The 144179-nt window shown below is 44.4% G+C and overlaps 1 protein-coding gene and 2 long non-coding RNA genes across 6 annotated transcripts in view; 2 read left to right on the forward strand and 1 right to left on the reverse strand.

Annotated features, from left to right (window-relative positions):
* Nucleotides 1-10681: 10681 nt before the first annotated feature.
* On the forward strand, nucleotides 10682-11853 carry LOC138414565 (uncharacterized). The gene is made up of 2 exons (XR_011246890.1): nucleotides 10682-10760; nucleotides 11665-11853. It is a non-coding gene; the product is annotated as an uncharacterized lncRNA (long non-coding RNA).
* An 18196-nt stretch (nucleotides 11854-30049) lies between these two features.
* On the reverse strand, nucleotides 30050-98709 carry KCNJ16 (potassium inwardly rectifying channel subfamily J member 16). 4 transcript variants are annotated; one of them, XM_069542230.1, is made up of 3 exons: nucleotides 95190-96766; nucleotides 33670-33819; nucleotides 30050-32888 (listed from the first exon to the last, which is right to left on the reverse strand). In XM_069542230.1, the coding sequence occupies exon 3, from the start codon at nucleotides 32787-32789 to the stop codon at nucleotides 31527-31529; it is 1263 nt and encodes a 420-aa protein (XP_069398331.1). In that variant the 5' UTR covers nucleotides 32790-32888; nucleotides 33670-33819; nucleotides 95190-96766; the 3' UTR covers nucleotides 30050-31526. The 4 variants fall into 4 exon arrangements, with proteins under 4 accessions (XP_069398331.1, XP_069398332.1, XP_069398333.1 ...); XM_069542231.1 differs by lacking the exon at nucleotides 95190-96766 and adding an exon at nucleotides 38672-38799; XM_069542232.1 differs by lacking the exons at nucleotides 33670-33819; nucleotides 95190-96766 and adding an exon at nucleotides 98578-98709.
* A 40517-nt stretch (nucleotides 98710-139226) lies between these two features.
* Nucleotides 139227-144179, forward strand: part of LOC138414566 (uncharacterized) — an 11944-nt gene continuing 6991 nt past the window's right edge. Inside the window, exons 1-3 of the long non-coding RNA XR_011246891.1 lie at nucleotides 139227-139419; nucleotides 140369-141055; nucleotides 143418-143532. This is a non-coding gene — a long non-coding RNA (uncharacterized lncRNA). The remainder of the gene's footprint in view (nucleotides 139420-140368; nucleotides 141056-143417; nucleotides 143533-144179) is intronic.

Here is a 144179-nt window from a genome sequence, read left to right on the forward strand (position 1 = left end):
GTGTGTGTGTGTGTGTGTGTGTGTGTGTGTGTGTGTGTGTGTGTGTGGTGAATGATTATTTCCGCAAGCGATCAAATGTGTCCTCCGCGTAGTTTAAACCTCTCCAAGGCCTCCTAGAGACGCCAAACTACTTGCACCCGCTAGCTCGCCTTTCTGGGCGGTCCCGCCGGGGTGGCTGTGCGCGAGCGCGAGAATGAAAGCGACCCGGGAACCCGGCTTCGCGCCGGGACCCTCCTCCGAGCCTCCTTCGCGCGCTCGGCCCCTAGGAGGTGCTGGTGAAGTGCGCTTGGGCTCCGCGGGTCCCTCTGAATCCTGCCTCAGCCAGCGCGCCGCTCTTCCTCCTCTTCCTAAGACACTGACATTAACAGGGCCTGGAAGAGGCTGTGCAGGCGCTGACTGACAGCCGAGCGCCTGGCTGTTTCATTCCGCTTGTGGCGACGGTACAGTGGTTCGAGCCCCGCTACCCACGGTCTTGCCTTTTAAAGCCCTCTCCGTGGGAATCACGGTTCACACCATGGAGGTCTCCTTTAACCTGTGCGAAGCCAAGTGCTATTTATAGGCCGTTTGGATTACCTGTGCCAGAGGGGTGGATGTATAGGAAGCCAGGCTGTAGCCTAAAGCTGAAAGAGCCTGGAGACAGACAATAAGTCTGCATGACCAGTGGACAAAGGATGCGGTGCGGCTCAGTGCGCTGCAATGAGCTGCCTCTCAGACGGGCTTCCTCGTGGATTTCTTAACTGGACTGGAGAGGTCCGATGAATCCTTCAAAGCATATTAAACCCAAATGGAAAGAGGAAATTCATCGTTTATAGATGCCTTCTGTTATTGTCATTCAATCTATGCATCTGTAGATGGCTGAGGATTTTCCAAACCACAAAAATCCAACACTCTTATTTCTAGGTAATGAGCTCTTTTTGAAAACCAGTCACCCAGAAAGGGATACCATTTCTCTGAAATTACGACTGAAATTTATTTTAATATGCTACTCTAAGTAAACTGAATACACCACAGGTCAGGATGGTTTCATATGATAGGAAAAATCTTTTTTTTTTATTAAAATGAATGCAAAGTTATCAGATGATGGTTGTTTGTACAAATTTACTGATGAGAAATAAATTGCAAATAAATACGTGTATCCTAGTCCTTCTTATCTACCTCACTTTCACCTCCCATGGAATGATATGCATCAAGGCTTATTTATTGAAGCCAAAAATTAGAGAAAGGTTGACTGTTTTAACAAGAAGCTTCCCAATCTGAATAGACTGCTTCCCTTAATTATTTAGGTAAATAAGGAAACATGAAGAATTAAATTTTGTTTATAACTGAAACTTTATAAATGCAGGAGAGCATTGATTAACTCTATTGCTTCATCTTATAAGAAAAATATAAATGTGCATTTTCATGAATGAGACCTTTCACTATGTCCCTATTAGGAAAATTCTAGTGTTCCAAACCATTCAGTGCTTGCATAAATGTACTTTTTTGGAGCAAGTATGTGATATAGATTTCCCTGAGAGTGTATCTTTTTGGCTAAATCAGTCCTTATTTAGCAAAAAATAAAAATAAAAATCTCCAATGCAGGTGGACACCAGTGCAGTTGGGAGTTGGGATCCATCTGTGGATTAAATTTTTCCAAGGAAGTGACAATTATGTCCTTACTGATTCCCTCCACAGTAACCACCTATAATATTAGAGCCAAATATTAGTCACAGTCTCGATCTGCAGTCAGACTATGAATGGTTGTGTGACGCAGAAAGACATTGTTCTGCCAGGAACACAAATCTTTCTTTTGTGCTCAAGTAAAGACCACCAGCAATTAGTTTTACTTTTCAAGGGTCCGTTAACCATCACTGCATTCCATTTTATAATGATAAGAGAAGAGCAGCTCCTGTTATTTGCATCTTCCTGGTAGCAAGAATCACTCATTAGTCTTTGCAGTAATAATTAATAATCATAATAAATGGATAAGTGTGTGTGTGTGTGTGTGTGTGTGTGTGTGTGTGCGCGCGCTCTGTCACTCAGTCATGTCTGATCCCTTGCAACCCCGTGGCCTGTAGCCCCCCAGGCTCCTCTGTCCATGGGATTCTCCAGGCAAGAATACTAGAGTAGGTTGCCATTTCCTCCTCCAGGGGATTGTCCCCACCCAGGGATCGAACCAGCGTCTCTTGCATCACCTGCATTGGCAGGGGAATTCTTTACCACTATGTCATATTGACTGGAAATATAGACAGGCTGGGTATGCAATCTGCTGCTACGAGAACAAGTCATCTGCTAGGGTATTTTAAGACACTGAATGTAATCTTACCTGGGGGGAAATTGCTTAGGCAGTTTCACTTACCATGTTGGTAACACTTCATCTTCATAATAAGATCTATAAAGGTACTTGTTGAGTAGCTACTTTGTACTTCAGCCATGTGCTCAGTGACGTGGGAAACAGAAGAGCTCTGGAACAGGAACAGTTTCCCCCCTTCAAGGATCCACGATTTCTAAGCAGACAATGCGTACGAGGAATGACTCAATGGCACGATAAGGCAGCCGGTGATTAAGTGCTAAAACGGGTTGGTGAGGAAAGAAGCATCAGGAGGGCTTCTGAGGAGTGGAATGAAATGGACGGGAACGTGTGGGGAAGTCTTTAGAATGGAAGACTTCACACGCTTGGCATAACACTCGCCCAGTTGTGTCAAGGATGGTGAGAGCACACTAGGAGACGGGGTTGCCCCTCACTTGGATTGCATCCTAAATGCCCATTATGCGCTCAGCTCTGTCTGTATATGTGTAATTGTGTGTATAAATTATAAGCTGCCTCTAAGAATGGCATGTCCTTCCTGCATGCTGCTGCCTGCATAACTTCCTCTAAAGCACTGGGATTTAGTTCACGAGCCTTATTTGTCATTTGTCATCCCTGTAACACATAGTGATGTTGCCTTAGTTATCTGGCAGCCTGGGATTGCAACATATTACAGAATGGCTTTTCTAAATAATTGAAGTTTGTTTGATTGGGAATGATTTTTCCCTTATCGTATGCATCCTCAAACGTTTAACTGGTGGCCCCTGTAGCATTCTGTGTATATTTCCAGTATCGTATATTCTGTTCCTCTCAGGCTATTACAGATCTATTTTCCCCTGTATCTGTTTCCACCTACCAACCAGGACTGTTTTGAAGTCCACAGCCAATTTTTTATCTTTATATCCTTCTTGCCTTGCACATGGCTGAGCAAATAAATCAGGCTCAACAAATGTCAGCTGAATGATGAAAAGAATGAAAGTAACAATATTTCTGAGCATAAGATGACTTTTGAATAATGACTCAGTAATGATTCATTATAATAAACACAAGTCATTTCATTTTTACCTGCAATAGAGAGCCCATCAAAATACAAAAAGAACAGTGTCTTCTACATTAAATGACCCCAGACTGAGCTTTATTTAAGCTGTTCTGCTTGTTTTTCCTTCTTCTCCATCAGTGAGCCTTCACTTCTCATTTTTGCTTCTGCCAATGTGCTTGGAGTTTACTAGGCTGTCACCGTGTTCTGTCTAATCTGTTGATTCTAATATGCACTAGGCTGAGAAATTATGTAACCAAGGGTGTTTAAAAATATATGCAAAGTAAAAGTAAATATGATTTAAAGGGCTTAAAGTGGATGTATATTTTTGAAATAGTATGAGCGTATGCTAAATTTGGAGTTACCTTGTTTTGGTTGGTTTCCTTTTTGGATAAAAAAGCTTCGGGATATGGATTCATGGCATCTATTTTAGCTTCTCAGAGCACTTAAATGCTTCAGACCTTGTATTTTCTGTGTTATGAATAGTTGAGAAAGAACTCTTGAAAAACAAGATTACCTGTCTGCCTGGAACTATGCATATGTTTATATGTTTCTGTACAAGAAAATCATACGCTCATTTATTGAGAACTCATTTGCATGCTCACTTTGTCCACTTACAGGATCTTTGTTTTTCATCAAATATGTTAAAACCAACAACAATAAGTGGGATGGTTCTTTAAGAAGCTCACACTTCCAGAGCTGCTGAGTGGTTACTTAGTAAATTTTCTGTCAGGCTCTGGAAGCCTTTATTTATCTCACGTGGGTGAGACAATTACACTCTGAAATTACAATATGCATCTGAGGGCCAGACCTCACCATTGTGGTGGCTCTTAACACAATGATTGCGATGATCATTTTGTGTGTGTGTGTGATCTGTGGCATGTTAGCTCTCTTAGAGATGAAAAGCCTGCAGCTCTGGTGCATTCTCTTATGGATGGTGGTGGCTTCAGCAGGTAGCCATGCCATAAGATGCATGCAACTTGGCTTTTTCCAGAACTAACAACAAAACCAACAATTTCAGACAATCAAAGCTTGTCACTATTGTAGACATTTAAGGAATGTGCCACACGCTACAAAGAAACTGCAAAACATATTTTGTGTAATGTAAACAATCAGTCATCTCCAACTCTTTGCAACCCCATGGACTATACAGTCCATGGAACTCTCCAGGCCAGAATACTGGGGTGGGTAGCCTTTCCCTTCTCCAGGGGATCTTCCCAACCCAGGGATCAAACCCAGGTCTCCCACATTGCAGGTGGATTCTTTACCAGCTGAGCCACAAGGGAAGCCCAATGTCAACAATACTTTAATGATATTTTTGAAAGAAAGGCGCATACATACCTGAATATCGAGGTTTGGGGTTATGGGTTTTAGCAGCTTATGTGTGTGGGGTTTTAAGTGTAATGTGTATTTAGGTGTTTTTGTTTTAATTATCAGAGTAATATACGCCCATTGCGAGAAAGGTACAATATAAGCATTACAAATACAGAAGAATGTAGGGACATAAAATAAGTCCACATTCCCATCATTATAAATGCTTTGGTTATTTCTTACACTTTGTCTTATAGTTCTTTTTCTAATTTTTTATCTTTATTTTTTCATAATTTTAAATCAATTGTGCCATACTTTTTGAAAAATGAGTACCATACTTTTTATATGTAAGCATTTGTCATACACCAGAGCTTCCCAGGTAGCACAGTGGTAAAGAATCCATCTGCCAGGGCAAGAGGTGCAGAAGACACGGGTTCGGTCCCTGAGTTGGGAAGATCCCCTGGGGAAGGAAATGGCAGCCCACTCCAGTATTCTTTCCTGAAGAATCGCATGGACAGAGAGAGGAGCCTGGCGGTCTATAATTCAGAGTTGCAAAGAGTCAGATACAACCAAGAGTTGTATCTGACTTGTCATACAATCAAAAACCATTCGAGAGAATATATTTTAATGTTTGCATATATTTTATTTCCATAGTGTGTCTGAACCATACTTTGATGAATCACCTACTCTGATACTTCTATATTCATTTTTGTTTTATGCTCACAAGGATGCATTAACTGTCTTTGTAGACTAACGTTTATCTTCATTTCTTGCTGTTTTCTTAGAATATGTGTCCAAATGTAGAGTTACTTAAAGTTTATGACCTTTTACAACTCTTCTTTTAAAATTGCAATTATTTCAGATCAAATTCCATTGCATTGAATTTCAAGGATATTCTAAGTTATGACCTTGACAATGGTGCTAGCATTGCACACTGGGGAGAGGTTTCAGGCTTTCGGTCAGCCTGATACGATCTGCAACGCTGATCTAGTTAGCTGTGAGTGACTGTTAGAGGGATTAGAAATAATATACATGAAACGCCTGACCTTTGGCAATCACTTAGATCGTGGTAGTTTAGACTGCCACTGCTGCTACAAGATGGGAAAGTAACTTGGTTTGAGGAATAAGAGATTTAAAAGAGATATCCGGGAAGCCCCCCTTTTCGTAAGAAGCCTTTAAATGACATAGTAGTCAATGGCAGAGCCTGATTATGCGCTACAGCCCTGAAAAGGTAAGTGTCTGACGCACTCGGGAGAATGTTACAGCTATATCTGGAAAGAGAAACTGACATTCAATGAGTGAGTAGCGTGAATTTTTCCAGTTGGTGGCCAGCATTTGTAGAAATTCGTGGAATAAAGGGATAGGAGAATTGAACATGAAGTCTGAGCCAGATTTTAGACCCTTAAGGCAAGCAGGGCGAGTGGACTCTGCATTCTGCACACAGATGAGGGAGGGGAAAGATAAGAGGCGTGAGCAGGCCTGGGGGAGCCGTCATCGGCCATTTCTTCCTCCGCTGCTTATGGCTACAGTCCTACCACGGGCTCTTCTGTTCGTTTTTTTTTTTAATATGATTTACCAAGTTCCAATTTTAATTCATTAAAAACAGAGGTATAGAAATCCCATTTCAAGAGAGCTCGTTGTGTGAGTGGAACCTGCCAGGATGGCTTCTGACCTGCTGATTTCAAATCCAGGACCTCCTCCTCCACTTTCTGCAGAATATAACTTTTTATAGCATCTCTCCTCAGAAAAATTGAGAGATCCTAGAATAGGACCTGTATTTTTCACAGGCACTTACTAATTCCCTCCAAATTTCTACCCTGACTGTAGTATATAAAGTTTGGCCTTTTTATCCTTATACAGAACCTAATTCCAAATGTTTGGCCCACTTTTCCTGCTGTGGGAGGATTTTTATTTTTCCATTTTAAAAATAAATTTGATCAGTGTCTGAGGATTCAATTCAATCCTTCTTCATTGACCAGTTTCTGTACTGAAGGCCTACGACCTCAGATGATATTTGGCTCCAGGCTTTTGATAAAGTTTTGTTTTAGCAGCCACAGCCCCTGTATATCAGTTGCAAATAAATAAAGTGTGTATCACAACTATGCAAAAATAAAATGCTTGTATCCTACTATTACCAATAACATGAATGCCAAATGGTAAGAGAAAAGTAACATTAATAGCATTATATGATTACAGAAAAAATTATATTATTATTATATTATAGTATATGATTAAAGAAAATCCAAGTTATGGCATTACTCGTTGGATAGGTGTTTGCTTAGATGTTTTAATGTACTAATTAGGACAAAATCTAGATATTGCTTCTCCTGCATGTGAATTTTCAAATATTAAAGAAATTCAGATGAATTATCACTGTGAACAAGCATTTTAGAAAACAGCTTCTATGGTTAGCAGAAGGCCTCTGAATTTACAACAGGCTTACATCCAGTCACATCAGTTTCAGCTTCTGATCTTCTTTTCAGCAAAGAAGATCTCATTTCAAAACTTGTACTTATACCCAAATCTATTCTTTTACAGGGCTTGCATAACTGAGTCACCACGTTTCAGCCAGGCAGGAACTTGTCAGTTATACATTATAAATAAAGTTCTTTTGTAACCTGATTGTCATTTCCCTGCATGAAAACTGAAATATGTGAGAACATATTTCAGGTACACTCACAGTGTACCTGTTAAGTCAACTTGGGGGAAAAAAAATCAGTTAGGAGATCTAGCTGTCCTGTTTACTGAGATGAACCCTCTCATCTGTGCTAACACATGCAGTCATGCTTCTGAAAGGAAAATCCTTGAAACACAATAATATATTTCCCACATGGAGGAAAGGGCAAACCCCAGTGAAACTGCTCTTAATGTCTATTATTTTACAGAAAAATGCAGCGCCTCCTCAGTGCAGAATTAGGTAAAGGAAGGAATATACTTAAAAAATGAATTGGCAGAAAGCAAAATCAGAGTATCTATAAAACACAGACGCTTGCACTCACACGTACACACACAGGGTTGCATCTGTTGGCCGAATGATGACACAGCCAAGAAACCCCTTAGAGGTTGGAGACAGCTCAATTTTGACTGGTAGTTGCTTGATTCTGACAGAAGAGCTGTAGTCAGCATTGAGGCTCTGCTTCTCAGAGACTTGCTGTCATGATTCTCGTTTCACGGTGTTCAGAGTTCAGTTACATTTTCCAGTTTGCAATTTTAAGGAAGCATCTACTCACCATTGCACCCATATTTCTTAGGCATTAAAATATGAAAACTTCAAAGCAGAAAGTAGCAACTCTCTCAGTATTTTCCAGCAGTGATCTATGCAGCTCTGAGGATAACCAGCTTCAGTATTTCCATAGGACACTAGCGGAGTATACATGTCTTGAGCAGTTTTCTGAGAGGAGAAGACAATCATGAAAAGGCCATTTGCATTTTCTTGCAGAAGTGATCTGAACATTTGCCGGGTCAAAGCATCATTTAGCACAAAAGGCTTAGTCAGCAATGCCATGTCCTCAGTTTCAAGATCCGAGCAATATAATTGAAATTTATGCAAGCCTCTTTAATCCTGGGCTCGGAATGAATCAGTGCTCTTCCCTAAGTGAATTAAGCACAGAAATTAGTTTACCCCTTTCTATGGTCTATCTTCTTTCCTCCTGCATTGCTTGTCTTGGTTCACTTTCCTTTTCTCGATGGTCTGTGCCTTATTTCAAATCCTACCAAAAAAGGGAGCTGGGAGGCAGGGACCCAAACATAGTCAGTAATCAAGGCACAGCGCTCAGCATTGTCTGCCTGTCCTAACGAAGTACTTGGTTCATCTCTGCAGTTCCAGCTCCACCGGCCGCCTCACAGAGCATAATCTACAAGGTAACGTGCTGCGAAAGCACCAACATGCTCGAGCACCTAAAACGTCAACCATCTTCTGCAGGTGAGACAGTCCAGTCCACACACACACACACAAAATCATTTCTGAAATTATTCCTCCATTAGGGAAAGCCTTCTCTGTGAGTGGACTTGCAGGCCATGACGTCAAACCACAAACAGAAAGAAAAGACAAGAAAATAAGAAAGAACCCTAGGCCCTGATGGACGCTCTGTCCTTTCTCGGATCTCCTGAGCCCGCTTCCCCTTCTCCATCTGGAGCTATCTGACCTGCAGCCCGTTTGAAGCCACATAAGTACTGGAGGTCTCTCTGACCCAAGAATTCACCCCTAATTCCTCTGAAGACCCTCTAAGACCAAGAAAAAAATTTTCTCACAGGCTTGATTTTGAGAGAGACTCTGAGTTAAGTGAATGGCATAATTTCCTTTCTGTGCAAATACCAAGGTATTTATTACTCTTACGTAATTTCCAGGGAGTCAGTTACATGATCTGACTTCTATTCTGTTGGACAACGGAGGGATCTTACAGTCAACCAGTCACCCTGGGTGAGAACATACCCAAGGACTGATCTGTGACTGCTAAGAAGCCTAACAATTCCTGGAAGGAAAAGGGTTAAGTGCCAGTAAAAACAGCATAAATTTACACATGACCTCCTGTGATTACACTTTTATTCTCTTCCTTGCAAGGAACAACAATGGCAACTCTCATAACTAAAGCTTCTGGTCGAAAAACCTTCTCCCTAGAGAACCTGTTGGCACCTTCTGGTTAGAAAGGATCTCTAGACAGAGAGATGTACCTGCTGGTGAGTTTTCTTTCTGAAGCATCTAAAAGTTTCACTGTATCATGGGAAAATCGTCTCTACTATTGGGCTGTAGGGAGCAGCCTTCCGTGATTGGTTTGTGATGGTTTGATTCTGCCTGAAAGTACTAGAAAAATAACTGCTTTGTCCCAAACTTAACTTGCTAGGCAAGAAGATGGTTTGAATAGCCAGGGAACTTGGCTTCAGAAAGAATTATGGGCAGATGAAAGTCTTAGCAGTGACTTGAAATAAAAAAAAAACTACTTCTGATAATATCACTTTTCATCAATCACACTCTGCCCTCTTTCTACAAAATATAAGAAGAGGATTTTCTAACAAAGGGAAAGTATTTTGGGAAAAATTTGTTGTTTTTCGTCTCTAAGTGTGTTTGACTCTTTGCAACACCATACACTGTAGCCGGGCAGGCTCCTCTGTCCATGAGATTTCCCAGGCCAGAATACTGGAGTGGGTTGTCATTTCCTTCTCCAGGGGATCTTCCCGACCAGGGATCCAACTCACGTCTCGTGCATTGGCAGGTGGGTTCCTCACCACTGTGTCGCCAGGGAAGCGTCTGGGGAGAAGAGGATGCTGTGTTTATTTCCTTTATAGATGAGAGCAAATGCTTCAAAGAGCGCAAAGTGTGGCAGGTGCCTACCCGTCCCCTGCCCCAGCCCTGCAGTGGGGGCTTCCTTAGGTGAGCGAGCGTACTGTTGCACACCGAGCTTTCAGTGAGGGATCTACGGGAACCAGTAGAAAGTGGGCAGGGCTGGGGGGTCAGCCTCTCCCGCTCTCAGCTCAGGTCTCATAACTGGTTCCCCGCCTCTTTTCCTTTCTTCTCTTCTCTTTCTCCTCCAGGAATTTTCCATCAGCTGGAGAGCAAGGACACCTGTCGTCACGCTGATGGGTGAAGCCCCACTCCTGCTCTTGGCTGTGGCTGCATCTGGGGGCCTGTGTTCATGCAGCAAGAGCTGGAGAGCTACCCTGACAGGGCCGCCCTCTCCTCCTCCCCGCCTCCCTCCTTCCCTGCAGTCTGCACACCGACTCCTCCAGGAAAATCTCCACGGTGTTTCCTGGCTCATCTGAGATATGCAGAGATTGCAAAGAGCTACTCTTGGGAACTTTTGAATATAATTGATTCAAGAGAATTCAGTCTTAGAAGTTCTCCATGAATTGAATTAAGATGGGAAAAAGTAGCAACCCAGGAGAACATACACAGAGATAACATCACTGGAAGGTTTCTCTTTAAAAACCAATTCTTCTGACAACAACAGCCAAGTCAACAGACTCCCCCGGGGCCAGAGGCAAAGAGGTCAGGACCACGTGAGCGTGGTCCTTGTGGTCAGATGCTCGGGATGGAGACAGAGCCCAGAGGGTGGGCACCACTGATGCCCCAGCCGTGGGCGCTGCAGGAAGAGTCCTAGGGTTCCCGAGAGTCACAGGCCCACTGTCCAGGTGACTGCTCTTCTGCTTTCTGTGACAAGAGTCTTAAAGAAACAGGAGTCTGTTTCATAAATGATGGAGCTCCATAAATACAGTGCTGTGTGGAAAAAAAAAAACACAATTCTTCCAAAATTCTTTTATGGAGGGACTTCCCTGGCGCCAGACAAGGCCAACCCTGAAATGAGTTTTCTCCCAAGCATATCCTCCTTCTTTTGTTCATGAGAAACAATATAAGTTTGAACATTTTTCATGGGAAATTATCTGCAGCAAGAAAATGACCCAGAGCAGCGATTCACACTTGTTACGAGAATACCCTTATATTAGAAGACCTGTAGGAAATAACGCTATTCTCTGAAACCTGGGTCTGTCTAATATTTTAAATCAAGAGGCTCATCCTTTCCGTGGTCATAGAACAGGGATCTGCAAACCAGAGCCCGCAGACCAGATGTGGCTCGTGGTCTATGCAGCCTGTGAGCTTAGAGTATTTTCATGCCCTTAAATAGTAGGGGGAAAAGACGAGTTTGTGGTGCTTGATGTGCGTGTGTGCTGGGCCCTTGTTGCTGCACACAGGCTTTCTCTAGGTGCAGCGAGCAGGGGGCTACCAGTCACAGCAGCACGCAGATTCCTCTTTGGCCGCAGAGCGCAGGTTCTAGGCTGGGGGGCTCCAGGGCACAGGCCCAGTGGTTGCGGCACACGGGCTTTAATTGCTGAGTCAGTTACCTAGACCTTCCCGGGCCAGGGATTGACCCCGTGTCCCCTGCATTGGCAGGCAGATTCCCATCCACTGTACCACTTGGGAAGTCTGACCCTTGCATATTTCATAAAATTCCAATTTCTGGGTTTATAACGTTGTGTGGAAACAGAGCCATGCCTGCTTGCTTACGTAATGTCTCTGATTGTTTCTGCTGTAACACAGAGTTGAGTGGATGAGACAGAGATCATATGTGGCCCACAAAGCCGAAACTGCTCACTATTAGGCCCTTGAGTGGGAAAAGTCTGCTGACCACTGGCCCGGGCTAAGACCATGCTGAGTTGGAAAGACAGGTATGCTATTCCCACCCCTCTGATTCTAGGCTGAATAAATGTAACTGGAGGGTTTGTTTGACCGTTGAGGCCTTCTTGTTAAAGTGAAGATGAAATATTTGTAGATTTATTTTCGGATTAACTATCTAACGCTGGTGACATATGTTTTCAACCATCACATTTTTCTGTTCAAACTAATTATCATTGATATATCTTGATCAAATTAACTTACATATTACAATTAAGTGGCTTCCAAGTGGATTTGTAAAATAGAATTAAAGTTAATATCAAGCCTTAAAAGCAATGACTGTCAAAACTGATTCCACAGAGGGGCTTCCCTGGCAGGGCAGTGGTTAAGACTTCAAGACCTGTCAGTGCAGCAGGCGAGGGTTCTGTCCCTGGTCTGGAAGCTAAGATCCCACATGGTTATGGCCAAGAAAACCACAGACAAACCATAAAGCACGAACTGTAGGGTAAGAAATCCAGTAATGACTGTTAAAAAAAAAAAAAAAGGTCCACATTATTAAAAAAAAAACAGAATTTTTTAAAAAACAAAATTGATTCCACAGAGATTGAATACGTTTTGACCTATTTTTCAACATTGCTAATTTTCTTGATTTTTGCAAATCTGTAGCTAGACTTTTACTTTTACTTTGTGCTGTTCTATGAAGCAGTTTTTGCAAGGGGGACTGGTTTCACGAAAGACGTTTTTTTTCAAGGATGGGGGGTGGGCAGGGGTGCAGGATGGTTTCTGGATGGTTCATTTATTGTGCACGTGATTTCTGATCTAATGCCACTCTGGTCTCACAGGTGGTACCAGTCCGTGGCCTGGAGGTTGGGGACCCCTGCTATAAAGGGGTCTGGGAGTCTGTGAAACCACCAGGTAATTATTTACCTTTGGGTTGCTTCAATCCAACCAATTTTTAATTCGACCTCATTAGCGATCATTAAATGTTGCAATTAACAGTGTGTAGTGATTGAAAAACATCCAAAACTACAAATAATTGAATAAATTGGATTGTTTTGCAAATTCTGGTACATTTCCTCTAGGAACTGAAGTGCAAAGTCACCTAAAAACTTATTCCTCCTCAATATTTCTAGGAATTACTTGAGGTTTGGTCTCTTCTCCCTGAGTCCACTGAATGTGCCTACAAGTCTAATTTAACCTGTTGGGTAAGAGTTAAATTTCCTTTAATATCAAAAGCTCAATATTGAAGACATAAGGGTTTTTGGACTTCTGCTCATTTCAATGTTTTCTTTAAGAGGAAGAGAAACTGCTGCCCATTTCATCATGAATCCCCTACCCCTGTTCTTTCATTTTTTTGTTTCATTATTGACAACATGAAATGCTAAACCCATAGGCAGACCCTGTAAATCAGATCCTAACATGTGAAAATCTTCCTGAAAATACTGATTTCCAGTGAGCTTGTTTCTGATAGGCAGACAATATATTTTTTATAACACAATTACATAGTAGGATTAATGGCTATACTTCCATATCGAACAATTTGCTGTTCAGATTGTGTGGTATAGATGGGTAGATTTTTAATAACTGCTGCTAGGAGTCAATTGCAGAGAAACATAACAGAGGGGAAAAAATCAAAGAGGAAGATGATGAGATTTTAAATGTAATAAATGGCTGCATGTCATGAGGAAATCTAGGAAGAAAATCCATCAAATATTGAAATAAAGGCAACTCATTCCATCCTAATGAAATTTTGAGTTCCAGAATCTACTCTAATGAAATGAAAATGATAATATGAATTACCTTAATACAGGATTCCCCCCGAATCCATTACATTTAACATCAAAATATTTTACTTGAAAGAGGTATCTGAGTGATCATTGGGGTTAAATATTCATTCAAAATTTCATGGCAAATTAATTCTCTTTTTAACCCTGAAGAAGGAGTTGAGCAAAGTTCTGTCTAGAGTTATTTTTCTATGATCTCTTTGGTCAAACTAAAATGGCATAAATTGTACTTTATTGGATCTCTTACCAATTTGATCTACCAGAAATAAAATTGTTATAGTCAGTTTTTAAAATGCCTGCATGGATTTAAGTCCCCCGGAAGTCATATCCTTTAAATGGTTATAATAAAAATATGAGTCATTACCTTAGTTCTCCGTGAACTGGGTAGTCTCAGTTCTGAGAGTCAATATGGCTTAACTATACTATTTCTTCTCTTTGTTTTTGCCGTTACTTTAAGCTGATGATCTCTGAAGGTTGATCTAGAGGTGTTACTATAATTAATATTCTTATCATAGTTTTCAGTATAGAAAATACTAACTTAGGGATACTACTTTCTTTCTTAATTTTGCACACGAGTTTACAAACACTGATCTTGTGTCTCTTCAACACAATGGTCTTACAGGAATATGGATTTCCTCCATACGCACTCTTAAAAAGACTAAGTAGTCTGGCAACCATCATTGCAAGTAATCAGAGCACAAAAAGGATGTTTTTGAGAGTGTTTCCTTTGTAAACAAGCACACCAGCAAATTTTTGGAAAACTTTGTTGTCTGTAGAGTGTGATAAAGAACAAAAATCAATGATTTATTTTAGTGTCCCAGTAAATGGCAATTTGTGTGTGTGTGTATACCCAGAGGCTCAGTTGCATGTGACTTGGTGACCCCGTGGACTGTAGCCCGGCAGGCTCCTCTGTCCATGAGATTCTCCAGGCAAGAATACTGGAGTGGGCTGCCATTTCCTCCTCCAGGGGATCTTCCTGACCCAGGGATTGACCCATGTCTCCTGTGTCTCCTGCACTGGCAGGCGGATTCTTTACCAATAGGGCACCTGAGAAGGCCCTTTACTGTAAGCTAAAGCTAAACATGTCCCTCATTCAAACATCACAAGTAAATTTACAATAACCACGAAATATACATTAAAATAGAATTTCATTAAGATAACACATTGTGCATGCCCCAGGAATCAATACGGTCACCTATACACTGATATACACTCAAGCATGGCTTTACAACTGTCTCATTTATTCTCAGAAAAGCCTATTATCAGACCTGACTCCATCACTCTCTCCTTAGAACACTTTCAATGAACTTATTTAGCTTTTATGTTCTAATAAATGGGTTGCAAATAGCCCCATTCGATTTTAACATTTGACTGTGTGCTCTATAAGGGGAAATTTTAAAAGTGTGAAAAATAAACTTAGAAGTCGCATTTTTTAAAAAAACAAAAACTTTGTTTTAAAAGGATATTCCTACTGTAGAGCACAGGGGGCTCTGCTCAGTGTCATGTGGCAGCCTGGATGGAGGGGGGTTCAGGGCAGGAAGTATGTGTGTGTGCGGCTAACTGCCTTGGTTGGCCACATGAAGCTATCACAGCGTTGTTAATCGGCTATATTCCAATACAAAGTAAAACGTTTAGTTTAAAAAATTAGGGCTTCCCTGGTGGTTGAGACGGTAAAGAATCCACGTGCAGTGCAGGAGACCTGGGTTTGATCCCTGCATCAGGAAGAACCCCTGGAAAAGGCATGGCGACCCGCTTCAGTATTGTTGCCTGGAGAATCCCATGGACAGGGGAGCCTGGTGGACTACATCCATGGGGTCTTGAAGAGTTGGACATGACTAAGCGACTGATGTGTGCACACACACACACACACACACACACAAGAGAGAAGAAAGAAACAAAAGGATATCAAAGAATATATCCCAAATGAAGGCAGCAACAAAGCTATGATGATTTCTCCCTGCCCCTCCCCCCAAAAACTGGCTATGGAAAGGAAGGTGGGTGGATGGGAAGGAAGCCTATAGCAGCCACAGGACTTCACAGGCGGTGCTAGAGGTAAAGAATCTGCCTCTCAATGAGACACAAGAAACGTGGGTTCGATCTCTGGGAGGGGAAAATCCCCTGGAGGAGGGAAAGACAACCCACTGCAGTGTTCTGGCCTGGGAAATCCCATGGACAGGTGGGTGTGGTCAGATGTTCTTCTTGAGCCAAAATGGTGATCTAGCGCTAATTTCTAAATGCTGGAGTCCATGTGTCAATAGCTGATCAGCTCCGTTTTCTCTGTTATTGAATCATGTAAGTGTATATGCGCGTGGCCAGTCACTCAGATGTGTCCAACTCTCTGCTATGCCATGGACTATAGCCCACTAGGCGCCTCTGTCCATGGGCTTCTCCAGGCAAAGATATTGGAGTGGGCTGCCATTTCCTTCTCCACCGAATCTTCCTGACCCAGGGATCAAACTCTCATCTCTTGCATCTCCTGCAACGGCAGGCACACTCTTTACCACTCTCATGCACCCCTCCAAAAAGAAAGCACATGAATTTGGAAAGCTGGACTTTTATATGGATAAATTCTTAGGAACTCAGCTTGATGATAAATGTTCTAGATGAAGAAATATACAATCAGACTGGCTGGTGTTACTCTGAATATATGATCACTAACCTTAGAAGAACTGTACAAAAAAGATCTTCATGACCCAGATAATCACAATGGTGTGATCACTCATCTAGAGCCAGACATCCTGGAATGTGAAGTCAAGTGGGCCTTAGGAAGCATCCCTATGAACAAAGCTAGTGGAGGTGATGGAATTCCAGTGGAGCTGTTTCAAATCCTGAAAGATGATGCTGTGAAAGTGCTGCACTCAACATGACAGCAAATTTGGAAAACTCAGCAGTGGCCACAGGACTGGAAAAGGTCAGTTTTCATTCTAATCCCAAAGAAAGGCAATGTCAAAGAATGCTCAAACTACCGCACAATTGCACTCATCTCACACGCTAGTAAAGTAATGCTCAAAATTCTCCAAGCCAGGCTTCAGCGGTACGTGAACTGTGAACTTCCAGATATTCAAGCTGGTTTTAGAAAGGGCAGAGGAACCAAAGATCAAATTGCCAACATCCACTGGATCATGGGAAAAGGAAGAGATTTCCAGAAAAACATCTATTTCTGCTTTATTGACTATATCAAAGCTTTTGACTGTGTGGATCACAATAAACTGTGGAACATTCTGAAAGAGATGGGAATACCAGACCACCTGACCAGCCTCTTGAGAAACCTATATGCAGGTCAGGAAGCAATAGTTAGAACTGGACATGGAACAACAGACTGGTTCCAAATAGGAAAAGGAGGACATCAAGGTTGTATATTGTCACCCTGCTTATTTAACTTATATGGAGAGTACATCATGAGAAACACTGGGCTGGAAGAAGCACAAGCTGGAATCAAGATTGGCAGGAGAAATATCAATGAAAACAGATATGCAGATGACACCAGCCTTATGGCAGAAAGTGAAGAGGAACTAAAAAGCCTCTTGATGAGAGTGAAAGAGGAGAGTGAAAAAGTTGGCTTAAAGCTCAACATTCAGAAATCGAAGATAATGGCATCCGGTCCCATCACTTCAAGGGAATAAACAGGGAAACAGTGGAAACAGTGTCAGACTTTATTTTGGGGGGCTCCAAAATCACTGCAGATGGTGATTGCAGCCATGAAATTAAAAGACGCTTACTCCTTGGAAGGAAAGTTATGACCAACCTAGACAGCATATTGAAAAGCAGAGATATTACTTTGCCAACAAAGGTCCGTCTAGTCAAGGCTATGGTTTTTCCTGTGGTCATGTATGGATGTGAGAGTTGGACTGTGAAGAAGGCTGAGCACCAAAGAATTGATGCATTTGAACTGTGGTGTTGGAGAAGACTCTTGAGAGTCCCATGGACTGCAAGGAGATCCAACCAGTCCATTCTAAAGGAGATCAGTCTTGGGTGTTCTTTGGAAGGACTGATGCTGAGGCTGAAGCTCCAGTACTTTGGCCACCTCACGTGAAGAGTTGACTCATTGGAAAAGATTCTGGTGCTGGGAGGAATTGAGGGCAGGAGGAGAAGGGGACAATAGAGGATGAGATGGCTGGATGGCATCACCGACTCAATGGATTTGAGTTTGAGTGAACTCTGGGAGTTGGTGATGGACAGGGAGGCCTGGCGTGCTGCGATTCATGGGGTCACAAAGAGTCGGACACGACTGAGCGACTGAACTGAACTGAACTGAACCTTAGAAGGGACTTTGGGGCCACTCTCAATCCTATTCTATTTTCCTAGTCCATTCACACCGGTGGTGTATGAGATGAGGATTTTCTCAATTCAGCTAGTTCAGTTGTGCAGTCCTGTCTGACTCTTTACCACCCCATTGACTGCCATAAAACAGGCTTCCCTGTCCATCACCAGCTCCCGGAGTTTATTCAAACTCAGGCCCATTGAGTCAGTGATGCCATCCAACCATCTCATCCTCTGTTGTCCCCTTCTCCTCCTGCCCTCAATCTTTCCCAGCACCAGGGTTTTTTCAAAAGAGTCAGCTCTTCGCATCAGGTGGCCAGAGTATTGATTTTTGATCTCCACTCAAATCTCTAATAACTTTCCCTTTCATCTGATCTTCTGGCTTGCCATCACCCTGGAAAATAAAGGGAAACAGAGAAGAGGATGTCTTTGCCATCAGCCGCTCCCTCTGGCCGAGCATGAAGCCCGCCCCGCCCCTGGACCTGGATTCGTGGCCTCCCAGCCTGTGCCTCTGGTTCCCGAGCCGCCCGCCCTCCACCTGTAGTCTAGCTGCCACTCCCTTCCCATCTAGTCAAGGACTCCAATTCTTTAATTATCTCCTCTCTCTCCTACATCATCTGTTTTTTCCTCTCTACAAGATCCTTCCCATCTGCTCGTAAACATGCTCAACGACCTCCCGCAAACAAAAGGAAGAAAGACACAGCGGAAAGCTTGCCTTGACCCTGCCTTTCCCTCCAGCATTGACTCTCCCCCTGACCTTCTCCCCTTTCCATCAAGATTTTTCCAGTGCGGTCCTTCATCTCTCACCCCTTGTTCTCTGCTGAACCTCCTCGAGTCAGGTGTTGACTCCAGGCAGGTGCTCAAGTCCGGGGGCGACTCTGTCCTCTCACCCCTGGGGTCTAAGCCGCATCCACAGCCAGCCTCTTATCGCTTCCTTTTCTCTGCTTGGCTCTTCAGTCACCACTCTTCTCCGTCTTTTCTGAGACCTCTTGGACGGCTCTTTCTCATGCCCCTTGAATGGGTGTCCGCTGTGTCTCTGGCTCCCAATATTTCAGCGTCCCTGGCTCTGGGACCCTGTTCCCCACCCTCTATCCAGCCTTTGGGAGAGCTCTTGCAAGCCTGAACCTCTCCCTACAGATCCACGCAGAGGCATCTGGGTGTATGCCCTCAGCTCTGACCTTCTCCCCCAACTCCAGACTCATGGATACACAACCTCCTACCGACTGTTCCCCCCTGAGAATCAGAGAGCTATCTGGAACGCAAAACTGAGCTCTTCATTCTTGCTGCTACCCCCAGGTTCTCAACCTTGTTTCTGCTCTAGCGTTTTTGCACTGGTTTGGAATTCTATTTCCCCAGGGATCCACTGGGATTGTTTTCTCTATTCTAGGCTTCTGAGAAAACATTGCTTCAACTGAGATGCCTTCCCCAATGGCCCTACCTAAAATGACATCCCCCAGTCTTTGCAGGAATACACACCTTTATTTTTTTGCATGGCCCTTAACTATGCCTGACCTTAAATTGTTTCTTTATTTCCTGTTTCTCCCACTAGGTAGTTCTTCCAAAAGAGCAAGATTATTTTTCTGGTTAGTTGCCTTCACAGTGTCTGTGAATGACCAGACACAAGATAAACACTCAATGTGGGAAGCCATGAATTAATGACTTTCAGAAAAATCAGGTACTGTGACTGAAAACTCTTATCTCACTGGCTGCAATAATTCTAGACCTGGAAAGTAGACAGATAGGTAGACGGATCGATCACTAGACAGAACTGATAGATGGATGGACAGATAGCTACGTGGATGATTGATTGATGATAGAGAGAGAGAGATGGGACAGAGAGATGGATGGATAGACAGTTTTAAACTTCTATGAGGTGCATCTGTAATTCGTGGTGTCTTTACACTCCTGAATGAGGCAGCATTGCAGTGTCTTTCAATGGCAGCGATTTGAATACGGAGAAGAGATGCCTCATTCAGAGTATGAGCATAGAGGCGCCTCCAAGGTCCGACCAGCGTCCCTGTGTGCTACTGTCTGAGTGCCTTTGCATGGAACCCACCACTTAGTTGTCCCTACACCTGGACGAGGCGAGAACTCTCATGGCCCTTCCACAGATAAAGAAACTGTGTCTGAGCCTGAGCACCGTCTGCCTTTGTGCCTGCTGTTTCCACACCCACAGGGGCAGCCCGTCCTCAGGGTACGCGAGGGGACGTGGGGTCCACGGAGGTGGAGGGCGGCCCGTGCTCTGCTCTGTGATGTGAGGAGCTTGAGCGTCGGTCGGTTTTGGCAGCCGGGGGGTCCTGGGAGCAGGTCCCCTGGGAGGCTGAGGGGTGGCTGAAGTTGGCCAGCGGGCGCCCTGCTAGTGACCCAGCGAGCCGGGCTTCGATGCCAGACCCGCCCCCCTTCTAGGTCTCAGGTATGTGAATTAGAGAGTGAGACAAGAGATGCCCAGGAAGGCCGGGAGGAGAGACCCAGACGACGAGAGATGGAGACAGAGAAGTTCACAGACGCGGGGAGGAGGAGGCGGGCCGAGGGAGGGATGGAGGGGCTGGGAGCCCTCGCGAGCAGGGCGGCGCGCCTGCTCCACTCCGTTCCGCATCTGCGGATGCTCTGAGAGTCCGCTCCGCTCTCTCACTCTCCACACACACGCTGTTTACGGTGAGAGGATGGCTGGAGCTCCACTTTGTTCTGCTCCCTTCGTCCCTGATAAAACACTACATGCTTAAAGCAAGCGCTAACAACGAGGAACCGTGGCCAGTCCACACCCGAACTGAGGACAAGATGCATCGCTTAGTCGCTGTGTGAGAAGGCAGTAACTATTTCTCACATCCGGATGCGGCCTCACATGGAATTCAGAAAACGGAAAAATCCTTTAAATCAATATCACAACTTTTTGAAATGCATAAAAAGTTGAGATGAGATATCTATTTACACAGCAAATCTCTGATTATATATATATATATATATATATATGTATGTATGTATAAAAGCAAATCTGTACTCATGTTACTAAAACCAAGTTTCTTAAAAACGTTTCCAGGTATACTAATACAGTATTGGTCATTGATCCCTAAATGGCTGGCTACTGTCTCATGCTATAAATAGAGTGCTAAATTATTTGTTAGATTCTCCATGGAGATGACCCAGACTTCCAGGTCTGTATTCGTAAATTGAGAATGACATCTAAATGAACCCTGATTTCATCTAGTTTGTAAAATCCATGCCTAGATAGCAGAGGGAAAACCTGGCCCGGGGAACTCATCCTTAGACCACTGTTAAATTTGTTCCTTTTACGCCTGTGCGATGCTTGACTTGAGCGATGCCCATGAGATTTTGTTTCTAGGCTTCACTGGCAACGTGCTTCCCAAGCTACGCTTCCAAATGTCATCCCTTAGCCGTGGGGGGAAATAAACGCGCAACGGATTTACTTCACGGGAAAAAGCATGGGTCCTCTTGTCACCACAAGGTGGCGCAGTGGGGACCAAAAACCCTCAGCCTCCTGGTAGAGCGGCAATTACTGGAGGCTGTGACATAATTGCTATTATTAACGCCGCAGTTATCATTATCATTACTATGTGCCTCAAGACCAACACATGGCCCTAGCCTCTGGTGAAACGAGAAGGAGCTTTTGTTTCTGTTTTTAACCTTCTTCCCTCTGCCTGCCACAATCGGATATTTTGCTTTCTTCCAATCCCCAACCCTAGGAGTCCCCAGTTTGCACAAGTAGGTATGCAGACCCTTTGTTGACTGAGACAGCTGGGTTTCCCTGGCAGCTCAGCGGTAAAGACTCCGCCTGCCAATTCAGGGGACCCGGATTCGGTCCCTGATTTGGGAAGATCGTAGATGCCACGGAGCAACCAAGCTTGCGCGCCGTAAGTACTGAGCCTGTGCTCTTGAGGCCGGGAGCCAAACTACTGAGCCCACGTGCCATAAGTACTGAAGCCTGAGAGCCCCAGAGCCCGTGCTCTGCAACAAGAGGGGCCACCGCAGCGAGAAGCCCACCACCACAACTAGAGAGGAGCCCCCTCTCATCACAGCTAGAGGAAAGCCCGTGGAGCAACTAAGACCCAGCACGGCCAAAAATAAACAAATAAATAAAATTTAAAACAAAGAAGAAGTAACTTTAAAAAAAAACAAAGCCTGGCAGCCTGGATAGTAGCAAGTTACATTTCTGGAGACGGATAAACCATGCCTTATGCTGTTTGATGAATCTAATGCAGCTCTCAAGGGTTTAGTCTTTCATGCCTACTCTGATGTTTATTTATAATGTAAGAATGAAAAAGCCATTTTGGAAACTTTGGTTTACAGTTGGGGTCCAGATTTGCTCTTCATAAACTGCTATCTCTCTGGGTTCCACGCCAGATGGAATGCTGGAAAGAAACTCCAAAACACTGCAATGTGCTGTCCGTTGATTTTATAATTGGAACTGAGATTAGACCATCTCTCCTCAGAGCTCAGGGACCAGAAGACGACTGGGGTCTGGGAATCTAGGCGGGGCAATCATAGGCAGCTATGTACTCATTGGGAGCATATTGAAAAAAGCAGCCACTTTTTCCCACATGGAAATGAAACTCAGGCTATCCAGGTGCAGTTGCCCAAGTCATTCACTGCACAAGTCACCGGTCTGCAGATGCGCCTCTGAATAATAACACAAAGGGCCGACAGCATCCTTGGGGAACGTTGCCCCCAGCTTCCATCAATCAAGCATTTAGCATCTCAAAACTTAGTAGCATATTTGATGCCCTTTGTCAGTTATAAATTCAGGCTGCCCTCATCAGAATCACAGTGCTCTATTTTAGTGACTACGTTTTTTATGCCACTACTCACTTCCGGCCTTTGTAATTGCAAAAGCAATATTTCATTTTTTTATGAATTCAGATGTGTCATTTTAAATGCCTGAACTTTTGCCATTTCAAGTAAGTCCAGTTTTAAAAAGTACAGTAATGTGAGATCCGCAAACTAAGTTCAACAGATATTACTATTGCTAACGAGTTATTGATTATCATGAAGAATATTCAATTACATCATAGTTAGCTAGTCATTAAGGAAAGATTTGAAAAGAAGCAGAAAATAACATGAATGAGGAATTTTTCTCAATTTTTAAACTGAGATAGTTCAGCAATTATAAAATAGAAATAATTGTAGTCAAATACACACATCAATGAAAAAAGCATAAAAACCCCCAAGAAACAAACAAACAAAAAATCAAGGGTAAAAGTAGAGTGAGGGGACAATCATCATGTCTTGTGGCTTCAAAGAATGATGAAAAAATATAAAGCAAACTTCAAACGAGAAATGTCTGGAAACAGTGAACCAGGGAGGTTGAGTAATCTCCCTAAATTGCACAGCTTTGTTAGTGGCAGTGATGGGACTAAAACCAATTACTGTGGGGAGCTGGAAGAGAACACATTCAGAAAGTTGACCTCAGCCATCAACCTACACGTCACAATGAAAGCATGAATATTTAGGGAAAAAATTATTTTGTGATCCTTACTAAAACAGTATAATCTCACAGCCAACAATGCTTTCACTTTCAAGTGCCTTTGAAACATGCTCCTGTGAGGGAGGTATGTGGAGAAAAACAGAATATCCGTTGACCGAGCAACTCCTATAAGCCACAGAGTTGTGTGCATGTGTGTGTCTTTGAACACACATGCACACACACACACACACACATGTGAAGAGGTTATCAGGGTATGTGTGTGTGAGGATCCTGATAAATTGTTCACAGCTACCCCACAAGGTCAGTAGCATCATATCTATTTATACTCACGGAGAAAGGGAGGCTCAGCGACAAAGAGGGAGTTACCCAAGTTCACAGAGGCGGCACGGGGTACACCTGGACTCTGAGCCCACGTCCATCTGATTGAAAGTCCATGATCCCCCACACAGGCTGTCACAGCTTAGAGAAGAACACCTGCCTGGCCCCTCAAGTGTGGTTGCCAGTCCCCTGGGGGCTCTGCACATTCCCGGCGCCCACCAGCCCATCACAGACCAAGTTTCTCCAAGTTCAATTCACGGAGGCTTATCTGGGTTATAATAGTTCACTTTCAGACCTGGGGGCTTCCCTGGTGGCTCAGATGGTGAAGCATCAGCCTACAATGCAGGAGACCCAGGTTGGATCCCTGGGTCGGGAAGATCCCCTGGAGGAGGAATGGCAACCCACTCCAGTCTTCTTGCCTGGAGAACCCCACGGATACAGGAACCTGGTGGGCTATAGTGCATGGGGTCACAAAGAGTTGGACGTGACTTACAACAACATCAACATTTAACAGAGATAGCAAAAGGATTGCTTCTCCGGTTGAATGATTACAGAAGGAAATGTCTCAGCCTCCAGCAGCATCAGGACCAACCATCGCCTCTGAGGATTGTGGAGGGCACTGGTCCTCGGTATTTGCGGGTTTTTTTCGGCTGTGCTTCCATGGTTTCATCTCTATAAGAGAACTTGACTTTTCCTCCTACGTAAGATGGATACTGACTCGATAAGCTGAGGTCCCTCTAGTATTTTAGAAGCCCTTGAGTCTGGAATCGGCAGTGGCTGGCAGAGGCTCCCCTCTTGCCTTAGCCCTGCCCCGTGGCCAGCCTGCCTTCCCAGGCAAGCTGGTATCAGATGCAATCAACGGGCAGCACAGTGCGCAGTGAATAACTGATCTCCAACATGTGCTTCTAATTCAAATAAAGAGCCTTGAACCACAGTGTGCAGCACACGTGACTCAAGTATTTTACGTGGAAATTGGAAGCTTTCTGATCAGTCTCTGTAAAGACGTTTTTGCAGGGTCTGAACCTCTGGGGACTGTTTCTGTTTCAAGTTCAAGTTACTTAGCTCGTGATTAAGAAGCTTTTATAGGCCCCAGCGGTAAATGAGAGAACAGAGGAAAAAGCATTCTTTGGCTGCGTAATTTAGCAAGACTTAATCTATCTGTTTGGGTTTTCATCCACCGGGCTTGCTGAAAACTTTAAATGATTAACCTGTCTCTCTGTGGCCGGCAAACTCTCCAGAGCTTCCATCAAGAGCTTGACAGCAGAGATCACCCAGCTCGGGTTACCTTAATTATTGAGAAGCCTCTCAATCTCAGTCCAGCGGCTTTTTCTTGGGATAACAGACAGACTCTAGATCCACTGTTCTTTTACTTTGCAGTATTTAGCAAATGAAGTGGATCAGTGAGACCAAACAGCAAGCGTTTATTTAACTTTAAATGTTCCCTGGTAGGTGCTCAGCAACTCAGAGTCTATTGAAACTTTGAAATATTCAGCCATGTTGACTTAAGTCTCCCGACTTGGCACAAAAGATCCCAGACCGCAAGCCTGGATATCCCCGGAGGAAAGGAACCGGGGCGACCTGATGGAGCAAGACGTTGTTTGCCCCCAGCCAGATCTCATGACCCAACCACACCGCCCTCAGAGGACTGCATGAAGTTGCTTTAGTAAACTAATAGCCGTGAAAAAGGAGCCTGCGAATTCTCTCCGACATGGGGTTTCTCTTACTGCAGAAAAGCTCCCGAAGCGATGCAGGGATGCAGGCAAACGATGGTGTCCGAGCTGCAGGAAGATGTCGTCTCTTTGGGAGAGCGTCCCTGGAGGCCGCCGGGCTTGCACTCTGCCCACACTTGGATCTGAACTGCGTCCCAGTTACTAACTTTTATTTTTAAAGCTCTGCCCTCCCCGGAGGCCTTCACAGAGAATTTGCCAAGCGCCTCCCTGCAGCCTCGGCTGTCGGGCTGTGTGATTCCTCCCTGCCTTCTGTGTGTAGGACCCAAGGGTTTGCATCCCGTTCCCTTAAAAGTGAAAGTAAAAGGACAGAAAGAGGTTGGTCACAGCCAGTGTAGGATTGGGGCAGGGTTTTGTGATTTAGCCGGCTTCCCTGGTGGCTCAGATGGTAAAGAATCTGCCTGCAATGCAAGACATCTGGGTTCAATCCCTGGGTCGGGAAGATCCCCTGGAAGAGGAAATGGCAACCCACTCCAGTATTTTTGCCTGGAGAATCCCACGGACAGAGGAGCCTGGCAGGCTACAGTCCATGGGGTTGTAAAGAGTCGGACAGGACTGAACAGCTAATACCGTGTGATTTAGAGTGCCCCAGGTGTAGAGGTGGGGATTCCAAAAGTCCACAGGTGAAGCTTCCTTTTAAAAAAGTTCTGGGGACTCCTGGGCATACATCCAGAGAAAAACATGATCCAAAAAGGTACACATACCCCAGTGTTCAATGCAGCGCTGTACAACACGGAAGAAACCTAAATATCCATTGACAGACGAATGGATAAATAAGACGTCGTACAGACAATCGCTCAGCCACTGGAAAGAATGAAATAATGCCATTTTCAGCAACATGGATGGACCTAGAGATCATCCTACTGCGTGAAGTCAGATGGAGAAGAAGTGTCATCTGACACCCCTTATGTGCAGAATCTAGAAATGATACAAATGAGCTGACTTAGAAAACAGGAGCAGACTCGGAGACTTAGAGAAGGAGCTTATGGTTGCTGGGGATAAAGGATAGTTAGGGAGTTTGGGATGGACATGGACACGCTGCTCTGTTTAAAATGCAGAACCAACAGGGACCAGCTGTCCAGCACAGGGAACTCTGCTCAGTGTTATGTGGCAGCCTGGATGGGAGGGGAGCTTGGGGGAGAAGGGCTATACGTGTATGCATGGCTGAGTCCCTTCACTGTCCACCTGAAACTATCGCTATTGTTAATTGGCTATGCCCTAATCAAAATTAAAAGTTTAAAACAAACAAAAAAAAGCCCAGGTGTTTATATACATGTCTTGCAGAACATTTGAAACAGAAGAATCAGTGCTTATAATAGATGGAACTAGTAGAATATTTTAAACTGAACAGAATGAGTGCCTGATCATTTAAATAAGAGTGGTCCAGAGAATCCGCTTGACACATATCCTGGCCAACTCTGAAGAAACGAAATAAAATATTTAAAACCAGGGTCTGGGTTTCTTGGTATATATACTTAGAGTTCATGTAGATGAATTTATGCAGTCTGACCTTGCCAGGAGCTCTTTTTTAAATTAAATTTGTATTGGTGTACCATTGCTTTACAAAGCCGTGTTAGTTTCTACTGCACAGCAAAATGAATCAACTATACCCATATCTACACACACACATATGTCTATATCCATATATCCCGTCCCTTTTGGACCGCTTTCCTGTTCGGGTCACTGCAGAGCAGTAAGGGGAGCTTCCTACGCTATACAGAGGTTCTCGTTCGTTTTTGCCGAGGATTCTTAAACACGGCCTTGGGGGAGTTTTGCTTTTCTGCCCAAGCTGCACAGCACTTGCCAGCCTGGGTCTCCATAGATTTCAACAGCCCTAGTGAGGGCCCCATTCAAACGCAGAACCTAATCTGCAGGAGGGGCAGAAGGGGAGGAAGGGCAGCCCACCAGAGCCAGGCTCACTCTCCCATCGAGGTCACTTAGTCCTCGGTGTCTCCGGGGCATCCCAGGCCCAGAACAATCCTTCTGTATTTGTTTAACAATCATAGTGGCGTTTCCTCAACCCTTCCAGAAAATCTGTGGTTTCCACAAAGACCCACTCCATCAAAGGTCATCTCCAAGTTCAAGTTGGATGTAACTTGTACATCCGATTTATTTTTCCTTCCGAGCCTTTGCTTCCTGGAGAATTCCCTCTCATGTGAGTTGCTCAGTCATGTCCAACTCTTTGCGACCCCATAAACTGTAACCCGCCAGGCTCCTGTGTCTATGGAATGCTCCAGGCAAGAACACTAGAGTCGGTTGCCATTTCCTTCTCCGGGACATCTTCCTGACCTGGGATGGAACCCAGGTATCCTGCATTGCAGGCAGACTCTTCACCATCTGCGTCACCAGGGAAGCCCGTCCCTCTAGATCTGTGGCTTACTCTGAGTTGCATAGTCATTCAGTCACTCAGCTGTACCCGACTTTTTGTGACCCCATGGACTGCAGCACACCAGGCTTCCCTATCCTTCACTATCTCCCGGAGCTTGCTCAAACTCATGTCCATCAGGTCAGTGATGCCATCTAACCATCTCATCCTCTGTCGCCCCCTCCTCCTCCTGCCTCCAATCTTTCCCAGCACTAGGGTCTTTTCGAATGAGTTGACTCTTTAAATCAGGTGACCAAAGTGTTGGAGCTTCAGCTTCAGCGTCTGTCTTTCCAGCGAATATTAAAGGTTGATTTCCTTTAAAATTACTCTCAGAAATTGCATTTATTGTCATCTCTACACAAGTCCGGAGGTGTGCTATCTAGGCTCACACACTTTCCTACTTGGCCAGTTTCCCTTGTAAGGAATATCCCTGATCCTCATGCTCAGGAGACGGCTACAGGAGCGCCAGCTACCACGACTGAGGTCCGGGTGAGGAGGATGAATGCACGAGGGAGACAGGGCACTTGACAGCTAAGACAGACACAGGCAAAAAGCTATCTGTGTTTTTTTTAAGATTTTCTTTTGATGTGGACCATTTTTAAGTTTTTAGTGAATTTGTGACAATAGTGCATCTTTTTTAAGTTTATTTATTTCTTTTTTTGGCCTTGACTCTCCCTGACCAGGGATTGAACCTGCAGAACCCTGTGCTGGAAGGCAAAGTCCTGACCACTGGATGGCCAGGGAAGTCCCAGTGAGCTTTCTCAAAGGTCACAATCAGAGAGTCCTGCTGACCTCTCAGGAACCAGAACTACGTCACAGAAGCACGCCCTCCATCCCACCCTCGACTGCAAGAGAGACTGGGAAACGCAGTTGGAATTTTGTTTTAACCTAGGCACTTGGTTATCCCAGTTAGGAATTTGTCAGTCAAGAAGTAGTCAAGAATGAGATATTTGATGATGTAGAAATTGAAAATACCCACGCCACTGTTTTTGTGTGGGGATTAAGCGCATCTGCAGAAAGCACCTAGTCGGCGGTACAGGAAAGAGCTTTTCTTTCTCTCCTCCTGTGTTCCCTCCTCCCAGGCTGAGATGCATACGACAGCAGAGCCTTGATGCCACGATCTATTTTCTGTCTAATTAGGTCTACTGAATAATGTCATTTTTTTTAGGGGAAGAGGCATGCCAGAAAAAAGAAAATTCTCATCATTGACAGAGTGTTTCAAACTAGAAATGCTATTTTGAAGACTGATTTCTTTCATGCTTACAGGAGCACTTAACCATTCATTTGAATAGAGCTGTTCTGCAAGCTGTTAGAAACCCATAAAAATGGTTTCTAATTCTGCACACATCCTAATTCGAAGGAACAGGAATCTCATGTTTGGTGCCTTGTCCCAGTGCTGACCACATCCACAGAGTTCCCACCAGCCTAGGCACACACTTTTTACACAATTTTAAGATCTTTATCATAAAGTAACTTATTGGGGCTTTATGATAAAGATCGTAAACTTTAAGATCTTTATGATAAAGTAACTCATTCGGGCTACAGGAGAAGGCAATGGCAACCCACTCTAGTACTCTTGCCTGGAAAATCCCATGGACGGAGGAGCCAGGTAGGCTGCAGTCCACGGGGTAGCACAGAGTCAGACATGACTGAAGCGACTTAGCAGCAGTAGCAGCAACTCATTGGGGCATTAAAGTGTGTTATCAATCTAAACAGAAAATGAGAGATATGTATTACACAGGATGCTGGTCATATTAATACATCTAATCTGGGTAAGAGGATTTGCTGGACAGAATGTATTTATTGGACATCCATGCAAAATCAGGACAGGCAGCATCCGGAAAGTAAAGTGAACGGAACTAGCCTGGTGTGAAGCAAGCTATAAAGGGGGAGAGGGGCAAGTCTGCTCATTGTTTTGGAGGTGGTTTTCTACTTGGTAGATGGCAGTACTCTAATTTGGCTGAGTAATTGCCACTCTGAAATCCAACTCGATAGGGCATGTGCAATTTAAAAAATGGATTTTGCATTTCTGAAGCAAGATGAGAAAAATAAATTGCATGATTTTGCTCTCTGACATCAAGCTCCAGGACAATTTTGCAACCTGTGACCTTCAGAGAGCTTTTATCCATACAACAGCAGGAATAAAAGATTTGCATGCATGCATTTATAAAATGACTTTATTGCTCATAGGCAAAAGAAAGAAGGAGGAAAAGGAGAGAAGGAAGGGAGGGAGGAAAAGAAAACAAAAGAAAAATAGCTTATGTACCCATATATTTTACTTCCATTGGTAATCTGGTACTCTGATTCAGTAAAATTTACTTATGTGCTTTAATTTAAAGAGAGGGGGGAGTTTTCCAGAAAAAAGCAAAAACTATGTGTATACATATTTATATTTATATAAAATAAACAAAAAGAGAACTGTGGCATATATTTAATGTCAGCTTAGCAACAATGGAAAAAAATCACACAGATAATTCTGAAGGTAGCTGATAATTCTTCAGTTGATAAAGCTTAGAGTGACTCTTCATTCCTAGGTGATCAGGTTTGTGTTTAAAGTAATCATGATCAACATCTCTTAACATGGAAATAGAGTGTACACATTTATCTCCTGCCCTACAATTTAAGCAATTCCGAAGCACTTAGCTGATCTGCTTCAAAATGTGCATTCAAAATTAAGGTGATTCACCTTAATTATATTTCACAAAATCCTTCATTTAAATGACGGTTCCAAGTTCCAAGGAGGGTCTCTTAAAATCCAGAGTTTAAGTTGTTTCTGCTTTCTAAAGTGACCGAGATAGAAAATACACATAATTGCTCGTAGGCAAAAATAAAGACTTATCTCCTCACAGTCTCTCCACCTCCTAACGCCCCACCCAACTGCCCAAAAAATAGACATAAAAAAGGCCCTATCCCATGTGTAACCAGAGCTCCAGTCTTTCAAGACATGCTTTCTCTCGGAGAGTCTGAGACTGTTTATGGCTCTCCAACGCTTCACCCCACCTCTGCGCTCCCAGTCTGTCCTCCTGTCCTCAGAGAAGGTGGGTGCAGGTGGGTGGAAGAAGCCCCCTCGTCACCGACCTGACAAGACTCGTGGTTGCCTTACTTCTGCTGTTCCACATAGAGCCACTCCTTAGAGTCAATCACCCAGGGCGTTTGCGAGAGAAATCTCTCTCTGAAAAGTAATGCCAACGTTTCTTCTGCCTTACGGATGAGATAAATAGTAACTGCTAGCCCTCTTTGATCATTCCCTGGCAAGTGGCACATAGGCCCGTCAGAATTTGGTGATAGGTTACTTCTTATAGACACATTCTCTGCCAGCTGATACCAAGACCCTGGGAGGGGTAAACACGATGACTCAAACGGGTCGGGTGAGTTCACAGTGAAACAGCTCAACGCCACAAGTTTCTGAAGGCTCTCCTTGCACATCTTGATTATAAGACATAAGGTTTTTATAGGCAGCTCATTACACTATCAATTTGGATATGTTTAACATTTTATGGTCCGTGCTATTTTCCTTTCTACTCTCTATTATTATTTGTCCTTGTAGCCTATCTTTGTTCCTTATTACTGAAATAGTATACTTCCAACTGATAATACAAGTGTATGGAATAATTAAAAGAGATGAAATTTAAATTAATCAATTAGGCTTCTTGGTAGCCTCCCTAAATACAATAGTTGCTAGCCAAAAAAAAAAAATTAAACAATTGTATATAATGTAATGTTTAGATATCTTTTATCAAGCTTAACCTGCTCTATTCATCTTTCATCACCATCAAAGATAGGTGTCACATTCTTCAAAAGCTCTGTTTATATATAACTACTTGCCTTACGGTGATTGGCTAGAGAGAAAGAAACGCTGGGTGGTAGGTAGCCGTCACAGTTAAGATTCAGGACTACATTTGGGATTCCACGGAAATCCTATTTAAAGTCAGCAGGGCCTTCTGGTACGGGGCTTCCTTACATTCCTCGGGGGCAGAGGGGGTGGTCTCCTCTGGGTTTTCCGAGCTGCTGACAATGGCCACGGCGCTGAACGACCTTCTTCTGACCTTGGCGTCGGGCGGGGCAGATGCTCGCACGGGCGGGGCCTTCTCCACGCCGTGGAGCTGCTGGTCTTTCCAGTCGAGCTGCTTGGCGCTGCAGAAGGGGGCGTAGACCTCCGCGCTGCCCTCGAACTGCAGGCAGTTCACTTTGTAGTACTTCCGCTTCACTTCCAGGACGTCGTGAAACCTGTGGCCCCAGAGGATTTCCCGGGGGACGTACGAGCTCCGGGACTGGTGGGACGTCCCGGTGGAGTCCCCGGTGTAGATGAACGTCACCAGGATCTCAAAGTTGTCCCTGGCCACGGCCTTCCGGTCGAGCGCGTAGAGGGGGCTGTCGCGGTCGATCTCGTGCACGACGGTCACGGGGGTGACGAGGATGATCTGGTCGTTGAGCAGCCGCAGGTCCTTGAAGAGCATGGTCACGCGCCCCTCGCCGTCCTCCGCGTAGCGCAGCAGCTGCGCGCGGACCGTGCCCTCCACCACGTGGTTGGGGCGGAAGTCCCCGATGCGCCACGTGAGGCAGAGCCTGCCGTCGCGCATGCCCACCAGCGCGAAGGAGCTGAACCGGATGGTCTGCGCCCGCTTCCGGGCCGTGGCCATCTTGGCCAGGGCCGCGCCGATGATGAAGGTGTTGATGACGCAGCTCAGGACGGACTGCAGGATGACCGCGAGCACGGCCAGCGGGCACTCCTCGGTGACGCAGCGGTAGCCGTAGCCGATGGTGGTCTGGGTCTCCAGGGAGAAGAGGAACGCCGCGGTGAAGGAGCGGACGTTGTCCACGCAGGGCGCGGCGTCCGGGCCGCCGTCCTGCAGGTCGCCGTGCTGGAAGGCTATGAGCCAGAAGACCAGGCCGAAGGTCAGCCAGGAGAGGACGTAGGACAGCGAGAAGATCACGAACATGTGGCGCCACTTGGTGTCCACGAGCGTGGTGAAGATGTCCGCCACGTAGCTGCCCCACTCCCCGGAAATGTGCCTGAAGTACACGTTGCAGCTGCCGTCCTTGTGCAGCAGGCGCCTCCTCGCTCCGCGCTTCTCGGCCAGAAGGTGCTCCGGGGCGTACCCCGGGCCCCTGGGGTCCACGCTGACGATGGGGTAGCTGCTGCCGTAGTAGCTCATGCTCTCCAGTGCCCTTGGGGGTGTATCCGGGCGACCGCTGGGGAAGCAAGGGTCCTAGGAGCGCGGCTATTTGCGAGCTTGGGTTTTTTCACTTCAAATCTGAAAAACAGAAAATTCCACACGCTTCTTTAGCTTTCAATTTCCGTCTTTAGAGCAATTGGCCCAATTCGAAGCAATTTGATGCCGTCTGAAACAGCTCAGACTTCATCTGAACGGCAGAGACATTAAGTATCGATCACTCATTTCAGTTTAGAATCCAGCTCCGTCATTACAGGACCAAAATATGCAATTAGAGAAAATAACATTTTTATACATGCATAAGGCTTCAGCAAACACTGTGATTATCCCAAACGAGGCCTCACGGCCTCTGCTGACCCAACGTTAAAAAAAGAAGAAAAAAATTTGTCTTCATTTTGTAGACGCTTCTGGCCGGAGGACATTTAGAAAGCAAACAATCTGTAATGTAAAAAGGCAGAATAGAATTCAGGTATTTGTCCAGCCATCTTAGAGGCTTTCTGTTTAAGTCAGATGGTTTTCCTTAGAAAAAGGAGGCAATTAAGAGTTTCTATGTTCCAAAGGTTGGTGAGCAGGGAGGAGTTGGGAGACTGGGGTTGACGCATATAGGCAATTGCTATGGTGTATAAAATATTATAAAATAGATAACTGATGATCACATTGTATAGCACAGGGAACTCTGCCCAATGCACTGTAGTGACCTGAGGGGGAAGGCAGCCAGAAGGGAGAGGATATGTGTACACCTGTGACTGATTCCTTCTGCTGGACAGTAGAATCTAACACAGCAATGTGAAGCAACTGTGCTCCAGTAAAAAGTAACTTAAGAAAAGAGGGGTTTCTATGCTACTGTTACAACGTAACTTACATACAGCTTGTCTCATAGAGGGTCCCTTGCCTTCTGCGTATGCAGCCTCCTCTCTCTTCCACGGAGGTATTTCTTCCTTGTGTGCTTCCCAGGACAGAACAGAACTGACAAGGATGCTATTTCAGACTCAACTCCTTTACCCTAGCTCCTCTAGTTTTGAGAGGAGAAAAAAAAAAATCTTTCTTAACCCTGGAGAAGTTAAAACCACTCCCAGGTAAGCTTTCAATAAAGTATAAAATTGCTCCTGCCTTTGTTTCAAAACATCCATCCTTTTTTTTTTTTTTTCCTTCTACTGTCTTTCTTTCCTTTTTTCCTCTGACACTGGAAGCTCTTCTCTTTCTGAATAGAAGCCGAAGATTTGCCAAGGCCGCTCCTCTTGCTTCCCTCTTAAAGGGAGCGTGCCGTGGTTGGGCCCTCTCCCCCGGCTCTTCACCGTGTTCCTAAGGTTTTCACACCCCTGCCTGAGCAAAGGCGTTTTCCTCCCTCCAAATTCATTCGGTCTTTAAAAGATCAAGTTATATTGATACATACAGTTATTATTGCTTTCAGCATCTTCAATATAGGTCAACGGCTTTCCAGCTCAAGTCTGAAAGTAAGTTTGGATAATTCAATATTGAATGGTCTTTAGTTATTTCTCTGCCAAAAACGCCAAGTCCCTGGGGCCCAGGGCTAATGTTCAGGAGTTTCTAGAACCTGTTTTCCACATCATCTACCTGTGCCAGGTAAGGGAGAGTGGAGGAAGGGGGAGACGTTGCACTAGAGGATCCTGTTGCTGGACTGCATAAAAAATTTCACAGGAATAAATACTATTCTAGACATTGAGACACCTCCACCTGGAAACCAACCAAAGAGATTAATCACCAAGTATTTATCCACTATGGAAGGGAGGAACGAGTTAATCCACCCCCCCCCCCTCCCAAGTCAACAGGCATCATTTTTCTTCTCCAGGGACCAGGCCCACTTTACAATAAGCACTTTGTCTGGTGGCCCATTGTGAGGATGGACACTCTGTCTACAGCCAAAATGTCCTGGGAGGCATGTCCAAGTTCTCCCCGTCCATCCGTCTGCTTCTGGCCGCTTGATCCATCAGCCTTCAGATCTGCCTTGACTAGTCACGTGTCTTTGGTCAGCTCTTCAACTGCATTTTGGGGAGACAGCCACATACTTTCAGGATATGGCCCATGGCTGAGCAAACACATCCTGAAATGTTGAAGGTAAGATACCCCATGCCTTGTGACAACCTAGAGGGTGAGCTGGGGCTGGAGGTGGGAGGGGAGTTCCGGAAGGAGAGTCATGTGTGTACCTACGGCCAATTCATGCTGAGATACGGCTGAAACCAACACAATATTGCAAAGCAGTTATCCTCCAATTAAAAATACATTTAAATTAAAAATATATATATATTTCCACAAAGGTTGCCCACAGGATACGGGGTTCTGTGTAGATTTGTCTGATGTGCCTCGCATGGACATCTTACAAACAGGAAGCTATTCGAGGTTGCCAGTTCCTACTCCCTCCTCTGATCCTTGGAGCCGTGAGAATGCGACAGTCTCATCAGAGGCCCGCAGGACTGCAGATGAAGAAGCCAGTTCAGAGACAGGGCTCTTCTCTTCATCCATGCTCCCTTCTAACCCAGTTCCTTCCAGGGAGCTGCACCCATCGTGGGAGTCGTAAATTGAGAGCCGCTGTGAGACACTCTGCTCTTTCCTGCTGCCAGAGGGAGAGAGTTTTTCCTTTGAAATGGCATTTACTTGGCATCGCTCGGAGTTTCAGTAGTGCCAACAACTGTTATAAACAAGCCCTTTTTAAAAATACCTTCCACAGTATGCTAATTGGTGAATGAAGTTTCAATTAATACAAGCTACAAGTGAGCAAATGTGAATCTGTGGAAAAATTATTTCTGCATAATGTAACAATGTCAGGGATACAAGTTAACAGCTGTGAGAATTCTGTTCCCGAAACCATCAGGTCTTCTACTGTGGTTTATTATCCTGATCATTCATTTCAACTTATCCAGAGAAAAGCGTTCAGATTCTGCTTAAATGTGTACAGTTTATTCATCTATCCTTCAATTTTCCCACCATGTAAATGACACATTTCCTAAAAGGAAATTTCTTCTAAGCTAAATGTTAGATCGTAGCCAAACTGATGTATTTAGTGTTTACCATTTTTCAGCCTGCACCATGTGCTAAGATGTTTACAAAGGCCCTGTTGTCCAAATGGCTAGAAACAACGTAGGTGTTTTTTATTTTTAGTCTCTTGTTTCGTATGTTGTGTTAACTTGAGCACTTTTCTAATAGTTTATGGATAAAGAACAGAGGATAAGGTTTGCTGATTGACTGAACATTTCGATAGTTAACATTTGTTTTCCTCAGAATTAAAACTGGGCTTTAAAATGACCAGAATGCTTTCAAAATCATCTTGTCACCATCAATTCCATCGTGAAAAATTATTTTCAGGGCTTCCCAGGTGTGCTAGTGGTAAAGGGTCCACCTGCCAATGCAGGAGACACAAGAGACTCGGGTTCGATCCCTGGGTCGGGAAAGTACCGTGGAGGAGGAAATGGCAGCCCACTCCAGTATTCTTGCCTGGAAAACCCCCTGAACAGAGAAGCCTGGGGGACCACAACCTATGGGGTCGCAATAAGTTGGACACAACTGAGCAACAAACCACTGAAGACAGCAAGCTATCTGCAGTGCTCCTGCCTGTATTTTCTTTTTGCATGCTTTATTCCTTGGTCTCCTAAAACTAACGGTGGCCATTTCATTGACTGCAAAACTCCTTTTTAAAAAAAAATAAAAATGGAAATTTGATCACTGAAATTACAAAATGGTGGGCTATAAAGCTCAAAAACAAATGCTAGATCTAAGGTCCCCGTATCTACACCAGTTTCAAACTACCTTGCCTGGCGATTAATGAGAGAGATAGGAAAGGCTCTTCAATGTTACATGGACTTTATCCTGACATGGAGTTCTTTTATAGATGTGGCTTGAGTAGGAGGCAACACACAGTGAGGAGGGTGGATCTCCCTGAAAACAGCATCCAAGTTCATAGCAATTTACAAAGAAACTTAGGAGGGAACTGCTGACACATAGGTGAGAGAAAAAAAGTTAGAAGGGTGAGGAGATCCAACCCTGATAACGACTTTTCTCCAACCTTGCTCACTGTGGTAAGTCAAGACATTAAAGTTCCTTGATCTGCTCTGACTAGTGACATCTGCTGTCAGGCCCCAGGTTTTTCAGATCTTGGTGTGAATTCAGGGAGAAACCTTTACCAATAAAGTGCATGGGCTACAGAAGTTGGCACAGTGGTAAAGAATCCACCTTCCAAGGCACAGGAGACGGGGCTTCCATCCCTGGGTCGAGAAGATCCCCTGGAGGAGGAAATGGCGACCCACTCCAGGACTCTTGCCTGGGACATCCTATGGAGAGAGGAGCCTGGCAGGCTACAGTTCGTGGGGTCACAAAGAGTCGGACTCGACTGAGCTTCGGAGCATGCACATAGAAATGACAGGGAATATTTTCAGCAAAACGAAGGAGCAGCCTGCGTATCTGTCCCCTATTCTCAATGCACAGAAGCGCGTCAGTCAGGCTCACCAGTTTTGAAGCAGTTCTGCCATTTTGCTATATACTCTCAAACTCAGTCGTTTACCAGGCAGAATGCTCTGTAAATAGTTCTTCAGGCCTAAGCTTCTCAATAGCACATTGAGTGTATAACACAGTGGCTTAGACTTTACAATCCTCGGTCACTTTTGTAATAAAATTTGATCCAGTCACTAGCATCTACTTAATATAAATATATGAATAGCAACAGTAATCATATCCGTATAATTGTAGAGGCAGAACCAATAAAAGTCTAAAATATCTTCGATAAAATTCACTTGTTCACATCTGTGGCCTTTGAGAGGAGCAAGCACTTTCCTTCCCACATAAGTGACTTTCATGAAGTTGTCCAGAGTCAAGTTACTTTCCTGGCAGAATTATTAGATGGGGTGAATTTTAGTGGAGACGTGAGAGTTGACAGGGTAGAGATTAGAAAGGGTGGCCTGGATTCTCCATGAAGGTCATGGTCTTTGAGGATCTGCTCGTGGGAGTCGGGGGTGGGGGGGTTGGGGAGGGGAGAGGGAGTTCAGGAGAGGTGTGATCCAGGGGCACGTAGGTGGGCTCTGGTTGGTGAAGAGGCAAGAAAGAAAGATGTTAATGAGTTAGGAGAGAACCCAAGAAGCTATTTTGCACAAAATCTATCCCACAACTTCTTGTCTTGGAATTAAGCCTGAGCCTGACCTTGCCTGGAATCATCAATAAGACACTCAGATGCTCTTAGGAGGGCCTGACACTCAGTCACTGAATGTCTGCTTCACCCACTGCCTGCAAGATGCTGCTCCTCCTCCTCCACGTACCCCCTGTCTGCCTGATTTCAGTGTCTCCCTTGTTGACAAACCCACACCATTTCATGGTTCCTTCTCAGCTGCTCTCTCACCCCCCAGAGTAGCCGTGGCTACATATCGAGCTTCCATTCCGCCTCTGTTCCCTCTCCTCTCCTCCCCCTACCCCCCAACCCCGGTCCAGCTTCTCAATAACCATGGATTTTACCTCTTCCCAGATGGAATTTACAGCTTCTCTTTCTGAATCAATTTACAAAGTTTTATGCTGAATAGAGGTGGTTTCATACTCAGCATCTCCTTAAGTTCACTGATAACATACATGTTAAATATATATATTAAATATATAAATACATATATTATAACATATGTTATAATAGGTTATCAGCAAACTTAAGGAGAAGCTGAGAAGGGAGATGCTGGGTACATGCAAAATCCAATCCTGATGATATCGCTATTAGCTTTATCTGGAGATCCTTTTTTTCAGCTCACTTTTCCTTTGGGCTTCCCTCATGGCTCAGACGGTAGAGAATCTGCCCGCAATGCAGGAGACTTGGGGTCCATCCCTGAGTTGGAAAGATCCCCGGAGGAGGAAATGGCAACCCACTCCAGTATTCTTGCCTGGAGAATCCCATGGACAGAGGAGCCTGGCGGGCTGCGGTCCACGGGGTCGCAAAGACACGACTGAGCAAGTAAACAACAGCAAGGCAGACGACGCATGGCCCCCAAGAGACGGATGTCGTCACTGCTTCCTACCGCCAAGCCACCTGGGCCATATTTCTCTTTTCTTCCGCCACTTCCCCAAAACCCTAGGGGCCGAGTCATTTCCTTTCATCTTTCACAACTATTCAGTTCAGTTCAGTTACTCAGTCATGTCTGACTTGTTGTGACCCCATGAACTGTAGCCTGCCAGTTTCCTCTGTCCATCACCAACTCCCAGAGCTTGCTCAAACGCATGCCCATTGAGTCAGTGATGCCATCCAACCATCTCATCCTCTCTTGTCCGCTTCTCCTCCTGCCCTCAGTCTTTCCCAGCATCAGGGTCTTTTCAAATGAGTCAGCTCTTCACATCAGATGGCCAAAGCATTGGAGTTTCAGCTTCAGCATCACTCCTTCCAGTGAACACCCAGGACTGATCTCCTTTAGGATGGACTGGCTGGATCTCCTTGCAGTCCAAGGGACTCTCAAGCACCTTCTCCAATACCACCATTCAGAAGCATCGGTTCACAACTATTCAGTTCAGTTCGGTTCAGTCGCTCAGTCGTGTCCAACTCTTTGCGACCCCATGAGTCACAGCACGCCAGGCCTCCCTGTCCATCACCATCTCCCGGAGTTCACTCAGACTCACGTCCATCGAGTCAGTGATGCCATCCAGCCATCTCATCCTCGGTTGTCCCCTTCTCCTCCTGCCCCCAATCTCTCCCAGCATCAGAGTCTTTTCCAATGAGTCAACTCTTCGCATGAGGTATCCAAAGTACTGGAGCTTCAGCTTTAGCATCATTCCTTCCAAAGAAATCCCAGGGCTGATCTCCTTCAGAATGGACTGGTTGGATCTCCTTGCAGTCCAAGGGACCTTCAAGAGTCTTCTCCAACACCACAGTTCAAATGCATCAATTCTTCAGCACTCAGCCTTCTTCACAGTCCAACTCTCACAGCCATACATGACCACAGGAAAAACCATAGCCTTGACTAGGCGGACCTTAGTCAGCAAAGTAATGTCTCTGCTTTTGAATATACTATCTAGGTTGGTCATAACTTTTCTTCCAAGGAGTAAGCGTCTTTTAATTTCATGGCTGCAGTCAGCATCTGCAGTGATTTTGGAGCCCAAAAAAATAAAGTCTGACACTGTTTCCACTGTTTCCCCATCTATTTCCCATGAAGTGATGGGACCAGATGCCATGATCTTCATTTTCTGATTGTTGAGCTTTAAGCCAACTTTTTCACTCTCCTCTTTCACTTTCATCAACTATTTCATCAAATATTTCACAACTATTACCAAATAGAAAATCCCCTAGACCTTGTTCTCAACACACACACACACACACACAGACACACACACACACACACACACACACACACACACACCCCTATGTACATGGTACATATACTTCCAGCTCTGTTTAAGAATTTTATTGCTATTTACTCTGAGGAACCAAACTAAAGGAAACAAGACTGACAAGCTCACCAATGTTAACAAGTTAATTCTCAAACAGCTTATCATGCTGTCTTCTGTTTTAAATGCTATGTACCTGCATTGCTGAGCCATCTCTGAAGGTATTTATTGTTCTTGTCTTGAAAATAAACCTGTCATCCCATCTTGGTTGGGTGTCAGCCCTTGTTGCTTAGAGTTTACCTTGAGTTGGACCCAGATTCTCATGGATGTCATGAGATCTTAATGTCTCTTTGAGAGACCGCGGTTCAATTTCCCCTTGTTGTATAAGGAAAGCCCTTCCCCAGTGGTCTCTAAAACTCTCCAGTGGAAAATTTCATTTTTTTGAATTACTTTTTTAAAAAAAATTGAACTTCTGCTGTGTGCTTGACCTACCCACCTTCAAGAATGAGGGAGCCACCTTTGTGGTGCTTCCCAGGTGGCACACTCTGTACGACTGTACAGAGCCTGCCGTGCAAGAGACAGAAGGGACTGGGGTTCAATCGCTGGGTCGGGAAGATCCCTTGGAGGAGGGCATGGCAACCCACTCCACTCCATAGTTATGTTCTTGCCTGGAGAATCCCATGGACAGAAGAACCTGGTGGGCTACAGTTCACAGGGTCACAAAGAGACACACGTGACTGAAGCAACTTAGCATGTATGCATGCACCCACCTTTGCATTTGCGAGTTGGGCACTGATAAATAATAAAAGGAGACGATCACGGAAAGTGTGGAGTAAATACCACAGAGAAAGCAAGATGAGTGAGGGATCTGGAGAGTGGCTGGAGCCCCAGGGGCAGCGCTGTTTCCCAAGGGGAGCAGAGCAGGTTGGGCCCAGGAGCTGGCACTGGGGCTGAGAGACCCTCAGTCCTCCTGGCTCCTGCCGTGGGTGACGATGCTCTCAGCACAGGCCCCTTGCCCTCTTTTGTCTGTTTGCATCATTCTCCTTATTAAGGCTCTCACTATTGCTATCTGGAAGCTGGCTGCAGTGTCCTTTGTTCTTGGATGGTTTTAAGACCTGGTTCTCACAAGAAACTACCACCACAGGAACTCATGTGTGTTTTTTGTTGCTGAATTCAAACTTTCCTGATTAGGTAAGAACCTGGGTTTACCTGGTTTCCACGATGGCCTTCATCTCTTGTCACTTTCATCCAGCGTGATTATCCTGAAATGTAAACAACCCTTCTCCTGTTACGATGGGGTATGGTCCAAGCTCCACAATACAGTCCTCCAGCAGTGAAGTTAGAGGGCGGAAATATGGAGATCAAAAAAAAAAAAATGTCTGGCACTAAAAAGTGTTTACTAGAACTTGTTAAAAAGATGACTGAAGGGTTAGAAATGTGGTTCTCCACACAAATGCATGCTATTATATTTTTATTTCAGAGATAAAATATAGGGGTTTCCCAGGTGGTGCAGTGGTAAAAAAATCCACCTACTAATGCAGGACATGCAGGAGATGTGAGTTCAACCCCTGGGTTGGGAAGATCTCCTGGAGAAGGAAATGGCAGCCCACTCCAGTATTTGTGCCTGGAGAATCCCATGGACAGAGGAGCCTGGTAGGCTACAGTTCATGGGATGGCAAAAGAGTCAGACATGACTTAACAAATAAACCACAGCATACACACACACACACACACACGCACACACACACACACGCACACACACACGCACACACACACGCATGTGCATGAGTGTGCTCAGTCGCTTCTGCTGCTGCTGCTGCTAAGTCGCGTCAGTTGTATCCAACTCTGTGCGACCTCATAGACGGCAGCCCACCCGGCTCCTCCATCCTGGGGATTCTCCAGGCAAGAACACTGAAATGGGTTGCCATGTCCTTCTCCAGTGCATGAAAGTGAAGACTGAAAGTGAAGTCACTCAGTCGTGTCCAACTCTTAGTAACCCCATGGACTACAGCCTACCCGGCTCCTCCACCCATGGGACTTTCAGGCAAGAGTACTGGAGTGGGTCACCATTGCCCTCTCTGCTCAGTGGCTTCAGTTGTGCCCAACTCTTTAGGACCCGTGGACTATAGGCCACCAGACTCCTCTGTGCATGGGCTTCTACAGGCAAGAACACTGGAGTGGGTTGCCATGCCCTCCTGCAGGGGATCTTCCTGATGCAGGGATGGAACTCCTGTCTCCTGCATCTCCTGCATTGGCAGGCAGATTCTTTACTACTAGCACCACCTGGAAAGCCCATATATATGTGTGTGTGTGTATATATATATATAATTTGAACTGTTTCTGGAAGTGAGTTGGCTACGTGTGACAGCAGAGTGTGAATCTGGCAGTTTCAGATCTAGCAATTTCACCTGTAACAGTTTATCCTGAAGAAACCATCATGAATGAACAGAGAGACACAGCTAATTTGTAGGGCTCTTTGTAGTAGCAGATTTTGGATATGGCTTACTATCTAATAAATGTGGGCTTGTTTCATAGGTAATGCTACAATTGTATCATGACTCATTACTTTTAATGTAGCCATTAAATGTGATAGAATAGAAGCATGACAGAAAAAAATAGAAAACATATTGTTTGGTGGAAAAAAATGAAAGAGAACTATAAAACATCTTGTACAATATAATTTTTTTAAGTTTAAATACATTTAAACATGGAGAAAAGACAAAATGATATAAATAAAATATGGGTTGTGACCCTCTCTGGTATGATATACTTTTTCTCCCTTTTTTTCTTCTAATTTGTCTAGCTACACTTTCTAAAATTTTACAATGAACATGCATTCCTTCTGAAGAAAAAAATAGGTATTTCAGCTGGTACTTTGAAGCATCCCGATTCTGAGGCTCCTTATAGAGAAAGGAAACCAATCGCTGTCTAAAACCATTTATTAGAACTTTTAAAAAGCAACTATAAATAGCCCAGAGAGCCTGACAGCATTACAGACGTTCAAAGTCAGACACTGATGCTGTAACTTTTGCTGGAACAATTCACAGAAACAAATATAGTGACATTTAATTCATCTAAGTAAAACCAGATCTCATTTAAAACAAGGAAGTGGGGGAAGAGAGAGTTGGGTCAAATTTGGCGGCTGGAGAAACCGTGAAAGCAGCTGGCCACAGATCAGGGCTATACACAGCAGAGTTCAAGTTCAACAGGCATCTGAAGTGGTTCCTCTCCCTCAGTGCCGCCTTCTCTCCCTTCCCCATTCCAAAACCTACTAAACTGCTGATGCCTGCACTGCTTGGCTGGTATACTCAAGTCTGTTTAAAGGATCGTCTTTCATCCTAATATTAGCAGTCGCTTTGGAAAGAAAATGTTAACCATTGTGCCATTTTTCAACTTGACTACTTTAAGGTCTATGTCAATGAATCTTCAAGACACAAGGAAATGGCCTTTTGAGACAGGTGAATTTGAAGAAGGCAATTAGATACTTATGATGCTGTGGTTCACTCACTGAGCCCTGTCTGACTCTTTGCAAGCCCATGAGCTACAGCAAGCCACGCCCCTCTGTCCTGCACTCTCTCTCGGAGTTTGCTCAAATTTGTGTCCATATCCAACCATCTCACCCTCTGCCACCCTCTTGTCCTCTGCCTCAGTCTTTCCCGGCATCAGGGTCTTTTCCAACAAGTTGGCTCTTCGCATCAGATGGCCGAAGTATTGAAGCTTCAGCTTCAGCATCAGTCCTTCCAGGATTGATTTCCTTTAGGATTGATTGACTGGTTTGACCTCCTTGTTGATTGGCCTAAAGAGCTGGCCCTAACCAGTTCTTCATAACTCATCTTCAGGAATCTAAAATCTCCTTCAAATACCCCTACAAACAGAAGGGTATGAGGGCTGTTTCTTTGTTCGCTTTTGCATTTCGATGTTTATTGGAGTATAGTTGATGACACTGTCATTTCAGTTCCTACTGTACAGCAAAGTGAATCAGCTATACGTTTACATATATCCCCTCTTTTTTGGGTTTCCTTCCATTTTAGGTCAATACAAAGCATTGAGTAGGGTTTCCTGAGCTATGTGCTAGGTTCTTAAGTTACCTATTATATAGGTAGTACTGTATATACATCAATCCCATTAGAGAAAAACAAACCTCATATATCAATGCATATATGTGGACTCTATTAATAGAAAAATGGTACAGATGAACCCATTTGCAAAGCAGAGATGGAGACGTGTGTTCTTTAAAGTGTAGTCTATTATCCACCTGCTTCTGAAATTCTAGGGAAGCCTGTTATGCCTGCAGATCTCTGGGTCCCACCCCCATCACTCTGCTTCCATCCCCTGCTCAGCTCCCTCGTGGACCGTCACATAGTCTCACGACTGAGATCTACTGTCTTGAAACTTCAAGAACTGAGATGCTGGGTTCTAACAGACATGACATTGAGCTCAGAGGCTTGATCACAAGCAAGACTGTGCACTTCTGCCTGTTAGTCCCTGAGCCTCTGCCTGCCCTCGGGAAAAGCGGCAGCTCACAGGTTGCTAGGAGGAGTAAATGAGCTATGTCCCCAAACCTGCTTTCACAGTCCCTGGTATTTAATGAGGAGTTAACTGCAGTGCTCGTAACTATGGCTACAGTCCATTCAAGTATCGATCCAAATGAGGAGAGAGAAAGAGTGGAGCATGGACCTAGAGATGATCGTAACTAAGTAAAGTAAGTCAGACAGACAAAGACAGATATCACGCGGTGTCGCTTATATGTGGAATCTAATTAAAAGGGATTTAAATGAAATTATTTACAAAATGGAAACAGACTTACAGATTACAGAAACAAATATGTGGTTACCAAAGGGAAAACATGGGATGGGCGTAGGGATAAACTAGCAGTTTGGGGTTAACATACATACACCACTGTAGATAAAATAGATAACCAATGCAAACCTACAGTATAGCACAGGAACACTACTCTACAGCCTGTAAAACCTACATAGGAAAAGAATCTGAAAAAGAATGGATGTGTGTATAACTGAATCACTCTGCTGTCCACCTGAAACCCAGCTTTGTAAATCAGCAATACTCCAATAAAATTAATAAAAAAGAGTGAGAGGTTGAGACTTATCTGCCATTTCTTTTTCTAAGAATGGTTAGATTGTCAATTTCCATGTTTGTTTAAAAGTTCCCTCCTAGCACATAATTGTCTTGATAAAACTTTCAAGGCTTCCTACGTAGCTCAATGGTAAAGAACTGGCCTGCCAACACGGGAGACGAAAGGCACGTGAATTTGATCCCTGGGTCGGGAAGATCCCCTGGAGTAGCAAATGGCAAGCCGCTCCAGTATTCTTGCCTAGGGGATCCTATGGACAGAAGAGCCTGGCAAATTACAGTCCCTAGGGTCACAAAGTTGGACACAAATGAAATGACTTAGCATGCCCACAGCCTTCCAGGAGCCATGCCAGAGTAGCCCAGAAGAATCACAAGTATCACTCAGAATAGAACCCATTTCCTACTAGTCACTCACATAGCTTTTTAAACAGCAGGTCATCTGTGACCGACCTAGGATGGCTCCCATGTAGCCTGATTTGGGAGCTGCATTGGCAGAACCTAACTGCCTGTTCCAAAGGAAACAGATGTTATGGGAAGTGTGTGTGCCTTCATGCTTGACCTTCTCCAAGCGTGGTATGCATGGAATTCCAACCAGAAACCATGTCTTATCTCTCTGTGGTTATATTCCCATTTTGTGAGAATCATCTGCAAATTATCTTCTTCTTCTTCTTTTTTTTTTACACTTACAGAGAGTCTGTTTATTAATCTGTTCAATCTTCTGGGTATCACTGAACTCAAAAATGTCATGCTCATGGACCAGGAACTCCTTGGATAGCACCTACTGCGTCTTTGACCTTTAAATGATTGAGTGTCTGTTCTAAGCTGTCAAAATGAAAACTCAGGACATCTTTACTGGGAAGGAAAACAAAGCAACTGTGATTGACTCTTATTTCAGTTCCTGTTTTCCTTTGTGGATACAGTCAGATGGAGATGGTCTTCAAATAAAAGACAAATGATTTCTCTAGGAAGATTTGGATAGACAGGCCACGGAGACAATACCTTAAGCTGTGTGTTGCTTGTCACATAAGATTAGTTTTCTATTAGCCTGAGCCTTTTCAAAGACACTTGGCAAAAAAGCATTGCCACTCACTACAGAAAACAGAAGATTTAGGTAGCTGGCAGAAGTTAGTGTGTTTGATAGACTCTTGAGTTTCCATGCATTTCATTTCCTCTACTTCTCCTCTGATTGTGCTTCAGTTCCCACTAGAGTGCTACAGAAGAAGAAGAAATCACCCTACCTAAGGTGGAAGGTTAGATTTCACTACCTGTGAATGCCTGTACAAACAGGGGAGACCCAGGTTAGCAATGTTATGTTAATCGCTCAGTTGTGTCCGACTCTCTGCAACCCCGTGGACTGTAGTCCATCAGACACCTCTGTCCATGAAATTCTCCATGCAAGAATACTTCTCTGAAGGGTATTCTTTCTAAGGGGCAATCTTTCTAACCCAGGGATCAAACCCGGGTCTCCTGCATTACAGGCAGATTCTTTACCATCTGAGCCACCAGAGATTAGCAATACTTAGCTTAAAAGGAGAAGTGATTCCTCCAGCTTCATTTTTGTTTTACTTTCTCAAGATTGTTTTGGCTATTTGGGATCTGTTGCATTTCCATACAAATTGTACACGTTTTTGTTCTAATTCTATGAAAAATGCCATTGGTAATTTGATAGGGATTACATTGACTCTGTAGATTGCTTTGGATAGTATAGTCATTTTCACTATATTGATTCTTCCAAGTGAAGCACATGGTGCCATCTCTCCATCTGTTTGTGTTGTCTTTGATTCAGCAACCTAGACGGGTGGGATGGGGGTAGGTGGGAGGGAGAACCATAAAGGAGCAGATCTAAGTATGCATATGGCTGTTTGCTTCATTGTACAGCAGAAACTAACACAACATTGTAAAGCAACTATGCATGTTAAGTTGCTTCAGTTGTGTCAGACTCTGCAACCCTATGGATTGTAACCCACCAGGCTCCTCTGTCCATGGGATTCTCCAGGCAGGAATGCTGAAGTGGGCTGCCATTTCCTACTCTAAGAGATCTTCCCTACCCAGGCACTGAACTTGGGTCCCCTTTGTCTCCTGCATTGGCAGGTGGATTCTTTACCACTAGTGCCACCTGGGAAGCCCCAAGACAACTATACCCAATAAAAAAAAAGAAGAAGAAGTGATATGTTCCCAGCATTTCTTGGGTGGGAATAGTCACTGGGTTGAACACTGGGGAGTTGAGTCTAAAGCAGATGGGTGCATTTTCCCCTTAAATCTCCAGGTAAGATGTAAAGTCAGTCTTTCCCCTGCCCTGTAAAAGGCTCTATCCTACCAATGCCTGTAAGGAGCTGGAAAGGTCATGGAAACAGCCTCTGTGTATTCTTCAGTGCAATCAACCTTTAACTAGGTTGGCACAGGGGGGAATATTCCCAAGGATTATGAGGATGATTACTGCCCTTGAGCTGATATCAATCTTGCCAAGGACACCCCACAAGCCCTGTCAAGACAGGCCCCTGAGGGACTTCTCTGTTGGTCCACTGGCTAAGAATCTGCTTTGCAAGGCAAGGGACGTGGGTTTGATTCCTGTTCAGGGAACTAAGATTCCACGTGCCGAAGAGCAACTGGACCCCCACGCTGCAACTAGAGTTCAGAATATGAAGGTGGCGTCATGTTGTAGATTCAAAAGAAAGGTGTTTAGGTTTGAGACCTCTCCCAGCATTTAAGGCACAAAAGGCGCCTCCTCAGGGTTTGACTTTTGTACTTAATACTTGATTTTCTAGGCAAACGAAGAAAGATGGTGGCATAGATAAACCACAAGAGGAAAGAAGTGAGAAATCGATTTGCATTTGACTTGGAATAAATCACAGGCTCCGAAAAGCATGCCCCATTTCTGTACATTGCTGGCTTGTAAAATGACTTTCTGTTCCCTGAATTCAAGCTATCAGAGAGGCAGGATGTAATCAAGGGGAACATTCTGGGTAGTGGAGCAAAAGGTGGTTTATAAATTTTTAATTCCTTGGGCTAATTCATCCAGCAAATAATCTGTGGAAATTCAAGAGGTACTAGGCTTGAACAAATACATAGATCCCCCTCATCCAAATCAAAATTCATTTTTAGCCAAGAAAGTACACAGCACAGTGATGTGGAGAGAGATTTCCAATATGTTTTGAAAATTCCACAATTTTTAGCTACTGATTTTATTTAAAATCACTCATAACTATTGTAACTGTAGCTGTCTTTCATTTGAGGCTGGCTGGAGGAGGTGATGAAGAGCATCTTTTCTCTGGTAACAAAATAACTTTTGGCTTTGACTTAATCAAAATGCCAACTTGCATCCATGTAAGGGAGATAACATTTCTGAAAAATTCATTCAATTGATGAGCCTTGGCGGTACTGCAGAAGTTTAAAATCTTAACAGAAAGAATATGCTATAAACTAAAATAACTGTTTCCCCTTCATAGAATCTAGGACCAGAGGAAGAATTATTGGTTTTTTAACTGAGAAATGTAAATATCATTGACAATTTAAACTCCCAAGCCTCATGCAAATTTCCCATAGAAAAATAGACTGGATGCCCTTGAAAAAAATCAGAAGCCTGCCCTCAAAGACATGAGTATATTCAACAGCTTGTGAATATACTCATGCCAGCTTCCACACCCACATTCAAGAGAGTAGATGCAATAGGTTGAGGGGATATTTGCTCTCTTAATCAGTTGGATTTGGCTACCTGGCACCACAATCTTGTGAATTCCACTCCCCAGTACCACCAACCAAGAGCTGCCATTTTCTTCTTGGGTTCTGGGTCCCAGGGCTGAGACCCAACATCTATGTCTGTGCCATCAGGCCAAGCTGGCATCCACCTCCTGTCCCCTGCAGGGCCATGCGTGACCTCTATCCTTGTCATCTGAATCTAAGAACACTCTGTCATGAAGCAACACCATATGTGTAGGCATATACCCCCATTCCATCTCCACAAGGAGACTTTACTGTCAGCTCAATAGAACAGCATAATCAAAATCTCAGCCCTCTAATAGGTGATGGCCAGGCAGTTGAGTGATGCATCCCAGGAAGCCCCACCCACAGGCCCCATGCGATGCTCATCAAGTCCTTCAAGGCGCTCCCAGCCTCCACTGCCAGTGACACCAGCTCCTCTGTCCTGCTGGGTCTCTTCTTGAGGGTCCTCAGTTCTGGGGCACTCTTTTCTAGTCCTAAGAGCAAGCCCCAAATTCCTGTTTTATTATACCTTCTTTTGGTTTGCAAATTAACAAACTAAACCTTAGAGAAATGGAGTTGTTCACGACCTATCATAGAGGTTGAAAGTGAAAGAAAGGATTGCAGCCCAGGTCTCCAAAGCTAGGTTCTAGGTGGTGTATGAGAGTGAATGTCATCATCTTGGGTGTATATATCCTTCGTATACAAGGCTTGAAGCAGGTTTCCTAGAATTAAGTGTGCTATTCCTATTAAAAGCCAAGACACCATTTTGCCAACAAAGGTCTGCATAGTCAAAGCTATGGTTTTTCCAATAGTCATGTATGGATGTGACAGTTGGCCGTAAAGAAGGCTGAGAGCTGAAGAACTAATGCTTTCAAATTGTGGTGCTAGAGAAGACTTCTGAGAGTCCGTTGGACAGCAAGGAGATCAAACCAGTCAATCCTAAAGGAAATCAACCCCGAATATTCATTGGAAGAATTGATGCTGAAGCTGAAAGTCCAATACTTTGGCTACCTGATACTCATTGGAAAAGACCCTGATGCTGGGAAAGATTGAAAGCAGGAGGAGAAGCAGGTGACAGAGGATGAGATGGTTGGATGGCATCACTGACTCCACGGACATGAAGTTGAGCAAGCTCCAGGAGATAGCCAATAGATGGACCTATTGGACAGATGGCCAATAGTTGGTGTGCCGCAGTCCATGGGGTCGCAAAGAGTCAGACACGACTGAGCTGTTGAACAATGACAATGCTATTCCTGTAACTCTAAGCACGTAGGTTGTGGGAAAATACTTGAGCATCTGAGGTTGTTTTTTGTGCTTTCCTGAGCTATGTCTAGCCACTCCACTGATAAGATCAGCCCTTGATGTGCACACAAGCCTCAGGGACAGTCAACCACCTGACGGAAGCACTCAGAATGGAAAGAGGGCCAGCAAGGGAGGAGGGCAGAGGAAGCCCAGCGCTGTGTTGGGGGTGGGGTAAGGCCACCCACGAGAGCAGACTGGGCGATGCCTTTCCACGGAGAAGAATGTTCCCAGTTGTGAGATGACCAGGCCCGCGGGTGGGTTGGAGGGAAGGCCTGTTGCCTCTGGTCGCCCTTTGGAATTATGCCGCAGTGTGTGAACACAAAGGGAAAGTAATCCCGTGTGGGACGTCACAGAGTACCCTGAGGAGAGGGAAGAGGGTAAAGCTTCCTGCTGCTCGGGTCCAAGGGACACAGGCTGGTTTGGGCATCAGTTCCTTCTGCAACCAGAAGCATGACTCTTGTTTTTTCTTTTAAGTGCTGGGTCTTCACTGCTGCGCAGGGCAGGCTTCTCTGTAGCTGCGGCAGGTGGAGGCTCCTCCTTGGGGCAGTTTGTGAGCTTCTCATTGTGGTGGCTACTCTTGTGGCAAAGTGCGGGCTCTAGGGCATGCAGGCTTCAGGAGTTGAGGCTCCCAGGCTCCAGAGCACAGGCTCAATAGTTGTGGCACAGGGGCTTAATTGCTCTGCACCATGTGGGATCTTCCCAGGTCAGGGATCGAACCCGTGTCTCCTGCATTGGCAGGTGGATTGTTTACCACTGCGCCACCAGGGAAGCCCAGACGTTCGGCTGTTAGGTCCATCTGTTGAGCCCATGTGTGTGCTCAGTTGTTTCAGGCACGTCTGACTCTGTGCAGCCCCATGAAGTGTAGCCCACCAGGCTCTTCTGTCCACGGGGATTCTCCAGGCAAGAATGCTAGAGAGGGTTGCCATGCCCTTTTCCAGGGGATCTTTCTGACCCAGGGATTGAACCCTGGTCCCCTGCATCGCAGGGAAATTCTTTACCATCTGAGCCACCAGGGAGGGATAGACAATTCTTAAAAGAGACAGAAAGGAACTCAGCAGGGAGCACAACTCTGATACACAAACTAACGCACCCACCCAGGACCGCGTCTCCTCTAGATGGCTACAAACCCCCGAAGGTAATATTCCTCTGCCTTCTCATCCCAGGGCCAGTTATGAAGCAACTTGGAACCATCCTTATCACCCAGAGTTCTCCTAAGTCATTTGACCTCACCGCTACAAAGCCGTCTGGCCTTTCCCACGCAAACCCCAATAGAAGCCAGCTGTGACCTGCCCTTGACCTTGCTGCTCTCTGCTGCCTCTCCACCCCCTCCTGTCCTCCCCACGTGGTTTGCGCTGCACGCCCCATACACCGCAGGCCTCAAGGACCTTCAAGTCCATAACGCACTTGATTTTTCCCTGAGACTCATGGCCACATCTTACTGCCCATCTCATAAAACAATACAAAGCAATCTAAGGGTGGGATGAGAGAAATCACATTTCCATCTTCAGTGCAAAAGAAGTGCCCCCGAGGGAAGAATGTACTATGTTCCAGTCCAGATGTTTTTAGAGAGAAAGGAGTGCCTCTTTCAATGCGGAGATTCACCTTACAGCCCTGTGCATGGAGGACTGCCATGTTCTGAGCCTTGCAGCCTCAGAGGTCATCGTTAAGCCTGACGCAGCAGCTGGTGGTGGAATACGGCTGGCTATGCTCACGGCTGCAGCCTGTGGGCCTGGGGAGCTCCGAGGGTCAGCCCCATGACTGGGAGCACATATTTAGGGAGAAGCACATATTTAGTGATGCCTTTCTAAGAACCAAATCTAATGTGTGTGGACTGAGAGGCAATAGGATGGCCAGAGCCCAAAGGTCAGTGGTCAAGGATTTGGGATTGTCCACCGGCATGGAACATCGGCTGTGCTTGGAGGGAGGCCCCCAGCGACTGTGGATGGACAGGGATTCATCGGGGCTGAGGGAGGGTAGTGTGGGGGGAAGGACTCAGAGGGCTTTCGTGTTCATGTCTTAGCCACATAGTGAGAGGTCGACAAGGATAGGGAAATACAGAGCTGGGCAGTTCAGGAGAGGCTGGACTTCCCTGGTGGTCCAATGGACAAGAGTCTGCCTGCCGTCACAGCAGTCACAGTTCAATCCCTGGTCCGGGAGGATCCCAGGTTCTGCATCACAGCTAAGCCCGCACGCCGCAACTACTGCAGCCCCGCGCCCTGGAGACCAAGCTCCGAAACCAGAGAACCCACGGCCCTGAGAAGCCGCCCTGCACCCAGGGAGCAGCCCCCGCTCACTGCAGTTAGAGAAGAGTCCGGGCGGCAGCAAAGACCCAGCACAGCCAGAAACAGATGAACACAAACAATACACGCTTTAAAAAGAGAGGTGAGTGTGGGCAGCAGGTAGACACCGAGGAAGGTGATCGCTCACATCAAACAGGTATGGATAAAAGCAACTGAGCCTGTGTGTGGAGCTGGGCTTCAGGATGGGGCACCAGACTGCGGACGGACAAGGGTTGCATACTCTCCCCAGCGTGAATAGAAACGCTTCTTATGTGCCCGCACTTTACCTCTGTGAATTTGCTTAACTTCCTTCCAAAGCCTGTGAACTAGGTATTAATACCATCCCCATTTTGAGGATGAAGAATTTTTTAACATTTATTTTATTGGAGTACAGTTGATTTATAATGTGTTAATTTCTGCTACTGCTACTGCCAAGTCACTTTAGTCGTGTCTGACTCTGTACGACCCCATAGACGGCAGCCCACCAGGCTCCCCCGTCCTTGGGATTCTCCAGGCAAGAACACTGGAGTGGGCTGCCATTTCCTTCTCCAATGTATGAAAGTGAAAATTGAAAGTGAAGTCACTCAGTCGTGTCCAACTCTTGGCGACCCCATGGACTGAAGCCTACCAGGCTCCTCTGTCCATGGGATTTTCCAGGCAAGAGTACTGGAGTGGGGTGCATTGCCTTCTCCGTGTTAATTTCTGCTGCACAGCAAAGTGATTCCATTATATATATATACACACACACATTTTTTTTTTTTAACAAAAACTTACTGGAGTGCAGTTGATTTACAGTGTTGTGTTACTTTCTGCTGTACAGCAAAGTGAGCCAGTTACACATACACATGTACCCACTCTTTTCTAGATTCTTCTCCCATATAGGTCATTACAGAGTATTGAGTAGATCCCTGCGCTGTACAGTAGGTCTTTACAGCTATCATTTCATATATAGCAATGTGTATAGGGGAGGGATAAATTGGGAGATTGGGGTATATATTTTTTCATATTCTTTCCTATTATATTTTATCACATATATTGAATGTAGTTAACTGGGCTTCCTTCATAGCTCAGTCAGTAAAGAATTTGCCTGCAATTCAAGAGGCAATTCCTGGGTCGAGAAGATCCCTTGGAGAAGGAAACGACAATCCACTCCAGTATTCTTGCCTAGATAATCCCACGGACAGAGGAGCCTGGTGGGCTACAGTCCAGGGGTCTCAAGAGTCAGACACGATTTAGCAACTAAACCACCACCACCACTTGTGCTATAGACTAGGACCTTGTTTATCCATTCTCTACATAATAGTTTGCAAGGGATAAAGAGGGGCTTCCCTGGTGGCTCAGCGGTAAAGAATCTGCCTGCAATGCAGAAGACTCGGGTTTGATTCCTGGGTCAGGAAGATCCCCTGGAGGAGGGCATGGCAGCCCACTCCAGTATTCTTGCCTGGAGAGTTCCATGGCAGGATCTTGTCAGGCTTACAGCCCCTAGGTTTGCAGAGTTGCATGCATGCAAGTGATAAACAATTAAAGCTTAACTAGTTTGGTAGATTTATCTGGAGTCAAAAAGAAAGCCAACGCTGAGGGGAAAAGGACTATAAGAAAGTCAGCTCCTTCCAGAGATAAAGTTCTAAGCTTTAATGAGGAAAGGAGCTGTTGGCAGAAAAAGGGTGAAGGTGGTTCTTTGGATTTGATTTCATCAAAAAAAAAAAAAAGAGGAGGCTCAGTCACTAGGACTGGGGAGCTTGTTCAGAACAGCACTGGGTACTTGGCTGAGTCCTTTGGGACGTGTTTTTGAGCCACTCAGGAGCAGTCGGGATTGACCCATCTCAGAACAAGCAGCTGATGGGCGTGTGCATGGGGTCCAGTCCCCTAAGCCCCAGGCACCGGGAAAATTCACAGGAGGGCAATCTAGGCAGATGATTCCACTGAAAGCTGATCCATCCCCAAGCTCAGGAGGTCAGCAAAGAGGAACAGAGAGGAAGGGAGGGGTGGCCAACAAGCTGAAAAATCTTTCCCAGAAAATCGAGGCCAAGAGTCAACAAAAACAGATTTTCATCCACACAGAACTCTCCGTGAAAGTAATAAAATTTTGTTGAACTGGAGAGATTCCATCACTGAGGTCTAATGTTCAATTCTGGATGTTCTGCTTTTCAGGAGAAGACATGGCAGCAGCGAAGAACTGGTACAGGAGACCTCGGAGAAGAGAGGAAGAAGCAGGAGACATTCACTCGTGGACTCAGAGCCACTTTGCTGTTGTCCAGTGGTTAAGTCATGTCCAACTCTTTGTGAACCCGTGGACTGTGGCACGCCAGGCTTCCTTGTCCTTCACTGTCTCCCAAAGTTTCTCAGATCCATGTCCATTGAGTCAGTGATGCCATCCAACCATCTCATCCTCTGCCGTCCCCTTCTCCTCCTGCCCTCAGTCTTTCCCAGCATCAGGGTCTTTTCCAATGTCAGTTTTCCCCATCAGGTGGTCAAAGTATTGGAGCTTCAGCTTCAGCATCAGTCCTTCCAATGATTATTCAGGACTGATTTCCTTTAGGATTGACTGGTTTGATCTCCATGCAGTCCAAGGGACTCTCAGGAGTCTTCTCCAGCACCACAATTTGAAAGCATCAAGTTCTTTGGCACTCAGCCTTCCTTATGGTCCAACTCTTACATCTGTACGTGACTACTGGGAGAGCCATAGCTTTGACTATACAGAATTTTGTCAGTAAAGTGCTATCTCTGCTTTATAACTTGTTGTCAAGGTTTGTCATAGCTTTTTCTTCCAAGGAGCAAGCATCTTTTAATTTCATGGCTGCAGTCACCATCCGTTTTAGAATCTGTAACAATCTGGTGAAGAGCGAGGCTACTGATTCTGAAAATGGATGACCACTTGAAGAATATATATATAGAAGAATTTCCTGAATTTGTTAGCAAGTGGAACTAGGCAACTCTGAAGGCTTCCTTTTATACAAAGATTTAAAGGTTTTTATGGTGTTTTTCACTAACTAGTAAATAGCACTTCATGAAATGAACAACTTTATGAAATGAACAATGGCGAAAGACAGTTCAAGAGGATTAAAAATGAAGTGTAAGAAAGACCTCATCTTCTCATTAAAGTAAAAACAGTTGGGTCTACTTTTAAATTTTTAATAATTATGAGCCATACTTTCATGCCAATAGGAAAGATCAAACTGGCCCATGTTTTGGTACTGCTTATGCCCTGTTCATTGCATCTGCTTTTTAGCTGATCTGTTTTTACTTTTATTTTGTATTTCTGTGTGTGTCCTAAATTTAAAAAAAAATCCCAGGCCAAATCATCGATTTTTCTTAAGAGAAAAATTAGGAGAAGCCCAGAATAATGGCTGACAGGGAAGCTCCACAGGCAGGAGATGCTTCTGGATCTGTTAGTCGTGTGTTCCAGGCTGCTTATTTGCTGTCTCCTTGCTAAGTCCTGTCTGACCCTTCGTGACCCCATGGACTGTGTACCCCGCCAGGCTCCTCTGTCCATGGGACTTTCCAGACAAGGACACTGGGGTGGGTTGCCATTTCCTCCTCCAGGACATCCTCCCCTCCCAGGGATGGAACCAGAGGCTCTTGCATTGGCAGGTGGTTCCTTATGGCTGAGCCATGAGGGAAGCTGGTTCCAGGCTTTCCTTCAATGCAAATGTGAGGGCTCTTGCAGGGAAACCAACTTCAGGTTTTGATGGTTTGAGTCCCAGAAAGTCTTTATCAGGTACCTTTCACAACCTGTTATTCCATTTATATTATTTATGTAATACAAACAAGTGAGTGTCTTTATCTGAATCACTTAGATTTGATTTTTGGAGTCTGGCTGATTTCTATGGGGATCTCATCTCTACCACTTACCTATGTGAATTCTGACCAGTTATCTTACCTCTTTTTCATCCCCGCCCCTTTAAAAGGATACTGATGGGAATGAAATCAGGTCACATTATAAAATGATAGGTGTGCCCCAAATGTCAGTGGCTTTCACCTGGACCAAAACAGGAATTTTGCCTTGGCTGATTAGAATCAGTCATGGTCGTCATGATGGGGGCAGATGCTTTTCTTTCTTTTTTTTTTTTTTAATTGGAGAATAACTGCCTTACAGTATTGTGTTAGGTTCTGATGTACAGCACGAATCATCTATGTGGACACATGTCTCCTCCCCGTGGGGCCTCCCGCCCCACCGCCGCCCGATGCCACTGCTCTGGGTCGCCACAGAGCACTGAGCTGAGCCCCCCAGGCCACTCAGCAGCTTCCCACTAGCTCCCTCTTTACACATGGTGGCGTGCCTGTCAGTGCCACTCTCCCGGTTTGTACCCCGCTCCCACTCCCTGTCTGGTCTCTACGTCTGCGTCTCTACCCCCGAGGGGCAGCCGTTTTGATTTTCAAAAAGATCAAAATGTGAAATGGCTGATTTGTCTTTATTAAATCACATGCACACAGAACGTCCCTGGCCTGTACTCTTGACCCTCTTGACCCTTGACCTTCCTCTTGACTCTCATCACCCCTCATGCCAGCCCCTCCTGCATACCTCCCTGGATCCCGGCTGCACCACTGAAAAGCTTGGCCTCATCAGAGAGGCGCAGCCCAGCCATGGAATGTGGGCGTCTGGAAGCAGCCAGTGGAATACTGCTGATCGGAACATCATGTGAGTAGCGGGTCGAGGCTGGCGCAAACTGCCAGGACCGAGGGGTGGAGGTGGAATGAACTGGGAGGTTGGAACTGACACATATACATTATTGACACAAGATCAAGCCAGCAAATCCTAAGGAAAGCAACCCCTAATATTCACTGGAAGGTTTGATGTTGAAGCTCCAATACGTCAGCCACCTGATCTGAAAAGCTGACTTGTTGGAAGAGCTGACTCCTTGGAAAAGACCCTGATGCTGGGAAAGATTGAGGGCAGGAGGAGAAGGGGGCAACAGAGGATGAGATGGTTGGATGGCATCATTGACTCAATGGACATGAATTTGAGCAAACTCTGGGATACAATGGAGGACAGGGAAGCCTGGTGTGCTGCAGTCCATGGGGTCACAAAGAGTTGGACACAACTGAGCAACTGAATGATACCAACATGAAATAGACAACAAATGGGAATCTACTATATAGCTCAGTGAAATCTATTGTGCTCTGAGGTGACCTAAACAGGAGGAAATCCCAACAAGAGGGGGTCTGTGTATATGCGTGTCTGATTCACCTTGCTGAACAGCAGAAACTAACACAGCATTGTAAAGCAACTATATGCCAATAAAAATTGATCTAAAAAACTGCCACAACTTGGACATCACAGGTATTCGGCCTTCCTTACTGCAAAATTGCAACTGGCTGGTAATTTTCTCAAACCTGAGAATAAGATGTACGTTCCTCGGAGTGGAGCCTCAGAGTTGAGATACGACTTTAAGCTTAGCTAATAACTGACTATCACTGTCTGCGTCAGAGTTTCCCTCTTCTCTAAAATGAAGCTAATAATAATTGTCTCCATTGAGTTTGTGCTCACTGTGTGTGCCAGGTATCATGCAGAAGGAGATTAAGTGAAATCTAAGAGAGAGAGAGGTTATGAAAGGCTTTTGAGAAGGAGGCAGATTGAAGTGGAATCATGTGGGAAGGGCAGGCTGTACCATGAGGGTTATGGGCTTTCAGGACCTCTAGTGATATTCCCCGGGCCCATCTGAATTCTCAGAACAATTTCTAGGCTCACCAGAAGATAAAGAAGGAGGGGGAAGGGCTTTTGAAAAGGAAAGCTTAGGAACATCCTTGGCACTCCAGTGGTTAAGACTTCTTCCAGTGCACGGAGTGAAGGTTCAGCCCCTGGTTGGGGAGTTAAGGTCCCACATGGCTTGCGGCCAAAAACCCATAGTATAAACAAGAGAAGCAATACTGTAACAAATTCAATAAAAGACTTAAAACTGGGGCATATCAAAAGAAAATGAAAAGCTTCAAGAGTTTCATAACTAAGACGTATTTATGGTTAAACCTGGGCTTCTCAGGTGGCTCGGTGGTAAAGAATCTGTCTGCAATGCAGGAGATGGAAGACCCCCTGGAGGAGGGCATGGCAGCCCACTCCAGTATTCTTGGCTGGAGAATCCCACCAACAGAGGAACCGGGTGGGCTACAGTCCTTGGGGCTGCAAAGAGTCGGACATGACTCGGTGACTAAACAGTAATGACAACATGGCTAAACCCGGAGACCTGCATCTGTCCAACATTGGAATTTCCAGGTAAACAAGTTACATGCATATCAGCCTTTGCTCACTTCGCCAGAAACAAAATCTGAAGCCATGAGCTGTTAACCAATGTTATTGACTCCATGGCAACCCTCCAGGTTGCAAACCAAAAGCCAACAACAAGCAGAAGCAGAACATGCGAAATGTAAAGGCCCAGGGCTTTCCTACCCTATCAGACGCCAATGCCCGGAGAGCTTACTATTTGTCGATGTCACCGTTCAGCAGTTTTGGTTTTCTTTTTCCCTAATGAGTCTTTACAGTATTCCTGTCTGTATTAGCAGCTGTAAAGTCATGATAAACGCCAAATCAACAACAGCATATCTTAGCACACAGTCTCGAAACCTCAGCGTCTCTCTGTTGTCACTTGGGGCAGGGGAAGAGTGAGGCAGACACACGAAAGAGGGTTTCATGAAAGACTGTTTCCACAGGAAATTGAGGACTCATTCTTTGCCACATTGCCCCACGTCAATAAGCCATGTTAGGCTGGATAAGTCATCCTGCTCTCTCTGATGGTTACTTCCCTGATCTAAACACGGTGCTTGCTTTCTAATCTGCTTGATTCAGCTCTTGCCAGAGATTATAGGAAGGAAAGAAAGACTACTTCTAGCCCTAGACTGGACAGCAATAAAGCACGCCCACGGAACCAAAGGAAGCATCGAAAGGTGCCCACCCCAAAGGGAACGAGCTTCTGAGAGCAGAAGAGCAACTCATTCAAGCTTGGTTCCCTCTGGAACCCACTATGTAGTCTCACCTTAGTGACCAGTGGTGCAGGTCAGCTCAGACCCCGTGTCCTGCACGTCCACGTCTTACAGGAGCGCGGTGGCTGGCGTTTGGGGGTTCTTTCCGCTCTGCTCCTCCGAGCTCTCTCTGCAGCCATCGGCGCCCACCACCATGGAGATGAGAAAGCCCACCGGGGAATCTGGCTCTCCCTTGCCTTTCCGGACTCATTCAGCAGACACAAAGGCCACTGAGTTCTCTGCTCGCCTCCAGTGAATCAACACTTTCTTTCTCTTGTTCCCATGCCTACCCGTAGTACACAGTCTTGCCAATGGTGACTTCCAGAAAGCAAGAGTCCAGAAGAAATAGCCTCCCTTCCTGCCCATCGATATCTTTGTCTTTTAAACTTATTTAACAAGGCTCTCCCCCATTCACAAAACAACCCAGAATTGCCCTTAAACATCTCATAGTCCCAGAGGAGGGATTTTTTTCTTCTTCTCACTAACAGCTCCAGGACTTGAACAACTTCTTCCAAGTGTGTTCTTCTTAAGTGCGAGTGCCCTACATTGTCGCTGTAAGGATTTTTCGTGCAAACACACACCCTGTCTCACCGTGCAATCCTACATGCAAGGCCAGAGCATTCATTTGGGTTCCAAGGATGTGTGTGCCCCAGAAGACCACTGGCAACCTCAGGAATCATTTCCAGGACAGCATTTAGATTGTTTTTCTGAGAACCCAGTTTTATTTTCTGGCTTATCTCTTTGTTCTAAGTTTGGGATATGAGAGAATAAGTCTTACTCAGTGTCCATTTATTCACCTATTGGGAAGTCTTACAATTTGGAACGAACTAGTCATGAAAAGGCGGCCATTTCCAAGAAATCAAGTGCATGCTAGTACCAGTTAGCAAGATGATGGAAGTGGGAGAAGGAATTTTGAAGTGGGGACTCTGCAGCCGAGGTTTTATCGTGGTAATTGGATACACCGGCAACCAAATGAGGTCAGGTAGACAACGCACATGTATTCTTCTCTAATTTCAGGAAGGGGTAGGATTGGAAGTCACGAGCACATTTGCAGCATTTACAGCCAGGAACATGGATGAGACCACACAGGGAATGAGGGCAGTTAGGAAAGAGCAAGCGTCCAGTGGCTGAGGTCTGGGACGAGTCAATCTGAAGTTGGGAAAATGAGGATGAGCCAACAGGAGAGACTCAAAAGGAGAATTTCTTGCAGTAGAAAAAAACCCGTGAGAGGTGGTATGAGGAGGAGACAATAATACAAGAGAAAGGCATTGATCCTCTGCACCGGAGGCCAGTGAGAAGTCAGGACGAGGACTAAGAGCTGCCTGTGGGACGCTGCTTGGAGACGTCTGGTAGCTCTGATGAAAGATGTCTCAGCAGAGTTTCTGAGACAAATGCCTAATTAGATCAGGAGTGAGAGGAAGTGGAGGTCACACTCGTCTGCTTTGTGAGGAGCTCTGCTGTCCAATGGAGTAGAAAGGGGGTGGTGGGCTGGGAAGGAAGGTGGGGCTTGGGAGAGGGTTATTTTTCAGGGAGTTTTCTTGTTCTAACAGGAGAGATAGACAGTTTGCCATATAAGATGCTTTCAGCTTAGTGATTTTTATTAAGTAAATGCCTTCCAATGACTCTCATGCGTCACTTTTATTAAAAAATAAGCACTTCTTGGGACGTCCCTGGCCATCCAGGGTTAAGACTTCACCTTCCAGTGCAGGGGGTGTGGGACTGATCCCTGGCTGGGAACTGAGATCCTTTGTGCCTCCCAGACAAGAAAGCAAAATATAGAACAGAAGCCATGTTGTAACGAATTCAATAACGACCTTTAACAAAACGGTCCACATCAAAAAAGTCTTTTTTTTAAAAAAAAAGTATTTCTCTTGAGAGTCTTAAAGAAGGTGTCTTAAACACAACAGAATGAAAAGACTTACAAAGAATGAACCCAAAACTACTAAGAAAATGGTAATAGGATCATACAGAGAGATAACTACTTTAAATGTAAACGGATTGTGTGTGCCAAGTCGCTTCAGATGTGTCTGATTCTGTGCGAGCCCATGGACTGTAGCCTACCAGGCTCCTCTCTCAATGGAATTTTCCAGGCAAGAATACTAGAGGGGGTTGCCATGCCCTCCTCCAGGGGATCTTCCCGACCCAGGGATCGAACCTGCTTCCCTTACGTCTCCTGCATTGACAGGCAGGTTCTTAAATGCACCAAACAAAAGACACAGATTGAGTGGATGAGAATGTGCATGCACACCCTTCCACTTGCCACATCAGTCTGCTTAACCCCCCAATTGCCATGCCGAACAGCCTGTGAGATTGCGGTTTCCCAACCCGTGATTGCACTCAGCCCCCAGCAGTAGAAGCAGCAAGTCCTAACCACCAGACCACCTAGTAACTCCCCCAAAGTAACCACAGTTACAATCTGGTGTCATTCAGTTGCTAGCTCTTTGCGACCCCATGGGCTGTAGCCCGACAGCCTCCTCTGTCCATGGGATTCTCCAGGCAAGAATACTGGAGTGGGTTGCCATGCCCTCCTCCAGGGGATCTTCCTGACGTAGGGATCGAACCTGTGTCTCCTGCATTGGCAGGCAGATTCTTTACCACTGAGGCATCAGGGCAGTCCTATTTACTCTCATGGTTTCATTATAGAATCAAGAGGAAAGAATGAAATACTATTATTGGACCAATAACAGTGTCTGCTTTAGGCAAGTTTCATTACCAACCATATGTGGGTGAAAAGTGAGTAATCAAGTCTTTAAAAAATCTTTTTATCTCCCATTTTTTCTTACAGTATGCAAAATACTTTGCTTAATTCCATCTTAAATAAAACATCATTTATATCATTGTATAAAACCATATAAACTATAAAAATATAAAACCTTTTAACAGCTTCTCAGTAAAAATCAGTTAAAATAGCTCTAACATTCATCTACAAATTAATCACAGTCTAATCCTGGTGGCTCAGTGGTAAAGAATCCAAGAATCCTCCTGCCAATGCAGGAGACATGGGTTTAAACCCTCAGTCAGGATAATCCCCTGGAGGAGGAAACGGCAACCCACTCCAGTACTCTTGCCTGGGAAACCCCATGGACAGAGGAGCCTGGCAGACTACAGTCCAGGGGGTCACAAAAGACTCAGCAACTAAAAAACAACAAAACAAATGTAGACACTAGGTAATGGGCAGAATTATTTAACATCATTTTCCATACCGAAGGGAAAATTCTACATTGTTTGGCACAGCTTCAGTTCCTGCTGAAACCATAGCTTTGGCCAGACCCAGACAAACTTCACAGGAGTCACTTTTGCTGGCCAGAGAGCTTCCTGCTGCTCTAATAGTCCTGAGGGTGAAGGAGGACAGAGGAAGTGTCTGAACCTCTCACTGCTAAACAGGGCATTCCTCTCCAGCCACGCAGGGAAGTCTTGCCCATTACCTACATCCTCAGCTTATTTACAACTCACGGACTCATTTTCCTCTCCCTGGCCAAACCGTACCAAAGTGGAGTAGATGACGGTAATCGATTTCAACATCTGGACTCAGAGATCAATCAGCGGTCAACGGATTGGCAAGGACTTCCTCTCAAATCAGTGATCATTGTCCCATTTAAAAACTTAATGAGGTGCCACACAAAGTTCTACTTGGATTTTTTCTTCCCCTGAACTGGAATGAATCACTTCTCCTGCTGGTTGTTGTACCATCTACCAAACACACACATTCCCAGGCAGAGACCCTGTGGGAACTGCCCCGTGACCAAGTCGGGTGCTGTCAGGAGAGCTGTTGTTTTTGTTTAGTTTCTTTGTCGTGTCCAACTCTTTTGCAAACCTGTGAACTATACAGCCCAGCAGGCTCCTCTGTCCATGGGATTTCCCAGGCAAGAAGACTGGAGTGCATTGCTGTTTCCTTCTCCAGGGGATCTTCCCTACGGAGGGATTGCACTCACATCGCCTGCACTGGCAAGCAGGTTCATCACCACTGAGCCACCTGGGAGAGGTCATCTTAAACCCTCAGAAGCCCGTGAGCCCACCTTACAACTGCCCCTGGAGGCGGCCCTCGGTCTCTGCAGGGACATCGCCGTTGACAAGGACCAAAGCTCTTGCTCACTTCCTGTTCTGTGATGACTCACCTCTCTCAATGAGGACATCCTTCCTTAAACTCAGATAAACATTTGTCTCCTGTGGCTCTCACAGGACGTTCCTGTCCCCTTCTACTCCCAATAGCCAGTTCTTTTGACAAACAAGAATCTCACACTTACTGCTTGCCTTCCAAGTCAGATTTCACATCCTTCAGGGAAAACCCTCCAAAACCTCCTAGGATCCTGATATGCAGACTGATGATTTAACTTGTCAGGTTTGAAAGTGAAGAGGGTTGGGACCAGTGATAAAATGGTGAGTCACCAAGAGAGCAGGTGTCAACCAAGACTGCTGGGATATCCAGCTTGTTCATGAGCAGGTGTATGCAGGCAAGTTTTAACGATAGGTTCTCCAAGGGGAAAAGAAGCACTGATCATAGTTCACCAATTTTTTTTTTTAATTTTTTACTGTAGCACAATTGATTTACAATGTTGTATTCATTTTAGGTGCATGGCAAAGTGAGTCGGATACGTGTATCTTTCTTTCTCTATGTTCTTTTCTCCTATAGACTGTATTGGGAACCTATACTGAATAATGAGTAAATATACATACTGTATAATACACTATACAGTTATCTACTTCATGTACAGCACTGCGCATATGTCAATACCAATCTCCTACTTTATTTCCCCCACGCCTTTCACCTCTGGAAACCATGTTTGTTTTCCACCTTGTTCAGTCGCTGAGTCGTGTTCGACCCTTTGCGACCCCATGGACTGCAGTACAATAGGCTTCCCTGCCCTTCACTATCTCCCAGAGTTTGCTTAAACTCATGTGCATTGAGTCGGTGATGCCATCCAGCCATCTCATCCTCTGTCGTCCCCTTCTCCTCCTGCCCCCAATCCCTCCCAGCATCAGGGTCTTTTCCAATGAGTCAGTTCTTCACATGAAGTGGCCAAGGTATTGGAGTTTCAGCTTCAGCATCAGTCCTTCCAATGAACACCCAGGACTGATCTCCTTTAGGATGGCCTGGTTGGATCTCCTTGCAGTCCAAGGGACTCTCAAGAGTCTTCTCCAACACCACAGTTCAAAAGCATCAATTTTTCAGTGTTCAGCTTTCTTTATAGTCCAACTCTCACATCCATTCATGACCACTGGAAAAACCATAGCTTTGACTTGATGGACCTTTGTTAGCAAAGTGACATCTCTGCTTTCTAACGTGCTGTCTAGGTTAGTCATAGCTTTTTTTTTCAAGGAGCTTTTCAGTTCAGTTCAGTCAATCAGTCATGTCCGACTCTTTGCAACCCCATGGAGCTTTCTATATATTTCTAAGTCAGTGACTCTATTTTGGTTTTGTAGACAGTTTGCCTAGCTCTGTGGTATAGACTGCAACCCTTGCTGATGCCCAGTTGCTGATGGGATGTGTCAGAGCAGGGGGAGGTAAGAGGGTGCACACCGGCGCCTGGGCACTGACAAGGCTCTGCTCCATCAGAGCCCTGGATTATAAACTCTGTCTTAGGATCTGCTCAAGGTCCTAGTTGCTCGTCTCTAAGCTTCTCTTTTAAAATGTGACGTATCTTATTTCACAGTTACTGCGATGTTATTTGGAAAGTCCAGAGTCTGCTCAGATTCCACCCAAAATTCCACTTTGAAGATCCAATTTCATCAAAATTCAATTTCTCAACTACTGGGAATGAGGATAGGGAGGCAGAGAAAGACAAAGTTCCAGAAAAAGCCATGAGATTCTAATATTTGAGTCAGAAAAAAAAAAGTTAGCCTTCAGTGTCTGTACTGGAAATAGAATTGGGCAAAGCTGATATATATTAAATTATATATGTATCACTAAGCAATGGTTAGATACCACTAATCAAAGTTGTCATTTTCTTAAATGGAATGAAAAACTGAATTTTAAATGGCTGGCTTCTTAAGAGGAGAGTACAAAAAGTGATTTAAAGTTTTAACTGTTTTGTTCTGAAGTAAGTCAGAGAAGGAGAAACACCATATGATATTCCTTAGATCGGGAATCTAAAAATAAATGATACCAAAAAAAATAAATGATACAAATAGACTTATTTATAAAAGAGAATCACAGACTTAGAGAAAAAAAACATATGACTGCAGGGGGCAAAGGATAAGGGTAGGAGGAAGGGATAGTTAGGGAATTTGGGATGGACATGTACACACTGCTCTCCTTAAAATGGATAACCAACAAGGGCCTATTGCACAGCACAGGGAACTCTGCTCAGTGTTATGCGGCAGCCTGGATGGGAGGGGAGTTTGGGGGAGGATGGAAAATGTATGTGTATGGCTGAGTCCCTTCACTGTTCACCTGAAACTATCACAACATTGCTAATCAGCTATACTCCAATATAAAATTTTTAAAAAAATTTTTTTCAAAAGAAAAGCAGACAAATTTTCCTTTCCACCAAAAAAAAAAGTCTTAAATGTTTCCCTATAATTCAGTAAACTCTTATGAAGTCCTTATCACAAATTAAGAAAACTGTATAAATATTTAACTTAAAATTCTGCAAATGAATACACTTCTTTTCATGTGGTTCCTTCCTCACTCTCCGGTAGACAGCTGCCTTGTTTAAAGCTGTGGGTGTACTTGGGACCATTCTTTATGGAATCCACACTGCAGTAGTTACCTGTGAGTCACTCCTTCCCAAGGGTATAATTTACACCCTTCTTCTGTTCATCCTGAAGACCACTGGTGGAAACAAAGTCTCTTAACACAGAACAGGAGTTAGCAGGGAAAGTCAAAGTGTTTATCTGGCCTGATGGCCAGCTCTAGGATGTGGAGAAGCGTGAGGCAGAGCTGAGTGGTGAATTGCATCTGGCAAGTCAGGTCCAAGAATTTCAGTTATTCTCAGGCAGGATGCTAGGGCTTTGATCAGGGGAGTAAGACAATTTGATTAGAATTTAAGAGCATGTGTTCTGGCAGCAATGGTGAGATTGGATTAGCCAGACTACAGATAGGGAGGAAAGTGAGGAAGATACTATTTTCTTGGGCTCCAAAATCACTGTGGACAGTGACTGCAGCCATGAAATGAAAAGACGCTTGCTTCTTGGAAAAAGAGCTATGACAAACCTAGGCAGTATATTAAAAAGCAGAGACGCCAGTTTGCAAAGATCCGCATAGTCAAAGCTGTGGGTTTTCCAGTAGTCACACATGGATGTGAGAGTTGGGCCACAGAGAAGACAGCAGTGAAGAACTGATTTGAAAAATCACAGTGCTGGAGGAGACTCCTGAGAGCCCCTTGGACTGCAAGGAGATCAAACCAGTCCATCCTAAAGGAAATCAACACTGAATATTTATTGGCAGGACTGATGCTGAAGCTGAAGCCCCAGTACTTTGGCCACTTGATGTGAAGAGCTAACTCATTAGAAAAGACCCTGATGCTGGGGAAGATTGAAGGCAGGAGGAGAAGAAGGTGACAGGGGATGAGATGGTTGGATGGCATCATCAACTCAATGGACATGAGTCTGAGCAAACTCTGAGAGATTGAGGAGGACAGGCAAGCCTGGCGTGATGCAGTCCATGGTGTCACAAAGAGTCAGATACAACTTAGCAACTGAACAAGCATAGCAAGGGGAAGAAGCAAAGGAACAGACTCAAGAGGGACTTAGGGGTCTGAGTCCCCAAGAAGCAGAAGTTTTTCAGGGAGGGAGAGGGAAGAGAAAGAGGATTGCTCAGAGAAGGGAGGGATTGGGGGAGAGTCAAGGAAGATCTCAAAGGAAAGGTAGGTATGGTTGCAGTCAGGTCTGCAGGGTGGATGGCAAGAAGCTGATGACTTTATTTCCTGGTTCCATTAGGGGGTGGACAGTGGGTACAGGATCTGAGATTTAAAGAGGATGGAAAATATTTGAAACCATCAACGTAGGGAAGTTAGAAACTACGCTATTTCGGTGCTGTGTTGAGGGTTCATCCTTGGGAATGTTCCATCAGGAATCTGACATGTTTTCATGTGGTAGCCTTTGTTAGGAAGCTACAGAACATGCTGTAAAAAGATGTCATATTTATTCATTCATTTATTTTTAAAGACGTCGTATTTAGAAAAAGTTGCTTCTCCAGTGGTTCAGAAGGTAAATAATCTGCCTGCAAAGTTGCATCAGTATATCTAATTCACTGTTTTTCTTTTATTGTGAGAAAGCTGAATTGGAAAATTGCATTGATAAAAGAAAAGTAATTTGTAACCATCCTGACTGGTACAACAAATACAGGGATGTCCGTTAAAAAACAAACAAACAAACAATCTGGTTGAAAATGTGCATTTAGAAACCCTGTTTGACATGCTCCTGTTCGGGACCCCCTCTCCCATGTAAAGAGCTCTGTCTCTAGTTTTCAGTGAAATTCACCAAGAAAAACCAATGCTTTGGCATTGAAGAATTTTAACAAGGTAACTTATTCCAGCCTGGGTTTCCAGATTGACCACTAAATGGACTTTATGACAAAAACAGTGAACTTCCCACAAATGCTTGTTCCGAAAACATTTGTCAGGCAGCGCCCCGCCACACCCCCACCCTCAAACAAGCCCCTGACATCAGCAATAGGAATGGGAGCGTACAGGCAATTTGACGCGTCCTGGTGTGGAAATCCGAAATTTAGTCGGGGAACAAACCCCAGTGAGGTCATGTCTCGTTCAGGATTAAATGGCTAACTCCAATTCTGTGATCGTATTAAGAAAAATGCACGTAAAATGCCCAGGAATTTTTCCTTTGTTTGATTCAGAAATTAAACTTGTACCCAGGTCATGTCTGCAAAAGGAGCGTTTCCCCATGTCAGACATTTTCTCTGACTGTCATAGGATGCAAAAGAAGATAAAGAGCACACTGCCTTCTTCCGCTGGCTGGGTCGTGTACCTTACCACACCTCTGGAGTGGGATAGACAAATGTAGATTTGTCTCTACTCCAAAAAGGCAAGTTAGCAAAGCAGAAATAGAGATACAGATGTAGAAAACAAAGGTATGGATACCGAGAGGAAAAGAGGGGAATTGGGAGATTGGGGTTGACATATATACACTATTGATCAAATCTATGGTTTTTCAAGTCGCCATGGACGGATATGAGAGTTGGACAACAAAGAAGGCTGAGCACAGAAGAACTGATGCTTTTACATTGTGCTGGAGAAGAGACTCTCGAGAGTCGTCTGGACAGCAAGGAGGTCAAAACAGCTGACCCTAAAGGAGATCAACCCTGAATGCTCATTGGAAGGACTATTGCTGAAACTCCAATACTTTGGCCAGCTGATGGGAAGAGCCGACTCCTTGGGAAAAGACCCTGATGCTGGGGAAGATTAAAGGCAAGAGAAGAAGGGGGCAGCAGAGGATGATCTGGTTAGACAGCATCACTGACTCAATGGGCATGAATTTGAGCAAACCCCGAGAGGTAGTGAAGGACAAGGAAACCTGGCGTGCTGCAGTCCGTGGGGGTCACAAAGAGTCAGACACAACTTAGTGACTGAACAACAAAAACAACCACACAAAATACGTAACTAATGAGAACATACCATGTAGCACCAGGAGCTCTGCTTAATGCACTCTAGTGACCACGTTGGGAACAAGCCCGAAAGGGAGGGGATACACGGATATGGATGGCCGATTCATGTCGCTGGGCAGTAGAAACTAACACAGCGTTGTAAATCAACTGCAGTCCAATAAAAATTACTTAAAAAGGCAAGTTGATGTCAAAAAACCTTAACCAAGTTGCTAGCTATTAACTGCTCAATCTGCACAGGTCATTGAAAGCCTTGAGGTTAAACACAGCCCTGCCTCCCTAACCCCAAATTATCCCAGGTCTGAGAGACATATTTTTCAGCAGAGCAAGTAGATATCAACTGATTTATGAAGACAATTACCGTTATTCTCCACATGACATAATGTTTAATTGTTAGGTATCCACGCTGGTCTGATGGCTAACACAATCTGGAAAACTAGCCAGTCACCAACAGTCTATAAATCTTTGCTCCAGATGTTCTGTGCTGTCACATGAGATTATTCCCTTAGGAAATATGAGCCATTATTTTTGATTAATAGGGGCTTCCCTGGTGGCCCAACTGGTAAAGAATCCACCTGCAATGCAGGAGATCCAGGTTTGATGCCTGGGTCGGGAAGATCCCCTGGAGAAGGGAAAGGCAACCCACTCCAGGATTCTGGCCTGGAGAATTCCTTGAACCAAACAGTCCATGGGGTCGCAAAGAGCAGGACGTGACCGAGTGACTTCTATGTATTGCATGTATGAGTGCTGTGCTGTGCTGGGTCACTTCAGTCATGTCAGCTCTTTGTGACCCCATGGACTGTAGCCCGTCAGGCCCCTCTGCTCATGGGATTCTCCAGGCAAGAGTACCGGAGTGGGTTGCCACTTCCTACCCCAGGAGTTCTTCCCGACCCAGGGATTGAACCCACCTTTCTTGTGGCTCCTGCACTGGCAGCTGGATTCTTTACCACTAGCACCACCTGGGAAGCCCACTGCATGTAGGCTACACACATATGAGTACTAAAACTTTGGTAGCAACTTTACAGAAATTGCTTCCACGCTTAGGCGACCCGTAAGATAGGTACTAATGTCACTAGCAGTTTTTAAATAAGACTTAACCATATCGATAGACTTCCAAAGAATAGACGACTCTCACTATGAATAAAAGTCAACAGAAGGATTAGAACTGACGCCTACTAAAAATTCAAAGATCATGTACTTTTCAGTTAATAAAGGCAAAATAGACCAACTCAAAGATATATTAAACTTAAATTCATCACAGGTGAAGTCATTTCACAAAGAAAATGACCCCCCATTCGGATTGCGTGCAGGAAGCACATGGAGTGGTAGCTTTGCTGCAACGACCTGGAAAGAGAACTATGAGAAATGCTGAATTATCATCCATCTGAACCAGGTCAAAGGAGTCTTGACCCAAGTTTGAACCAGTTCCAGCAGCCTGTCCGGCTTTTAAAATTACTGGCACTCCACTGAATGTCCGGTGGCCCTAAGTGATTATCTAATCTTGGGCAGGGCTCATCCTGTCATTTAAAGGTTTGGCTTCCCAGTTGACGCAGCGGTAAAGTAATCTACTTGCCAATGCAGGAGACGCAGGTTCAGTCCTTGGGTCGGGAAGATCCCCTGGAGAAGGAAATGGCAACCCACTCCCGTGTGCTTGCCTGGAGAATCCCATGGACAGAGGAGCCTGGTGGGCTACAGTCCATATGGTCGCAAAGAGCCGGACATGACTTAGCAACCAAACAACAACATATAGAAATAGCAATAAATACTGTAGCAATAAAGATGAGATGAGAACAAGCAGGGGCTGTCATTCACAGTTTGCTTTAGCAAGCTAGTCTGTGACCATCACTCATGTTTGGCAGAGCCTCAAACCGAGGCAGAAGCGTGGGAAAGAACTACAGCTTAAAACAAACAAACACAAAACGGCTTCAGGTATGCTCTGATCCAGGGCTGTGGGCTTGAGAAGCTGAAATCAGGTTAACTGGATGAGGTGTCTTCTGCGATGAGTAGTCCTCTGGTTGGTTCTAAGTTAGAAGTACGGGAAAAAATTGGGGACGTAGGAAGTCAATGACCAATTCTTGACCATTGTGGCTCCATTGCTACAAAAATGTGTTTTTCAGGGCTGTTTGCTACAGAACTCAGTGGTCAGAGGTGTTCTGTTGTATAAGATACTGGCCTTCGTTTGTATACTCAACGATCAGCACAACCTGGTGATAAATGAAATGTGGGAAAACCACTTTACACATATGTGTTTCATGAAACTGCAGCTTCCATACAATACTTAAAGGTGCTATTGTTGCCCTGAAAAATAAGGACCAAACAAGGTTGGCCAAAATATCTGAGCCTGTTTTTCCCGGCAGATACTCTGTGAAGGTTACTTCTATATTCAGCTTGATCCCACCCAACAAGCCTTAAGTAAATGCAAATGTTACTATTGTTTTTTTTGTTTTGTTTTGTTTTGTTTTTAAGCTAGGAAGTCTGGAAAATACAAAGGGAGCTTCAGAACGCAGGGCAGCTGTCTGGGGCCCACGAGAAAAGTTATGGAAGAAAATCTGAGTCATAAGTTACTACGTCAAGACCAGAATCCCAATTTTCTTCATGTTTACAGGATAACTACTACGGAGAACACTTCATGCCTTCCACCTTTCCTTAACCCACACTTAAATGTTCCTTTTATTTTCCCTTTTCTATGTCGCCTTTCCTTTCCTCTTTGTGAAATGCATTTTTCCATGTTGTTTAAGGACAGTGTTAATGTTACCTACTTACTGATGATTAATCGAATGCCAATAGTCAGGGCGAACCTTCAGAGTGATGAGAGTCAGAACTTTAAGCAGGAAAACAAACGCTTCCACCTCATTCCAGCTTACCATTCCATACTGGCCACCATCAACTAAAAGCATAACAGTAGAAACAGTCTAGAAAAAGAAAGTAAAACCACTCTTCCTTTCGTGTTTCTCTACTCTTTTCTGGGCCTTCAGTGGTAAAGAACCTGCCTGCCGATGCAGGAGACGTAGGTTCAATCCCTGGGTCAAGAAGATCCCCTGGAGAAGGAAATGGCAACCCACTCCAGGATTCTTGCCTGGGAAATCCCATGGACAGAGGAGCCTGGCGGGCTACGGTCCAGGAGATCACAAAGAGTCAGACACCACTGAGCAACTAAACAGCAACTCTTTTCTGAGGAAAGTCTGGAGCCTCTCATTTCGTTCTGTCATTGCCTTTGATGGACTGAAGTGTGACCTCCCGGAGAGAGATTCTGAAGTTTAGCCTCTGGTACCTGTCAATAATAGCACCTGATTTGGAAACAGAGTCTTCACAGATGTAATGGAGTGAAGAAGAGGTCATCAGAGCCGGCCCTCACCCGGTGTGAAAGTTGTCCTTCAAAGAAGGACCACACGCAGAGCGAAGACGCCTGGGAAGCCCGCGAAGACACGGCCACAAACCCAGGAGCGCCCGGGGCCACCGGAAGCTGGACGCGCGAGGGGAGGAGCTTCCTGTGCGGCGGGGGAAGGAGGGTAGCCCCGACTCCAGACTTCCGGCGTCGGAGCTGTGCGAGAACACGCTTCTGTCGTGTGAAGCCGCCCAGCTAAGGGAGTCGCGCGAGCTGAGCAACATCCACACTGGGATCTGAGAGCGTCTCCTATGTCCTTCAGGACTTTCTCCGTCTATCTCTTCCTCTCTGAGGAATCTGCTACTACCTTTCAATCTTGGCAACTTGTTAGACGAGGAAATTCAATGATTTCAAACCAGCTGCTAGGAAATGGCAACCCACTCCAATGTTCCTGCCTGGAGAATCCCAGGGATGGGGGAGCCTGGTGAGCTGCCGTCTCTGGGGTCTCACAGAGTTGGTCACGACTGAAGCGACTTAGCAGCAGCAGCAGCAGCTTGCCATAAATCAAAGTTTTGTTTTGTTTTGTTTTGTTTTCTCCAGAAATGCCATTCTGGACATTAAACGTACTCTTAGGTTGTAACGTATCACATTATCAAGAAGTGACAGAAATCTTTTAAAGTTGCTCTTCAGTTTTACATGGTACCTACAGATCACTAGATGTCTTTTTCCTGGGAATAAATCTGCTTATATAGTTTTATCACATAAATCTGAATATACAGGCTAAAGGGAGCGAGAACACATTTGGAAGATGTGGTTTAAGTTATTTTGTTCCTATATGAAAACTGAGATTCATAAGACAATAAAAAGCTAAATTAAAAATATATATACATATGTATATATCCCTCCACGGTTTACGCCAATGTGCTCTTAAATAGGTATTTCCAAAGTTTTCACTTGTAACACAGACCACATTTTAGACCTTCTGGTCTAAAAAACACCTGATTTTCTGGTCCATAAGTGAGGTTCTGCTTAAACAGGATAAATAACCACCCTCTACCCTCACTCGGTCTTAGTTAAGCTCCCCCAACCCTGCCCAGGTCATCATAATACTTGAGTGTATTGTTGATGCAACAGAGAGCCTCAAAATAAATGTATTTTACGAGAGGGTAAAATAAAGAAAAGGTCACTCTTCATGGACTAGGGGGTCAGGATGATTCTGAGCCACCAGGGAAGCCCTTTTTATCAAGGAGTAAATCCTGAATATTCATCGGATGGACTGATGTTGACACTGAAACTCCAATACTTTGGCCGCCTGATGTGAAGAGTTGATTCATTTGAAAAGACCCTGATGTTGGAAGGATTGAAGGCGGGAGGAGATTGAGCCGCCGAACTGAACTGAAATCCTATTATATATAATTCCTAGTTAGTTAGTGTTAAGTCTCTCAGTCATGTCTGACTCTTCTCGATCCCATGGACTATAGCCTGCCAGGCTCCTCTGTCCATGGGATTCTTCAGGCAAGAATACTGGAATAGGTAGCCATTTCCTCCTCCAGGGGATCTTCCCAACCCAGGTATCAAACTCAGGTCTCCATTATGGCAGACGGATTCTGTATCATCTGAGCCTCCAGGGAAGCCCAATAAGCCTAACTTTTTATCCTTTGCCCCAAGGAAGTAAATGCCGTTCCTTGGCCCCCTCCCACCCCTTTTATTGTGTTCTATGTGGTCACTCGGAGGAGGCGATAGCACCCTACTCCAGTACTCTTGCCTAGAAAATCCCATGGATGGAGGAGCCTGGTAGGCTGCAGTCCATGAGGTTGCTAAGAGTTGGACACAACTGAGCAACTTCACTTTCACTTTTCACTTTCATGCATTGGAGAAGGAAATGGCAACCCACTCCAGTATTCTTGCTCGGAGAATCCCAGGGACGGGGGAGCCTGGTGGGCTGCCATCTATGGGGTTGCACAGAGTCAGACATGACTGAAGTGACTCAGCAGCAGCAGCAGCAGGTGGTCACTATGAGACAGGCTGAGACCCGGGACCTGGAAGCCTTTGCTGCGGTGCCTGGGCATGAACACACGTCTCCCTGAGCAACAGATACAAAGAAACTATAAAGGGCTACAAATGACCCAGTGCAGGCAGAGTCGGGGCAAATTATGAGCAAGTTACAAAAAGACTGAATAAAAACCAGCTGCCACTTCTGAGGTGTTGGAAGCAAAGCAGGGTACTACATGTGATTCCTACACACGGCACCAGGAAGGAGGTGGGCTAACCACCCAAGCCACCCTTCCACCTGACCCACCAGTCTGCCCCCATTAAGCCCCCACAGAGATGGAGCAAGGTCACCTTACCCACCCGATCCTGCTGCAGCATAACCCCTCTGTAAAGCCTCCCTGGAATTCCTCGTTTTATTTCCTACTGATTAAAGAGTTCAAGAGGTCAATAATAAGTAGGCTACTTGCAAATTTATGATTTATAAGACATGATGCCAGTCCATAGGAAGTTGGTAAGTGGTAGGCTGCAGTCTGTGGGATCCCTAAGCGTCAGACACGACTGAGCGACTTCACTTTTACTTTTCACTTTCATGCATTGGAGAAGGAAATGGCAACCCACTCCAGTGTTCTTGCCTGGAGAATCCCAGGGATGGTGGAGCCTGGTGGGCTGCCACCTATGGGGTCACACAGAGTCGAACACAACTGAAGTGACTTGACTGAAGCGGTTTTGAAGACAAGATGTAACAAATAGGAAATAATCACTTAAGTTGTATTTTTATTTCAGTTATGTTTTCATAGTCAACTGAGTGGGAAACTGTCATGGAGGATGGTGGGTAAGCAGAAGAGGAGATGGAAACCAGCATGAATTTGAAAGGAGCTCCTTGTTGGTTTATTTCAGTTGGAAAGGTATCCTGTAAAAGGTGGATGTAAGTTGCTTCAGTCATGTCCAACCTTTTTGCTATTGCAAACTAGGCTCCTCTGTCCATGGGATTTCCCAGGCAAGAACCCTGGAGTGGGTTGTCATTTCCTCATCCAGGGGATCTTCCCGACTCAGGGATGGAATCCATGTCTCCTGCAGATGGGTGGATTCTGTACCATGGAGCAACCAGGGAAAAGTGGACTTGGTTCTAACTTTGAGACTTCTGTTTAAATAAGTGGGAGGGGGCTTACATACTCCAGACGGGAGGAAATAGCACCGCATTTTTGTCAAGTGGAAAAGAGAAATGGTGGCAGCGAGGTCCAAGACATGAATTTGGATCCCAAATGGCAAAACTTTTACCTGCCTGGCTAAGGACTTAGAGTCTTTTTTCAGTAGCCATAAACCTGCAAAACAGTATTTCTGAAGCGTTTTGGTTACATTCCTGGCCATCGAGGCAAACGAAATGGAGGACATGTCCATTTTTCAGATTCTCTGTTTGACAAACTCAGCAAAATTGCATGGTACTTTATACATTCCTGGTCACTTAGGCAGGGAAACTGCAGATCACTGAAGAGAGACTGAAGAATTTGATCATTCTCAGTGACAACCATGGGCTTTTAAGTATCTTTAACAGATGAATATGCTAAATGAACCCAGGAATTAAACTCAGTGTGTAAGTAAGACTGTGTGTCTAAATGAGGTCCATAATTCAGCCCAGAAAAGAAAAGTACCTGGGAAAATAAATTCCAAAGGTTTCCACTGGCCTCAATTACCACGTGTTCTGTCAATTTCACCCAGCCAGAGTGTAACAAAGATGACCTGTTTTCTACTAGCTGGAGGTTTGTGAGAAAGCACGTAGTGTTTTGCGGTAAACTTTCCCCCTTATCTTAGAGCTTTCAAGCCTGCAGCATTTTCTTTCAAGGGGAAAACAAAAAACCCAGAACAATTACCCCCATTCAATTATAAAATCACCATCATCAGCCTTTTTGCCACTGACCCTTTGGACAGAAGCAGAATCAGCAGGATCTGCCTGGATCCAGTCACCCTGTTTTACCAGCACAAATACTTTGGCAGATAAGTGTGTGATTAAATTCAAGGTGGAGCCTAAAAAAATAAATGCTCGAGCACATGACGGAACAGCTTTCCTGCTGTGCAAAGAGGCAGCTGAGACCGGACCGAAGTGGACCCTTCCAGTCCCGGTCAGAGCTCTCAGCTTAAAGCTTCCCCAGGACATCAGCACTAGATGTTGGGTGATGGAGACAGTTACTGCCAAGGTTAGAGAGTGCTAAGAACATCACATTCTGCCTTTATCTGGAGTGTGATAGAACTAGAGATTCTAAACAGAGTTAGAGCCGTGTGTTCTCTGTAAATATTGAAGTAACTAGCTTTTAATGTTTTATCTACATATAGATTTGGTAAACAGAGATGTGGGTAACCTTCGGGAAAAATGTTACACTTGGTGGCAAGCCTAGTTTACAGCTCAATATTTTCCCTTCCTCCTAGTGAAGTTAGTTTATGTATTAGCGTCCCCTCTGGTTACAAACTACCGCAATCATGGAAACCCTGTAGGTTTACACCTTAGTAACATAAAGCATGTGTTTTTGTGTTTTTTTTTTTTTCTCACGGTCTCCTCCCAGTCAAAAATCCCAGCTTTAGGAACTCTGGGAGCAAACAAACAAACAAAAACCCATGGCTTTAGGTGGTTGCTTCTCTTCCAACTTAGAGCCCGTTTTTTTTTTTGTTTGTTTGTTTGTTTTTTTTGAGGGGGTCGGGGGAGGCAAGAATACTGGAGTAGGTTGCCATTCCCTTCTCCAGGAGATCTTCCTGACCCAGGGATTGAACCCATCTGAGCCACCAGGGAAAGCTTCCCTGGTGGCTCAGAGGGTAAATCATCTGCCTGCAAGGTGGGAGACCTGTGTTCAATCCCTGGGTCAGGAAGATCCCCTGGAGAAGGAAATGGCAACCCACTCCAGTACTCTTGCCTGGAGAATCCCATGGACGGAGGAGCCTGGTGCATGGGGTCAACAAAGAGTCAGACACGACTGAGAGATTTCACTCTCACTTTCTCTTCCAACTTCAGGAATCTGGGCATAGGGAGGGTTCAGTGAAAGCAGGCATGAGGTGTCATTGCTGGTGGCTAAAATTCATGTGCAAATTATGCAAGGTCCATAGTTCCATCTAGACACAAATATTTAGGTGGCCAAATGACATGGCTTAAATACCCAGTTCCTGTTACAGAACCCTTCTGAGGTCTTTAACAAGTGCTCTCTACTATTGCAGGTCCATGAAGAGGTTAGAGGACTCAGAAGTTCTGCCTGTTCATACCTCTGCACTCCATGCTGCTGCTGCTGCTGCTAAGTCGCTTCAGTCGTGTCCAACTTTGTGCGACCCCAGAGATGGCAGCCCACCAGGCTCCCCCGTCCCTGGGATTCTCCAGGCAAGAACACGGGAGTGGGCTGCCATTGCCTTCTCCAATGCATGAAAGTGAAAAGTGAAAGTGAAGTCGCTCAGTCGTGTCCAACTCTGTGCGACCCCAGAGACAGCAGCCCACCAGGCTCCCCCCTCCCTGGGATTCTCCAGGCAGGAACACTGGAGTGGGCTGCCGTTGCCTTCTCCACTACACTCCATATATACATTCATACATACATACATATATATATATATATAGCTACAGAAGAGCAACTTTCAGACTTTTTGGTAGACACAAGGCTATCATTTTTCATCACTGAGTTTTCAAATTGAATTTGTAGTTTATTTTCAACTGAAGACTTTGGGGACTTCCCTGGTAGTTCAGTGGCTAAGACTCCACACGCCCAGTGCAGGGGGCCTGGGTTTGATCCCTGGTCAGGAAGGTAGATCCCACAGGCAGCAACTAAGAGGTCAAATGCTGCAGCTAAAAATCCTGCCTGCTGCAACTAAGGCCTGGTGCAGCCAAATAAATAAATTTTTTTTTAATGGTGTAGCATAGTGATTCAGCAAACATGTATACATGTGTTTATGCATATATGTACATACATGATTCATAACGATTCATATATGATTTAGCAAATATTAATAGATATGAATATGTATCTGTGTATACATATAGGATTCAGCAAATACCCGTGCTTATTCACTCAGGTGTGTCTGATTCTTTTCAACCCCGTGGACTGCAGCCCAATAGGCTCCTCTGTCCATGGGGATTCTCCAGGCAAGAATGCTGGAGTGGTTGCCATTTCCTCCTCCAGAAGAGTATCCAGGTCAAATCTGGGTCTCCTGTGTTGCAGGCAGAGTCTTTACCATCTGAGCTGCCAGGGATTCAGCAAATATATATATATATTTTTAATCACTGAGTTTTCAAATTGAATTTGTAGTTTATTTTCAGCTGAAGACTTTGGGGACTTCAGCAAATACTTGTTTAAAAAACTGAAGACTTTTACTGAACCATATTAACATCTATACATTTTAAGTAATTCAAGAACATGGAAATAAATTTGGCCATTGGGCAAAGGTATGCTGACAGAACTGCCAGAATCCCATGAACAATAAAATGCTGGTGACACAGAGAGCGTGCCTCCTCCCTGAGCTTTTGCTAAAGTCCCAAGTAGAAAAAAAAAAAAAAAAAAAAGGCACTTGACTTCCTTTGATTTCTTTTCACAGCAGCCACTGATGCCTTCGAATACAGCCGCAAAGGACCATCCAGTTTATTCATAAGTTAGAAGTGGCCCCGTCTTCCAGGTTTAGAAATGATGCTGCGTCCAGCAGAGGCTGCCACTTTGCTTCTGTTCTCACAGAGGACCAGACTCACTCAATGAGTCATGCCTAGAATTAACCTTTTTAATGAAGTCCAGTCCCCTGGGAATGTCCGCATTTCCAAAGCACCAGTTCGCTCTGTGCTTGCCGTTTCCTGTCCGTTGCCCCCAGACTCATAAAGGCTTCACTGGTGGCTGAGACGGTACAGAATCTGCCTGCAATGCGGGAGACCTGGGTTCCATCCCTGGGCCAGGAAGATCCCCTGGAGGAGAGAATGGCAACCCACTCCAGTGTTCTTGCCTGGAGAATCCCATGGACAGAGGAGCCTGGCAGCCTACAGTCCATGAGATCCCAAAGAGTCGGACACGACTGAGTGACTAACACACTCACAGACACACAGACTCTTAAGAGCTGTGTATCACAGCCATCACTGACCAATTTAAAGAGAAACACAAGTCTGACGGTGGTGAAGTGCCTCAGCCCACATATTCTGCTGATTTCCAAACCTGACTGTGGGTGGGATCACCTGGAGTCTTTTTTAGATGCACTGGGCTCCCTCCCCAAAGCTGATGGGGACCATCTGGGACCTCAGATCCTCTGCTGCAGCACTCGCTCCTGGACGCACGTCTTCCCCAGCAACAGAATACAAGAAACTGCACAGAGCTAAAATCAACAGTGCACGTGGGCAGTGAGGGCAAAGTCTGGACTGCAGGGATACAAAGAGACCAGACCCCCAGCTGGCCCCTCTGGAGATCCAGGCGCAAAACCATGAGTGTCTCCTGCGCACAGCACCACTCCAGGGGCTGGGGCAAACACCTCAACCACCCTGACTTGATCCCTGGACACACTCCTACCCATCACCTCAAATAAGGAACCGGCCCACCTTGGGGAGCGAGCTGGCAAGGGTGCCTGGTGCTGGTTCTCATTCCCTCCTGCCGCAGGAGGGGCCCCAATAAAGCCCCACCTGAGCTTCCTGTCCAGCCTCAACTTCTATTGATTCAGGAGGCCAAGAACCCTGGCTGCCGACAGACTCGGAGGAGCTGAGATGGAGCCTGAGAGTTTGCATCTTTCACAAGCTCTGTTTTACTGATGCGTTCGAACTGTGATGCCAAAGAAGACTCTTGAGAGTCCCTTGGACAGCAAGGAGATCCAACCAGTCCATCCTAAAGGAGATCAGTCCTGGGTGTTCATTGGAAGGACTGAGGCTGAAGCCGAAGCTCCAATAATATGGCCTTGTGATGCAAAGAGCTGACTCATTGGAAAAGACTCTGATGCTGGAAAAGATTGAAGGCGGGTGGAGAAGGGGATGACAGAGAATGAGATGGTCGGATGGCATCACTGACTCAATGGACATGAGTCTGAGCAAACTCCGGGAGATGTGGAGGACAGGGAAGCCTGGTGTGCTGCAGTCTACCGGTTCACAAAGCGTCAGCTACTGAAAAACAACAACGAACAAGAAGTTCTCACCTGATCCGAACTCTGTTAGAGCCAGTCCACACTTGGAGAACCTCAAGCATAAGTCACAAAAGGCATCGGGGCAGAATCTGGATTAAAATCGAGGTCTGTCTGATTCTATGGTACAAACTGACTGCCCACTGAGAAGGTAGCTGTCATCCTCTGAAGACTTCTCTCCCGCAGAGATGGAGGAGGAGGAGACTCGTGGGACTCAAGAGGGACGTGGATATGGAGGTGATACCCTGGGATGTGGGTTGCCTTGTCTGCCTTGTATCACTTGACCGACCTGATCCTTACTGTTTCCACCACTATTCTTAAGAATTCTACAGCTAATGTTACTCAGCCATAAAAAGGAAGGCATGTGAGCCAGTTCTAATGACATGGATGAACCCAGAATGTATTATACAGTGCAAAGTAAGTCAAAAAGAGGAAAACAAATTTCTTATATCAAAGCATACACATGAAATCTAGGCAGATGGCACCGACGAATCTATCTGCAGGGCAGAAGTGGAGCTGCAGAGAAGACATTTGCGGACAAGGTGGGGGAAGGAGAGGGTGGGCGAGCTGAGAGCAACCTGGAAGCGCTTACAGTAACATATGTAAGAGAGACAGCCGGAGGGGGTGCTGTGTAGCGGAGGGAGCTCAACAGGTGGTCTCTGACCACCTAGAGGTGTGGGAGGTGGGAGGGAAGTTCAGGAGGGAGGGGACACGTGTATCCCTCTGGCTGACTCGAGCTGATGCATGGCAGAAGCCAACCCAATATTGTAAAGCGTTTATCCTCCAATTAAAACTAATTTTTTTTAAATGTTAAAAAAAAAAAAAGAATTCTGCTCCTTTATTCTCATTGATCTCACAGAGTTGTTTTGAAGATAAAACGTGATCATTGTTGTGAGAGATTTGTCTAAACTTTGGCGTGCTACCACAGATCTTTTTGTTATTTTCGTTAGGGATCAAATCAGGAAAAGAGTAAAAACAAACAAAACAAGGAAAACAAAAAGAGGCAAGTGAAGGATCTGGTCTTTAGTTTAAAAGCTGAGACTACGTAAAAGGAAATGTCACGCACGACAAAGCGGTTTATTGGAACTGTTAGGAGCTCAGGGTCTTTAAGGCGAGTGCACTGAAAGGTCCTAAGGGTTGGGCAGCTGCCAAACGTGTCCGATAGTGGTTCTCTTTTCAGCTTAAAACGTGAACATCCTATTTCTTCAACAGACGTTCTTGTGATGAGTGCCAGAAAATGATTAATTATTGGAGGCGCTAGCGGGAAAGAACCTGCCTGCCAACGCCAGAGATGTGAGCGACCAGGGTCGGGGAGCCCCCCTGGAGGAGGGCCTGGCAGCCCACCCCACTGTTCTTGCCTGGAGAGCCCCATGGACAGAGGAGCCTGGCGGGATGCCATTCATGGGGTCGCAAAGAGTTGGACATGACTGAAGCGACTTAGCACAGGACAAGCTGTTTTCCAGTAGCACAGCACATTTTCATGTAATTCATTTTGAACAGTAAAAATGTAATACTACCAGCTTTCTTTAATATATATATATATATATATTCATTCAGGGACTACTGAAAATATTTTACTATTATAAACACAATTCTATTACACTGATCCTTGTCTCTATCAGCTGCTCTTTTTCAAAACATAAATTTGACTTCATCTGTACTAACTGGAAGAACCAGTGAAATACAGGATTTGCTCTGCAGTAAGTGGTCAACACAGGTGACTTCACATAACTGTTATTCTTAATTATTGCATTGGCTAAAAATTCCATTTGGGTATTTCTGTAACATACTGTGGAAAAATCCCAAACAAACATTTTGGCCAATGCAATAATTTTAATGCAAGAGTGAAAACTAAAGGCAGCTTCTTCTTTTTCCATGAAAACTCCCATTGGAAATATTTGCATACCATGAGCAGTAACTTCTAACTGTTGAAGTTAATATTCACTGGCAAAAAAAAAGAAAGGAGTCTATCTTATACTGAATAATTAGACTTCAAACTGTAAACTAAGAAATCTGTCAAGGCCCACTGGGCTCTACTTTTATTTATGCTTTTTTCCCTCAGACAAATGACCTGTTTGGTATTAGTTCAATATTTGGTATTAAAGCTGCAGACTTCCATTTGTCTTTAGGAACATAAAGAACTGCTGTATTTTTCCCCATCAATGAAATATTACTTTCCTTAGATTGGATATTATACTTGCTCAGTAGAGTGAAATCCTTGTTGATTTATGGTGCTAAAATTCTTTTTGTGTTTATTAACTTTTGATGAAAATGACAAATCCGTGGGCCGGTGCGGCTGGGGTTCCGCCCGTTAAATAGAGTACAGATACCTTCTTTTCTGTTTCTGATTTGCCATTTTCCTATCCTTTGAATGTCTTTGATAGAAAGTACAATTTAATGCTTGGCGGGCAAAACAGAATTCTTCAAAGCAGCCAATAAACAGAGAGCAGAGAAGAGGATCTGGAGGGCAGCGTTTGACTCCGTCGTTTCCGTGCCCGCACATTTCTCAGGGTTTCACTTTGAGTTGTGTGCAAAGGTTTCTCAAATGTTGGGTGAACAATCCAAATTATGTGTTAATATTATTTAGCTTTCCTAGTAAGCACACAGATACAAATTTACGGAGAAAGGACTGATGCTGAAGCTGAAACTCCAGTACTTTGGCCACCTCATGCGAAGACTTGACTCATTGGAAAAGACTTTGATGCTGGGAGGGATTGGGGGCAGGAGGAGAAGGGGACGACAGAGGATGAGATGGCTGGATGGCATCACTGACTCAATGGACATGAGTTTGAGTGAACTCAGGGAGTCGGTGATGGACAGGGAGGCCTGGCGTGCTGCAATTCATGGGGTTGCAAAGAGTCTGACACAACTGAGCGACTGAACTGAACTGAACTGAGGTTCTTCAGAGCACATGGATTAGTGGTTAAAAACACATCCTATAGAGAAAGAAAAGCTGCCTGGTCCGAAGTCAGCTATTCCGTTTACTACTAATAGCTGTGTGACCCTGGGGACATTTCATGGCCTCTCTGGGCCCCTGTTTTCTTCTCTGTAAACATGAGCTTTCTCATGGGGGTAGAAGAATGAATGCTTGTAAAGCCCTTAGAACAATGCACACACGTAGGTAACACCCTGTTTTTTTATTGTTAAATAAAAATCAGTGAGTAAAGTGAGTTAACTCTTTTAGCCTAACTGTAGAAGCTATCAGAGCACTGTAAAGGAACTATACTCCAAGAAAACTTTTCAAAGTCATGTATATACCAATATTGGTACATATAAGACAGATAATCAACAAGGATTTACTGTATAGCAAGGGAGGTCTACTCAGCATTCTGTAATAACCTATACAGGAAAAGAACCCAAAGATAAATAGATATACGTGTAAGTGAACCAAATTCTGTACACCTACAGCAAACACAACATTGTCATCACGTTAATAAAAAATTAAATTAAAAACAAAGAAAAGAAGACAGCAGGGAGTAAATTGAAAGTACTGTTTCCGCTGTGAAATGACACATGCTCCTCTGCTGTTGGCAGGCGAAACATCGCATAAGTTTCCCCTCTTTGGGAAACTCAGCAGAAACATCCGCTTTCCTCGAGTTTTGTAATAGAAAGCCTGGGCTGTGGACACAAACCCTTCCGAGAACGGATGAAGCCACCTGTTCTCATGATACAGAGAAAACATGAAGTCTTTGTAAAACACCAAATCCACCCTACTAGGCAGCATCAAAGAGACACAGGCCGAAGGTTAAGCTGAAAGAGTGTATCAAACATAATCTAATCAAACAGTAGAGAAAACCCATTTAGAATGGTGATGATAAACACGCGGGTTTTATGATACAGTTTGGGCATAGCATTTTGATAGGCATAACTATTTCCTATTCAGTGCTTTTTTTCCCTTTATCATCCATGGTCAAGCAATTTTGCCACCAGCCGAGGCATCTCTTTTATTTATTTAGTCGGTCGTTTACTTTAGGCGGCACTGGGTCTTCGTTGCTGCGTGCGGGCTTTTTCTGGCTGCGGGAAGCCGGGCTACCCTTCGTTGCAGGCGCTGGCTCCTTGCTGGGGGGCTCCTCCTGTGGGCCAGCACAGCCGCCAGGGATCGGGGGCTTCAGCAGTCGTGGAGCACCGGCTTAGCTGCCCTTCGGCAGATGGGACTGTCCCGGACCAGGGGTTGAACCCATGTCCCCTGTGTTGACAGGCAGATCCTTAACCCCTGGGCCACCAGGGAAGTTCCAGGAATTTCTTAATAGCTCTGGGTTTTTCCCCCCTCAGGTAAAAGAGGAGCAAGTCATACTTGAGCAAGACAAACCTCATTCCTGTGGGAAAACGGTCGGCGTCTGAAACGGGCAAGCATCATGAGAAGGAAGAGGGCTGGGTCCGTGGGGGGATGGGGCTGCTGACCATTCAGCACCACCGTTCACCCAGGCGAAATAAGATGGAGATGAGAGGCTCTCAGGGAATACCATTTGTAATATCGTTTGTTTTCCAGTTTTCCCTCTAAAACATAGAGGTGATCTAGCATCAAACCGCCAAAGCAAGGCTCCGCGAAGCTGCTGGCCACGCGGCAGGCCCAGAGCCTGTCTGTGCGTGCTGGGCTCACTTTAAGCTCGGGCTGTATCACACGAGTGCTTCTGCTGAGACAGGCATCGGAGGGAACGAGGCCTCTCCGTCACCACGCAGTCAGCTATTTGGAGATAAGAACTATGCTTCAGTCACGTCTTGGTTTGTTTTTCTCTTGTTGATTTACTTTAAATTGGAGTGGGCTTCCCTTCGATTCCTGGGTCAGGAAGATCCCCTGGAGAAGAGAATGGCAACCCGCTCCAGCATTCTTTGCCCAGAGAATCCCCTGGACAGAGGAGCCTGGAGGGCTACAGTCCGCGGGGTCGCGAAAGAGTCCGACATGACTTAGCAACTAAGCCAATCATAATTGCTTTTCAATGTTGTATCAGTTTCTGCCATACGACAACTTGAATCAGCCGTAAGTACACGTGTGTCCCTGCCCTCCTGGGCCTCCCCCACCCATCCCACCACTCCGTCACAGGGCTGGTCTGTATTCTAAACGGCAGCTGTCAGGGGTGGTGGGTTTGGATTGTATCAGTTTAGCGAACCTGGGGCCACACATTCCAGAGCTGAATTTCCTGCATCGTTTCAGGTTATTGTGGGCCACAGGAAACATTCTGCTTGAAGTCTGTAAGGCAAAAGGAAGCCAGGCAGGCATTCCCTTTTTCTTTACATTGAAACACAAGTATTTGAATTACGTCCACTGTGACACTTCCCTCAATTTCCCAGCAAAGTTGATTTTTCTGCCCTTGTGCTCCTTGGAGAGGCTTTGGTTTTGTCTTTCCCAACGGCAAAGAGCTGATGGGCTTGTTCTGGTATACCCTAGCGCCCAGTGGAATGAGTACCGCACACCCACTTGGAAGAACAGAGATACTGTTTGTTCAACCTGTGAAGCCAAAGAGTAAAAGATGCTCCGTCTCCTGAGTGGCGGTGGGGTCACGCTCATGCTGATACCTGCAGTGACCAGACCCAGGCAGAGTTATCACGGTTCCACTCTGTGCGTAATTAACACAGTCACTTTTCCCCACATAAAACTCCAGGCACGACTGCAGAGGCAGGGTCCACTCTGTATGCCCACAAAGAACGGGAACGGGGTGACACAGATGTTTAGGAAAAGCCCACACGGAATATCCCGCTGCAGCACCAGAAGGCGTAGACCAAAGTGTTCTGAGCCCTGCTGTGAGCAGAAATCACAGCATGTTTTGCTTCTGTTGGGTTTGGTTTGGGGCGGCTTGTTTATGGTTTCCCTTCAGATTCAGATTTGTTTCTCTGACTGTTTCTTTAGCTTTTAAACTTCTGGTGTAAACGCTGTAATCTTATCTCCAACTCAATATTGTTATCTGATACAGTTAAATAAAAATTTTAGTCATAAGGAAGTGCAACGCCTTCCCTTCCCACAAAGCCTAAATTTAAATATGTGCAACTCATAAGTCTTAGGTCATCTGCTCAAATTAGCCACGCTACTTTCTCCCTGAGTGTTCTCCAACCACCCACAAGCTGACTCAGTCCTGACCTGAACAAAAGGACCAGCCTTCTCGGTGTGGCAATCCTGGTGTGCCACACACAGCCTCTAAGACTCCGGCATCTCCTCAAATTTTAATTGCATGTCCAGGGAAAGATTTTCTTGTGCCGTCTATAAATAGAACTCAGTGGTACATGATGAGAACGTTAAAGGTCAGTTAATAACCTCATACTTCATCAGGATAGCTGAGTGCGTCTTTCAGGTAAATGCAAGTTGACCAGTCTCATTGGTATTCCCAGCTGGTGCCAGTGGTAAAGAGCCAAAGCAGGAGACACAAGAGATGCGGGTTTGATCCCTGGAGGAGGGCATGGCAACCTACTCCAGTATTCTTGCCTGGAGAATCCAGTGGAAGAGGAGCCTGGTGGGCCACTGTCCACGGGGTTGCTGAGCTGGACATGACTGAAGTGACTGAGCATGCACGCGTCAGTCTTAAGGCCTTCTTCAGCAGCCTCAAGGCGGCGGCTCCCACACAGAACTTTGAATCAGAGATCTATTGGGCATTTTGTAGGCAGCAGGCGAGGGGTGATCTGGCCGTTAAGCAGGTGCCTTGAGATTGAAAGTGTTAGTCCCTCAGTCGTGTCCGACTCTGCAACCCCATGGATTGCAGCCCGCCAGTCTCCTCTGTCCATGGAATTCTCCAGGCAAGAAAACTCCCTGGAGTGGGTAGCCATTCCCTTCTCCAGGGGATCTCCCCAACCCAGGGATCAAACCCAGGTCTCTTGCATTGCAGACAGATTCTTTACCACTGAGCCACCAGGGAAGCTGGTTACTTTGGATTATTTTCCTAAAGTAGAGACAGAATGTCCTGAAAACTACTGTTTAGGACAATCTCATGTGAAATAAGTACACAGTTGTGAGAAGACTGCCAACTTTGTGGGTGAGGAGCTGTTTTCGTTGGGGGTGAAGGTGGGCAGAGCCCTTTAACCAATCGAGTACCAACCTATCCCATGTATTTAACCTCACAAAAATTCCCCTTTTATAGTGCTTCTCAAAATTGTTCATTAAAAAAACAAAAGCAAAAGAGAAATGAGTATATGACCCTTATCCCGACTCCTAAAATCCTAGGACATCTGAAAATATAACCCAGAGGACTGGGCCCAAACTCACAGTGTTCCAGTCTTAAGGTTTTTCTTCAAAATACATGCTGCATTACAAAGATAATTTTTTAACCAGGCTTATCAGTTAAATGATTTCCTTTATCTATTCTCTATGAAAAAGCTGAGTTAAATTAATGCTTCAAAGATACACCCTGCTTATCTTGCGGCTCCTCATTGCTCCCGAGAAGCTGCTACTCCTGTGGACACAGTCCTTTGGGGGCAGGACTCATATATACGAAAAATAAACTACACATCATTGCTGTTTAGTTGCTAAGCTATGTCCGATTCTTTGCGACCCCATGGATGTCGTCTGCCAGGTTCCTCTGTCCGTGAGATTTTTCCAGGCAAGAATACTGGAGTGGGTTGCCACTTCCTTCTTCAGGGATCTTCTTGACCCAAGGATTGAGCCGAGTGTCCTGCCTTGGCAGGCGGATTCTTTTCTGCTGAGCCACCAGGGGAGCCCACAAACTACCCGTACTTAGCTATAAAAAAGAATGAAGTAATACCATTTGCAGCACAGAAATGCACCTGGAGATTATGATACTAAGAGAAGTAAACCAGAGAGAAAGAGACAGATATCACATGTCATCACGTATACGTGCAATCCAATTTTTAAGATGATGCAAATGAACTTATTTATGAAACAGAAACAGACTTACAGATATTAAAAAGAAACTTACGGGTATAGAAGTGGAAGCATGGAGGTGGGGGGGAGGCAGTAAATCAGAAGCCTGAGATGAGCATCCACACACTGCTCTCTACACGGCTATGTATAGATAACCAACTAAGACCTACAGTACAGCTCAAGAAACTCTACTCAGCGTCCTGTGATGACCTATATGGGAAAAGAATCTGAAGAAGAAGGAATACATGTATCTGTGTAACTAAATCACTCTGCTGTCCACCTGAAACCAACACAACATTGTGCATCAACTCTGCTCCAATAATTTTTTATAAAAAGAAAATTAGACTGCACAAAAATCTAGGAGATAATATACAATAGCTGAAGTACATGGTAGGGAAAATGAAGTTAATGGAAAAAGAGACCATTAGGAGGCTGCGGTGTCTCTTAAAGAAAGTACATTTGTTTTTTGTCTCAATTAAAAGAAAAAGAAACGTTTGTCTTCATCTAGATTGCCTTATTGAAAATTGTAGCCCTGAAAGTGCTGTGTCGAATACTGGATGCTTCTATACACAAACGATGGCATTGTTAGGCATATCCATTTTGCGGAATTTTAAAAGCATAACAAGCAAAATGTAGTTAATTTCCTTTTATAGAAACTAAAGCTGCAAACTTAGAATGTCTGATAGCTACATGGAAAAATACAAGCCTGGTGAAGACTCCCTGTGCTCCTGGGAGGGACGATTTCCTGTGCCAGTCTGGCCAGGCCATGGCACCCAGTTTGGCCAAACACCCTCTGGATGTCGTTGTGAATGTGTTTGCTAGATGTGGTCCACCTTTCCAGTCTGTAGACTTTGAGCAACCAGATGGCCTTCCACAGTGAGGCTGGGCTTTGTCTCATCAGGTGAAGACATTAAGAGTAAACAGTGAGGTTTCCAAAGAAGCAACAGAAGAAATTCTGCCTTGAGGCTGCCACATAGTCCACCAGACCAGCTGCCTGCTGGTCTACCCTGAGAATTTGGGACTCAGGACTGAAATATTAACTCTTAATTCCCAGAGTGCCAGCCCACCTTACAGATTTCAGACTTGCCAGCCCTCACAATCATATGACCCCAAACTTGCAGCATTAAATTTCTTCCTACATCTCCCTCTCTCTCTCTTTATATGTATATGTGTGTGTGTGTGTGTGTGTGTGTGTGTGTGTATCATATCGGTTCTATTTTTTTTGGATAACCCTTATACAGTTACCAAACTATAGTGGAAAGAAAGCAATAATTCTAAAATAATTGTCAGACTAAGCTCAGGAAAAAAAAGTCTTGTAAAAGAGTTCATAGAGAAAACAGTATTCCAGTATGCACAAGTTCTGAATTCCAAAATCATATCCAGGACAAGAGCAACAGGCCACTCATTGGTCTATCACCGTATTGCTTCCATGAAAAAAAGTTCAATTCGTTAGTGTGCTAATTGTATCTTATATTATCGTGGTACTAGGTCATTGAATTACCCTTAATTATTTACAGATCTGCCTTTTTCTGCCAGACTGAGGATAGGGACCAGGTCTTTGTCATCTTGATACCAGACCCAATAAATGATTATTGATTGCATGGGAACATGGTTCTAATTTAAGATAGAATAGAATGAAAAATGAAAATTCATCATGATGAAATATGGTTTTGGTCATGTTTGCTGGAACATAGTTGTTTTTTTTTTTTTTAAAGAAAAACTGAATATTTCTTTTTGAGTTAAAAGAATAAATCTTATGGACAATAATCTAAAGCCCTGCAACCATTTGAAGTCTTTAAAATTATACTCACAGAGTTTAAATAAAATCAGAACTTGAGGTGATATTTCTCGACATTGTTAAGCAAAAAATCACCGTCTTTATGTGGAACTTTTGGATAAACCTATTCTGGGGGCTGGCTGTTTCTTGCTCAGATTATTGACTTTTTTTTCAGTTTTCCCTTGCATCTGTGGACAGTTTCAAGTCTATTTTTGAAAGACTGTGAATATGGAGCCAGAGAAATCTTTAAAAGTCAAAGCCTCTTTAAATTACTATATGCATGGTGCGTCTGAATCCTTGATCTTAGAGTAGAAAGCCCCTGGAAGGACAGGAAGAAAAGAATTGATCCCATCCCCTTTACTGAAAAACAGCTATAAGAAAAGTCAAGTCATCCACTCATCCACCCCGTATGTGTAAACAGCTCCAAGCTCAAGGGTGCACACACCTAAAAATGATGAAAAAGACTTCTCCTCTGACGCTGGCTTCCTAGGAAAGCGGGATGCAGATGAGCATGCAGAGGGGTCCTCCAGTGCGATCATTACACAGTCCAGACAAGCCTTTCTTTCCCCTAAAGCAGAGCTCTTTGGCCTAGAAACTTGAACTGGAAACAAACTTATTGCTCAGTCACTAAATTGTGTCTGACTCTTTGCGACCCCATGGACTGCAACACGCTAGACTTCCCTGTCCATCACTATCTCCTGGAGTACACTCAAATTCATGTCCATTGAGTCAGTGATGCCATCCAACCATCTCATCGCCTTCGTCCCCTTCTCCTCCTGCCTTCAATCTTTCCCAGCATCAGGGTCTTTTCCAGTGAGTTGGCTCTCTGCGACAGGTGGCCAAAGTATTAGAGCTTCAGAAGCTTCAGTGTCACTCCTTCCGGTGAATGTTCAGGGTTGGTTTGCTTGCTTCCTTGCTTGCTAAGTCACCTCAGTCGTGTCCGACTCTGTGCGACCCTATAGACGGCAGCCCACCAGGCTCCCCCGTCCCTGGGGTTCTCCAGGCAAGAACACTGGAGTGGGTTGCCATTTCCTTCTCCAATGCATGAAAGTGAAAAGGGAAAGTGAAGTCGCTCAGTGGTCTGACTCTTCGTGACCCATAGACTGCAGCCCAGCAGGCTCCTCCATCCATGGGATTTTCCAGGCAAGAGGACTGGAGTGGGGTGCCATTGCCTTCTCCGAGGGTTGGTTTACTCCCCAAGAAATCTACAATTGCCTTGTAGTTTCCCATCTGTTGGCAACAGCTGGCATGAGTTTCTGCTGATGAGACGGGGCGTTCCTTGCGCGTCTCAGTCGGTGAGCACAGTGTCAGTCTCCGTCCGTCAAGTTGCGGGAAGCAGGGCTTCAGCCACCCTGAGTGCCACCCCTGTATTTTGCTCAGCACCATTGCCTACCTGCCATGCACAGTATTCTTGCTCCCTGTCTAACTGCTGAAATCTATACCTACCCTGGCCTTTTATAAGATCTCAAACAAGAAAATCTCAGCCACATCTCGCTTGCAGAATCCCCTCCGTCTTGGAAAACAATCCTGGCACATAGATGATTTGCCCCTAGGACCCCTCTTCCCTTTGTAACTTTACTTCAGCCACGCTGGTCTTGTTGCTTCTCAAACAGGCCCAGCACGTCAGAGCTTGCACAGGCCTGCTCTGCTCCAAGGTATCCGCCCGCTCGATTCCTCACCACCTCGAGCTCTTTGACCAAACATCACCTCCTCAGTGAAGCTCTCCTGGGCTGTCCTACTTAAACATGTAAACCTGTGGCAAGCAGCTTTGGCGCTGGCCGCCTGTGACCCCCGCCTCCTTCAGGCTTTTGTGAAATCCCTCCCCTTGAGGGCTGGCTGGAAGAAGTGACTCATTCAATAGAACGTGGCCAAGCTGAGGGGCTGTCACGTCCAAGATGAGGCTGGAGAAAGCCTCTGTCTTCTGTCTTGCTTACTCCCTTGCTTGAGTTAATGGAAAGCAGCTGCCATGCTGGGCGCTGTTTTATGGATAGGCCCAAATGGCAAGGAACTGGAGGAGGACTCAGGCCAACAAGCCATAGAGACTGAGCCCCCCGCCGACTGCCCCAGAGGAGCCAAGTTCTGCCAGGGACCATGTGACTAGGCTTGGAGGAGAACCCTGCTTGGGCAAGGCTGGTGACGCCAGTCCCACTGGACTGACTGCAGCAGGGGAGACGCTGGTCCCCAGGACCCAGATAAACTGGCTTCCTGACCAACACCAACACTGAGATAACAAATGCTTGTTGTTCTAAAATGACTAACACAATATCTACTCTTCCACCCCCGCACCTGATTTCTTTCTTTATTACGTTTTCTTCTTTAAGACATCACCAGTAATGTTCAATGTATTTCACTTATTGGCCATCTTCCCAGACGTCTACTAAAATATGAGACTTCTGAAGGCAGAAACTTTTGTCTTTTTCTTTTCATCAGTATATGTTTGAAGTCTAATCACTGCCTGGCTCAGAGTAGTCAATCAACAAATATTTGTTAAATACATGAAGTATTATATCACTCAATGGCAAACTGTTTTTCCTACATTCCTAAGGAAATGGCTTCATTGCAACAAGCAATCTCTCACTGAACCCTCATTCTTTCACATGTTTTTATATTTAGTAAATATTTGTTGAGAGGATCAATCAATGAATAAATTACAGAAAATTGGATTTATTTTGTAAGTGCAGTAACAATCCAGTCAGGGAAATGATCAGATGACCCATTTATTTCCATGTCACTGTCTTACAGAGGTCAAGAATTTGAGACTGTGGTGGCAAGAAAAAAATTAGAATTCTAGAGTTTTCACTTTTCTCACAAAATGTATGTCATTGTCTTCTTTAGGACATTAACTTATTTATTTCCCATTATCCAAAACAATGATACTAGCAGGAAAGACAAACAGCAAGATGCCCTCCATTCTGGAAGAAATGCATTTATGAATGTGACATAAATGCCTGGAAAAGAACAGTGTCAGTCATCACCTTATGAAAAGCATCGGGTAGATTCTTGAGGGTTAAGGTTTCTGCTACGTAGAGGGATGGAGGCGTGATGACAGGTAGCCCACCAATTTGTTGAAACTGATATCCGTGGAGAAAACATCACTCACTCATCCGCTGCAGAGCGGGTACCAGTCGCCCATGCGCGTCCTCAGCCACTCTGCAGACAGTGGCCTCATGCAGGATATCTTTAGAGACAGTTCCTCTTTGCAGTTGCATCAGCCTAATAACTGTGGGCAACATCACACTAGGAAAAGGTAGGAGGTCATCTGGTAATGGGAAACAGGTGTATCTTAGAATTTGGACAGGAGTGAGTTTGAATCTGAGACCTGAAGAAGTTATGGGGCTCTCCCCAGATTACACAGCTAGAGTGGAAAACCTAGATCTCCATCTATGAAATGAAGACAGCAGATCCTTCCAAACTTGGAGTGAAGAGCCAATGAATATAGGATTTAATCACCCAGAACATAGTAAGCATGTGAATGCCCATTTCCCCATGCTGCCATAGAAATATTTATAGTCCATGTGATGCCCGAAATAGTGACATTTTCCACCTACTGTTCCTAAAGTTAGATTTGAGGCCACTTTTCCTAGAAAAAGAAAGTAACATAAGGTGCTCTAGGATAAATTCATGGGGTATAAAAGCTAAACTGTCAGCTAAGTGATAGCTTTTACAAATTCAGAAAAGAAACAATTCAACTAAACCCTTGGATTGTCCTGGTTATAAATATTTACTCTAAGTATTCGTTCTTTATATAACTATTGTTTTTCCCCAAACTATGCTTTTCGCTAATTTCTTTCAACTAATTTATATCCAAATCTTGATGTGGACTCACCACTCACATGTATAATGGAAAAAAAAAAAACACATACTCTTCAATGTCCTTGAAAACTCTTGTTCTTGTGCAATTAAAAATATAGTTATTTGGGGAAACGCATTGAAATAGCAACTTGAGGGCCCCTCCCACTTCAGTCTTTCTGTCCAGTTTCAGATGTTGCCATGGTCTTATTTTGCATGGGACTAACGTCTTGGATTTATCGCAGATGCTCACGTGTTCTAAAAAAAACACTTAAGGAATTGCATCTGTTAGTCACTCTGGTTTTCCCACTGTCTCTGTCTCTTTCTGTCTCTCCCTTCTTTTTTTGAGTTGAATTGAACTCTGGACCCTCTTCACTTTTATACTTATTTTTGGCTTAATTTCCGGAACTCCACAGTGGTATTGAACAAAAGAGCTGTGGCATAGGGACTTCAAGTCACTTTGTTGGTTAAAATCTGACCGAGAGCGGTTGGTCTACATTTTCCAAAGTAAAGTGGCAAAAGGCCATCAATATGTTTTTCTTCTTTAAGGGCTGCCTCTTGTAGCTGGAGTGAGTAGATGTTTAGAAGAAACACTCCAGTCCCATTTCCCTAAAGACCTCTCAATTCCTATAACCATATAAGAGTATGATGCAAATGACCAAAATCCATTGGATTTATAAGACAGTCTTGTTTTCCACTTATACACTTCCATCCAGCAACAAGGGAAACAATTCGATTTTACATGTTAAAAAATTCATGGTGTCCAGAGAGCAAGAATTGACAAGTCCATAGTGTTCTGAATGAATACTCAAAGACAAAAGGCCTCAGATTTTAATGGACAAGAGAAAAAGCTTTAGAGAAATTAAGGTGAACACACAGGAGAAATAGAAATTACAATAGAAACTCTCTATTTAGAAGCTATGTTAAAATCAGTCTAGAGAAATGGATGTTTTTATATCCTCTCATATACAATCCTCAGAAAATAATCAACCTGCTTTCTTGAAGTATTTTCAGGGGATGCTTAAATGTACATTTCATTGAAGCCATATATTCATAAATGTGTACATATATATGGACGCCATGATTTGCTTTCGATAGAACTTATGGAATACTCCATCTGCTATTAAATACAGGATCTGAAGAAGTCACTTTTAGATATCTACATATATAATGGAACATAAGGTCTCTTTCATAAGCTCTTTATAGACCAATTTGAGACTATGTTTTACCAAAGTTTCATAAGATGCCTACTTAAAGCCCTCGCATAGGGAATTAAATTGTCTTAATTGCATCTCATTCCACACTGATCTTGACATCGCTGGGATACAGAGCTTTGCTGCTTTCTGATCAGAGGGCAGCGTGAGCAAACGCAGACTGAATGACTTTGAATAAGGACAAAAACAGAGCCAGGCTTACCTGTGTCCTTTCTCCCAATGGAGGATCTAGGAGCTAGGAACTCACAGCTGGGCAAGAGTGAAAATGTTCTTTAGTTAATAATACCGGCAAGAAAAGCTCCAGGCCCCAAGAACCTGGGTTAACCATTGACACTGGCTTGTTCCTACAGTTCCACCCTGGGAACATGCATAGGTAGCCCTTGGCATCTTAGGAAGCCGGCGCCAACCGGTCAGCTGAGACCACGGCTGGGGCCCCGCCCCTGCACCCCTGGAGGAGGTTCGGGGAGAAGGTCACCCAGGTGTCCCCTGACTCACTGTTCACTTGCTCTGGAACACAAAGGAGGAAGATTTCCTGGGCCAGAATTATGTTCAGCAATGCCTGTAAGTGACTCAAATATTTACAAACAGGGCTATTGGAAGCTCAGTTTTCAGACTCTGAGCAATGCAAAGAAGTTTCTTTTGTCAGAGTTCTTTGCATACATTTGAGCAGGTCAGAGTTGAGACGGGATGCCAATGAAAACGGAGACGGGACAACCTGCAATGGCTAAGCAGCCACTCGTCCCTTTACTCAGCGTGCTTTCGGTGGTCATCTACCCTGTGCAGCGCGATTCCAAGTGTGGCTTCCCGGGTGCCTCAGTGGGAAAGAATCTGCCTGCAAAACAGGAGATGCAGGTTCGACCTCTGGGTCGGGAGGATCCCCTGGAGAAGGCAATGGCAACTCGCTCCAGTGTTCTTGCCTGGGAAGCCCCATGCACAGAGGGGGCTACAGTCCATGGGGTCGCAAAGAGACGCACGCATGCACACAAGCTCCCAAAGCAGAGGCATCCACAGTTGAATAGCCTCGAGAAACAGAAGAACGAGACTGAGGCCGGAGGTTTCTCCTGCCCACAACCTCAAGAGTCAGAGTTTAAAGGACTTCCCAGGTGGCCCAGTGGTTAAGACTTCACCCTCCAGCACAGCAGGTTCAGGCTTCAGCCCTGGCTGGGGAGCTAAGACATGCCTCGTAGCCAGAACAGCAAAACAGCAAACAGAAGCATATTGTATCAATTCAATAAAGACTTTAAAAACCATCCACAACAATAACAGCAACAAAATCTTTAAAAAAAGTATCAGCGTTTAAGACAGAGATGATAAAGAAAATACAGGCTGTTGTTCAAGTCTAGAACGTACAATATGATGGTCCCTCTGCCCCAGCAACCAGTCCTCGGGGGTGAGATGAAATTTTGAGGCGGTCATGGGGTCAAGCGGACTGATCGAGAGTCAGAAAATTGAATAATACGGGACGAGCTGGTAGAGTCAAGAGAAAGGTCCAGAAAAGGTAAAAGTCAGCCACAAGAACGGGAAGAAATAACAATCCCAGCTCTTCAGAACCTGGGGGCGGGAGGCGGAGGGCGGGGCTGTATGCAGAGTGTTGCCAAGGAGGCTTGTGCCGGCGGAAACCAGCATTTTCCTTTCCTCGGAAGAGCACTGGTAGGCAGGGGTTTGGAAGCCCTGTCCAGTTTGGTTAACCCTCCAAATCTGAGGGCCTGTGCCTAAGTTCCGACCAGAGTTGCTGTTGGGGTGTTGCTGGGTGTGTGTTTGCATTTTTTTAATTAAAAAAAAAATTTTAATTAAAAAAATTGGAGTATAGTTGCTTTGCAATGTTGTATCAGTTTGTGCTGTACAGCAAGGTGAGTCAGCTGTGTGCGCACATTATCCTCTCCCTCTTAAACCTCCCTCCCCCCTCCCCATCCCACCTGTCTAGGTCATCGCAGAGCACCCAGTTGAGCTTCCTGGGCTACCCAGCAGCTTCCCGCTTTACACACGTAAATGCGTGTGTATCAGAGCTACTCTCCCAATTCCTCCCACCCTCTCCTTCCCCCGCTGTGTCTGCAAGCCTATTCTCTGTCTGCGTCTCCTCCTGCCCTGCAAATGGGTTCATCAGAGCCGTCTTGCTAGATTCCATACCTATGCATTAATAGACAACACCTTTTTCTCTTTCTGACTTACTTCACTTTGTATGACAAACTCTAGGTGTTTGCATTTTTAACAGCATGAACACTCGAGGAGGCAAGATTGGATTTCAGTGTTGGGACTCACTTACTGGCTTTGTGACATTGGGAGCCACTTGACAGCTCTGTATCCCAGTCTCCTCATCTGTAAAGTGGAAATAATAATAATAATAACAACTACAACCGCAGCTCCTGCTCAGGCTGGTACTTGGTGTTCCAAGCCTGAGAGCTCTCCATCAGGTTTGGCCATTCTGATAGGAGCGCATGACCTGCAGCCTGTTACACAGTGACCCAGTAGATGAGCTTAAAGCCTTCAAGGGACATATCTTTTTAATCACCCATAAATGTCAGGGAGGCAGTGGACCTGGAGGTGAGCCTTTCTGCCGAGAAATCTGAAGACTGGAGAGATGTCTGCATGCCCGCACACATGGAGGCCCCTTCCGTTGCGGGGCAGACTGATTGCTTAGTGAATGTTATCGGTTACCCTGCTCTGTTCCTGGACGGGGAGCTGGGATTTTTTTTTTTTATTAGTGGTCCATAGGAAAGGACTGAACAGAACACACACGACTCTCTCTACAAGGACAGTCTCGGGGAAGGTGGCTTTGTCTGGCTGACTGCCGAGGAGATGAGGCAACCAAACATGCACGGCATAGGAAAGACCCTGCAGGAGACGAGGAGGCAAGATGGGGACCTGGACGGGCTCCCGAGCCCGAGTCAGACCATCGCCGCCGCCTCGGCCCTTTGTTTGAAGTAAATTCCCAGAACACCAGGCACGCCCATGCTCACATGTAAGCAGAAAAACAGTTGCCAAAGCCAAGTAAAATTATCATCTGGATCGGCTTCCCTGTTATATTCTATGCTTCCTAAATCCACCTTAAACGGAAAACTAACCGTCTTGAAGTTCAGCTTTGGGGAACTGCAGTCCTCCTGGAAACACAGAGAGAAACTGAGGCAAATTTTTTAAAAAAGCCTGTTTTAAGATTTGACAAATGACAAGATGATGAAAGGGTTCATTACTCAAGTGGAAGAACGCTGATACCTTCGTCAATAATCTGTAATTTGTTGCTGTCCAGTGATTTTAGTCATGGCCTAAAAAGAAGACAGACTCTAAAAAGAAGATATACCACACAAATCCTATACACCATCCAACACTCTAGAGCATAGAATTGAGTTGATCCTACTCTAGCTCTGTCATGGACAAACTATTTTTGTTTGTTCGGCCTTACTTCTGCTTTTGTAAGACCTGGGAGCTAAGAATAGTTTTTACATTTTTAAATGGCAGACAGAAGATTACTAGAGGGGTAATATTTTGTGATGTAAAGTTACATGAAATTCAAACTTCAGTATCCATAAAGTTTTTTTTTTCTGAAATAGTCCCACTCTTCCATTCATTTACAAGTCATCCATGACCGTACTCACCCTATGGCAGCAGAATTCAGTGACCCTCAGAGTCTCAGCAGAGACCAGGTGGTCCTCAAAACTTCCCATATTTAGCATCTGGCCCTTTGCAGAAAAAAATGTTTGCAGAGCCCTGAGCTAGTTAAACTATGCAATTTGCATTCTTCAAAGATGATGTTCCTCTTCCCTGGTTAATGATGAACACATAGTTAACTCCAAGTTAACTGAAATTCTGGAATTTAAAACCTTATCTTTTTTACATCCAACCCAGCAATCATGTTCCTTGGTCTTTATTGAGACCAAGAGTTGAAAACCTAAGTCCACACAAAAACCTGTACACAGAGTATTTATGGAAGTTTTATTCATAAGTGCCAAAACTTAGAAGGAATCAAGACATCCTTCAGTAGGTGAATAAACAGTGCTACATCCAGACAGTGGAATATTATGCAGTTCTAAAAAGAACGAACTACCAAGCCCTGGAAATATACAGGGAAACCTTAAATGCATGTTACTAGGTGAAAGAAGGCAATCTGAAAAGCCTGCATAAAGTGTGATTCCAAGTATATGGCATTCCGAAAAAGCTAAAATTATGGAGGTAATAAAAGATCAGGGGTTGGTGAGGGGCAGAGGGAGGGAGAGATAAACAGGCAAAGCCCAGAGGGATTTTGGAGCCGTGAAAATTCTCTGTATGATTTAACAATGATGGATGTATAGCATCATGTGCATGCATGCTAAGTGGCTTCAGTCATGTCTGATTTTTTGTGACCCCACGGACTATAGCCACCAGGCTCCTCTGTCCATGGGATTCTCCAGGCAAGAATACTGGAGTGAGTTGTCATTTCCTTCTCCAGGGGATCTTTCTGACCTAGAGACTGAACTCAAGTCTCTTGCATTGGCAGGCAGGTTCTTTACCACTGAGCCACCTGGGAAGCCCCATATCCTTCCGTGTCTTCCCTCAATGTTCAGTTCAGTTCAGTTCAGTTCAGTCGCTCAGTCGTGTCCGACTCTTTGAGACCCCATGAACCGCAGCACGCCAGGCCTCCCTGTCCATCACCAACTCCCAGAGTTCACTCACACTCACGTCCATTGAGTCAGTGATGCCATCCAGCCATCTCATCCTCGGTCGTCCCCTTCTCTTCCTGCCCCCAATCCCTCCCAGCATCAGAGGCTTTTCCAATGAGTCAACTCTTTGCATGAGGTGGCCAAAGTACTGGAGTTTCAGATTTAGCATCATTCCTTCCAAAGAACACCCAGGGTTGATCTCCTTCAGAAAGGACTGGTTGGATCTCCTTGCAGTCTCTCAATGTTACCGTAAATCTAAAACTGCTCTATAAAATAATCTTTTTTTGAAAGAACATTTTTTCCTTCAAGGTTCCTTTGACTCAGTCTATCCTTGCCTACTGCATTGATTCATAACTTATTTTTAAATGATTCTGAAAAAAAGATAAACTTTTTAAAGGCTTTCTCCCTTTGATCTCTATGTCGCATGTGTCATTTCCTCCACCAAGTGTTATACACTCATGGGTCAGGATTGACTGAAATGTAGCCACTGTTGAATGCAACAGAGTGTCTAGCAGAACACTGCAACACAACAGATACTAAGGCATGAAGGCTTTTTTTTAAAAGGTAGCAAGTATACCATATTTGGAGACCAAACCGTTTTGAGCGATTGATTGTAGTGTTCTTGGCCCTTGTCTTCAGCTGTCTGACTGAGCTGGCCTATCTTTGTCCATCTCCAAATGGACAAATCTTCAGTGTCTCTGAAAGTCCAAGACTCTCTTGCTGCCTGTTTGAACTCACCCAACATCATAATTACTGGATCCTGCCTGGGTCTTTTTTATCATCCCAACTCCCAACATCTTCCTTCACTGTGTCTCATTTCCACTTGAAGGACTCTCTGTTTTGCCATGCTCCAAGCCCTACATGATGGGGCTTCCCTTGTGGCTTACTCGGTAAAGCATCTGCCTGCAGAGGAGGAGACCCAGGTTCGATCCCTGGGTGGGGAAGATCCCCTGGAGAAGGAAATGGCAATGCACTCCAGTATCCTTGCCTGGAAAATCTCATGGACAGGGGAGCCTGGTGGGCTGCAGTCCATGGGGTCGCAGAGTTGGGCATGACGGAGTAACTGACACTAAGCCCTACACGATGAGAGGCAAAGGAAAAAAATAATAAAAGGTTGACTTGAACTTGCTTCCTCAAGGTGCAATCCAGTTCAGCGTTTTATAAGCTGATGCACACTATGGCAGCAAGAGATTTAAACAGGAATGATGTAACTGACTATCATTCAGATGAGTGCAATACATTGAATGAATCATGCTAACAGGTTCTTCTCAGAGCCGGGGAGGGGGAGCAGGAGAACACCTCTGAGAATCTCTCTCAGATATTTAAGTTGTGTATGTTTACCGCAGACGCTATGAATAAGAATGTGAAACAGCTGATAAAAATGATTCAGCAGCCTCAGTTTCTTTTGGCAAAGTTATTCCCGCTCTTCCCCACTGTGCTTTTAAGTAAAAAATTGAGATTCAATTATATTCACAGTTTTGAATCTTGCTTTTTAATCACTGTCAAGGAGCTCTCGTCTTAAAGCCAAAGAATGCATTAGTAATCATGGGATTCCTGACATCCCAGAAAGGCGGGTGAAGAAGACCTGGCGAGACAGGTGCTGGGCTTCCGGTACTCCACAGTCTATCTCCACCCGTGTTTACTGATAGGATTTACTCTGAGCTGTTGGTATCAACTGGAACTGTGCTCTGAGACAGATTTGTAGACTCTCCAGCATGCCATTTGAAGGTGTGCCCAAACACTTGTTGTTCAGTCACTAAATTGTGTCCAGCTCTTTGCAACCTCATGGAGTACAGCACACCAGGCTTCCCCATCCTTCACCATCTCCCAGAGTTGGCTCAAACTCACGTCCATTGAGTCGGTGATGCCATCCAACTATCTCATCCTCTGTCGTCCCCTTCTCCTCCTGCCCTCAATCTTTCCCAGCCTCAGGGTCTTTTCAAATGAATTGGTTCTTTGCATTAGGTGGCCAAAGTATCGGAGCTTCGGCTTCTCTGGAAGAGGTGCTTATCTACCAAAAAGCAGGAGATGGTTAGATAGCAACACGGACAACTGGACATGGATTTGAGCAAACTCCTGGAGACAGTGGAGGACAGAGGGGCCTGGCGTGCTGTAGTCCATGGGGTCACAAAGAGTCAGACACGACTTAGCTATTCAGCAACAATTCTCCAGGAAGCCTTATGGGATTGGAGGTTGCATTAAAGTTGGTTGATTGGATTTCATAAGATGCCCTTATTCTAAAGACCATACTTCTTTTAGGAACTTTTTATCTCTCCAAGGGAAGACTGAGATAATTACCTGAGTACTTGAAGCCCCAAACTCCTCACTAGCTTCATTACCTCTTAGATTATCTCATTAGGAAACATTAGAAAGAGAACCATTTACCTACACAACATCCTCAGCTGTCTTCAATTTTCATATGGCAACATAACTGTCTCTGCTCTCCTTAAGTCCCCACTTGTATTGTTTCAAGCTACAGAGACAGATTGTCAAAAGGGAGGTCCTCCCAGCCTCCCTCTCCTCCAAGACATATTTTCCTCTAATGCTTTCCTTCCCCCCAAATAAGAATTAAAAGTGATATTTCTTTTGACAGCTGGTAACTAATCCCACCTTAGCAGGAAAGAGAACAGGAAGCCAGCAAAGGAATTTTCCATTCCTATGTCTCTCTTAATTTTTTTCCACATCAGGTACTTTTCAAAATCTAGACATTTCCCGTGAGTCTGTCTACCTTCTTGTTTTGTCTACGAGAGTCACGTGTTCCTAACTTGCCCTGTGCGGGCTGCGGAGAAGCCTGACGGAGCTGATGCTTGTCTATGGAGGAGGGAGAACTTGAGAGCCTTTGAAACTCCAGAGGGAATAGGACTGAAATGTGATGCCTTTGCTTATGCAAACGGGATTTTTCCTCTTGTAAAGATAAAGTTCACACAGCTAGTCCCACAAACCGCAAATCAAAATGCCTCGTGTTGTGAGGAGAGCTACAACTCTGACTCAAAGTAAGTTTCTGCTCACCCATGCTTTGCTGCCAGACAGCCTTGCCTCCTTGATTCCTTCCTGCCTCTCCTCCATTTCCTCCTTAAAATAAAAATAAAAACTAACATTCTGTGTACTTCTCTATGTTCCAAATCTTCCAGAGCATATGTGACAATAACTGGGGGGTGGAGAGAGGGGGGTGAGGGAAAAATAATCAACTTGAATTTATTATTCCAAGGAGAAATCCATTTTAGCATTTTTTAACATAAGGCACAATATTTCAATAAACTATTATTTTAAAAAGGATAAAACCTTAATTTCCTAAAGGCAGTGATTTGTACAGAATGGGAATGAAATACATCTATGTCAGTGTCTTTTCAAATGAATTGATTTAATGAAGGTGATATCTACTCCAGCCTGTTAGATTCTGTATGAGCGACTAAGAGCATTGCTCTAAAACTGAAGAGAAGGGACTTCCCTGGCGACTTTGCCATGCGGGGATCCTGGGTTCAGGCCCTCCTGGGGAACTAGAGCCTACACGCTTCATGGTCCAAAAATAAATAAACAAACAAGAAAGAAGAAACAAAAGACACTGTAAGACAGAAGACGATAAAGAATGGCTTCACAATAAAAAAAAAAAATAACACTGAAGATAACTTTTTTTCCCCTGAAATTTTCCAACTGTGTATTTTTACCATGGCAATAATCATCAGAATCAAAATGACAGGAACAAGAAATGGTGGTGGTTTAGTTGCTAAGCCGTTTCAGATTCTTTGAGATTCCATGGACTGTAGCCCACCAAGCTCTTCTGTCCATAAGATTTCCCAGGCAAGAATACTGGAGTGGGGTCCCAGTATAGATCCCCAGGGGATTTTTCTGACCCAGGGATTGAACCCAGGTCTCCTACACGGCAGACAGTTTCTTTACCGACTGAGCTGCCAGTCCAATAAGCCCAATAAGAAATACTTACTGAGCAGATTCAGGTAGTGGGTACCCTTTTACACTGACTTCCCTGGTAGCGCAGTGGTTGAACAACTGCCTGCCGATGCAGGAGACCTGGGTGGGATCCCTGGGTTGGGAAAATCCTCTGGAGGACAAAATGGCAACCTACTCCAGTATTCTTGCCTGGAGAATCCCATGGCCAGAGGAGCCCGGTAGGCTACAGTCTACAGGGTCCCACACAGTCTGACAGGACTGAAGCAACTTAGCATGCACACAAACAAGATACCTGGATGATATTGTTTACCTCTAACAAAGATATCTGATTTCCAGGAGAAATCTCAATAACCTCCGATATGCAGATGACACCACCCTTATGGCAGAAAGTGAAGAGAACTAAAGAGCCTCTTGGTGAAAGTGAAAGAGGAGAGTGAAAAAGTTGGCTTAAAACTCAACATTCAGAAAACTAAGATCATGGCATCCAGTCCCATCATTTCTTGGCAAATAGATGAGAAAGCAATGGTAATTGTGACAGATTTCATTTTGGGGGCTCCAAAATCATTGGAGATGGTAACTGCAGGCATGAAATTAAAAGATGCTTGCTCCTTGGAAGAAAAGTTATGAACAACCTAGACAGCATATTGAAAAGCAGAGACATTACTTTGCCAACAAAGGTCCATCTAGTCAGGGCTATGGTCTTTCCAGTAGTCATGTATGGATGTGAGAGTTGTACTATAAAGAAAGCTGAGCACCAAGGAATTGATGCTTTTGCACCGTGGTGTTGGAGAAGACTCTTGAGAGTCCCTTGGACTGCAAGGAGATCCAACCAGTCCATTCTAAAGGAGACCAGTCCTGGGTGTTCATTGGAAGGACTGATGCTGAACCTGAAACTCCAATACTTTGGCCACCTGATGGGAAGAATTGACTCATTGAAAAAGACCCTGATGCTGGGAAAGATTGAAGGTGGGAGAAGGGGATGACAAAGGATGAGATGGTTGGATGGCACCACTGACTCAATGGACATGTGTTTGAGTAAACTCCAGAAGTTTGTGATGGACAGGGAGGTGTGGTGTGCTGCAGTCCGTGGGGTCACAAAGAGTTGGACACAACGGAGCAACTTAACTGAACTGAAGATATTTAAATGGTATATATCTAACATGTTATATACTATCTCATCACAATCCTTAACCCACTACCATTTTTTCTTTTTAAAAAAGTTAATAATGTAAGGACTTAGATGTGCAAAAAGTTCAGTCTAAGAGTGATGTTGGGATTTATAAGATCTCTTCCGGGCACACAACTCCTAAAAGCCTGAAATTTCCTGTGATAAGAGCAATAAAGTTTTCTTTATTATGCTAACAACATAGCTTTTGGAAAGCCTGCAGGTAACCTAAATTGGTGAGGGTTGGAGTTTTGGTTATCAAGGTAACCAACTGTGATTAGAGGTTGAGACTACCGGTTCCACCGTCTTGAATCTCTGGGGAGGAGAGAGGGGCCAGAGGTCAAATCTCTACCACCACAGGCCAATGATTTAACCAGTCATGACCACAGAATGAAGCATCCATAGGAACCCAAAAGGATGGGGTTCAGAGAGCTTCAAAGCTGACAAGTGTGTGTCAGGCCAGGGGTAGTGATTCACCTGCGGGGGATGGAAACCCGGCACCTTTTCTGCCCTGTGCCTCTCTTCTGTCTGTTCCTGAGTTATGTCTTTTTCTAATAAATGGGTGATTTAGTAAGTCCTGTTTCTCTGAGTTCTATGAACCACTCTAGCAAATCAATCAAACCCGAGGAAAAGGTTGTGGGAATTTCTGATTGATAGCCAGTTGGCCAGAAGTACAGGTGACAACCTGGACCCGCGGTTGACGTTCTGAGTCAGAGTGGGGTTGTTGGAATCTACAATATGGAGTTAGTTGGTGGTCAGAAACACAGTTAACAACCTGGGCTCATAACTGGTGTCTGAGGAGCAAGGGGGGGGCAGTCTTGTAGGGCTGAACATTTAACCTGCAGAATCTGATGCTAACATCATTTCAAAATTGAGCTGAATGATAAGGCACCCAATCAGTGTCTGGAGAATCACCCCTTATTGGTGGGGGAAACTGTCCCTTACAGGGTTGGAACTGGGTCCTGAAACTCCAAAGACTATGATATAGTCTAAAACTATAATAAAATTCATTGGAAAGACTAATGCTGAAACTGAACCTCCGATTCTTTGGCCCCCTGAAGCAAAAAGCCGACTCATTGGAAAAGACCCTAACACTGGGAAAGATTGAAGCAAAAGAAGAAGGGGGCAGCAGAGGATGAGACGATTAGATAGCATCACTGACTCAGTGGACATGAATCTGAGCAAACTCCAGGGGACCGAGGAGGATAAGAAAGCCTGTGCTGTTGCAGATCATGGGGTCACAAAGAGTCGGACATGATTTCAAGACTGAACACAAAATAATATCTTCAAGGATGACATTTAATAATATCCAAGTAAGTAAATATAATGCATTCATTTCAATAATTTATAAATTACAGGAACTGTATAGTAAATTTAACTCAAACTAAAGCATTATATGCTCAGACATGCAGATGACAGCACCCTTATGGCAGGAAGTGAAGAAGAACTAAAGAGCCTCTTGATGAAAGTGAAAGTGGAGAGTGAAAACGCTGGCTTAAAGCTCAACATTCAGAAAACGTAGATCATGGCATTTGGTCCCATCACTTCATGGCAAATAGATGGGGAAACAGTGGCAGACTTTAATTTCGGGGGCTCCCAAATCACTGCAGATGGTGATTGCAGCCATGAAATTAAAAGATGCTTGCTCCTTGGAAGGAAAATTATGACCAACCTAGACAGCATATTAAAAAGCAAAGACATCACTTTTCCAACAAAGGTCTGTCTAGTCAAGGCTATGGTTTTTCCAGTAGTCATGTATGGACATGAGAGTTGGACCATAAAGAAAGCTGAGCACTGAATAATTGATGCTTTTGAACTGTGGTGTTGGAGAAGACTCTTGAGAGTCCCTTGGACTGCAAGGAGATCCAACCAGTCCATCCTAAAGGAGATCAGTCCTGGGTGTTCATTGGAAAGACTGATGTCAAGCTGAAACTCCAATACTTTGGCCACCTGATGCAAAGAGCTGACTCACTGGAAAAGGCCCTGAGGCTGGGACAGATTGAAGGCAGGAAGAGAAGAGGACTACAGAGGATGAAATAGTTGGATGGCATCACTGACTCAATGGACATGAATTTGGGTAAAGTCTGGGAGTTGGTAATGGACAAGGAGGCCTGGTGTGCTGCAGTCCATAGGGTCACAAAGAGTTGAACACAACTGAGCAACTGAACTGAACTGAAAGCATTATATTATTTACCCAGAAAGCATTTTAATAGATTCAGTGTTAAAAATCGTTATATTTCCTAATAATTTAGAACAGAGTTTAAATAAATCTATCCTCCAGTCTTATGCAAAATGATATCTGTAGGGAGTGTGTGTGTGTGTGTGTGTGTGTGTGTGTGTGTGTGTGAGTCACTCAGTCGTGTCTGACTCTTTAGACCCCATGGACTGTAGCCCATCAGGCTCCTCTGTCTTGGGATTTTCCAGGCCAGAATATGGGAGTGGGTTGCCATTTCCTCCTCCAGGCTTGAGGGAGTGGGGGTTGGTAGAAAAAAGAAGCATCATAGTATATATGTTTGCGTGCATGAGTGTGTGTGTGTGTGTGTGTGTGCATGAGTGTGTGTTGGCTTCAGTTGAAAATCTAAGAAACTAATGAAATCATACTCCTGTTGTTTATAGGAAAAGAATGTTCCTTTCTGTGGGGGGTGATTTTTTTATAATTGATTTTTACTGGAGTGTAGTTGATTTATAATGTTGTGTTAGTTTCTGCTATTCAGAAAAGAGAATAAGTTATACACGTCTATATAGCCCTCTTTTTAAAATACATTCCCAGGTAGATCATTACAGACCACTGGGTAGAGTCCCCTGTGCTGTAGGTCCTTATTTTCTGTTATATCTAGACATATGTACCAGCCAATCCCAATCTCCCAATGTATCTCTCCCCACGTCCCTTTCTTTCTTCATAACCACAAGTTTGTTTTCTACATCTGTGACTCTATTTCTGCTTGGTAAGTAAGTTCAGTTGGGGAATAGAATGTTCTGGAGCTGGTGTGATGGCGGACTCTCCAGAAGGCAGGAAATAAGCATACCAAACACCCCACTTCCGGTTCCTGAGCCCGTCTATCTGTCTCCGACCGCCCACAGAGCAGAGAGGCATAGGCTATGCTAGCTGAAGAGAGAAGGCAGGACTGGACTCCTCCCGCCCCTTGAGCCGATTCTCATAGAATAGAATCCACTGCAAGAAAACACAGAGCTCCCCATGCACAATGAACAGTGACCCGATTCTCACTCATCAGATAGCAGCAGCACTTACTGACCTGGGCAACCCCACTTGGCTTGGCTATGGCCTTAATCAAAAGGCCGGTTCATTATTCCATTTGGAAATCAGTGAGATGAATCGTAATGAAAAGCCAGGGTTCTCTGCCAGGATTTAGCAAAGGCCATGAATAGCCCAGCTTAAAAGTTGAATTTCTTGTTTTCCTTCCTGTGTGGCTCTCTTTGAAAAGGCAAAAAAAGAGTCCATTTGGTCTTTGGAAAGCCCATCTCAGAGTCCGAGGCATTGCCAACTGGTGAGGTTCACCCTGGGGCAGTGAAGCTGCGGGGCCATGAGGAATGGCATGGCCAGAGGACAAGTTCAGACACGAAGAGGAAGTAACATGGAGATTTTCATGCTGATGGTGAGGGTCGAGAGCAGATCCTTCTTCACAGGAAACAGCAGGACCAAGGCAAGAGGGTCCTGGTGCAGTTCAGCTCTCCTCCATAGTGTAGCAGTTAGCTCTGCTCCAACATGACATGCATGTTCTTAAAAATCACTGTAATCTACCGAAATAATAATAATAAACCCCAAAGCTAGGACTTATGAAGAAAATAGGATTGAGGCATAAAACAAAAATTACATCACCAGGGACTTCCTTGGCAGTCCAGTCCTTACGACTCAGTGCTTACAGTGTGAGTGAAAAAGAAACAGGCAGATACTTCATAGGAGAACACTGTTTCATTAAAGGTATTAAACCCCTTTGTCTATACTTCTTTGAAGACAAATATTTCCATTCCCTTTACGGAACCAGTATATTTGGCTTTCTCAGAGTAGGATGGTACAATTCTTTGTAAACTATCAATGACTGTGAGTCATGCTTCTTTCATTTTTTTCCCCATAGAGATGAGAGATTATCAAAGCCTGAGACTTCACTGTTGTCCAACTGTCCAAGCATTCCCAGCATTCCCCGCTAAATTTCTGGAGTTTTAAGTGAAGAAGAGAAACACATTACATTTAAAAACTCAGATTATTTTTAAAGTGGGAACTCACATTTCTAATGCCCTACCCTTTCTGGGTTCCCATTGTGTCATTCTACATAGGAGATTTCTCTCATATGATTGTAATTCCCAGCATAACCCAGCTATTGGAATACAGCATCATGGCCTGCCTGTAATACCACCTGGGGTGACTTAGGTAAAGAGAGAGTGGACCCTAGGAATTTAAGAAGCCGAGACTGAGCTGGGCAGCATATGGGGCCAGGCAGCATTGTATCAAGTTCACTTATTTGGCTCTGCTCTGGTCTCAGGACCTGGAGGAGAGCAGAGAGCAGTAAGCAGTCGCAAATACTCCTGTCCAATCAGCTCTAAACCTGTGACAGGTGATGGGCTGTCCAGGTCCCCGGGGAAGAGGAGACAAAACATGAGAAGGGTCCGGAGGCGGGAACAGCCAGCTGAAACCCCCAAATGGAAGTAATTTGAACATAAAAAGAGCAAGAAATAGCATACTACTGTTGACAACACAAATGCACAGTTATTTCAGTAAAATGTAAAAAATAACTATTGCAGAAGTGATTTTTGAAATATAATAAAAGGTAGATTCTGGGTCATTTTATTCAATCTCATCAAGCAATTGACGTGTCTGGGCTTTACAGAGCATTCAAATGAGATGCGTGAACATATCAGTGTGGGAAACAGCAGATGTATATTAAATACAATTGAAATGGACAACGTTGAAGACACACTCGGATTATATATTTTGAAAACCACTGGTCTTACAAATGAGAGCTCTAGCCTGTGGTCCCAACTTTGCCACTTACTAAACTGTGACCTTGGGATGTCATTTAACTTTCCTTCCTCTCTGTTTTTCATCTATAAAATGAAGATGACTAAAGTAAAATCTAAGATTTCTTCCAGTCTAGAAATTCCGTGAACATTCCATGATATCGTCCAGACATTTATTTGGAACGTATTATTCAAGGAGCTTAAGCTGGAGCTTTAGTCACCTCCTTCTCTCTTACTTTCTTTTTAACATACAACCTGATTATCATACAGTTTTTAGTGTTGTAACAGATTTGAATAAACCAAGTCAAATTACTTTACCAGAAAGGTAGCTGTGTAATATGTGATTCAGATATTCGGTAATATTGCTGGCCTAGAACATGCCAATCAATTCTCTCTGTAAACAGAGCTCTAAGTGTATACATTCTAATTCAGGAGTGGGATTTTCATCTGCAACAAATAATATGGTCTCCCAACACAGTGAGTTGGAAATTATTTGTGTTTGAGGGAAGGCTGGCATTTTATAGTCCATGGGGTTGCAAAGAGTTAGATACAATTTAGCAAGTGAAGACACACACACAAATGGTAGTGAGTAGAGAATAGAAATTACACATGGACCTGCTCCCTTAGCTTGTCCCAACTCGGGATGAGACGATGATGGTAGTATTCGGAGGGGTGGAAAAAATGTGTGTTATTTCTACAAATGAAGCCAAATTCTGTCACAGAAACACAGCCATCCTGGCACCCGGATCCTGAATATTTTTGTTCCTCACCGTTTACTATTTGTTGGGTTGGTCAGTGAACAAAGGAAAGTTATTCCAAAACAACCAGATGGAAAATCATAAGCTCAGTGAAACCTGAGAATTGTCTGAACAAGCGCCACACGCAGCAAAGTGGCGGTGCCAGAAACTGCCTGCAACTCCCTAAACCCCAGGAATGGCATCTGTGTGCTACAGGTGGGCTGGAAAATCTAATCTTGTTATCCTTCCAACTTCCAAAAAGCAGCACCTGCTCTGTGTGTAGAAAAAATCAGTACCTCTACATCAAGCAGGACTCGGTGGGCATTTAAAAGTCATAAAATAAAATCACTTGAAATTGTAGAGCTCAGATGGTGACATCTTTATGCTATTGGTAAAAGGCCACGGTGCCCACTTTCTAGGAAGCAGGGTTCTCTTCAGAGCTCTCTAACATAAAGCTGCTGCTAAGTCACTTCAGTCGTGTCCGACTCTGTGTGACCCCTTAGATGGCAGCCCACCAGGCTCCCCTGTCCCTGGGACTCTCCAGGCAAGAACACTGGAGTGGATTGCCATTTCCTTCTCCAATGCATGAAAGTGAAAAGTGAAAGGGAAGTTGCTCAGTCGTGTCTGACTCTTCGCGACCCCATGGACCGCACTATATGCTAATAATGCAATTCTAGTAATGGGAATTTACCATGAAGCCTAGTAAACTGAGGGAAGAAAAAGATAAGCCTGCATGCTCAGTCATGTCTGACTCTTTGCGACCCCATGGATTGTAGCCCACCAGGCTCCTCTGTCCATGGGATTCTCCAGGCCAGAATACTGGAGTGGGTTGCCATGCCCGCCTCCAGGGGATCTTCCTGACCCAGGGATTGAACCCCTGTCTCTTGCACTGCAAGCAGATTCGTTATTGCTTGAGCCATCAGGGAAGCCCAACAAGCCAAGGGAAACAATTACACACCCCATGTCCTGTTCTTTTGGTCTTTAGTCAGATGACCATTTGAGAATGAGGACCCTTTTTACTGCATCTAAATTGTTCTTGTTCTAGATACTTGCTGAGGGGAAGCGTATATCATAACAAAGGAATTAAAAAGTAGATTTGTTCTATATGTTCTTATTTTCCCCCCAAACAGATAAATATCCTTTTCTACCGACTATTTGAAAGAGAATCACTGCAGGAGGAAAGAATTCACTTGAAAACAACCCTCTGGAGCTATTAATAGCAGCTGCGTTCTGTGCAGCATTTACTAAACGCCTGGCAGTATATAAAGTGTTTGAAGCATGTTATCATATTTAATCCTTGTGACCTCGGGAGTCAACACAAAATTATCACTCCTGTTGTACAAATAAAAATAGGAGCCTTGAAGGGAACCTCAGTGTCACGTGGCTAGACAGGAGCCTGGGGTCTCTTTATCATGACTCTTGCTAGTACGCACACTTTAGCCTGTGGTTCTTGGGTTCAATCACAAGGGAACTCAGTGTCTTTAAATGCGAAATCTCTTCTTGAATGAAAACGGATGTCTTACAGGTATTCTTCAGGGAGAGAAATGCAAACCAGCAGAGCCCAACTCTTGAGTGAAGGTTCATTATCCTGGAAGCAAGGAACTAGGAATTGACACACGTCTGAATGCTCGTCCTAGCCTCATCTTCACCGTGCATGCTGTGGACCTAGATGTCACATTAGGCACTTTTCTTCCTTGAATTCTCCCCATTTCATGAAAATACTTGTTTTCCTCTGAGTGTTAGCAGAGAGCTTCCTTGGTCCCAGACATGATTTTCAAGGTCCTAGGGAGAAAACAGCCAGGCTAACTTCCTGGCGGTCAGAGCGACTCTGCTGAGTTCCTGAAACAACTGAGCCCATGAAACTGATGCCGATTTGGAAGTTCCTAGACGTTCCGAGCGCCCAAACCACGCTGGGGTGGTGGAAAGAGAAAGTCACAAACTGTTTCCGTGGGATTTTCACTGGCCACTCCAAGAAGCAAGTTGAAATTCAAGAACTTGACAAGATCTCCGCGTAGACAAAGAATTGTGAGGCTGAAAAGAGTTGGATCACCGTCATTTCAAAATCTACTGAAGGAGTTCCCTCCATTTCATGCACTCCTTTACTGTGTTTTAGGTTTGAGGTCTCTTTGGTCCCTCCCTTCCCTGCCCCTGCAGAGGCTCATTTCCATTCTAACAACAGCCATCCCACATTTTAAATCTTACTAGAATGTTTTCTTTAACAGTCTATTTTCTAGGCTGTGCCACTTTTGCTATTATTATCATGGGTGAAATGACCAAATTTTGTGGAAGAAAATCAGCAGAATATGTTTCTGATTTATGAGTTTATTTCTGAATAAACAAAATGTGATTATCCTTTTAATGAATTGCCTTTACTGAAAAGCATATGAAGGGTCATGGCAGACTGCCCTAGACAACCTGATTTGCATTGTCATGGGGCATGTTTCCTAATCATTAGACAAAAATAACAGTCACTGTTATGAAAACCCTTAAAGGCTTAGCAACCTCAATTATCCCAGCAGTTCAAAACACAACTTATCACCTTGAAAGTAAGGAGCACATTTACGTTACAAGTCAAAGTCATTATTTGGGTTCAGTAAGATGTGCTGGGCTTCCAAAGTGGCGCTTTAGTGTTAAAGATCCAGCCTGCCAAGGCAGGAGACATAAGAGACCAGGGTGCCATCTCTGGGTCAGGAAGGTCCCCTGGAGGAGGGCACAGCAGCCCACTCCAGTGTTCTTGCCTGGGGAATCCCATGGACAGAGGAGCCTGTTGGGCTACCGTCCATGGGGTTGCAGAGTCGCAACTGACGCAATTGATCATGCATGCAGGATGTGACAGTATTTCTTATAATATTCTGAAATCCATATGTTCAAAGCTATTTTTAAAATACAAAGGACTCATATATCCATGCATTAAAGCACACAAGAGCCCTTTAGTAATTCTTCCCCCTCCCCAGTTCTGTCTCCATAATCTGTTACTGGAGATCTTCCAAGGGAAATGCCAGACAACCAAAGACACAGTTGTGTCCCAAGCTACCATTTAGTAGGTGCAATCTGGTCTCATTCTGGCCTTTCAATTTTATTTTCTACTTTCTCACAGTACTCTGATCCATGGCATTCCAGAAAGATGGGCTCCACAAATAATCAGAAGCAAACAAACAAACAGAAAAATGGGGGGAGGGAGCAAGAGCTGGGAGGACCAAGGAAACAGAGTCTGCTCCACGCTGGAAAAATCGTCCGCTTTCTCACTTTCCAAGTAAATTTTTTCATCTTGTTTTCCTTTCCTTTTGCCTTCAATACATCCTTTTAGCTGGTGATGCCATCCAACCATCTCACCCTCTGTCATCCCCTTCTGCTCCTGCCTTCACTCTTTCCCAGCATCAGGGACTTTGCCAATGAGTCGGCTTGTCACATCAGGTGGCCAAAGTATTGGAGCTTCAGCATCAGTCCTTCCGATGAATATTCAGGACTGAATTTCCTTTAGGGTGGGCTGGTTGGATCCCCTTACTCTTCAAGAGACTCAAGAGTCTCCTCCAGCACCACAATCTGAGAGCATCAGATCTTCAGTGCTCAGCCTTCTTTATGGTCCAACTCTTACATCTGTACGTGACTACAGGAAAAACCACCACTTTGACTATATGGACCTTTATTGCCAAAATGATGTCTTTGCTTTTTATACGCTGTCCATGTTTCTTTCTTGTTATGGCTGTGGTCACCATTGGCAGTGATTTTGGAGCTCAAGGAAAGAAAACCTGTCACTGTCTCCGTTGTTTCCCCTTCTATCTGCCATGAAGTGATGGGACCGGATGCCATGACCTTAGGCTTTTGAACCGAGTCTCCGCCAGCTTTTTCACTCTCCTCCCTCACCCTCTTCTTGCTTCCTACTCCCACTGATCCCACAGAATCCACTGCGACCACTGGAGACCACAACGCAGGAGACCCCCGCAGACAGCTCAGCAGCCCCACACCAGCTACTGGTCCCTGCGTCCACACATACAAGTCTCGGCCACTCCAGCCTACTCCTGACTCAATCAAAGGGCCATCCATAGGAGGCAGAACGTGTCTTTAGTGTGGAAATGGGCCCATGTATTTGTCTAGTTGAGAAAGTTTATAAAGTCCATAACAGCTAGATATACTGTACCATTGACTTACAAGAGATTTGTACATCCTTAATAAACCATCCCCTCCTTCCCAGGGAAAATATGTTCTTCCCCAGCACATCATTCAGGGTCTCCTATCACACTGATGACTGCCAATTATAATTGTTTATAAGCACGACTCTCTTCCTCATCATGCTGTGAACTGCTCAAGGCCCTGAAAAATGGAATGAAAGGGAAAGTCACTCAGTGTTGTCTGACTCTTTGTAATCCCACAGACTCTACAGTCCATGGAATTCTCCAAGCCAGAATACTGGAGTGGGTAGCCTTTCCCTTCTCCAGGGGATCTTCCCAACCTAGGGATCAAACCCAGGCCTCGCACACTGCAGGCGGATTCTTTACAAGCTTAGCCACAAGGGAAGCCCAAGAATACTGGAGTGGACAGCCTATCCCTTCTCCAGCAGATCTTCCCAACCCAGGGATCAAACCCAGGCCTCGCACACTGCAGACGGATTCTTTACAAGCTGAAAGAATACTACAGTGGGCAGCCTATCCCTTCTCCAGTGGATCCTCCTGACCCAGGGATCGAACTGGAATCTCCTGCACTGCATTTACCAACTGAGCTATCAGGGAAGCCAGGATGGGATGTTTCCTGCCATATTAGTAAATAAAGGACGTCAGAGTCATCAGCAACGGCAGCAACCATGGATGGGGAGCCGGCAAGCCCTGAGGGAACTCAGGAAGGAAAGCGTATATCTGCCATCCAGCAGCCACTCTCCACGGTGAGCGCCACCCCCCCCTCCCCAGGAAATGCAGGATGTGAAAACACAGGATACAGGCCCCAGAGAGCTGAGATGAAATATCAAAGGAATGGTTTCAGTGAGCCCAGAGTCTTGCATCTTCCCGTCCATAGTACAGTGCTAAATTCCTTACCTTGAGCTCTCTGGTTTTCTTTAATTAACAATAACCTTCCCACTTTCAGGGTACCTGCTCCTTGTTGCAAAACTTCTATCTAGCCTGGCTTCTTCCCCAACCTCCTCAGAGCAGTTCTCTCAGGGTCCCTCGATATACTGCCTCCCGAGCTTGAAGTCCTCAGCGTTCCTGCTGAATAAGACATAGCTCTTACCTTTGAGGTCAGCCCTGTCTCCATCATGCTGGAATCCACCACTGACCCTTCGGTCTCTCTAACGCTTTATGTCACTGATGGACAAGGGGCATTCCATACTGGCTTTTTAAGTAAATATACAAATGAACAAATAAATCACCTCTGGTTGTCCTTCACATGAACGAATGCCTTGTCCCTAAGGAAAATATGGCATATGTTATTTTGCAACTATCCTTTATCAGGAGGTAGGTAGGAGATCTGAATTACTTCCTCAGCCTGATCCTGTTGACTCGACTACCCTATGAAGGAAAAGCTGCGGCCTTCCTGTTTGCTAGCAGTAAACGTACTTGCCCTTGACTGGCCTTCTGTAGCCTGTTCCCAGCTCCTCAATGACCTCTGCACACAGACAGAAATACAGCTTCTGACCTTGGCACGGACACATTGTGACAGGGGAATCCACATTTTCTAGCTGGTTAAACCTGACCTTGATTCTTTATCAACCCTATTCAACATGAAGGTGCTTTGAAGACCTATGAAGTCAGCCTCAGGACTCAAACCAGAAAGAAAGAATGGCATTGAAATCAATGGTTGCCATGAGATTAGATATATTCAAAGAATTTTTTAATTAAATGATTCAATTGTATTTAGAATCCAGGTTGGTATATCTTCAATAACATTTCCCGTTGCATTAGGAGCAAAATAATTAAATTGGATAGTCTAGTTTTCAAAGTCAATCATTCCCAGTTTTGCAGGAATTTCAGAAAACAAAAATTGTCGCCAAGGCCAGAGTAACTCATGTTAAGAGGAAAAAGTCCACAAACCTAATTCCCAGTCCCTGCCCCCATCCCAGGAAAGGGATCCTCAACATTAGGGATCTGCCTCTGAAGAAGAAAGGATTCTAGACACACAGCTGAGAAAGAGAAACAAAAACCCAAGGTGAATCTGTCTTTACACATTTCAGTGAACAACAGTTGAGCTGTTTAAGTAATAACTGAGTGTTTAGTCTTTGACATAAGTTAGTTTCTGAATTCTGTTCAGTGTTAGTGTTAATTGCTCAGTCACGTCCAACTCTTTGCAACCCCATGGACTGTAAACAGCCAGCCTCCTCGGTCCATGGGCTTCTCCAGGCAAGAATACTGGAGTGGGTTTCCATTCCCTTCTCCAGGGGATCTTCTTGACCCACCGATCAAACCCAGATCCTCTGCCTTGCAGGCACATTGTTTACCATCTGAGCCACCTGGGAAGCCAACATTTGAATGGAGGGATATTATGGAGCCACATTTCAAAAATTCTCCAATTACAAAATAAAATTTATTTGCTGAATTATAAGTCAAGGCTATAGTATTCCCAAAAGGCAGTGAGAGTCATATAAAAAAAGTTTATTTAGCTTCTGCGCATGCATGTCTTGGCAATTCTGGCAGTAAAAACTTAGAATGCATCCGTAAATGTCCTAATAGCTGATGAATTATGCTATCGGGCAGGTAAAGGCAACACCCCACAGAGGCTGCATCTTACCACTGCTGTGATGCCTGTCAGGAAAAAGCATCATGGATTTGCCTCAGCTAAGCCAGTCTCAGTGACTTAGAGGGAGCAGGGATCTCCAAGTCTTTTGCCTAATGAGAAACACGTTCAGAGGCTACAGAGAGGTGAACCACCTGAGCTCTGCTCGTCATCAGCACAGCATTACTAGGTCTTCTGCAATATGAGGATGAAAATGCATCTGGACAAAAGATATTATCATCTGAGAGCCTTGGGAGGAATCCTCGCATCCATCATCTGGAGCTTACCAATGGTAAATTTACCAAAACAAATGAACAGAGAGCTCCCCAGGCCTCACTTACTTGGGCTGGCATCTTATCCTCTGATTCTTTAAATGCTATTCCACTCATTCCCTCTTGCAAAACTCATCTGCAACAAAGGTGACTAAATGTAACATTGTGGGCACTCCCCCTTCATGGGCTAATACATGATCAGAAATTTATTAAAGGGCGTCTTGAGATAAAATTTGAACTCTCATTCAAGAAAATGTAGGTTGTCAATTAAGAATTTTGAGTTTGGTTTGAGGATTTTAGGTAAAATATTCAGGCTCTGTTTCCTTTTGACTCAAGAAATTATCTCTTATCTTCCAAATACATTTTTCCTCTGTATCATCTGTAAAGTCATGGTCTTTAGGAATTAACCATTTTAATATCTACTCTGCTCACAGATGTGTGTAGCAACTTAGCTCAGATAACAGGATTAATCAACTTCTTTATTGATGATTATCATGAAAATAATTAGAATCAGGGAATGAGTTCCACAGTCTAGTAGTTTCAAAATATCATTAGACTTGTGTATGTCAGTCCTGTATTTACAAAAGGATATTTTTGCCCCAAACCTGGACCAACCATGTCACTTGAATAAATCACTTCCTATCTCTAAGCCTCAGATTCCTTATGTATAGAATGAAAAGATTCAGAATGATTATTAATTGCAATAGAGCTTACCATTAAATAAAATATTATACAATGAATGATCATCAGTTCAGTTCAGTTCAGTCGCTCAGTCGTGTCTGACTGTTTGCGACACTATGAATCGCAGCATGCCAGGCCTCCCTGTCCATCACCAACTCCCGGAGTTCACTCAAACTCACGTCCATCGAGTCAGTGATGCCACCCAGCCATCTCAGCCTCTGTCGTCCCCTTCTCCTCCTGTCCCCAATCCCTCCCAGCATCAAGAATCTTTTCCAATGAGTCAACTCTTCTCATGAGGTGTTAATACACATTTTAAAGACAATTTTATAAACAACATACTTATGACAGAAGCATCTAGACTAAAGCTGACAACACTAATATAATAAGTAGGAAAAATATTTTTATTATTATTACACATTATTGGAGTTTAAAGTTTTGACTTACCTATTTGCAGGCTCAAGACTTCCGGCGTTAGCTCTTTCTTTAAATTTCTCCTGTTGCTTCTGATTCAGGCTAAACAAAGCATGGTTCCTGCTTTGACCATTCCCCGCTCCTTATCTCCTTTTATCAGAATCTCAGTCTGATGTCCAGCCCAGTCAGCCCCTGAGAACCCAGATAACTATGAAATTCTGACGCCAATATTCTGCTGACACAGTATTCATGAAGTCTCTCCCCTTCAGGCAGACCACATGATCACCAAATATTGGAGGAGAAACTCATGTGAGATGGAAGCTTAGAGAAAAACCAGAGTGCGTCTTACCACTCCATCACTGGCTCCCTCTGGAAAGCCTGCTAACCCACACTGGGGACTGTGGTGCATCTTGTAGGGAGCCAGTGGACCACTCTGAGCAGACTCCGAACTCAAGTGGACATGTGGGGGCTTTCTAGAGCCCCAGCTTCACAGAGAGTAACAGGCTGTTTCCTCACATCTCCATGGGCAGATCTCAGGTTCAGACCTCACGACGTCCTTTGCTGTTCTGCAAACCTAGAAAGCTCTTGTCCATCTTTCTATGCTTTCTTATCGTTGTTCAGCTGTTAAGTTGTGTCTGACTCTGCAACCCCATGGACTGCAGCAGGTCTGGCTTCCCTGTCCTTCACCATCTCCTGCAGTTTGCTCAAACTCATGTCCACTGAGTTGGTGATGCTATCTATCCATCTCATCCTCTGTTGCCCTCTTCTCCTCCTTAGTTCTATGCTTAGTTTAATCATCAGCTCTTCTAGAAGGACTGCCCCCATAAAACGGCTGTAAATTGTATGCCAGCCATTTGTTCCTAAGCTATTTTTATTGTAACACCCACCATCGTGGACTACAATCCCATTTGTACAGGTTTTTCTCTCCTTATAGACTAGACGATTCTCAATGTTTTGAGCTGTGGCTTAATCTTTCTCTAAAACTTTCTGAGAGCCTTACAGAGTGTCTGGTACATGGAAGGGCCAGATAAAATATTTTGGGGTCAATAAGTGCACGATCCAAATTCAGGTAACAATAATTCTTTTTGGAAATTGAAAACATGACAATACAATACACCTGAGAGAAAAAATTAATTCCAGGGGAAAAATGGGAAATTAGAGCAATGCCAAGTATTATTTGGTGTTAAAATTATTATAAGGGCTTCCCAAGTGGTGCAGTTGTAAAGAATCCACCTGCTAACATAGGAGATGCAAGAGACACAAGTTCGATCCCTGGGTGGGGAAGATCCCCTGGAGAAGGAAATGGTAACCCACTCCAGTATTCTTGCCTGAGAAATCCCATGGACAGAGGAGGCTGGTGGGCTACAGTCCATGGGTTTGCAAGAGTTGGACATGACTTAGAGACTAAACTACCACCACCCAAATTTGTTATGAAGTCACAATAATTAAATCAGTGATGAAGAGGCCACAATAAACCAGCAGATAAATTTAAGACACTAGAGGCAGATCCTAAAATGTTTTAAAGCAAAATAGTTGATAAAGGTCACAGCACAAACTAATGGGGAAGGAATGTACTTCTTAGTAAAGGCTACTGCAATCATTGGCTGACTATTTGGAAAATATACATCAGTTCAGAGCATGTCTTCATAACTTACACCCAAACAGCATCTGGGGAACTTTTAATTAAGTCATATAAAGTTAAAGGAAAATACAGGTGAAGCTACATTTGATGGCCAGATGAATAATGAACATTTAAGTAATAACAGAATTGTGCCTTGCCCATCACTGTCACAGGTGGTATTCGTTGAGCATTCACTGTGTGATGGAGTGTGAAAGAGCTTTCCATACTTTTCTCAAAGCCACACTATATACACATTCCTACACACTCCATTTCCAAAATACAGAAGTTGAGAAATATGGGAAACAAATTAGGTCGCAAGGCTAGAAGTGGCAGAGTCAGAATATGGCCCTGGGTTGTCTGATTATAGAACCTGTGCTCCCAGATTTTTACTACCTAAACTATGGATGATGGAAGCAAAACTGAAGTGGAAAAGGCAAAATGGTAAAAGAGAAAAAGGAAAGAAAGAAAAGGAAAAGGGGGACTCCCCTGGTGGGCCAGGGGTTGAAATCCCACCTGCCAGTGCAGGGGACGCAGGTGTGACCTCCACTCCAGGAAGATCCCAGGTGCCAAGGGGCAGCGAAGCCCCTGTGCCAGAGCTGCGCCGAGAGCCTGTGCTCAGCAGCAGAGAGGCCGCCGCAGTGAGCAGCCTGTGCTCCACCACGAGAGAGGGGGCCCGGCCTGCCGCAACTAGAGAAAGCTAGCAGGCACCAGTGAAGACCCCAGCACAGCAACGCATGTAAATAAAGAATTGTCTAAAAAGAAAAGGGGCCAATGTGCAAATGAGAGCTTAAAAAGAAGACGTGCAAATTAATAATAACTTGGAAAAAATCAAACTTCTGTAATAAGTTGTATGCACATAAAATGAATTCAGGGAGGCGGCTTTTTTCCCTAACACAAAGTCCATGCACCTCTCTCTGTTTCCCTTTACAAAGGATCATACTTGGAACCAGTGAGATCTTAGTGAGGTTTTGCCAAACTTCATTCCACAAGTGCCACACCAATTCACACTCCTCACAGGAGGCAAAAGAATAGGAAGCCTTACAAATGTTTACAGCGTTGAACCTAGAAATTCTACTTCTAGGAATCTATTCTAAGGGCAATTTTGGAAGCACAGACACAATTTTAACCACAGAGCTGTTTGATGAAAAAGTTTTACTAGAATACGAAGTTTTTGCAATAATATGAATGCCCAGCATTAAGAGAATGGTGGGATAAATTAAGGTATCTCTATAGGATGCTCTACCGTATTGGGCTATAGGTTGGTACAGGCAGAGTTGAGTCCAACTCTTACAGACGCTATGGACTATAGTCCGCCAGCCAGGCTCCTCTGTCCATGGGATTTCCCAAGAATACTGGAGTGGGTTGCTGTTTCCTATCTCCAATAAAAGCTAATTTAAAAAATAAATGAAAATAAGAATGATTTTTTTTATCAGACAATGCTCCTCCTCCCTAAAATAAAATGAAATGGATCGATATGAAGATTTTATAGACTCATTTAAACCAAAATATCTTTCTTTTCTTTTTGTAAATTCTTTCCTAGTACTAGTAATTCCCACAAAGTGCATCATATCTTCCTGCCTCTACATAGCCCATGCTGCACAAACATGGATCTGTGATAATTTATGAAACTTCAGCCCTCAAAGGCAAGCGAGGCCGGGCCAACGGTGATGTCACCAGTCAGCTATCTTCTTCTTAAAGGGCAGCTCTCCGCCCTCACCGCCTTCTCCATCTGATGACCACGCTTTTTCACAGTACATCAAAATCTGGAATTAGCCGACTGACCTATTGGGTAACCCTTGCCTGGAAAATTAGGTCAGCGCACTACTCGATCTGTTGATAGGATCTTAAGAAATTGCAAAGATGAGTCTGGACCTTCTCTAACAGCTCCGCCTTTGAAAACAAACAGTGCCTCGCAGTGAATAAATTGCCAGGAAGGAGATGACAGCGCAGAAATCTGTGTGCGCGTCTCTCGGTTGTTTTCGTCTGGTTCAGAAATCATCAGCAGCTGATAGGGTTTTCGGTGTTGCCCCTGCACCAGGAGAAAGGGCAAGTCCCAGGCCAGGTTTCTGTCAGATAGCGGGGCAGTCTATAGAGACCATGCCTTGCAAGCAAAGAGGCTTGCAAACTTTCAACGAGGGCACTGTGAGCCTTTTTCATTAGCTTTCTCACATGAGGTTCAAGGTAGAAACGATAGAGAAGAACAGAACTTCCAGTAAGGATAACTCATCACAGGTTTGTTTCGATTAAGAGCAGATAGTCTCATTTATTGTTGTCGAGTTGCTAAGTTGTGTCTGACTCTTTGCAACCCCGTGGACTGTAGCCCACCAGGCTCCCCTGTCCATGGGATTTCCCAGGCAAGAGTACTGAAGTGGGTTGCCGTTTCCTTCTCCAGGGGATCTTCCCAACCCAGGGACTGAGCCTGGATCTCCTGCATTGGCAGGTGGGTTCTTTACCACTGAGCCACCAGGGAAGCCCAGAAAGTCTCATACCAAAGACAAAACTGAACACGTCCTTGAGTATCTATCCAAGAACTGCCTATTTCCAGCAGTGCCTGTGTTATTTCCAGCTGCTCTTACTGGCCGATGTAGGAAATGGAAAGTCAGAATAGGCTGTGAATTCCAACAGGCCTTCTGATGCAAAATGCGACCATTGTATTTGGAAATTACCTTTACTTAGGAAAACTGGTGTGTCTTAGACTTTCTTTTTCCAAATTCAAGGTGGACAGTACTAAATGTTTAGTCTATATTGTTGTTTTATGGCTTGCTTGCTTGTTTATTATGTTTTTAAATAAACCTTTAAAGAACGTTACACTCAACAAAAATGCTGGTTGGTTGCTGCAAGGTACTCTTTAAGAGGGGCTTCCCTGGTGGCTAAGCTGGTAAAGAATCCCCTGCCAGTGCAGGAGACGTGGGCTAGATTCCTGGGTCAGGAAGACCCAGTGGAGGAGGGCATGGCAACCCACTCCAGTATTCTTGCCTGGAGAATTCCCATGGGCAGAGGAGCCTGATGAGCTACAGTTCATGGTCTCGCAAACAGTCAGTCATGACTGAGCAACCAACGGGTACACACACAATATATAAAATCGAGAACTACTACCGTGAACCTGCTGCATAGCACAGGGGAACCCATTCCGTGCTCTGTGAGGACCTAAATGGGAGGGAAATCCAGGAGAAGGGGATATGTGTGTACGTATGGGTGTGTCTAAATATAGGAAATCAGAAACAGGGCCATTGAGATGTGGGGAGCGTGGATGAGAGCTCATCAGGCTGAGCACGTGTGGTGCTGCCTCAGTGCCTTTGGTCATGCCCCACAACTCTTCCCATCCACCCTCGACCCACCAGCAGACCCAGCTCCAGCCCCCTTCTCTGACCCACTGCAGGGCCTCTGCAATGCCCCAGGTCTCCAGGGGTCCCTGCCTTCTCGGGATGATTGGAACACAGAGCCCTTGGGGGAGCCTGTTGAAAACCCACGTGTCAGGATCCCACATCGGGGGCATCTACATATATAGCCCAGCCTGCTGCTTCCTCAACTGTGGGACACACAGGAGAAGCCTGGGATCTTATTAAAAATGCAGAAACTGATTCAGGGGGTCTTGGAAGGGGTTGTGGCGGGGCGAGGGCTACATTCTTCAACAAGCTTCCAGGTGAGGCTCTGAGGCTACACTGAGAAGTGGGGGGCTAGAATAGGACTATGAAGCTGTGTTTTCATTTCTCTTCTGAACTGAACGCAACCCATCTGGAAACAGCACATGGAAAAGCATTAGGAACTACCACTCTCAACACCGCTGGTTGCTGGCATTTGCTTTCCTGTTTTATTGCAGCTCTTTATCTGTGCCTGTGCACTGAACAGCAAATCACTGAAGACAATATTCAACACCCTTTGCATCTGTCCACCTAGAAGAAAACCCATTTCTCTGGGAGACCCAACACCAAAGTGATGTTTATTCATGGAAGACCATGCATGATATTGCTGTTTTAGTGCTCACGTATCACACAGACATGTGTGCATGCTAAGTCAGCCTTAAGGACTGTACCCACCAGGCTCCCCTGTTGGGATTCTCCAGGTAAGAACTGCCATGCCCTCCTCCAAGGGATCTTCCGGACCCATGGATCAAACCCGTGTCTTCTGTGGCTCCTAAAATTGCAAGCGAATCTTCACTACTGAGCCACAGAAGAAGCCCACATCACAGAGACAGGGGCCCCAGAGTTGTTGCTCTAATAAATAGCAAAAAAGAAGAAAGATTCTAATTTTCAAAATTTCAAGTGAATAGTCGCACATGCAGTTTCCATGCAGTATGGCAGGATACACATGGAAATCCTTTGTTCACCCACTCTGGCGACTCCGCACGCTTCTCTGCTGTACTTATTGCTCGCTTGGCCTCCAGTGAGCTTTACCTGCCAGGGGTCTTGTTTCCTCCTGGCCACACCTGACCACAGGATGCTGGGGCCAGCTGCTCTCCTTTTCAAGAGCCCCACATCATTCTGCACCACACCCTCTTAGGGACACCTGAAGGGCATAAAACCTAAGGTTAATGCAGTTTTTATGTCACCCTTTGGGGCAGGAAAATATAAAACCCAAGCTCCAGGAATGGTCTACTTCCCATTTTTATTGGCCATAAAGGTCTCCTGGTGGGAGCAAATGGCACATACAGAGACACAGAATCGACCGAATTCTGGCAATTCTCTTTGCTAGATGAGGGCAAATCTCTCTTTCCAACCTTCAGATGGTGTCAGAACACCTGCAGAGAAACCCACGCTGGTGCTCAACCCCATCACAAGTGTGCGATTCAAGGGTTTTCAGTAAATGTGCCGAACGGTGCATCTGCCATTCTAACCCTGATTTAGAGCATTTCCTCATCCTAATAAGATCCCTCGAGCCTCTTTAGAGTTAAGCCCAAAGTAGCCACTATTTTTTTCCTGTCTCTCTGTATTTGTGTACTTATATTTCCATACAAATGGAATCATTCAATACGTAGACTTTTCTGCCTGCTTGATTTCATTTAGTACAACGCTTTCAGGTTCGCCACATTGTAAAGTGTATCAGAAGTTTAATCTAATTGCCTAATAGTATCTTATTGTATGGAAACATATTTTACTTAGCCTTCCGGTAGTTAGTGAACAATTTGAATTGCTTCCAGTTTTGGCTTATTAGGAATAATGCTGCTAGGAATATACATGTTTTGGAGTGACCATACAGTTTCATTTCTCTTGGGTAGATATTTAGAAGTAAAATTTCTGTTTTGTATGGTAAAAAAGAGTTAGTTTCTCAGTCGTGTCCAACTCCTTGAGACCACATGGACTGTAGCCTGCCAGGCTCCTCTGTCCATGGGATTTCCCAGGTAAGAATACTGGAGTGGGCTGCCATTCCCTTCTATAACCATTCTATAAATATGAAATAGTATCTCACCATGGCTGAAATTTGCTTTTCCCCAATAACTAATGCTATATATTTTCTTGGTGAGATGTTTCCACTGAGTTGGTTTATTATTAATGTAAAATGATCTTAATGCTTTTTTCTCTAAACTGATCCCACTTATGGATGTGATGATAACATAAACCTCTCAGAGATGAAGCACTCTGCAAATAAAAAAGGACTTAATCATATTAATAGTAGATACAGTAATAAATACATTTTTAGAAAATGTAAACTTTGTTTTACAGTGTGCCATAAAAATGCTTTGCTAACCTGAAAGTTTTCCATTAATTAACTTGAATTTCAATTGGCTTCAGTCCTTCTTTTTTCTTCTTTACTTTTTTTTGTTTGTTTGCCATCTCTCTCCCCCATCAAATTTGTCAGTATTGCTGTAACCCTAAACTTCAGGGCAGGCTATTGTGGCGTCAGGAACAGATGGTGAAGGTTTCCATAAAGCAGAAAAGGAAACAGACCTGTCTTAAGGGAGGCGAGTAAACACAGACCACATGCATGGTGGGGACTGAAATGGAGCGTTAGCTGCAAATTAAAAATAGAAAGCACGATGAACAAACTTGTTTTGGAAAAAATTGTCTTTTTAGAATATGGCTGTTCAAAAGCACGCATCAACTCAATATTATTGTTATTTACCTTTGGAACACGGCCTTATGCCGATATTGGGACCACAGGTGAAATCGTCACCAACAGTGAAATAGAGTAGAAGAGACTATCTGATAATTTAGTAACAATCCAAAATTTTATAGGGGAAAGCCTTTTGTTTTGTATTTACGAAGATAAAAATGACTGCTGGTATGAATCAAGTAAGGAGATAACTATTCTTTTCTCAAGTTTTTTTTTTTTTTTTTAATATGGTCACAGTCATCCAAAGGAAGCCAGATGATGACTATTTTTTCTTCTTCTTTGTGTTTCGTTTATTAATAGGAAGACAATATATAGAATGATCGTCACTGTTACCTGTCACATAGGTTACTGCCTTAGACTGAGCCGGAAGACGCCTAGTTTTTTGATGTTGTTGTTGTTGTTTCTATTATTGTGGGTTTTGTTCTTTGTTTGTCTTTTTGCTTTATGATCCATGTTTTGAAAAAAAAAAGACTTAAGATTTACTCAAACTCCCATTTCCTCCTCACAAAACAGAGAGGAAAATGTGAGCTCTTCCCTTTGTGATAAAAGGAAATGATTTTTAAAATCTTTGCAGTCCTGTGTTGCTTTTGTGCAGAACTTCAAAGGGGCCCCCCCACGGAGGTTTGTGATTTCTCACAAGGAGTGTGATGCATCCGAAAGGCAGGAAGAAATACGTGTCAAACGTGTGCACAAAGGTGTCTCCAACACTGACCAGCATCTCACAGGTGCTCAGAAATCTATACATATCTGTTGACTGACTCTGTGACCACATGAACGATAGATGAAGGTAAATTATTCTTGAAAACATTAAATTAGGTCTTGTTTAATTGGAAAGATACTGTCTAATATAAAAAGATAATAAATCACTGGGGGGAAAAGGAAAAAAACTCTCAAGTTTGAAACATTTAATGCACACATAGAAAGTATTTTCAGTGGAATCTGTTTGTGCTGTCACTCCTTAGGGTGTGAGACAACTCTCCACTAGACAACAGCTTTGTGTTTTGGTTGTTATCGTCTAGTCACTAAGTCAGGCCTGACTCTTTGTGACCCCATGCACTGTAGTATGCTGGGCTCCCTTGACCTCCACTATCTCCTGGAGTTTGCTCATATTCATCTCCATTGAGTCAGTGATGCCATCCAACTGTCTCATCCTCTGCCATCCCCTTTTCCTCCTGCCCTTAATCTTTCCCAGCATCAGGGTCTTTTCCAATGAGTTAGGTCTTCATATCAGGTGGTCAAAGTATTGGAATTTCAGCTGCAGCATCAATCCTTCCAATGAATAGTCAGGGCTGACTTCCTTTAGGATTGACTAGTTTGATCTCTTTGTAGTTCAAGGGACTCTCAAGAGTCTTTTCCAGCCCCGCAGTTCAAAAGCATCAATTCTTTGGTGCTCGGCCTTCTTTACTGTCCAACTCTCATCCGTACATGACTACTGGAAAACCATACTCCAATATAAAATATAGTTTTTGAATAAAATAAAATGGAAATGTTTGACCTCACTGAATATGTAATATATATTCACATGTAGTATAGACCTAGATAGCATATTCAAAAGCAGACATTACTTTGCCAACAAAGGTCCGTCTAGTCAAGGCTATGGTTTTTTCAGTAGTCATGCATGGATGTGAGAATTGGACTATGAAGAAAGCAGAATGCCAAAGAATTGATGCTTTTAAACTGTGGTGTTGGAGAAGACTCTTGAGAATCCCTTGGACTGCAAGGAGGTCCAACCAGTCCATTCTAAAGGAGATCAGCCCTGGGTGTTCTTCAGAAGGAATGATGCTAAAGCTGAAACTCCAGTACTTTGGCCACCTCATGTGAAGAGTTAACTCATTGGAAAAGACTTTGATGATGGGAGGGATTGGGGGCAGGAGGAGAAGGGGATGACAGAGGATGAGATGGCTGGATGGCATCACTGACTCAATGGGCGTGAGTTGAGTGAACTCTGGGAGTTGGTGATGGACAGGGAGGCCTGGTGTGCTGCAATTCATGGTGTCACAAAGAGCTGGACATGACTGAGTGACTGGACTGAACTGAACAGACTGAAATCTTTACTTGAAAGTGATTTCATGAAATTGTGTAAATATAAGGGAATACGGTGGCCTGTAACAGGCCATGGAATGCTGGCACAAAATGAACATTGTGTTTCCCCATTGAAAGTCTTCCTGCATGGCCACCAGCTTCTATGTTATCAGCTCACAAGAGTCTACACCTTTTCCTTTGAGTCACTTCCTATAAGCTTCTCAGTTGATGACGGTAATTAAAGAAAACTTCTTCCTATGTGAAGTAAGGTGTGAAAGAACAATTAAAAAAAAAAAAAGTAAAATGGTGGGAACATTTCTCCGGGCAAAAGCAATTTCCCCTTTGAAAGAGCTCGCTTATTATGATCTCTGTGGAGGCATCTATTTTCAGTGTATCACTTCCCTCTGATGAAAAACAAACTCATCTCAGGGAACTAAAACACCAGGATAAGTCATAATGAACAGCATTTTAGTCCTTGACAACCAAGACTCTTAAGACATAAGGTCTTTAAAATGAACTTAGAACAATAGCTTCTAAAGAGCAAATAAGGCTCTTTGGGAAGAAAACTGTTCTCATCCCCTTTATTGCAGTATTAAAAATAAATCTTCTCTCAAGACCCCTAATCTATTTACTGCTAGAACTTAGTTTGTAAGATTGTGAGAACCCTGCATCCAGAGACATGAAAGCCTACATTTGACCTTGGAGGGGAAAACCAATATAAAAGATATGCAGGTAGAAAATCAGAAAGTTTCCATGTAATATGGGGATGCCCATGGCATAGCAGTAAAAGTCCAAAGGCAATTCAGATAGAGCAATTGCCAGTGTCCAGGGCTGCTGGACCCAGTTGCTGTTGTTGTTTGGTCATTCAGTCATGTCCAACTCTTTGTGACAGCATGGACTGCAGCACGCCAGGCCTCCCTGTCCATCACCAACTCCCAGAGCTCACTCAAACACAAGTCCATTGAGTGGTGATGCCATCCAACCATCTCATCCTCTGTCACTCCCTTCTCTTCTTGCCTTCAATCTTTCCCAGCATAAGAGTGTTTTCCACTGAGTCAATTCTTTGCATCAGGTGGCCAAAGTATTGGAGTTTCAGCTTCAACATCAGTCCCTCCAAAGAATATTCAAGACTGATTTCCTTTAGGATTGACTGGTTGGATCTCCTTGCAGTCCAAGGGACTCTCAAGAGTCTTCTCCAACACCACAGTTCAAAAGCATCAGTTCTTTGGCACTCAGCTTTCTTTATAGTCCAACTCTCACATCCATACATGACTACTGGAAAAACCATAGCTTTGATTAGATGGGCCTTTGTTGGTAATGTCTCTGCTTTTTAATATACTGTCTAGGTTGGTCATAGCTTTTCTTCCAAGAAGCAAGCATCATTTAATTTCATGGCTGCAGTCACCGTCTGCAGTGACTTTGGAGCCCCCCAAATAAAGTCACTGTTTCCACTGTTTCTCCATCTATTTTCCATGAAGTGATGGGACCAGATGCCATGATCTTTGTTTTCTGAATGTTGAGCTTTAAGCCAACTTTTTCACTCTCCTCTTTCACTTTCATCAAGAGGCTCTTTAGTTCTTCTTCACTTTCTGTCTCAAGGGTGGTATCATCTGCATATCTGAGGTTATTCATATTTCTCCCGGCAATCTTGATTCCAACTTCTGCTTCATCCAGACTGGCATTTTGCATGATGTACTCTGCATATAAGTTAAATAAGGAGGGTGACAATATACACCCTTGAAGTACTCCTTTCCCAATTTGGAACCAGTCTGTTTTTCCATGTCCAGATCTAACTGTTGCTTCTTGACCTGCATACAGATTTCTCAGGAGGCAGGACAGGTGGTCTGATATCCCCATCTCTTTAAGAATTTTTCATAGTTTGTTGTGATCCACTCAGTCAAAGACTTCTGTGTAGTCAATAAAGCAAAAGTAGATGTCTTTCTGGAACTCTTGTGCTTTTTTGATGATTCAGTGGATGTTGGTGATTTGATCTCTGGTTCCTCTGCCTTTTCTAAATCCAGCTTGAACATATGGAAGTTCATGGTTCACATACTGTTGAAGCCTGGCTTGAAGAATTTTGAGCATTTCTTTTCTAGCATATGAGATGAGTGCTATGAACATACTTTGCATTGTCTTTCTTTGGGACTGGAATGAGAACCGACCTTTTCCAGTCTTGTGGCCACTGTTGAGTTTTCCAGATTTGCTGGCATATTGACTTTCACAGCATCACAGCACTTTCACAGCATCATCTTTTAGGATTTGAAATAGCTCAACAGAAATTCCATCACCTCTGCTAGCTTTGTTCATAGTGATGCTTCCTAAGGCCCACTTGATAGGAAAGGACAGGGAGACCACTTTCTCCCCCAAAAATTCATCAAAAGATCATTTGAATGCTGAGCAACTTCCACGAAACAACTTCTGAACACCGGCAGAGGACACCAGGCACCTAGAAAGGCAGCCCATTCTCTTCTAAAAGAGGTAGGACAAAATATAAAAGACAAAAAGAGAGACAAGAGTTAGGGATGGAGACCTGTCATGAAGGAGGAGAAGTTTCCACACAGCAGGAAACCCTCTCACCAGCGGGTCTGTGGGGAGTTTTGGAATCTCAGAGGGCAACATAACAAGGAGAAAGACACACACACACACACAGAATACACACTTAGTCCCAACTGTAGAAAAGAGAAATTTCCTGCAAAAGGCTCTAATCTAACAACCTAATGCACAGCCTGGCCCTCACAAAACAAAGGACTGAGCGAAACCCAAAGGAGATCTAGCCAGCTACGGACTGGCCCCTGCCCGCCCAGAGGCAGAGAGGCAGGTGGGCGACAGCCAGAGCTGGAAGGCGAGGGGCAATCTCAGCCCCAGAGACAGCATCCTCCACGAAACTGTGAGCAGGCTGCAAGCTGCTAACCATGTCTTCCTGGGATCCTGGACAGTTGACATCTGCCGGGAGGGTCGCAGCCTGAGATCAGCTCCCCAGGGGAGACACATGGCACACCTGAGACGGCGCTCTTGCGGTACACCCAGGAGACTGAGTGGCCAGGACCGGGGAGGTGAGTCAGACCACTGCCCTCCTGGGACAGTGTGCCCCCCAAGCAGCTGGTCATCTGAGCTGCTCAGACCAGGGAAGGGCACAAAATGCACGCCCAACCCACAAGACTGAGCCCAAACTGTTTCTGAGTGTCTCCTGAGGAGGTGTGGGTCAGCAGTGGCCTGCCACAGGGGCTCTGGGTGCAGCAGGCCTGGGTATGGCACAAGCCCTCTTGGAGGAGGTCTCCATTAATCCCACAATAGAGCAGCCGGGACATACACAGGACTGGGGAACAGACTCTTGGAGGGCACAAACAGAAACTTGTGCACTAGGACCCAGGAGAAAGGAGCAGTGACCCCACAAGAGACTGACCCAGAGTTGCCCAGGAGTGTCCAGGAGTCTCTGGGGAAGGTGTAGTTCAACAATGGCCTGCTGCAGGGTCGGGAGCACTGAGTGTGGCAATGTGTACCTGGGACCTTTTGAAGAAGGCTGACATTATCTTCATTACATCCACCATAGTTTGACCTCAGGTCAAATAACAGGGAGTGAACATAGCCCCACCCATGAACAGAAAATTGGATTAATCATTTATTTAACATGGCCCCGCCCATCAGAATAAGACCCAGTATCCCCCTCAGTAGTATCTCTCATCAGGAGACTTCAATAAGCCTCTTATTCTTCTCCATCAGAGGGCAGACAGACTGAAAACCATAGTCACAGAAGGCTAACCAAATTGATCACATGGACCACAGCCTTGTTTAGCTCAGTGAAACTACGAGCCATGCCTTGTCAGTTCAGTTCAGTTCAGTCGCTCAGTCGTGTCCGACTCTTTGCGACCCCATGAGTTGCAGCACGCCAGGCCTCCCTGTCCATCACCAACTCCTGGAGTTCAATCAAATTCACGTCCATTGAGTCGGTGATGCCATCCAGCCATCTCATCCTCTGTCATCCCCTTTTCCTCCTGCCTCCAATCCCTCCCAGCATCAGAATCTTTTTCCAATGAGTCAACTTGTCACATGAGGTGCCCAAAGTACTGGAGTTTCAGCTTTAGCATCATTCCTTCCAAAGAAATCCCAGGGTTGATCTCCTTTAGAATGGACTGGTTGGATCTCCTTGCAGTCCAAGGGACTCATAAGAGTCTTCTCCAACACCACAATTCAAAAGCATCAATTATTTGGCACTCAGCTTTCTTCACAGTCCAACTCTCACATCCATACATGACCACTGGAAATACCATAGCCTTCACCAGATGGACCTTTGTTGGCAAAGTAATGTCTCTGCTTTTGAATATGCCATCTAGGTTGGTCATAACTTTCCTTCCAAGGAGTAAGCGTCTTTTAATTTCATGGCTGCAATCACCATCTGCAGTGATTTTGGAGCCCCCAAAAAATAAAGTCTGCCACTGTTTCCATTGTTTCCTCATCTATTTCCCATGAAGTGATGGGACCAGATGCCGTGATCTTAGTTTTCTGAATGTTGAGTTTTAAGCCAACTTTTTCACTCTCCTCTTTCACTTTCATTAACAGGCTTTTTAGTTCCTCTTCTCTTTCTGCCATAAGGGTGGTGTCATCTGCATATCTGAGGTTATTGATATTTCTCCCGGCAATCTTGATTCTGGCTTGTGTTTCATCCATCCAGCGTTTCTCATGATGTACTCTGCATGTAAATTAAATAAGCAGGGTGACAATATGCAGCCTTGATGTACTCCTCTCCCAATTTGGAATCAGTCTGTTGTTCCATGTCTGGTTCTAACTGTTGCTTCTTGACCTGCATACAGATTTCTCAGTAGGCAGGTCAGGTGGTCTGGTATTCCCATCTCTTTAAGAATTTTTCACAGTTTTCTATGATCCGCACAATCAAAGGCTTTAGTCATTTAAGCAGAAGTAGATGTTTTTCTGGAATTCTTTTGCTTTTTCTATGATCCAATGGATGTTGGTAATTTGATGTCTGGTTCCTCTGCCTTTTCTAAATCCAGCTTGGACATCTGGAATTTCTCAGTTCACATACTGCTGAAACCACTGCTCCACCCCAGAGGTAGCTATAAAAAGGGTCATCTGGTGAGCAGTGATGTCTTGAAGTTCACTGAAGGCATATTGAAAACACTTTCCTTCCTTGATTTTGGTGTCAGCCTGGTTCTCCAGCTTGAATCTGAGAGACTTTACAGATTTCATATACTATCTTTTTTCCACATAAGTTACCCAGAGATGGTTTGTTGGTTTCTATTTCAACCAAGAGAAAGAGGAAAAAGTGAAAGCAGTGACTGATTTTCTTTTCTTGGCTCCAACATTACTCCAGATAATGACTGAGGCTATGATATTAAAAGACACCTGCTCCTTGGAAAGAAAGCTATGACAAACCTAGAGAGTATATTAAAAAGCAAAGGCATCACTTTGTTGACAAAGGTCCTTATAGTCAAAGCTATGTTTTTTCCAGTAATTATGTACAGATGTGAGAGTTCAAATCATAAAGAAGACTGAGGGCTGAAGAATTAATGCTTTTGAATTGTGGTGCTGGAGAAGACTCTTGAAAGTCCCTTGGACAGCAGGAAAATCAAACCAGTCAACCCTAAAGGAAACCAACCCTGAATATTCATCAGAAGGACTGAGGTTGAAGCTGAAGCTCCAAAATTTTGGCCACCTGATGCAAAGAGCTGACTCATTAGGAAAGATCCTGATGCTGGAGAAGATTGAAGACAGGAAGAGAAGGGGACGACAGAGGATGAGATGGTTAGATAGCACCACCAATTCAATGGACATGAATTTGAGCAGACTCCAGGAGGTAGTGGAGGACAGTGGAGCCTGGTGTAATACAGTCCACGGCATCAAAAAGAGTCAGGCACGATTTAGTGACTGAACGACAACAACAACAAATTTCAACCAAGAACTCTGACTCCAAGTAGCATAATATTAGATTCCTTCGATAAATATCATGACGCTTCTCGATGATGATGATGGAGCCTCAGTTATGAACTAGGAATTGCATGGACCACAGAATAGCATTCTTTTTAGAAAAACTCGAAACGTATCTTCTGATTGTTGAGTATTTCTCTAAAAATAGCCAAGGGGTTTTTTAATCCAAATCTTTTCCCTTTATAGTCTCACAAAATAATCCATAAGGGCATTCATAGAAGTTCTATGAAAGATAAAGAGCTGAGATATTTTAAGAAGTCATACACTTCTCAACTGAAAGAAAATATTCAAGCCTTTTGAGGCCCTTGTCAAATTATTCACCTTCATTTTTAGATGTCATAGCTAAAGTATTGAAATAAACAAATATTCATTTGGAAGATTACAGATGGTGAATATTAATGGTTGCATATATCAAATTATAATGGAGCATTGTAATTATAGTGAATGGATTTTGTAATTGCTTGAGGATTATGGAAGGGGATAAATGTAAAGGATGCTAGAAAGCTAAGGAAGATAAATATTTGAGGGGATGCAGGTGTATAAGGCATTTGTTGAACTTTTCTAATTTAGGAGACCAGGGGAGGCAAGCCCATGGTCCCTACGTATGAAATGCTGGTACCATCATAATAAAGCAGAAGTCACAAGCTGGTCCAATATGCAACTGCCAGAATGCCTTCACTGGACTAGTGAGAATCAGAATTTATTTCCATTAATTTGCTTTATGAACAAATAAATCATTGGGAGTCACCTGATACTGCTCTTGAAACAAATACAAGGGGATCTGGACCAGTATGAGCAGGCTCTGTTTTTGAAGAGAATAATAATAAAGGGCCCTGGACTTGAATTTGAACCACAGTAAGACACATTCTGCCTGTTCAGATGACAACTTAGGACCCCAAGCAACGTTTTGGCTCTGCCTTGTAAGAAGCTATTCAAGACACAGGGCCAAGCAATTGCCAAGCCATGACCCGTGATCAATTCCCAAACATTCACCGTCCCAAGCATTTCATCACGTGTCATGTCCAGCTCAAGGGAGAAAGTCTGAACTATAGTACAGTCGTGCTCTAAGATCAAAGGTGAGAAACCAGACAATAAAAAACGCTTGGTGCAGGTACACGTGGCTATATTTAAAGTAGATAACCACCAAGGACCTACTTACTGTATTGCACAGGGAAGTCTGCTCAATCCTGTGTCACAATCTACATGGGATAAGAATCTGGAAAAGAATTGTTGTTGTTCAGTCGCTGAGTCCTGTCTGACTCTCTGCAACCCTGTGGACTGCAGCATGCAAGGCTTCCCTGTCCTTCACTATCTCCTGGAGGTTGATCAAACTCATGTCCATTTAGCTGATGATGAAAAAGAATAGATACATGTATATGTATCACCGAATCACTTTGCTGGACTCCTGAAATTAATGCAACATTGTTAACAAACTATACTCCTATATTAAATAAAATTTAAAAAAAAAATGATTTGGAAACCACCCGTTTCTTTCCAATTCATTGCACCTCAGTTCAGTTCCATTCAGTTCAGTCGCTCAGTCGTGTCTGACTCTTTGCGACCCCATGAATGGCAGCACGCCAGGCCTCCCTGTCCATCACCATCTCCCAGAGTTCACTCAGACTCAAGTCCACCGAGTCCGTGATGCCATCCAGCCATCTCATCCTCGGTCGTCCCCTTCTCCTCCTGCCTCCAATCTCTCCCATCATCAGGGTCTTTTCCAATGAGTCAACTCTTCGCATGAGGTGTCCAAAGTACTGGAGCTTCAGCTTTAGCATCATTCCTTCCAAAGAAATCCCAGGGTTGATCTCCTTCAGAATGGAGTGGTTGGATCTCCTTGCAGTCCAAGGGACCTACCTAAATAGAATTTGAGTTTTATATTTGCTTTCTTTGTTTTTCGCTATTTTTACAGACTGATATTGAGTGCTGAATTTGGCCCATGAAAATGGGTTAAGAAGTGGAAAAACTAATTTCCTCACTTACTTCTTTCTCTGGTTAACTAAATCCATTTGAAACAAAAAGTTACTGGTTACCTACCACCTTATCACATACAATTCTGGACATAGTTTAAGTCATAAAATGTCAGGAATTCACCTCTTTCCATTTTTCCATATGGGAAGCTAGGAGGAATACTGGACTAGAGAGACCTGCGTTGCTCTCTTCACTCTCCCCAGACTAGGCCAGTGGCCTTCCCTCACCCTGTGCCCACATTCATAAAATGAGGGTCTGTTTCTCTCAAAACAGCACCTAATGTCCTGCCTTGTCTCCCTTGCTTTCCTTATTGAAGGCATCCAAGATTCATCCTGTATATTTATTTTTACTTGCATATTATTTTCACTTGCCTATTGCTACCAGACTAGGGTCCCCTTGGAGTCACAAATTATTATTATTATTATTATTATTATTATTATTTAATCCCAGATAGTCAGCAACTTTCACTTGGTAGATGGGTTGACTCCAATGTGATTAAATGAATGAAGAGATTAAAGGATGAAGAAATGTGTTCTAAATATAAACACATATATTTTTATCATTAAAGGTATTTTATCAATCATTTCCTCTTTCGTGGTTTCCCTCAAAAGCTGACTTTGAGACATGGATGAGAATTCCTGTGCAGTAAGTCCCCTACCTGCCTGATGGTCTAGGAGATGCAGATTTGATTCTGGAAGGATTATCCCCTGGAAGGAAGATCCCCCGGAGAAGGAAATGGCAACCTACTCCAGTATTCTTGTCTGGAGAATCCCATGGACAGAGGAACCGGCGGGCTACAGCCCATAGCGTCACACAGAGTTGGACACAGCTGAAGTGACTTAGCACAGCACCACACATTCTGACTGGTGTGAGATGATACCTCATTGTAGTTTTGATTCCCATTTCTCTAATACTGAGTGACGTTGAGCATCTTTTCACGTGTTTATTAGCCATCTGCATGTCTTCTTTGGAGAAACGTATGTTTAGAGCTTCTGCCCACTTTTTGGAAAAAGAAAGCACAAAAAAGAAAGAATTTTAAAAGTTCCACCCCACTCTGGTTATAAAAGAATTCCCTCATGTTTCCCTCTAGGATCTGTATGGGTTTGGCTTTTGCCTTTAGAACTCAGATGCCTTTATAACTTATTGTGATATGTGCTGTGAAATATAAGCCCAATTTTACCTTTTTTCAAATGGCTATCAGTTATCCAATGCCAATTATTTTAAAAACCATTGTTTCCTTGATGAAAACAAAAGAACCTCTGTAAGAGAGCCCTCAAGGATGACCTGGGACAGAGGTAAACAGGGAGGAGAGGAAAAAACAGCTCTACCTAGGAAATCTCTTAAACAAAAACTCATTCAATTTTAAAATGGTAAAAAGAAAGTGAAAAGATGATGCTAAGGGAATTTGTGGCCTGAACACTATTTTGATCCATTACAAGCTTATTTATGAAACCAAATGCCAAAGAACAAGGCCAGTGTTTTTCTCAGCGATATGAAAAGTATCATTTCCCATTTTTTTTGACCACCACAGACTGAATTTTTTCCATTTCCCACACCAGATTTGAGCAACCTCTCCACTGCTCAACCCACTCCAGATAAGCTGGAAGCCGGTTGCCAATGGTCCAGGAGCTGAACACAATCTGATGAGTGGTGAGATTTATAAGTCTTAGTCTGCTTTGCTAAGAGAGAACAGGCTTTGGGAAATTAGAAATGGAATTTTACTTTATTTGTGGAGAATCTGTAAAGAATATTAGCTCTCTATACAAAGAACCAGGGTTGACTGGTTTTTAGTACATTTGAGACAACACTGGAGAAATGTTATATCTTGCTGTTGTTCAGTTGCTAAGTTATGTCTTATTCTTTGTGACCCTATGGACTGTAGCATGCCAGGCTCCACTGTCCTCCACCATCCCCCAGTTTGCTAAGATTCATGTCGATTAAGTTGGTGATGCCATCCAACCATCTCATCCTCTGCTGCCCCCTTCTCCTTTGCCTTCAATCTTTCCCAGCATCAGGGTCTTTTCCAAAGAGTTGCCTCTTCACATCTGGTAACTAAAGTATTAGAGCTTCAGCTTCAGCATCAGTCCTTCCAATGAATACTCAGAGTTGATTTCCTCTAGGATTGACTGGTTTGATTTTGCAGTCCATGGAACTCTCAAGAGTCTTCTCCAGCACCACAGTTTAAAAGCATCAATTCTTCGGTGCTCAGCCTACTTTTTGGTCGAGCTCTCACATACATGACCTGTGGAAAAAACATAGCTTTGACTACAGAGACCTTTGTCAGCAAAGATATGAAATCTAGGATGTAATTTTATGTACTTATGAATATGCCCGTCTTCCCATGATTCAGATCCCAGTGCCACCTTCCCCTTCCTGACAGACACCTTCACTGAGGGCACCATCTAGGTCCAGTCTAACTGGTTTCACCACCCAAGAATTGCAGAGAAGAGTTAAGACCTCAGTCCCCTTTCTCCGGCATAGTCCTGTTTCCCTCCTATAAAATTTCCTTACAGCCCTACCTTACTGTATATATAGTCTTATGTATATTTTAATCTCAAACTCCTAATTTATCCCTCCTCCCTTCCTTTGGTAACCATATGTTTATTTTTTTACATCTTGAATCTATTTCTGTTTTGTAAATAAGTTAATTTCTATCATTTTCTTTTTAGATTCCACATATAAGCAATACATGCTATGATTTTTCATCTCTGTAATAATATATATAGTACTTATTACCAACTTCAATTAATGAGACATTTTTAGGTGAAAGTGAGAGGGGAAAGATATTTAAACTTCTAAACACTGCATAACTGTCCAAGGTTATATATTCTATAAGTGGGAAGTAAGAATAAAAATAAAGGTATAATCTATGATTACAGTCTTTCTATACAATATACTGCTTAATGGATTTTATTCCTTGAAAGATTTGATACAGGGGAGATTTTAATCACTCTAAGAATGTTTAGATGCTTCTAACCTTGTTTAGAATGAGGGGATGGATTAGAAAAATCCTGATGATTCTTTCTATCATGCTTTTATTACTCAGTTGGGCAGTCCTCTGTTAATTAAAAAAAAGGGGGAATTTCCTTTTGCCCTGAGTGTTTGCAAGCAAGTCACGTGATCTCACTTATAATATACAGGTTTCAGCAGTATTTGCTACTGTTTTCCTCTAGAGAAGGAAGAATTTTTTCCTTCTCCTTTGCAGAAGGAAATGGCAACCCACTCCATTACTCTTGCCTGGAAAATTCCATGGACAGAGGAGCCTGGCCGGCTACAGTCGATGGGGTCGCAAAGAGTCGGACACAATTGAGCAACTTCACTTTCACTTTCCTCTAGAGAAGGGCTTCCCTGGTAAGTCAGTTGGTAAAGAATCTCCCTGCAATGAAGGAGACCTGGTTTGATTCCTGGGTTGGGAAGATCCTCTGAAGATGGGATAGGCTACCCACTCCAGTGTTCCTGGGGTTCCCTTGTGGCTCAGCAGATAAAGAATCTGCCTTCAATGCAGGAGACCTGGGTTTGATCCCTGGGTTGGGAAGATCCCCTGAAAAAGAGAAAGGCTACCCACTCCAGTATTCTGGCCTGGGGAATTCCATGGACTGTATAGTCCATGCATGGGGTCGCAAAGAGTCTGACATGACTGAGCAACTTTCACTTTCCTCTAGAGAATGGTCCCTCATGAAGCTCTGACTTAATAAAGGGAATCCACTGAAAATAAGCACCATTTAAAGCAATGTGAGGTTAATAAAATTAAAGACAGACCTAAAAGCATTATTTCAAAGAATGCTGCTGCTGCTGCTGCTGCTAAGTTGCTTCAGTCATGACCCCATAGACAGCAGCCCACCACCCCCCACCCCCCATCCCTGGGATTCTCTAGGCAAGAATACTGGAGTGGATTGCCATTTCCTTCTCCAATGCATGAAAGTGAAGAGTCAAATTGAAGTTGCTCAGTCGTGTCTGACTCTTAGTGACCCCATGGACTGCAGCCCACCAGGCTCCTCCATCCATGGCATTTTCCAGGCAAGAGCATTGGAGTGGGGTGCCATTGCCTTCTCCAATTCAAAGAATGATGGGATATAAATGGGGCAAAGTCCATCTTCTCTATCAGGGGCCGCACACAGCGTGAGAATGGTTCTGTTCAGCTTCCAATCACGTGTGTCTGTCCTGCAGAGGAAGAGGTTGTTTTACTCGACATGTTTAATTTCGGAATTAGAAGCTTTTTGTTTTGGTTTGATTTCGAGACAAGGAAATCCATCCCTATTTCTCCTCTGTTTTTGTTCTCATTTTCTCCTGCTCCAAACAGACAAAGTATACATTCGAGAAAGACAACAGGAGCCAGCAGCACATCCCGGATGAAAAACAGTCACGTCTCCCCTTTAGATCACAGCGACTGCATGAGACTAAAAGCTGGAGTCAGCCAGCATACGAGGCAAACCCAACCTGAAATTAATGCTTATCTTGTTGCGAAATGAGTCCTACTTGAGGTTCACTTCTGTAGTGAACAGAAACCAGAAATTGCCGCATTGAACACAGCTCTTCCCTCACAGATTTCTTCTCTCACTGTGCTAAGGATACTAGGAGGGCAAAGTTGCATGGCAAAACCTTGTCAGGACTGTCTTCTGACGTTCAGCTGCCTGTCAGAGAATCAGATGCTAAGCTTGGAAAATACAGTTGCCCAGACTAGATGGAGACCCACCAGCCCTCTGCCATCACAGGTCCTGACACAGGGCCCTGAGGGCTGAGCTGCTGAGTGGGACAGCAAGGATGCTCATATGCCAACAGCTCCTCTGTAATTCTACACACAGCATCTGGGCACCCTGCAGCCTTCTCTCCAATGTTCTACAGGCGTCAGTGTTGAGCGGTGTTATGACATCAGATTGGCTACAGATGAGGAGACACCCTCTGAAGAATACAAAACAAAGTTGCAGTTAATTCAGAAGATCCAGTCTTAAACTGCTGTCATATGGAGGCTCAAAGTTTCTCTATAAATGTATGTAATGGACTTCATATGATGTAAAGTAAAAAAGATTATGTTTTTTTCTCATGAAAGTGACCATCACTGAAACAAGAAAGAGCTCCCGTATCATTTCTGCAGGAATCTCTCTCTCTCTTGTTGTTGTTGCTCAGTTATGTCAGACTCTTTGGGACCCCATGGACTGTAGCCCACCAGCCGCCTCTGTCCCTGGGACAGTATTCTTATCAGGCAAGAATACTGGAGAGGGTTGCCATTTTCTCCTCCAGGGGATCCTCCTGACCTAAGGATAGAACCTGCATCTCCTGCTTTATCTGCTTACAAATTAAAAATAGAATTCAAAGACACAGCTCTCCAAAGGGCAAGCTAAGGACTCAGAATTGGTTGAAGGCAGTGAACAGGCAGATTAAGCTGGAAATCCTTGAGTGTTTTTAAATCTGTTCCATTTGGGGTCAAGTGGATGGTAAGGACCTTGCTTTTAGAAAAGCAGTTATTTCTGCCAAGAATTGCACTTCTTGTCTGGCTCACTGCTATCTTCCCCAGGAACATTTATGGCAGGCCGATTATTTTCTGAGTGATCCCGAAATGTCTAGACGTTTAGTGCAGCATATAATGTTCCATTACTACCTCAGGTGATAAAAGGATGATGTTGTTTCTAGCTGATAAATTCACCACCCCTGTGGTCGTATATTTTATATAGCATTCCCCTGGAGGGGTACGTCAAAAGCACATTACTGAAAAATAAGATTTTTGATTAAAAAGCAAAAGCTTTAAAATGGCTCTGGAACGTTTACCATTTTAAGAAACAAATGAACTTGGACAGATAAAAATGGGTTAACCCAGACTGCTCCCTGATTCTTTACATTGAACAATAGCTTTAAAAAAAAAAAAAAGCCTTAGAAGTCATCCAGCCAGGTTCTTGATTCTGCATGCAAGGAAATGGACACCAGGTAGGTAAACTGCCTTGCTCCAGGTCAGAGAAGGGATCTGAGCTGTGGTCCTATTACCTTTTATTCACCCGGCTCCTATCAAAATTCAAGTAAGACAAGAGACGGAATAAAAGGGAAGCGAAAGCTCCTGTGTTTCTGCTGGGCAGGCCTGCCATTTTCCTGTCTCTGGCTGTTCTGAAGAGTTTGTCAACATAAAATCAACTGCTATTCGCTTCAGGCTAAATTTAATCCAGAGACAACGGAACTGAAATGGTGGCTCCTCCACTCAACAGTGGGAGTAGATGGGTAGCAGATAAAAACAAAGCTTGAAAATTTTAATCAAAAATGATATCAAGCAAGAAAACTTGCGGCATGCGTGCCCAGTCACTCAGCCATGTCCAACTCTTTGTGACCCCATGAACTGGAAACCGCTAGACCTCTCCATGGGGTTTCCCAGGCAAGAATACTGGAGTGGGTTGCCATTTCCTTCTCCAGGGGATCTTCCTGATCCAGAGATTGAACCCATGTCTCCTGCACTGGGCAGGTGGATTCTTTACTACTGAGCCACCTGGGAAGCTGGAAAACTTGCAGGCAGTTCCCTAAATGCCATTTTAAGAATTCTGGGATGGGATCTGAGATTAGAGAAAACAATTCTTCTGGGAGGAGACAAGTTATTGGAAAGCTGTGCCAGGAAGAATCAGATTTAAGACAGGGAGGGTCGAACCCATTTGCAGAAAAGGGTTTTTATTATCTCTTCACTACAGAATCAGGCTTCCCTGGTGGCTCAGACAGTAAAGAATCTGCCTGCAAGGTAGAAGTCTGGTTTGATCCCTGGGTTGGGAAGATTTCCTGGAGAAGGAAATGGCAACCCACTCTAGTATTCTTGCCTGGACGATCTCATGGACAGAGGAGCCTAGAGGGCTACAGTCCATAGGGTCACAAAGAGTCAGACAAGACTGAGCGGCTAACATTTTACTTTACTGGATGGGAACAGAGCAATCTCAAACCAGCCCATGGTCAAGTTTTCTAGACAAATCATAATTAAACAGCAAAGCACTCAATCCTCAAAACTGATGAACAAAACTGATGTGAGGAAGTTAATTCCAAACTTTGTTGAAGTCAAGCTAGATCACAGTTATCTTCCATCCTTTGGGAACTAGGTCTGTCAGTTAGTCAGAGGAGATTAGAATCATGCAGTTACAGAAATCTGGCACTGGCAGAAACTCAGTCTGGGCTCTGAACTTACTCCAGGAGAGATGACAAGGAAGATGCTATGTCTGTCAATGAAGCTGCTCCTGGGGTGGGCTCGCGAATGACCCCACCAAGACAGAAAGCGAGGCAGCTGCATAAGAGAGAATTAATTATGCCATGATTCATAGTCACTGGCTGTGCTATAAATACTTTTATGGAAGTGTTTTTCTTTTCCTTTTTCCTTTCCTTTTTTCCAAAAGGCTGTGTGGATGAGCCCAGCTTCCAGGACCTGCATAACTGCACCTAAAATCACAGGATGTGAGAGCTGGCGGGGTCCTCTGAGTTTGGCCGGGGTCCTTCCCCCGCATTTTACAGGTGAGGAAGCTGGATCCCCGAGGGGTTCGGAAACTCCCAGGAGGTCACGGAGTTAGTGTCTGGCAGGCTGGACACCAGGTCTGTTGAGTTGCAGAGCAAAGTGCATTCTACCCCGTCTTGTCATTTTCCCAGTGTGGGCAAAGGATGGTCCCTGGACGGGGCATGTTTTCTCAGTCAGGCCTCAGCCCTGGAGCCTGGGGCAGCCAGAGACCCTGGAGACTGTCCACTGGTAGTTTGGATCGGCCCTTTAATGGGAAGGGATTTTTAGCTCTTCTCCTCCCATGAGATGTCTTCCAGCTCACGTTCAGAGCTGCTGGGTTCAAGCTCAGAGGACAGGTTTGTTTTCGTCTTTGTTTTTAATATAAGAAATCTGGTTCAATAAGCTCTTAGTGAATGCCTTCCATGAGTAAGGTATGGAACTGAGCACCCTGTGAATGAAGACGTGAATAAACTGGACCCCAGGTATAAGCAGCTCACAGGCGATCGTGGGACGGGGAGCCACGGGCTTCGGCAAGAAAAGTGGTGCTTCAATCAGAAACGAGAAGAATAAGGCCCCAGCCTCAGCCTTCATCAGGAGCAGGGGAGACTGAGTCTCCAGGCGCCACTCTCCCACTCAGGAGGCCCGGGACGGGGAAAAGCATGCTGCG

This window comes from Ovis canadensis, chromosome 11, assembly GCF_042477335.2.
Source record: "Ovis canadensis isolate MfBH-ARS-UI-01 breed Bighorn chromosome 11, ARS-UI_OviCan_v2, whole genome shotgun sequence".
NCBI classification, from domain to species: domain Eukaryota; kingdom Metazoa; phylum Chordata; class Mammalia; order Artiodactyla; family Bovidae; genus Ovis; species Ovis canadensis.

What these genes read in the sequence shown, in the direction of transcription:
- KCNJ16 (XM_069542232.1), bottom strand. Translation starts at nt 32,789, where the DNA reads ATGAGCTACTACGGCAGCAGCTACCCCATCGTCAGCGTGGACCCCAGG.